At 44.7% G+C, this 144179-nt stretch overlaps 2 protein-coding genes, 1 long non-coding RNA gene and 1 pseudogene across 4 annotated transcripts; 2 read left to right on the top strand and 2 right to left on the bottom strand.

Moving 5' to 3' along the window:
* Positions 1–42042: 42042 nt before the first annotated feature.
* Positions 42043–70323, bottom strand: LOC115832878. 2 transcript variants are annotated; one of them, XR_004028255.1, is made up of 3 exons: positions 69162–69668; positions 45476–45581; positions 42043–42468 (listed from the first exon to the last, which is right to left on the bottom strand). It is a non-coding gene; the product is annotated as an uncharacterized LOC115832878 (long non-coding RNA). The 2 variants fall into 2 exon arrangements; XR_004028254.1 differs by lacking the exons at positions 45476–45581; positions 69162–69668 and adding an exon at positions 70198–70323.
* Positions 67882–95588, top strand: CCND2 (cyclin D2). Its single transcript, XM_030804440.1, has 5 exons — positions 67882–68376; positions 70144–70359; positions 72908–73067; positions 82919–83067; positions 93904–95588. Exons 1-5 carry the CDS (start codon positions 68182–68184, stop codon positions 94051–94053), a joined length of 870 nt encoding a protein of 289 aa, XP_030660300.1. The 5' UTR covers positions 67882–68181; the 3' UTR covers positions 94054–95588.
* A 14708-nt stretch (positions 95589–110296) lies between these two features.
* Positions 110297–143191, top strand: TIGAR (TP53 induced glycolysis regulatory phosphatase). The gene is made up of 6 exons (XM_003273699.2): positions 110297–110404; positions 120702–120739; positions 126894–127015; positions 139795–139872; positions 141253–141363; positions 142246–143191. The coding sequence occupies exons 1-6, from the start codon at positions 110373–110375 to the stop codon at positions 142675–142677; spliced, it is 813 nt and encodes a 270-aa protein (XP_003273747.1). The 5' UTR covers positions 110297–110372; the 3' UTR covers positions 142678–143191.
* On the bottom strand, positions 113462–113911 carry LOC115832877 (annotated as a pseudogene).
* Positions 143192–144179: the final 988 nt, after the last annotated feature.

Below are 144179 nucleotides of genomic sequence, written 5' to 3'. Positions count from 1 at the left end.
ATCACCATGCACTTGAAGTTCTAAAGAAAGTCAGTGACACAATACTGCCCCCCTCATCTTTGTCTTATCGCTCATCTTGGTCTTATCTTGGTCTAAGTCTCAAATAGTTGCTGTGATTACCATTTACTGACTTTAATTACATATAGATCTATAATTACATCTGTATAATATTGTTCTATGATGTAGATGATTACTTTTTAATTGCTTACTTTTAGTAAACACTGTGTTCTCCATGGCAGTTAATTTTGAGAACTCCCAATTGTATAGTGCTCTCCCCAGCTACTAACCCCAGCCCCCGAAGATTAGCTAAATGCGTCTGATTCCAGAACTATTCCTAATGGCATAATGGTTTGGAATGGTTAGAACTTTCTTCCGGGTATAGTCTGCCCCTATGATATCACATATTCTTGCACTTAAACAGTTTGCTTGAAAAAAATAAGCACATCGATTATATGAATAAAGGCAAAGAAACATAGTGTGAGTGGCTTCAATTCTGCCTATGTGAGAACTTAGAGTTTTTATCTGCATTTAAAATTGAAAACAGCGAAATAAAGTGTGAACTGCAAGGTATAATGTTTTGTCTGGTAATGGTTCATTTGGATTCAAGCATCAAACGTTCTACAAACTGTGGATAATATCTTTAATATTGCTGTTTATTTTTTAGTTGTTATTTTTAAAGTAAAGAACAAATCAAGAAAATAATTATTACTACGTGGCTATTATGGAAAATAGTTTGGAGGTTCAGAGGGAGGAGGTATCAAATATTAACAACTCCAGGTTGAGATGCACTAGGCACAGCAAAGACTGTGTGTACCACTCAACCAAACATACTGAATTCCAGTGATGGACATATTTGACTCTCAAGAGCCATGCCCTGTGATGTTGTTATTGCTACCCTCCTAGGATGGTTTCAGATACAGCCCCAACAAGAAGCAAGTGGGTGATGCAGATGGCCCAGGAGCTCTCGGCTGTTATCACTCATACATTCAAAAAGCACTTATTGGGCAGCCTTAGTGCACATTGGCCTGGCAGAGCTCTGCACTTGACCTGGAGGTTATAGGGTTAAGGAGGCTGAGGTCTCCCTACATATACCCAAACTGAGAAAACCAGCACCAGATGAAGGCTAAATACCTTGCTGTTTGGTTGGTCAGACACAGTGGCTCACACCTGTAATCCCAGCACTTTGGGAGGCCGAGGTGGGCAGATCACCCGAGGTCGGGAGTTTGACACCAGCCTGGCCAACATGGTGAAACCCCGTCTCTACTAAAAATACAAAAATTAGCTGTGCGTGGTGGTGTGTGCCTGTAATCCCAGCTATTTGGGAGGCTGAGGCAGGAGAATCGCTTGAACCCAGAAGATGGAGTTTGCAGTGAGCTGAGATCGCGCCATTGCACTCCAGGCTGGGCAACAGAGTGAGACTGCATCTCAGCAAAAAAAAAAAGAAAGAAAGAAAAAAAAATCTTGCTGTTTAAAAAGCTACAATTACAGTATCATTTCCAAAGCACACCTATTAAAAGAGGGCTTTATAGGGAGGAAACGCACACTTATAATGTAATAGTTGATAAACAGAAAACCCATTTATGTTATTATACAGTTAGAAGATGAGTCCTAACCTGCTGTGGAGAGACTAGTAATTGTGGAGAAACTCGTCCGTAACGGATGACAACACATGCTCCAACATCACCCGAGCATTTAGAGCCTCTTGAGGTGTCTCTGGAACTAGTTGTAAAGTGCATCTTCCTGATTTATTTAATAAAAGCAATTCCTGCTCATTATTCCTCTTATTATCATTGGTAATAATAGTGACAGGGTGTTTGAACATGTTGGTTTAGCTCTGGGATTGGCCAGGAGGAGAGGCTTATATTCTACTGTTTATTACTCATCTAATAGTGAAGACCTGTGAACCAGCTGGTATAAGCATGGGAGGCTGGGGGCAGTAAAGACACTGCCAGGAAGGCCAGGGAGAGGTGATCAGTGTGACATGTATTGGTGGCAAAAACCACTGGACACTGGCAACTGACTCTCTCTCCGTAAGAGCAGAGATGCAGACGTCCTCCCTGGTATGAAAACAATAACTAGCAATTTCACAACCTGCTGAGTTCTCCGAACTTTCTCACCCAGAAAAGTTCTTCTGGCTCATTTGTAAACACTGGTACAGTCCTTTTTGTTCTAGACTCAGAGGAGCTGGAAATCAACCAGGAATACCAGGAAAAGCAAGCTCTAGCATTGACTTGAGTTTGAAGCTCTTTTGCTGGCTGTAGGTGAGACTTTCAAGAAGTTTCTCAAGGGTCAGGAGCCCTGTTGTCCTCAGCTGTATAGGGTACACCATAATACCAAGCATTTGGCACGTTATGAGAATTGGATGCAAAGCTCTATGTTAAAACTGTGGATCCGCCCTGGTACATAAATACACGGTTGTACTACTGCGCCCAACTACAGCTTGTGTCATCCTCATTTCCATTACAGTCCCGTCCAAGTGGGGACTGTTGCTGTCGCTGCTCCTTCTTCTTACTCAAAGTCTTGAGAAATTCTTCTTTCCACATGCTAGTAATGGTCAGAATAAGAAGAATGAATTAGAAATGTCTGTTTCCTCCCACGGCACTGAAAGATCAGTCTGATTAAAAAATAACTTCACTGGGGTTTAATAGCAGCACTAAGGGCAAAGTGTAATTACTCTCATGCTTTAGATGGAGAAACTGAGGCTGGAGAAGTTAGGGAAGTTGCTCAAAATCATGTAATAAGCCTGAATTTTTATTCAGGGAGTTCTGGATGTTTCGTCCCCCTTAGGGATGCCTCCCACTATTATCAGGTTGGTGAATAAGAAAATCCTTTCTTGAGTATGAGTAAAATAAATTGGAACCAATATTAAACAGAGTTCTTTACAGTTTTACAAAGCACTTTTACAAAAAGTCTCTAACTTCATGCAAGATTACTTGTATTACTAAATGGTACTACTAGATATTGTCATTTTACAAAAGAGGAAACTGAAATTCTGAAACATTATTGACCTGTCCAAAGTCACGATATTCAAATACGTAGGGCCCAGACCACTGTGGTTCCAAACCCCCATCCTACCATTGTGTTTCCTAGACACGTAAGGTAAAAATGGTATCTCCCCATCCCTGTATTCCTCACCACCTGCCTCCTGCATCTTTTCTCTCAGTCCATTTAGCTTCCAGTCTTCAAATTGCTCGCTCCACTATTAAGGCTTCCTTGATTAATACCTTTCTTTCTGACCTCAAGGCATCTTTTAACCGTATCTGTGTGGTCCCGACACTCCAAGAACATTGGATGTGAGTCATGGATTTGCAGAATTCTATTTTATCATCTGATTTCAAAACCCAATCCCTCATGAAGGATAATCTAATGTTTCTGGGTCCCGAAGCTTATGCAATTTGGGGAGCCCTTGGTAGGAAAAAAGAAAGAAAAACAAAATTAGATACAGAGCTTTGAAAGACGCCCATCTGTGTGAGGCGTCGGTACAACGCTTAAGCTTCAGAGCTTCAAAGTAGAAGCCATGAATTCACCTCCATCCCCACGTAAGATTCAACTCCAGTCTGGTTCTCCTTCAGTGAACCTACTTTGGGCAAATACTGAGCTGTCCACCTTGCAGGTTTAGCTCACCTAACTCTCACAGCAACACAGACAAGAAGGTATGATTGTCTTTTATTTTTTTGAGGCAGAGTTTCGCTCTTATCGGCCATGCTGGAGTGCAATGGCACTATCTCAGCTCACTGCAATCTCTGCCTCCTGGGTTCAAGTGATTCTCCCGCCTCAGCCTCCCAAGTAGCTGGGATTATAGGCACCTACCACCACGCCCAGCTAATTTTTGTATTTTTAGTGTAGCATGTTGGTCAGGCTGGTCTCAAACTCCTGACCTCAGGTGATCCGCCCGCCTCAACCTCCCAAAGTATTAGGATGACAGGCGTGAGCCATCGGGCCCAGCTGATTGTCTTTATGTTATAATTTGGCTAGTCTCTAGTTCGTTGTTTTCTTTTTTTTTTTTTTTTTTTTTGAGATGGAGTCTTGCTCTGTAGCCCAGGCTGGAGTGCAGTGGCGCAATCGCGGCTCACTGCACGCTCCGCCTCCCGGGTTCAGGCCATTCTCCTGCCTCAGCCTCCTGAGTAGCTGGGACTACAGGCACCCACCACCATGCCCGGCTCATTTTTTGTGCTTTTAGTAGAAACGGGGTTTCACTGTGTTAGCCAGGATGGTCTCGATCTCCTGACCTCATGATCCGCCCGCCTCGGCCTCCCAAAGTGCTAGGATTACAGGCATGAGCCACCACGCCCGGCCTAGTTCATTGTTTTCAACTCAAGTTTCAGTTTGTTGAGCCAAGGAATCTTGCTTCTAATTTCTTGGTAGGACCTCCCTTGATCCCAGAACAATCTTGAGTTCATAAACGTTTTATGAATGAATGGATATTTGAACAAATGAATGAATAAAGGAACACGTTCAATGGCTACTTGTTGGATTTATAGCAGAAAATGTAATTGTTATAATAATTGCTACTTTTGGAGTGCCTATTACGATGCAGTCACTCCTCATATGTTATTTCTAATTCTCACAGCCTCCCTGCGGAGTGGGTATTATTATCTCTAATTTATAGCCAAGGAAACTGAGGCTCATTGCAGTTAAATTATTTGCCCAGGGTCAAACAGTTAGTAAGTGGCAGAGCCAGATCCGATTTTCCCCAAAGCGTAAGTTATTTCCATCTCAGAAGCGACACTCCGGATGCTGTGGTCAGGGGCTGTGTCCTCCCTCGTGCTGTACCTGCTCACAATTATGCCTCGCCTGTACCTGGAGGTGGGTGAGGCACCTTCCTGCTTCACCACGCTCTTTCTTCTCCTGCCCCATGTGCTCCCACAGTACCTTGCACATGCTCTGCACATGTAACATGCTTGTCACATGGAAATGAACAGTGGGCAAATTCCCTTAGTGGGTCTACAGGAGGAAGTAGAATGAAATAGGAGTCGCCTTGGCAAACAGACAATGCAGGCCAAGGAGACCAGGGTGTTGAGGGAAACAACTACCCCGGCCCAAGCAGAGGGGAGGAGGCAAACAAGATCCTCTGGGGCTTTTTACTTTCTGCCCCAGACGGACCAGACGAAAGATGCCCTTTGTGGTCTCTTTGGACCAAGAAGACTCTGTGATCATAGAGGAATGTGAGCATGAATGCCAGATTCCCACCAAGCGCTGGTAATGATGAAGTGTCTCTTGGGCAATTTTTATATGATGAAAATGTGGTGGTGCTTTTAAGAGGTTTCAAGAGCCTTAGGCAAAAAGATGCTCTGATAACAGTGGAATGGGATGCTCAAAGGCTCTCACCTCCATTATCTCATTGAAGTCTCTCCAGTCCTTTAGGGATAAGAGGGAAGCAGTCAAGATAATTCCCATCTTACAGAGGGGAAATTAAAAATCCAAGATCTTAGAGCCCAGAAGTTCACCATGTTTATTCTATATTTAGCTTAGTAAGTGATTACCCTTAATACAAGAAGTTTTGCCGGGCGCGGTGGCTCACGCTTGTAATCCCAGCACTTTGGGAGGCCGAGGCGGGCGGATCACGAGGTCAGGAGATGGACACCACAGTGAAACCCCGTCTCTACTAAAAATACAAAAAATTAGCCAAGCGTGGTGGCGGGCGCCTGTAGTCCCAGCTACTCGGAGAGGCTGAGGCAGGAGAATGGCGTGAACCCGGGAGGCGGAGCTTGCAGTGAGCCGAGACTGCGCCACTGCACTCCAGCCTGGGCGACAGAGCGAGACTCCATCTCAAAAAAAAAAAAGAAGTTTCTAGTAGACAGGACAACTGGAATATTTCCTTCCTTTACATTAAAATTCAATCTAGCATCACTGAGAATTTGATATTTAAAAAATGCTGTTTGCTGCTGGGAAAGAAGGTTATGGTGAAGATGGTGATGATGCTGACAATGATGACTCTGACCAGTACCAGAGACTTGAATTCATTCAGGAATAACAGTACAAAGAACACCTGTCCCCAGGTCCTTGAGCACTGAGGCCCAAACACCTTACAGAATCCCCCCAGTTTGGTGACAAACCACCCCTAACATGAGCTACCAAAAAAGGGGAGCACAGATTGGAATAACCAGCTCTTTGGTGGATAATCCAGGTCCGTAGTCTATGGTTTGGGATTCTCGATGATTCCCTGAGCCAGCCTGTCAATAACTGATTCCAGCAGGGATGTCTGGCTTGGGCTGACATGGGGCGCTGGCAGATAAGGACATGCACTGCTCAGACGCCGCTTCAGAAAAGGACTGCAGAGTGTGATTAGCTGATGGGCTCCAGCTTTTAGCTCCCTGGGGTCCGCCATGGCTTCCTAGCTGAGGTCACACATTCCTTGCAAGAGGGTGAATGGGAATCAGCCAATGATCGAGCAAGGTGCTAGCACAAATGCGTACCCATTTCCATGCTACGGGGGACTCCTTCATTGGGCAGTCTTTGCTCTGGAGCTGCCCATTGGGCTGGCATGGACTTTGTTGGATGTACATGGTAATCTTGTGGCTCCTTCTGCCTTGTTCTACTTTCTCCTCTTTTCTCTCACAAGTCTTCCTCCTGCAAACTTTCTGCACTCCTAACTCCACCGCAGCATCCGCCTCTTGGAGAACACAGCTGTCACACCTGTGTTAAGCTCCAAAGCGCTGGAGGTACCTAGTGCCTAGATGAAACTAGAGACATGGAGATATTGCACCCAATAGGAGGACAAGGATGAATCCAGCCCACAGGCCACCAGAGAGGAGGAATACAGCTAAGTGGCTGAGGGCATCGATGCTAGCAGCTGGAACCAGCGCTAACCAAGGGCTTATCAGGACAAGGGAGGCAGCTCCCCTCCATGCCAGCCAACTGCACTTAGTTGACGATGCTGAGGATTTCTGCAGTCTAAGTTACTCTGAAGCTTGGGTAAATTGTTTGACTGCCTTCAGCCTCAGTTACCCCAGATATATAATGGGATAAGTGACATGTGTTGTTAAAGTTCACCTTTTGTCGTACCCCAGAATGATTCCAGAGATAAAGAGCAGATTAGGGGTTGCTTAGGACTGAGGAGGATGGGGCTATAGGAGGATGATAGCTAAAGGGTACAGGGTTTCTTTTGGATGTGATAAAAAAAAAGCTCTAAAATTGATTGTGGTAATGATTGCACAACTCTCTGAATATACTAAAAAATCATTGAATTGTACACTTTGAATGAGTGAGTTGTATGACACGTGAATTGTATTTCAATAAAGCTGCTATTTTAGAACATTTAGCTCAATGAATCATTGCAAGATGAATAACCCATGTAACCATCACCCAAGTCAGGAAATGGAATATTCTAGAATCCCAAAGTCCACCGACTGCCTGCGAGGACATGTATTTTTTGTTTGTTTAGTCTCCTGTCCCCAGAAATCTTATGGCACATCTCTGAAATAGGTCATTTTGTGTGACTGGTATTAACTTCCACTGAATCTGCAAGGAAACATGGTGGCCTCTCTGGTGATCCTTCCCATGAAACACAGAGTTCATTCCTAGCCTCCTATTTTAGAAGGGATACTGGCAAATCTGAGCCCATCCCAAAGGTGTGTGAACGGATGAGGAGAGGACTAGATCACATGAACAAAAGCTGAGGATCCAGGTCCACATAGCCTGGAGAAAAGATTTCTGGGGGACTGAACTGTTGTCTTTCCATAGTAAAGGGTTACCACATGGAAATGAAGGTGCCTGTGCTTTGTCACCCACGGGGCAGATCTAGGAAACAGGAGATAGGGGTAGTGCCAACATGTGTAGTGTCCAGCATTACATATGGCACGTGACAAACAAACACCACCAGAGTCATTTATCAAGAGCCTCGTACATGTTGGGCTTTGCGTGTTCTCTCGAATCCTCACAAGGACCTTGTCAGATGGGTATAATAATCCATGTTTTGCAAAAGAGGAATGAACTGGGAGAAGAAGATTTGCCAGTGGGGACAGATGAGACAGTGTGGTCCTCTTGGGCGCCAACATCTTTATCCTGCATTAAATGAACATGCAAGCTTGTCCAACAAACAGCTATCAAAGGCTATTTAGAAGAGGAGGGAAAAGAAATGGAGAGGGAGCATGGGACCTCCCAAGCTCACTGCCGGTGTGGCCCTAAGAACTGCAGAGGCCGGCCAGGCGCAGTGGCTCACGCCTGTAATAGCAGCTCTTTGGGAGGTGGGCGGATCACGGGGTCAGGGGATCGAGACCGCCCTGACTAACACGGTGAAACCCCGTCTCTACTAAAAAAATACAAAAATATTAGCTGGGTGTGGTGGTGGGCGGCTGTAGTCCCAGCTCCTCGGGAGGCGAAGGCAGGAGAATGGCGTGAACCCAGGAGGCGGAGCTTGCAGTGAGCGGAGATCGCGCCACTGCACTCCAGCCTGGGTGACAGAGCAAGGCTCTGTCCAAAAAAAAAAAAAAAAAAAAAGAAGATGATGAAACTGAGGATCAGGAAGGTTAAGTGACTTCCCTGGACCAAGACCATCAGCTGCATGAACCTCTTAACAAAATATTGGTCTGAAAAGCTATGTCAGGCTTATTCTTGGTTCCTCATCAAAGCTGCTGTGACATTATTCACACACATCACCTCTTCCCTAGCCTTAGTTTCCCAATCTTTGAGCATGGGGCCTGAGCAGAGGGCTGTATAGTGGCTTGAGCAAGTGGTCTGGCAAGAAAAAAGAAAGTGCCTTTTGAAATTGAGTCTGTTCTGTGGTAGCGTTCAGGTGCAGCCCCCGATTTTGGCCCAAATTGCGCAAATAGTTGATCATAAAATTAAACAGACAAGTGAGATTTGCGCTGATGGTCTCAAGATGGGACGAGTTTGTTCTAGATTTGAAAGTCATGCTTCGATGCCCCAATGTAGCAAATTTTCTGCCCCTGGGGCTCTGGGGAAACCCTTGTGTAGTATATTTGCTTTCAGTTTCCCTTGACAGAGGTAGGGAGCTGGTGAGTGGGGGAAACATGCCCTTTTTCTAGGATCCCTCAACACTTAATAGACATGCAATCACCATCATCCAGCAAGGGCGTTGACAGCTTCTCAACTTCTGAACATTAACCCAGCAACCTGCACCATGCCCCTGTGGTCTGGCCCTTGTCCAGCCTGCTGAGCCTTCTCTGTCAGAACCTTCATAAAAACAGGAACAGGATCTCTGATGGCCCAGAGGCTGACTCTGTCTCCTTTCTTGCCCATTCTACTCTGGGCCCTCCCACGTGCCTTCCAAACTCTGAAGGGAAGATTTTCTCAACTCAGTGAATGGCCACACATGTGTCTCGCTTCTGCAGTTCTGGCTTGGAGAAGTTTAATGTCTCAGGGCTGGAATAGCCTTGGAAGTCCTCAGGTTCATCCCGCTGCCTCTGGGTTGGCCATGTCGAGAGCTCCCCAAGACTCTCTGCCTCCCCATGTTTCTTAAGCCCACATCTGTGCAGAGCTTGTGGATCCTTGGTCAGATCAACCAGTCAATCTCCAAAGCTGCTCACCATCTAGTGCCAATGAGAGCCTTAATGTACATAGAGATGATGACCTGGTAGCTCACATGTGCTACCCAGGGCTTCAGAGAATATTCAAAAAGTGCAAGTCCTTGTATGACTCAGGATGTGTCAGGTAGGTAGATCCCGGGAGGCAGAGAGAAGGTAGGTAGCCCCTCCACTGTGTGGTTAGCTCTTTCAACAATCCCTTGTAAGGTCTGTTAAATGATCTTGAGCACACAGCTCATTTGCTCAAATAAAATCACTTCACTTTAAGGAAGAGAGATGCTTTATCCTCGCTCCTATTATTCCTGGCATCAAACCTAGCAAATAGTAATAATAATAATAGCTATGAGTTATGACTGCCTACTCTGTTCCAGACACTGCAAAAGGAGCTGTAAATACATTCGCTTATCTTACCTTGATGAGAATGATATGAGTCAGATATTGTTACCATTTGAAAGATGAAGAATGAAGGAAGGATCAGATTCATTCAGTGACTTGTTCCATCCTGACCTTTCAGCCTGTAGCTGATGGAATCAGCATTCTAACCCAGGATAATCTGAGAAAAGGCTGGATTAGTCAGGATAAGCCAAGCTGTGCTGCAGGTACAAGTAAACTCTAAAGTTTCCGTGGCTTTGTATAATAAAAGTGTATTTTTCACCCATGCAAAAGCGGTTGCAGATCTGAGTGCACTCCAGGGTAGTTTTCCTCCTTGTGGCAGCTCAGCTACCCTTCCCTTTTCTCACCCCAACATGGGGCCTCTGTTGTCAATCTACCTGAAGACAAAGGGCTGGAGCTTCACACAGGGGCTTCCATGCTCAGGGCTGAAGATGACCTAACTGGATCACCACCAAACACATTCCATTAGCTAGCCATTCACAGGCCCCACCTAACTTCAAGGAGCCTGGGAAAGTAGACTTCTCTGTGTCCAGGAAAGAGGAAAACCAGGTAAGGAGAGGCCCTAGTAATCTCTGCTGCAAAAGCCAACATGCGTTCTACCATGCTAAACTGCCTCTAAAACTGAAAGTAAAAAATAAAGTATGTTCTAATGACATTGCCACTGAGGTTGTCATGTGCATACAAAAGACTGGAGTGGGTGACTGGGGGAAATAGAGGAGCCGTTCATGCTGTAGACAAAACACAAGACTTTTTGGTCCATCAAATCAGCCCCCAAATCCCCGACCTAACTAGCGCCCAGACAGAGGAGCTGGACTGCCCCCATCTTTCCCCTCAGATGGATTGCCAGTCTTCTGTGACTTCTTCTTATCAAGGTGCCCCTAATATTCACTGTAACGGAACCTCCCACATATACACCACTCGCTGCTGGGGTGCACAGCAGAGAGAGAGGAAGTTAGGAGGCAGGGCTGGCATATGTGACACTTCGCATACATTTCCTCATTTCATCCTCGCAGCAAACCCACTTGGTGTAGCTCTTGGTAGTTTCATCCATTGAATACTACAGGAAATTGAGACTCAGAATAATGAAATCACTTTTGAAAGGCCACTTACGGGGATCTTCTCACTCCAAATGGACTTTTCTCACTACGACCATGTCGAATTTGCCCCCAGTCTGTTTTATTTACTTAAGTGGATCTCAGTCGCGTGGAAATGGATTAATCATAATACTTATTTCATGATGCACTCCTATAGTTGCCCCATGCATAACCCTACTTGATTGTTTGGATATTGTTTTGAATAATGTAACACGCTCCTAGAAACGTACCACCCAACACATGGTTCTTCTTCATCCCACTCTCCCTGCCTCTTCCATGCAATGTAATTAATATACTACATTTTAGATGCATCATTATCTTGCTTTCCTTTTATATAATTTCATTTTGTTTTATTTATTTATTTATTTATTTATTTATTTATTTATTTATTTATTTATTTTAGAGACAGAGTCTTGCTCTGTCACCCAGGCTGGAGTGCAGTGGTGCAATCATAGCTAACTGCAGCCTCAAACTCCTGGGCTCAAGTGATCCTCCTGCCTCAGCCTCCCAAAATGCTGGGACCACCGGCAGGCACCATCATGCCCAGCTACTTCTTTCTAATTTTTTTGTAGAGATTAGGGTCTCACTATGTTGCCTAGGCTGGTCTTGAACTCCTGGCCTCAAGCAACCCTCCCATCTCAGCCTCCCAAAGAGCTGCAATTACAGGCATGAGCTACTTTGCCTGGCTGCTTTATTAATTTTGAACACTGTAATATTTCATTGTGTGAAATACTACAAATAATGTTTTCAGCTACTCTCTTATTTTTGCTATTGCGAGCAATTGCTATGAATGTCTTTTGCTGTGTGTGAAAAGGTTGTTTGTATAACCAAGAGTGAAATTGCTGGGCTACAGAGTATGTGAACATTTTTCAAAATGGTTGTAATCATTTATACCCCCTTAAGGAATGAGAGATTTGTGGATTTATTAATACATCTTCTGCAACATTTGGTTTGGTTAGACTTTGTAACTTGCCAGTAGAATTAACACATTTCCCTGATCACAATGAGGTTGAGTATCTCTTTGTTTATTAACTATGTGTGTTTCCTCTTCTTCAGAAGACCTGTCCAGGTCTCTTAATGATTTTTCTATCAGCTTGCTTATGTTTTTCTTACTGATTTCTAGGAGTTCTTTATAATATTCTTCAAACTAACCTGTTTACAACTTGTCTTTTCTGTTTATTCAAGGCATTACATGATGTTCTTTGCTTTAATATCTCTAAGGTTAGCACTTTCTGTGTTTTGAGAAACTCTTTTCTGCTTCAAGGTTTAAAAGATATTTGCCTATATTTTCAACTAAATTTAGAATTTACAACCTGAAGTTTAAAAATTTTAGGGTTTTTTTTTTGACAATTAAGTCAATCTGGAGTTGTTTGTTTTTGTATGGTGTGAGGTAGGGAATAATTTTCATATTTTCCTTATAGATAACCTTTTTTTTTCAGCTTTATTTATCAGATAGTACACAGGTCTGTTTCTGCATTCTCGATCCTATTCCATCAGTCAATGTGCCCATCCTGTGGCACTACCACAACATCTTCATTACTCAGGCAGTGTGTGATTAGCCTCTTGTGGCTCTGATTCCCCCAAAATTGGCAATGATGTTATCTCTTTCTTTAGAACTTTATGGTTCAGATGAATTTCCTTTTCTCTCTGACCTACTCAATTGTAATCTGATATTTGTCACACCCAAAAGGTCTTTACACACAGAGGGAGTGGGCAAAGTAAGCTCTTGCTCCCATCAGGCACCCTCCTCTAGGGACTCTCGCCTGTTCACCCTTCAGTGGCTGGGGCCCAGAATCTCAAACTTGCTTGCCTCTAGCACCAGGCACCTCTGTCCATCCCAAACAACTTCCATCACCTCTGGAAGGTCTCACAGTATCCCCGCCAGGCAGAGTCCCCATCTCCATTTTTTTGTTTCGTTTTTGTTGTTGTTATTGTTTTCTTTTTTTGAGACAGGATCTGGCTCTGTCGCCCAGGCTGGAATGCAATGGTGAGATATTTGCTCACTGCAACCTCTGCCTCCTGGGTTCAAGTGATCCTTCTGCCTCAGCCTCCCGAGTAACTGGGATTACAAGCATATGCCACCATGCCAGCCTAATTTTTGTATTTTCAGTAGAAATGGGGTTTCACCATATTGGCCAGGCTGGTCTGGAACTCCTGGCCTCAAGTGATCCACCCGCCTCAGCCTCCCAAAGTGCTGGGATTACAGGTGTGAGCCACCATGCCCAGCCCCTACCTCCAGTTTTACTAAATTCCAGGGAAGCATTTGTGATGGGAAAAGAAAAGCTTTACAACTTCTGCAGCTAGCTCTGTTTGGTGGATGAGTGAGTCCTGCTTGTCTAAGATTTGATCCAGTTCAAATTAAGAAAACTGTAATTTCAGAGTTTCTCTTGGTTCTTTGTGTACTTAATGACAAAACAGCTGGGGTTTAGGAAATCTCAAAGGGATGCAAAGGGAGATAGATCTCAGAGCTCAGTGTGATATTGAAGTTGAAAGCAAAATCGCTTAGTGATCTGGTAAAGAGCTATCTGGACATTACATAGGTGTTGGAACTCCGAAAGAGAGGAGATGGGTGCGAGGGTCTGGAAAGGAGGGTCTTCAGTAGGAGCATGCCCAGTAAAAGCATTCCAGATCAGAGAAGGGCCAGGGAGTTTCCAGAAACAGTAGTGTCTGACCTTCAGTGTGTAGTTTTTCCTGTTCTGTGCCACCCAGCCAGGGATTCTCAAACCTTGGAAAAGTCTCTTCAGCACAATAGCCTTGTGTTAGTGATGCTTTGCAGGGAAAAGAAGCGGCTCTGCCTTCTGGACAAGAGAGAAATGAGGAAGAACAGCTGCCCCACGGTGGGGGTGGGGAGTGGGGAGCGAAATGTAAGTGAGAATCAAAAACTTCATGAGGGAAAGAATTAAGAGGAAAATATGAACATAAGAATATAAACCCCCAGCAGAATTCTGGGAAATACTTGGGAGGGTTCTAGGGAAGGCTCTGGGCTTCCTATGGTACTGTGATGAATGTGCAAGTTGTATTACTTGGATATTAAAGCAAAGGTAACAACAGAAGGGCAGAGGATATGAATTCATTTAGTGATATAGGAACAGAGGGGCTGCCAGGGAAGTGATGGTCATGAAAACACATGGGGCCTCTTTAAGTCTGGTCTGAGCCCTTCATTTCACAGTTGCTTTGTGAAAGGAGCAGAGACAGCGAAGTGGGCAACTCCAGGAGCTGAAGGATCAACTTACCAGAACTGAAAGACAAAAATCCATCCCTTAGGAGCCCCTGCGTTCTAACAACAGGCCCTTCTCTGAGGCAGGAGGCTGGCCAGAGTCAAATGTTGGCGGAGATCTTTCTTCCTCCCTCCGGTCTCCTCTGTTGCGCATGGATATGATCACCCCAGAGAGCATTCGTCAGGCCTATCTGAGCTTAGGCTGCATGCACCAGGCAAGCTTGCATGAAGGAAAAGGAAGCAGCCCTTAATGTGGCACTGGGTCAGGGGCCCCCAGCCACTCACCACTGATGACTGAATCTTCTCTCTCTCTCATACATATTTTTATTCTGATAAAATATACATTTTAACCATTCACCATTTTAAACATTTTTAAGTATACAGTTTAGTGCCATTGATTATATTCACAATGTTGTGCAACCATCACCACTATCTATTTCCAACATTCCTCATCATCTCAAATGGAAACTCTGTACCCATTCCCCCATTCCCCACTTCTCCCAGCCCCTGGTAACCAACCTCTAATCTACTTTTTGTCCCTGTGAGCTTGATTACTCTAGATACCTCATGTAAGTGGAATCATGCAATATTTGTCCTTTTGTGTCTAGCTTACTTAGCATAATGCCTTCAAGTTTCATCCACGTTGTAGCATGTATCAGAACTTCATTCATTTTTAATGGCTAAATCATAGTCTATTGTATGTAAATACCACACGTTGTTTATACATTCTCTGTTGACAGAAATTTGGATTGTTTCCAACTTTTGGCTATCACGAGTAATGCTGCTATGAACACTGATGTACAAGCATCTGTTCAAGTCCCTGCTCTCAATTCTTATGGGTGTATACCTGGGATTGGAATTGCCAGATCATATGGTTTAGCTTTTTGAGAACTCATCAAACTATTTTTCCATAGCAGCTGTTCCATCTTACATTCCGCCAGCAATGCACAAGTGTCCCAATTTCTCCACAATCTTTGCCTCATTTGTTATGTTCTGTTTTGTTTTTTAATTTGTTTTTCATAGTAGCTATCCTGAGGGGTATGAGATGGTTTCTCATTGTGGTTTTGCTTTGCATTTCTCTAATGACTAGTGATGTTGAGCATGTTTTCTGTGCTTATTGGCCATTCACAGATCCTCTTTGGAGAAATGTCTATCCAAGTTCCTTGCCCATTTTTTAATTTGGTTGTTTAGTTTTTTGTTGTTGAGTTGTAGGCATTCTTTATATATTCTTGATATTAATCCCTTATCAGATACATAATTTGCAAATATTCTCTCCCATCCTGTGTGTTGTCTTTTCACTTTTTTTTTTTTCGAGATGGAGTCTCACTCTGTTGCCCAGGCTGGAGTGCAGTGGCATGATCTCAGTTCACTGAAATCTCTGCCTCCCAGGTTCAAGGGATTCTCCTGCCTCAGCCTCCAGAGCAGCTAGGATTACAGGCACATGCCACCACATCTGGCTAATTTTTGTATTTTTAGTACAGGGTTTCACCGTGTTGGCCAGGATGGTCTCAATCTCCTGACCTCGTGATCCACCCGCCTCGACCTCTCAAAGTGCTGGGATTACAGGTATGAGCCCCTGCGCCTGGCCCACATTTTCTTAATAGTGTTCTTTGAGGCACAATAGTTTGAAATTTTGATGTAGTCAAATTTATTTATTTATTTTTCATTGCCTGTGCTTTTGGTGTCATATCCAAGAATTGCCAAATCCAATGTTATGAGAATTTTTTCATTTTTCTCCTAAGAGCTTTATAGTTTTAGCTCTTACATTTAGGTCTTTGATCCATGTTGAGCTGATTTTCGCATATAGCATAAGGTAGGAGTCCAGCTTTATTCTTTTGCTTGTAAAATTCCATTTTCCTAGCACAATTTATTGTGGAAACTGTCCTTTACCTATCAAATAGTCTTGTCCCCCTTGTTGAAAGTCATTTGACCATGTATTTGAAGGTTTATTTCTGGACTCTCTATGCTATTCTGCTGGTCCACATGTCTGTCTTTATGTCAGTACCACACAGTTTTGATTACTATAGCTTTGTAGTAAGCTTTGAAATGAAGAAGTATGAGTCCTCCAACTTTGTTTTCCCTTTCCGAGATTGTTTTGGCTATCTGGGTTCCTTGAGATTCCATGTGAATGTTAGGATGGGTTTTTCTATTCCTATAAAATAATCAAATTTTAATAGGAAATGCAATCATTCTCTAGAAATAGAATCTCAAGAAATGAAATTATTTTACTCTGCTGTCAGAAATGAAGTTTAAAATGTATCTGGAAAAGCACTTTGGGTATAAATTTATGATAACAAATGAATGACTAGCATTAGATCCTCCCTTTGGAACAATTCTTAGACGATTAGAACTTGTAGGAACTTTAGAGATCACTGTAGCTGAAGGCCCAGAAAGGTTAAGTTTTTCTGACTCTTCTCAAGTGCTATTTATGTTATACTACACAGCAAAAACACAAAACAGGCCCCTGCAACTCTATAGATGAGAAAAGGATCTCGAAAAGCAGAAAAGGCACAGAACAGGGTGAAGCATTGGAGAGTTGGATTGGTTCTGAAGACAAATCCTCACTTCTTCACAATTTGGCTAGCAGTCGCCCAGAAACAAATTAAGTTGCACAGCCCTATTTCTGAAAAAGGCGTGGCATGGATCTGAATGCAAGAAAATCAGGTCCAGTTGTAGAGTTCAATTCTAGAAACTATGGGGAAAGCAACCATGGGAATCTTTGGCTGTCAGAAGTCCGGCCTGCATCATCGACATTCTTAGGGTTGTTCCTTTCTCACAGCTACGTCTCTCTACTCTGCCTGCCCCTGTCTTGCTATCCTACTCTCTACCCTAGCCTCAGCTCTAGTGGGCAAAATGGAAGAGCAGGGAGCAAGTAATGAGAAAGCCTTCAGAGAACATGGCTGAGTCTCCACCCTGAAGTTCAAGGGAAGGTCAGAAGCAGGAGTCAGAAGAATTGGATTTGAGCTTCATTTCTTTCTTTAGCTTGTTTGCGTCCCTGAAAAAAAAAAAATCACTTTACTGTTCTTGACCTCAGCTTCCTCATCTGAAAAATGGGGAACTGCATTAGTTAAGGTAATACTAGCTAATAATATAGCAGTGAAAGTCCCAAATCTCAGTGCCTTAAGAAGAAGGAAATTTCGCATTCACTTAAAGTCCACCTGGTACCAAAGACGGGGAGCCACTTCACAATATCATTCAGGAACCCAGGCTGGCACTGGCTCTGCCATCTTCAACCTGGCTTCCAGGGACACCTAGATGGTGACATCCAGCTGCCAGACAGGGTAGAGAAAGTGGAGTGAGGGTTCTGTGAGAGGCATCTATTCTAGGGACCAGGCCTGTAAATTGCATACATCATTTTTTGCACATTCAATGGCAGCATCGCACTGCAAGGAAGACTGGGAAACACAGATGAGCCACGTACCTGGGAGGGGCAAGGGGAGCAGGTTTCATGAGTAGCAAGTCAGCCTCTGTCATAGGAGCCCAACCTCTGCTTTGTAGGGGACATGGAATTGTTTTGACTTTTAATTAGATAGTAGGTATCAAAATGCTCTGAAATATCAACATTGCCACACAGTGTGTGGAAGTGATGATAATTATGATGACAATGATTCGTCATTGGTCCAATAAATAATTGTATAACACCTAATATATACTCTGAGCACTGGAAATTGAGCATTTGCAGACCTTGCACTTCTAAGCCTTGCTGCTCTCAGTGTGGTTCATGGACCAGCAGCATCATCATTTCCTGGGGAAGTATTAGAAAGGCAGAAGCTCAGACCCCACCCCAGATGCAGTCAGAATCTGCAATTTAACGACAGCCTCCAGCAGCCTGTATGCACATTGCAGGTGTGAGAGGCATGCTCTAGTAAGGGGAAATGAGGACGTGGGTCCAGCAGCCTAGGTTACCTGCTGACAATGCGGAAGGACTGTGGAGTCCAATGATCCAGACCGAATCCTCGCTCTCCCACTCGTTAGCTGCATCACCTTGGGCAAGATACTCACCAAAGTCTCAGTTACCCCAGCAGGAGTAATTAATCACAGTGTTTCCTTCTCAGGGTTGTCAAATGAGACAAATTACCAAATAAGGCCATCCACGAGAAGTCCTGTTCACAGTGCCTGGTGTGCAGTTTGTGTTCAATACCTGTTAACTAGCATTAATCATCTTATCGCTGTTAATGTTGCCACAGGTTGATCCCGTTACCTTCCATAAACCAACCCCAGCACAAGGACAGCAAACACATGGCAGGTGTCTCACTACTTTAGTCTCCCATATCCACAATAGATGTTGCTGATCCATCAAGACGTACTTTCTCCTGGAGCCCAGGCTTGCCTTAGAATCTGTCTCACACAAGTCTCCAGGTAGTTATTAGTAATGAGTGGAAGCAGGTATGCAAGATAAAAGCCGTTGGCCATCCCTGGTTGACTTGGGCATTCCCAAAGACCAGATTTTCCCATTACTCTCTGCAACTCTGATATTCTTGTTAGTGGCTGAAATGGAGACAAGGAAAGGCAGGAGGGCAAAGACCTGCAGGAAGTTTCCCATCTGGGAACCTATGAGAATGGTAGAGTCATCAACAACTCAGGGGACTCAAGAGAGAGAGAAAGCTGCCCTGAGGAATGTGCTCAGCCAGGAGTATGTTAAATGTGAGGCGTCTTTAAGACCTCCAAGCAGACATATCCAGAAGGTAGTTGAAAATACGGGTCTGGATTTAGGAGAAACAGCTGAGTTGGAGGCAAAGACCTGGCCACCATATGTGGCAGAAACAGTTGATTATCCAACAACTCTCTCCCTTTTCTCAGCTAACTGTGCCCCACATTTGTTCACGTCGAGTGGCCACATTTTCAGAGGAGGCTGGATCCTAGTCCAGCGTTAGACCCTAGTAAAATCTTGATTAGCCCAATACAATCACAGAGAATTCCATTCCCTTGGCCAGTGTTTAAGATTGGAAACATAATACAGGTCTGGACGATGAAATGGTAGAGGAAGTGTGCAAGGAGGATTTGAGAAAAGTCATCTTTATTTTTAAAGGGATAAAAAGAGACAAAAAGAGCATCTCCCCTGCAGTTATGGGTCTGTGAGGAGGCATTGCCAGAAGCTGCTGCAGCCATCCGGTGACCATGAGAGGACATGGCTGAGGCCAAAACCAACATGCTAAGGATGGCAGAGCAGAAAGATGCAAAGAAACTGGATCTCTGATGATATCATCAGCCCACCAAGTTATCCAACCCTAGAAACAACCTCAGGACTCCTGTCCTTCTTGTTTAAGCCAGTTGAGCCAAGGTCTCCATTACGTGCTGCTAAAAGTATTCCAAGCAATCCACCATCTCTGCAGATAAATATCCACCTAACAGAGGTGCCCGCTGAAGCCATGGGCGTGTTTGTAAAACTCAGTAGAGTGTGCACAAGGAGGAAAAAGGCAGTGGGAAGCGCCCATAGTACAGAGGGAGAGAAGAAAAGGAAAGAGCACAGGAGACAGAGAAAGAGCACCACCAGGGCGGGAAGAGAATCAGAACACACTCCACCATGCCAGCTCATGGAATGAAGATGTTCAAGAAAACATACATGATAAGCAGAATGAAATCGTGTATGGAACTAAAGCTGTACTAGTTTGGCAACAATAGAGTGGTGCAGACGCCAGTGGCAAAAGAGGGAGGGAAGAGTTATATGTTGGCTGACTGACACTACCTGTCTGATGAATTGCCTGTTTGACAGCTTTGGTCCCCCTCACTGGCCACTTCACAGTGGTCAGGATAACCCTGGTGTCTAGGACTTGGGAAACATTGACCTTTGGGGTGAGAAAGAAGCATCCCTCTGTGGATATGAAAATCATATGCCCAGGGTCTCCTGGCACCACGGAATTTACAGAATGCTGCCCATTGTCAGAGCAACAGTCCCGACACCTGGTCCTGACCATATCTTCTGCAGACAGAATATGAAACACAGAGCTGTGTTTATCAGCTGTGTGAGTTTTGTTTATCATTTGATGGAAGCCACTTTGTTGCATTCTTGTTACCAGTACAGGGAGCAGCCCCAGCTTCCTGGTCCTCTCCTCCCTCCCTCTTCCTTCCTCTTTGCTCCCTTGGTGTTGCTATACCCTGGGCTTCCTGGCCTTTGATCACAGGGTTCCCACTGTCATGAATGCCCTTCCTCCTCATCCCATCTCTGCTTGGCAAAATCCCTTTCTTGTCCTTCAAGACTGACACCTCCTCCATGAAGCCCTCCCTAGTCTCCACAGGTGAACATCACCCCTAGCGTTCGGCACTCCTATTCCACTTGATTGGAAACTCTGTTCCCCTAAGCACCAGGGAGGAAGTGTTTGGGGCATGTGTGGTCTCCTGGGAGACAAGAACATAGACCAAGAAATAAACCCACCCATACAAATAAACACAAAGCCTGCACAAAGTCTGCCCCATGTAAGTGCAGAGGGGGACACAGTGGGGAGAGAAAAGTGACCGGACCCTCTCCTCCCACCTACAAAACAGCCCTGCCTCTCTTCCCTTCTGAGATTATCTTTAGGGTAGAACCTTGGCAAAGTGGACTGCGTAGCCCCCCAGACATTGGCTACGAGCAGCCCTCCCAGGCCCCAGTATGCACTGTCTGCCTTCCCCACCTTCTGAGAGCAAGTGACCTGACAGGCCTCCGGACAAATGCCCACTGCCTTTGGGCCAGCCGCGCTCTGAGCCTTCCCTCCTCTTGGCCTCTCTCCACCTCAGCAGCCCCTCTCCTGGGCTCCAGTCCCAATGTCTGACCACTCTCTCCTTATCCCTTTCTCATTCTTCATCTGTTACTGTTTCTTTCTCTGACTGCCCATCTCTGTCAGACACTGTCCTTGTCCTTCCTCACCTCTCTTCCTCACTCCCCAGTCTCACTGACTGAAATGAAAATCTTCCAAAGAAAACAGATAGTTTTCCTTGCACACAAGAAGTGAGAAGTTGCTAACAGATCCTGGGAAACTAGGAAAGAGACCCGAAGGAGACAAGATTTTAGGATATACTGAGCCTCACAGAAACTTACACACGTTCTAACTGTTCTGGGTCTAACTGCAGACTCAGTTAGAACTTGGGGTGAAAGCACCTATCAGGATCCAAGAATCCTGAGCCAGAAATACAAACTGTCCCCTGGCTGGTATCTGAGACTGGTGGCGTATATTATTTTTACTGTGTACCTCTATCGGTTAAAAAATGCACAGTCCTTTCAATATATGCATACCCACTTATTTACAAATCATAAAATAAATAAATAAATAAATAAATACAAATATCATCAACTATGGCAAAGAATGCTCGTTGTCTCTCAACATCCTGTTTACCTTCTTCTACAGTATTAAGCCCCCGACATGTCGGGTGGGCCTGCAGCTACTCAAAATTCAGACTCTGTTTTCCATGCCCTAGCAGCTGGGCATAGCCATTTGGATTACGTTCTGGAGACTTTAGCGGAAGTGATATGTACATTTTTTAACCTGCCCTGCTATAGTTTGGATGTTTGTTCCCACAAACCTCGTGTCTAAATTGGATCCCTAATGTTACAGTGTTTGGGTCATAGGAGTGGATCCCTAATAAATCGCTTGGTTCTGTTCTCGCGATACTGAGTGAGTTCTCACGCTACTAGCTCCCGCTAGAGCGGCTTGTTTAAAACAGCCCGGCAATTCCCATCATCCCTCACTCATGGCTCCCTCTCTCACCACGTGATGTCCGCACACACCAACACCCCATCCCCTTCCGCCATGAGTGGAAGCAGCCTGAAGCTCTCACCAGAAGCAGATGTTGACGCCAAGCTTCTTACACAGCCTGCAGAACCGTGAGCCAAATAATCCCTTTTTCTTTATAAATTATCCAGCCTCAGGTATTCTTTTCTTGCAACACAAATGGACTAAGACGATCCCCTATACTTCACTTTCTTCATGCCGCCCCCTGGAGCATGGACTGGGGAGCAAGCTCTCTCGGTCTCTATGGATAAGGACAAATCTAAAACTGTTGAAGGAACGGGAAAGGGAAGACACAAGTCTTTGGATAGTCTGATGGAGCAGAGATGTTTTAGCGGCCTGGGTCATCTGCCTCTAGACACTTCTACCTAATTTGGGTGCTGCTATCATGAAGCAGAATCTATATTTTAACTATGTTGTGCTTTTAGAATAACATTGCGTACATCACAAAACACCTGTAAAATACAGACTATGAGAATATTAGTATTTTTAAATCAGCTTTTAATTTTAGAATAAGTGTAGATTTAGAAGTTGTGAAGATAGTACAGCAGGTTCTTATATGCCCACACCCGGTTTCTCCCATAATTACTGTAATATCTTATATTACTGTAGTACACTTGTCACAATTAATGAACCAATATTGATATTGTTAACATATTATTAATAATAATTATATTGATACGTTGTTAACATTTTGTTGTCATTAACATATTATTATTGGTACATTATTATTAAAGCCCCTGCTTTACAATGGTATTTTCTTTTTTTGAGACAGAGTCTCACTCTGTTGCCCAGGCCGGAGTGCAGTGGCACCATCAGGCTCACTGCAGCCTCAATCACCCAGGTGCAAGTAATCCTCCCGCCTCAGCCTCCCAAGTAGCTGAGGCCACAGGTGTATGCCATTTTGCCTAGTGAAATTAAAAAAACCTTTGTTTCAGAGAAGGGATCTCCCTATGTTCCCAGGCTGAATGATGGTGTTTCTGAAATCAATAGAAGTTTACCATGCTGTTTCTAACCCCATGCATCTCATGCAGTCTCCGTGGTGTATATACACCCCATGGGAGACTATCGTGGGAAATAGAGGACCAGAGAGACCGATATGGGGAACAGGAGGATTATTTATTTGAGTTACTCACTGGCTCAGCTTTTTGGATATGAATCCACCGAGCTGGTGTGTACCTTAAATAAACAATCCTCCTATTCCCCATATCAGTGTCTCTGGTCCTCTATTTCCTTCAACAAGACCATTGCCTTTAATGCTTAAGCCCCTATATCAAGGCCTGTCAGTCTTCTTCCTAGTCACACAGCATAGGAACGAGGCCCTGAAAAGGAGTATCAGGTGAAAAGAGGCCAAGCTTTCCATATTAGAGTCCAAAGAGTTTAAATACTGTGCAGGTACTAAGAATTAGAGTGGTTGGTGTCACTAGGGATGAGTTCGGAAAGCTTCTTGGAAGTGGTACCAGGGAAGCCAGGTATTGCTAGGAGACACAAGGACTGATGAAGAGAAGGGTGTAGCATTTCCAAGGTGGAGATTAGCCCATGTGCAGACCCCAGGAGTGGGAAGGAGCAAAGTCGAGGTGCGGGTGGCAATGAAGTGGAATCTGGGTTGCCTGAGGAATGTGGGCTGGGAAGCAGCACAAAGCAAGGCTAAAAGTCAGAGTGATGGGTGGGAGACTTCTGCCCCGAGTCTTGGGTACTTTCCTTGTTGCAGAGCCTGTCTGCATTGCTCGAAGCCCAAGGCACTGTCTGTTCTGCCAGGCTCTGTGTGTCCTGGCTCCTCATTAAAGCAGTGGGATTTTTCCTTGACCCTTGGGGGCCCATGTATCTGGAGGGCAGCCATAATTTTGGAGAAAATTTATAGCAAGACTCCTTTTTCCTGGACAGGCCATGAGATAAGATTTATCAGGAGAATTAAGGAGAATTAAGGCTTTTTTTCTGAAATATACACTGAATGTATCCAGAGCCTACATGACATGTCCCTTACTGACAGCTTCTGTTTAAGTTCTGATGCCCAGAAAAGAGGAGGAAGAACAAGGTTTTATGTGGCTGTGCAGGCAAGGTGCCTGTGGATCAGAGGAATTCAGGAAGCAGTGCCTCTGAGATCACCTGCATTTTTTTTCTCATTGGAGGACAAATTAACCCAGGGAGTTGTGCCTGATGGCCCAGCATCCTCACTATCACCTAGTTCTGGTCTGTAGAAACAGAGGCATAGAACAAAGAGGTCACAGATAGCCCTGAAGGAACATAAGGCCTCATAAATACCTGGGGTTTTGAAACCCCCTGCTTTTTTGTGTAGACTGTGAGCACCCCTGAGGATGGAGGCTGGGTCTTACTCATTTTGGATCTCCAGCCCAGTGCCTGGCATGTAATATGTGCTCAGTAAATGTGTTGAATGAACTGTCTTTCCAACCACCACTTATCTCACTCATGGCAGAATCAATGGGAGCCCGAGTATCCTGAGCCTTGGGTCTCAGCATCCTGTTCACTACACCGAATTGCTTCTGGACCTCAATCTCACTTAGCAGAAGTTCCAGCTACTGTCTGGTTCCGCCAGCCATCTTGCTCCTCCACCCCGAGAATATCCACGCTAACCTCCTCCTCTGGTGCTTCACCCGGGCTGATCAAAGCATGTGCTAACCAAGGCAGTTGTGTTCGCAGGGTTGTTGCTCATCTGGGCTGGTTGGCATCTATCAGGCTGGGCTCTGGCTCCAGGAAGTCTTCTTGTAAATGGGAAGGTACAAATGAGTACAGATGGCGTTGCTCAAATCCATAACTTTCCATGGATCCATAGAGGGCAATGGTCTCCCCATGGGTACACATACCACAGGGGTGCACAAGACACATGGGGTTAAGAAGAACAAGGTAAACTTCTACTGATTTTAAGAATACTACCATAAAGCAGGGGCTTAGTTAATAATAATGTATCAGTGTTCATTCATTAATTTTGACAAATGTATCGCAGTAGTATAAGATATTAATAGTAAGGAGGCTGGGCATGGTGGCTCACACCTGTAATCCCAGGACTTTGGGAGGCCGAGGCAGGTGGATCACGAGGTCGGGAGATCGAGACCATCCTGGCTAACACAGTGAAACTCCATCTCTGCCAAAAATACAAAAAAATTAGCCAGGCATGGTGGCACGCGCCTGTAGTCCCAGCTACTTGGGAGGCTGAGGCAGGAGAATCACTTGAACCCGGGAGGCAGAGGTTGCAGTGAGCTGAGGTCGTGTCATTGCACTTCAGCCTGGGCAACACAGCGAGACTCTGTCTCAAAAAAAAAAAAAGATATTAATAGTAAGGAGTATGGGTGTGGAGTACAAGGGAACCGTCCACCTGGAGGATGAACTACAAAATCTTTAGGGTAGAATTAAAGTCCTCCGTAATCCGGCTGGAGCCTCCTGTATCTCCAGCAACATCTTTTACGCTCTCACTTGAATCCTTACTCTGATCACCTACTTCCCCCTCAAACATCCATGGCTCAGTCAAATTTAATATTGACCATTTTTTAGACACGGCATTTCCCTTGCCTCTGCTCTAATCTCCCCATGCCTGGGAGTGCTGTCCATCTATCTCTCCCTATGAAAATCCTAAATTCAGAGTAAAATTCCATCTCCTTTAAGCTTTCCTGACTCCTACCTGCTGGGTGGTGATGAGAATCTCTCCATCCTCTGCATTTCCATAGCTGCATTTACTCCCCAGTAATACAGTTAGTTTTATATACACCTGTGTCCAGCAAGAGACTGTGAGCTTTGAGGGCCATGGACATGACCTCCTTGTTTTCTGCCTCCCTCACCCAGAATGGCCCTGGCACAGTCTACACTGAGGAAGGGTGAGGGCAAGGGCGAGTGGTCAGTAGCATTTTCTATGTGTTGAAAGAGCAGCACTTTCTTATTAGTTTACACTATGCATGAGAACATCCCAAATGGACCATCCTTCTCTTAAGCTTGGTGAGACCATTACTGTGCAAGGAGGTGAGGATCTTGCTTGGGAATCATGAGATTGAGCAGGGGTCATTTGAATTAGTCTGTCTGTCAGCAGAAGCATCTAGACATGGGAGGAGGAGGCTGTTTAGGGCCCAGGCTGGGAGAAACTGGCTGGCCCAGTCCCTGGGAAAGTCACCCAGATAGCCAAGTGGGCAGGAGAGCTGAGTTACGAATTCACAGGAAGTTCAATGGATCCTGAAGAGGAGAGGAAGCAAGTCCCTGTGAAGGGCCCCAGTCCCTCTTCTATCTCTCTCATCCTCCCCATATCCCATTGCTGGGTTTTCCCTGCTACGTGGAAGCTGTGCGTGCCCATGCTCCCTCCACTTGCTATCTCTTCCCTCCTGGAAAGATCTGCAGATATGCTCCCTAAGAAGATATATGAGTGGGTCATAGTAGAATCGAGGGTATGCTCTTTGAAATCATAAAGGGCCCTGAAGAAACCCAGTGGCCCCCAGAAAGTCACTGAGCCCAGAGCTTTAACAGAACTAGTTCCCATCAGTGGCCTTCTCCTAAAATCCTCCATGCCTCCCTCCCTGCATTCCCTCTGTGCCTTTTCCCTCCAAATGCTGCTGGGATCATTGGATGGAAGGCGCTTGGCAGCTCTATGGTTCTCCCAGGCCCTACTAGGGCCCTAGACTCTGGGTACTGGTAACCTCTGCTCTGACACAACCATGACCCTTGGGCTTAGAACCAGAATCATTAAATCCATCTTTCTCTTCCTCTCCAAAGCGGGTGGAATGGATTGGCTTCTAGGAAGCAGCCGGATTTCCCCGCAGTGTTTGACTTCAGACTGGGCAGGAAAAATAGAACAGCCTGGGAAGAGCTGTTCATTGCTTCTCTCAGAAAGGCTCATCTCAAAAACATGACTAGCTTTTTCTCCATTAGATGTCAGATCCCGCACAGTCTCAGAAGAAAGTACTGGATCACGCACACTATCGTAAGGAAGAATTGGCCAGGATATTACAAAATCCATGCATTCCCCGGTCGGGGATGGGGGAAGCTGATTCCTTATGAGAATTGGCTACTGACAAGTCTCAAAATAGACATTCTACGTGGCAATGTCCAGGAAGTCATTCTCTGGAAAGTTTTTAAAAAGTTGCAGGAATAGAGGAGAATCTAAGAGCTGTATGTGTTCAATATTTTCTCTGATTTGAAAACAAAACCAGTCATAAAGTATCAATGCTGGAAGACTATTGAATCTTAACCCTTCCTTAAGTAGATGAGGAAACTGGGACCCACATGGTGGGTAGACTAGGTAGGCTGCAGCTGAAATATGATGGCACATTTCCTCTCATCAAAACTTTGAGTCATATACTCTTATACCACCTGGAAACCCACCTACCCAGTGCCCCTCACCAATGGCTCTGCAACTCCCCATAGATTTCTGCCCAATTGCTATTCTTTGCACCTGCTGAGTTTGTCTTTTTTGTATGTGTCATAATGTACATTTTAACGACTTATTTCCCCTGTTAATCTAGAAGCTGGAAAAAAACTGGGACCTTTGGGCTTCTTCTTGTAAACTCCATGTTAATGACTTATTAGTGTCTTGGCAAAAATACCTAATGACTTCTAACTAACCTCCTACTGACAACTATCTCGGGATTTAAGTTCTGAGTCTGCTAGTTTCTAGGTGTGCAATCTTTGGCAATTGACTTAACTTCCCTGTAGAAGTGGTACCTTTGCTTGGCAAAGGAGGGTTTTAGTCCCCATGATTGCCATAGCCACCCCCAAACATGCAATGTGTAGGGTAAAAGCAACACAGAGCAAAAATCAGCTTCAGGACAAAACCTGGTACCCCTGCAACCAAATTATAATCCATAAATCCCTGCCATAGGTTAACATTCTAGAGCTGCCACTGTTCCCTTCCTCTAAATTTCCTCATCTGGAAAAGGGGGGAAATAATATATTGTAGGGTTTTAAAATTGATATGTAATATTTTACATATTTATAGGGTACATGTGATATTCTGTTGCATGCAGAGAATGTGTAATGATCAAGTTAGGATATTTGTGGTATACATCACTTTGAGTATTTTTCATTTCTATGTGTGTCAAACATTAGAACTTATTCCTTTTGTCTAACTGTTATGTTTGTACCTATTCACCAACCTCTCTTCTTTCCCCAACTCTTGCCACCCACACACCCTTCCCAGCCCCTGGTAAACATCATTCTACTTTCTGCTTCCATGAGATCAACTGTTTTAGCTCTCCCACATATGAGTGAGAACACACTAAATTTGTCTTTCTGTGTCTGGCTTACTTCACTAAACACAACAATCTCTAGTTGCATCCATGTTGCTGGAAATGACATGATTTCATTCTTTTTTTTTATGGCCAAATAGTATTCCGATGTGTATTTATACCACATTTCCTTTATCTATTCCAAGTGTCCGTCCCTTGGTGGACACTTAAATTGATTCCATGTAATTGCTATTGTGAATAGTGCTGCAAAAAACATGTGACTGCAGGTATCCCTTTAATATACTGATTTCCTTTCCTTTGGATAAATGTCTAGAAGTGGGATTGCTGGATTGTATGGTAGTTCTGTATTTAGTTTTGTGAATAATCTCCACACTGTTCTCCATAATGGCTGTACTAATTTACATTCCCACCAACAGTGTTTAAGAGTTCCCTTTTCTCCACATCCTCACCTGCATCTGTTATTTTTTGTCTTTTTAATCACAGCCATTCTAACTGGGTTAAGATGATACCTCACTGTGGTATTGATTTGCATTCTTCTGATGATTAGCGATGTTAATATTTTTTATATAACTATTTACCATTTGTCTTCTTTTGAGAAATGTCTTTGTATGTCCTTTGCCAAATCTTTAATGGGATTATATGTTTGTTTGTTTACTGTTGAATTGTTTGAGTTCCTTGTATATTCTGAACGCTAGTCCATTATTGGATAAATAGTTTTCTCCCATTTGGCAGGTTTTCTCTTTACTCTGCTGATTGTTTCCTTTGGTGTGAAGAAGTTTTCTGGTTTAATATAGTCCCATCTGTCTATTTTTGGTTTTGTTGCCTATGCTTTTGAGGTCTCAGCCATAAAATATTTGCCTAGACCAATATTCTAAAGTGTTTTCCCTATGTTTTCTTCTAGTATTTTTATAGTTTCAAGTCTTATGTGTAAGTCTTTAATTCATCTTGAATTGATTTTTGTATATGATGAGGTAAGGGTTGAATTTCACTTTTCTGCATATGGATGTCCAGTGTTCTCAATACCATTTATTGAAGAGAGTATCTTTCTCCAATGTATGTGCTTGGCACCTTTGTCAAAAATCAATTGGCTATAAATAAGTGGATTTACTTCTGGATTCTCAATTCTGTTCCATTGGTCTATGTATCTGTTTTTATACTAATACTACGCTGTTTTGATTAGTACAGCCTTGTGAATTATTTTGAAGTCAGATAGTGTGATGCCTCCAACTTTGTTCTTTTTGCTCAGGATTTCCTTGGCTATTCAGGCTCTTTTTGGTTCCATACAAATTTTAGGATTATTTTTATATTTCTGTGAAAAATGACATTGGAAATTTGATAGGGATTGCATTGAATCTGTAGATTGCATTGGGCAGTTGGTCATTTTAATGATATTAATTCTTCTAATCCATGATCATGGGATGTCTTTTCAATTTGTGTCCTCTTCAATTTCTTTCATCAGTGCTTTGTAGTTTTCCTTGTACAGATCTTTTATATCCTTCGTTAAATTTATTCCTAGATATTTTAATAACTGTTGTAAATGAAATTGCCTTCTTGATTTCTTTCTTAATTATTGGTTTATAGAAATGCTACTGATTTTTGTATGTTGATTTTGTTTCCTGAGACTTTACTGATTTTATCAGATCTAAGAGTTTTTTGGTAGAATCTTTAGTTTTTTTTATATATAAGATAGAACCATCAGCAAAGAGGGACCATTTGACTTCTTTTTCAATTTAGATGCCATTTATTTCTTTCTCTTGCCTAATTGCTCTGGCTAGGACTGCCAGTACTATGTTGTATAGGAGTGTTGAAACTGGGCATCTTTATCTTTTTTCAGTTCTTAGAGGAAAGGCTTTCAGCTTTTCCCCATTCAGTATGATGTCAGTTGTGGGTTTGTCACACATGGCCTTTATTATGTTGAGGTATGTCCCTTCTATACATAGTTTGTTGAAGAGTTTTTAATCATGAAGCACTGCTGAATTTTATCAAATGCCTTTTCTGCATCTATTGACGTAATCATATGGTTTTTTTTTCATTCTGTTTATGTGATGTATCACATTTATTTATTTGTGCATGTTGAGGATGCTTGCATCACTGGGATAAATACCACTTGATCATGGTGTATTTTTTTTTTTTTTTGGTGTGCTGTTGGATTTGGTTTACTATCATTTTGTTGAGAATTTTTGCATCTGTATTCATCAGGGATATTGGCCTGTAGTTTTCTTTTTTTGGTTGGGTCCTTGCCTAGTTTTGGGATCAGGGTAATGCTGTCCTTAGAGAATGATTTAGGAAGAATTTCCTTTGCTTCACTTTTTTCTTTTCTTCTTCTTTTTTTCTTTTTTTGAGATGGAGTCTCATTCTGTTGCCAAGGCAAGAGTGCAATGGCATAACGCCTGCCTCCCAGGTTCACGTGATTCTCCTGCGTCAGCCTCTGGAGTAGCTGGAATTACAGACACCTGCCACCATGCCTGGTTAATTTTTGTATTTTTAATAGAGACAGGTTTTCACCATGTTGGCCAGGCTGGTCTCAAACTCTTGACCTCAAGTGATCCACCCGCCTTGGCCCCTAAGTGCTGGGATTACAGGCGTAAGCCACTGCACCTGGCCTTGCTTCAATTTTTTTTAATAGTTTGAGGAGAGTTAGTGTTGGTTCTTCTTTGAATGTTTGGCTAAATTTGGCAGTGAAGTGATCCTGTTCTGGACTTTCCTTTTTTGGGGAGATTTTTTATTATTCATTAAAATCATGAGATTTTAATGTGGCAGGGTGTTGTCTGTTCAGGTTTTCTCCATCTTCCTGATTCAATCTCCATAGGTTGCATGTGTTCTGGAATGTATCCATTTCCTCTAGGTTTTCCAGTTTGTTAGCATATAGTTAGTAGTCCTGATGATCTTTTGTATTTCTGTGATATCAGTTCTAAATTATTTTTCATTTCTGATTTTGCTTATTTGGGCCTTCTTTCTTTATTCTGTTAGACTAGAAAGTGGTTTATCTATTTGGTTTATCATCTCCAAAAACTAACTTTTCATTTTGTTTATCCTTTGTATTTTTTTTTTTTTAGTTTCTATTTCATTTAGTTCTGCTCTGATCTTTAGTCTCTCTTTCCAACTACTAATTTGGGGTTTGGTTTATTCTTGCTTTTCTAATTCCTTGAGGTGATTGTTATATTGTTTACTTGAAATGTTTCTACTTTTTTGATGTAGGTATTTATTGCTATAAGATTCCCTCTTAGCACTGCTTTAGCTGTATCTCAAAGGTTTTGGTATATTGTATTTTGATTTTCATTTGTTTCAAGGTATAAAAGATAATTTTGCTGGGTATAGTATCTTTGACAGACAGGTTGTTTTTTCTTTCAGCACTGAATATATTATTCCATTCTCTCCTGGTCTGTAAGGTTTCTGCTGAGAAATCTGCTGTTTTTTATTTCCTACTTAATTTCTTCCTTGAGCCAATGGTCATTCTGAAGCTTGTTGTTTAATTTCCACATATTTGTACAATTTCCAAAGTTCCTCTTGATATTGATTTCTGGTTTTCTTCTGTTGTGATCTGAGAAAATACTTGATATGATTTTAATTTTTAAAAATTGTTTGAGAATTGTTTTGTGTCCTAACATATGATCTATACTGAAAACTGTTCTGTGTGCTGATGAGAAGAATGAGAACTCTGTAGCTGTTTGATGACATGTTCTGTAAATGTCTGTTATGCATATTTGGTGTAATATGAAGTTTGAATAAAATGTTTTTAAATTTTCTGTCTAGATGATCTGTCTAATGCTGAGTGGGGAGTTGAAATCTACAACTATTAATGTATTAAAGTCTATCTCTCCCTTTATATCTAATATTATTTGCTTTATATATCTGGGTGCTCCAGTGTTGGATGCGTGTATGTTTAGAATTGTTATATCCTCTTGCTGAATTGATCCTTTATCATTATATAATGACCTTCTTTGTCTGTTTTTACTATTTTTGATTTAAAGCCTGTTTTACTTAAGTTTACCTGATATAGTCCTACTTGCTTTTGGTTTCCATTTGCATGGAATATCTTTTCCACTTCTTTACTTGCAGTCTATATGTGTCTTTACAGATGAGATGTTTCTTGCAGGCAGCATATAGTTGGTCATGGTTTTTTTTTTTTAATCCATTCAGCTAGTCTATATCTTTTAAATGGAAAGTTTAATCTATTTACATTCAAGGTTATTATTGATATGTGAGGACCTATTTCTGTGATTTTAATTGATTTCTGATTATTTTGTATATCCTGTGCTCCTTTATTTCTCTCTTGTTTATCATTGTGATTTGGTGGTATTCTATAGTGGTAACATTTGAGTTTTTTCTCTTCCTTATTTGTATGTTTGCTCGACCAGTGGTTTTATATTTTCATGTGTTTTCATGATAGTAGCTATTGTTCTTTCACTTCCAGGTGTAGGACTCTCTCAAGCATTTCTTTTAGGGCCAGTCTAGTGGTGATGAATTACCTCAGCATTTGCTTGTCTGAGAAAGACTAATTATCCTTCAGGTATAAAAGACAATTTTGCTGGGTATAGTATCTTTGACAGACAGGTTTTTTTTTTTTTTTCTTTCAGCACTGAATATATTATTCCATTCTCTCCTGGCCTGTAAGATTTCTGCCGAGAAATCTGCTGTTAGTCTGATGAGGGTTCCTTTATAGGTGACTAGATGCTTTTTTTCTTGTTGTTTTCAGAATTTTCCCTTGTCTTGACTTTTGACAGTTTGATTATAATATACTATGGAAAAGACCTTTTTGAATTGTGCTTATTTGGGGATTTTTAGGCCTCCTGTATCTGGACGTCTAAATCTCTTGCTAGTCTTAGGAACTTTTTATTTATTGTTTTGTTAAATAGGTTTTCTAACTCTTCTGTTTTCTTTTCATCTTTTGGGACTTTGAAAATTTGAATATTTGGTCACTTCTAAAGTCTTATATGTCACAAAGCTTTTGCTCATTATTTTATTACTTTTTTCTTTATTTTTGTCTTAGTAGGTTATTTCAAAAGACCTGTCTTTAAGTTCTGAGATTCTTTCTTCTGTTTGATCTAGTCTATTGTTGAAGCTTTAGAAAGTATTTTGTATTTCATTCAATTAATTCTATCATTCCAGAATTTGTTTGGTTCTTTTTCATGACATCTATCCCTTTGGTAAATTTCTCATTCATGTACTGAATTATTTTTCTGATTTATTTGAATTGTTTTTCAGAATTCTCTTGTATCTCACTGTGATTCTTTAGTATTAATATTTCAAATTCTTTTTCCAGGATTTCATAAATTTCTTTTTGATTGATATCTGTTGTTGCACAATTATTGTGTTCCCTTGGAGGTGTCATATTTCCTTGCTTTTCATGTTTTCTGTGTCTTACGTCTGCTCATCTAATGTAATAGTAGCTTCTTCTAATTTTTTGAATTTGCTTTTGTGGGGAAGGACATTTTTCTGAAGAGGCATCTATGGTGGTGGTTGGGTAGAGCACTTTGGCTTTGATTCTGGGTACACGCAGCAGTGCAGTTTCTGTATAATTTTTTTTGGCTGTAAACAGCATCAATGGTGCGTGTCATTTTTTCAATGGCTTAGGGTGCAGTTGGTAGAGGAAGTTGTGGTGAAGTTTTGTTGGGGACTAGGATGCCAGGTGGGCCAATCTTTGGGCCCCAGTGGTGGCAGCAGTAGTGTGTGTGTCTGTCCTTGAGCGCCAGAGTGGCACTGATGTTAATGAGTCCAGGCAGGCCATTTCTTGGGCCTCTAAGTGGCTTGCGTGCATTCTAGCAATGGCAGCAATGGATCAGGCATATGGGCAGGTTCCCAAGTTCCTAGGTGGTGGGCATGGAATGGGTGATGGCAGTAGCAGTGGCAGGACAACCCTCTGGGACCTAAGTGGTTCACCCTGATGTGGGCAGTGGCTGCAATGAGTTGGGAGGACCAGTCCCCAGACTCACAGGTGGCATGTGCAGGTGGGTGCCAGCTGCAGTGGTAGTGGCAGGTTGGGTAAGCCTGACCTTAGGCCCCCAGGAGAAGTGCTCAGGTATCAATGGTGGTGGACTGGGCTGATTGCTCCCCAGGTCCCTAGACAGTGTGCATGGGTACTGGGGGTGGAAGGGGGGTGGTGCAGGGCTGTGTGGACCTGACCTTAGTCTCCCCGGTGGTGCAGGCAGGTGCTGACTGTGGTAGCAGAAGCGGGGTAATCTCCTGGCTGCCACAGAATGCTCAGGTGGGGACAGCTGATGAGAGCCATTCTTCAGGCCATTGCAACATTCTCCTAGCTGCGCTCCCTGCTACTGGGAAGGGTGGGGTTGCTTTCCTGGGGGACAGTAGTAGGCAGGCAGCTGGAGAATACAGGCTTTGCTCTCACCTCAGCCCTACAGCAGCCTACAGGGGCAGTGGTTGTGGGCAGTGAAATTTGTCCTCGGGGTGCAGCTGCCCATCTGCTGGTGGAGATAGTGAGATAGTTGCCCATGGCCCCAGAAGCAGAGCAGGATGCAGTCCATGAGGGCTGAACTCTCAAAATGGCACCATGCTGTGGCTGCTTAGGACTTGGGGGTTTATGGGACCCAGCATGAGCTCCCTCTCTGGAGCAATGCCTCCGTGTGGTCTCCAGAGAGCTCCTTATGTTAGACTTGGGGCCTATGATGGTCAAGATGCTCTCCCATGGCTAGGACTGTAGGAGTCCACAGCAGGAATGTGGACCACTAAGGGCCTCTCGCTTACCCTTTCCCCACAAGTAGGGAGCCTCTCCAGACTCACGACTGATCCCGGCCACGCAGGCTGCCTTGCTTCTCTCTCTCCTTCCTTGCTTTTGGTGCTTCCTGTCACTTCACTGTTGAAGTCCAGTGTTCTCTCTTACATGATCTATTTGAAGTTGTATTATCTACTCGCTATGTTGGTTTCTCTCCATGGAAAAGGTGAGTACCAGATGCATCTTGAAGCCCTCCATCTCTTACAGGGTTATTAAGGAACTTAAATAAGATAATCCTTGTAAAGCACATGGTACTTTGAAAAACTTTTCAGTACATATTAGTGTCAGGTACTCTAACTGGCTTTAGCGAATTGATGACAAATAAAACCTGGTCCCTACCTTCAAGCTGCTCACAGATCCACAGAACAGACAGAGATATGATTGATGGAGTAACAGAAGGATAGAGATGGCAGTGTACCTGAATAGGTGTTTCGTAAGCAGGCATATGAGTATCATACTAGCCAGAAGGACTGCTCCTTAAAAATAGCAAGAGGCTTTACACTCGTGGCCCCTTCAAGGTGTGTGAGTAATAAAGTAAGGGAAGTGAGAAGCAACACACAATGAGGCTGGGGAATGAGACATTGTGATGTGCAGTAAAGGGCATAAACTCTGGAGTCAACAAGTCTTTGGTTCCAATGATGGCTCCATCACAGACCAGATACATGAACACATCCCTTTACCTCTCCAAGAACCATTTGGATGGAGGTTGCATCCAAGGAGAGAGACATGCTTCAGGCCATTACAACATTCCAGGAAAATGCTGACAAGGGGCTCAGCCACTCATGGAAACGGTAGGGATGCCAGTGGAAGGTGGGGGTTAAGAGACTCAGTGGGCATGGAGGCAAAATCAACATCTTGGAGAAACTTCAGATGGGGTGAATAATGTTAAGAGGAATTGACAGTGAAGCCCTTTTATAAAAGCTTTTCGGGCACGAATTAAAAGAAAAAAAAAGGAGCGTACATAGACAGCACACAAAAGTTAGCATTACTATTGCGTTTTTATTGCTGAGTTTTCCTTTTGGAAAGAAATCTTGCCCCTCTCCCCTCCTTTCAGATTGAGAAAGCTGAGGCCCAGAGTTGCCAAATCACTCTTGCAAGGCCCCGTGGAGGTAGAGGGTGGGGGTGGGGATGCCCATCGATGGGGTTGAAACAAGGATCACGGTCTCCTTGAGCCAAAGTCATTGGTTCAATGGCCGTGTGTAGAAATAGCTATACACATTCATTTTTAAAACCATGTTGTGTGCTATTTAAGTTGGTCTTAAAATGCTGTGTACTGCAGAAAGGGATATGGGCCCTTTTACGAGAGGCCAGTCAATGTCAGCGGCCAGACTATAAAAATTGCTACCCAGTGCCTAGGAGGATAAAACCATGTCTGGAGGGCTGACCTTGAAACGCCAGAGTCCTGAGGTGGTGGCAGTCACACCTCGGGTAGACCTTTGTGTCAACTCCATTTCCCTGCCCCCTGCACTGCGAGGCTACCTTCTTGCCTAGGGGGCCGGGCAGAAGAGAGAACTGAGAGCGTGCCAGCACACACCTGTGCCTGCAGGAGCAAACTGGCAAGTCCTCTCCATTTGAGTGCCTTTCTGAGGGTGGAGCTAATGTGTATGAGTGAGGATGATTGGTGGGAAGGGCCACAGGGGGTCTCTGCACTCCAGGAGCAGCAAGGGAGGCCATGAACTTTGCGCGTGATTCTAGCCAAGCAAGGTGCTTTCTCCATTGGAAGAGCCAGCCAGAGCCTGCCAGGCTCAACCCTGTTTTCCTCTGGTTTCAATGGGCAGTGCGCACCTTATGCCCTGCATGCTGGCCCTGGACTTCTCCAGCATCCCACACATAGATTCTCTGAGCCTCGTCCTGCCCCCACCCAGAGTCCCTCATGCATTATCTAAGCTGAGAGCAGGCGGCAGCCCCCAGGCCCAGCACAGGCTGGCAGGAGAAGGCTCTGACCCTGCTACCGCTCCACCCCCCAGCTGTCGCTCCCCCTCCATTCCCACTGGCACCATTTGGCAGAGAGCGGCACCCCACCCCCAACCCAGCCTGGTCCAGCAGGCACAGCTTAAGTATCCACAGAAACTCTGCCTTTCCTGGGGTTTGGAGCAAGCCAGGCAGGGAGGGAAGGAGGTGGTTTCTGCTGACCACAGGCTCAGCAGCCACACTTCCCTCTGGGTTCCAACTGCCGCTGGTTGCTGGAGCCCCTCTCCTCCCATGGCTTCTGGTGGGGGATGGCCACCGCCACTGCAGAGGTTTGGCAAGTGCTGGCTGCCAGGGCTGGGGAAGCCTCGCGTAGGCTCCTATTCCTCCACTCCCTGAAATCCAGGATAACAACAACCTCACTTACGTGTCTCTTTTAACCTTTCTAAGAACCGTCCAAACTTTCTCTCCCTAGATCCTGTTTTCCCTACGAGGCAAGCAGGATGATTAAGATGAACCCTTTTTGACCAAAGGAGAAATGGAGACTAGAGAGGATGAGATGACTCACGACTATTTACTGGGTGTGGAACCCACGGGACCTTCCCTGTGCCACACCGTCACCAGCATCGCACATTCCATACCCCCCTGGAGGTGCCACAGCCTACTCCCAAAAGCCACTGCAGAAACATCTTTGCGCTTTTCACAGTCTCCCCTAACATTGAAGAACCTGGACATGCCCCACTTAAGGAGTGCACAGGGCAGCCGAGGGGATGCAGTTCCCTTCTGGGCAGCCTCTCCAGGTCTGGGCACAGAAGCTGCCCCTGCTTCTCTTCCAAAGAATGAAGCCCCTCCCAAGCCTGCTGGACCCATATGCTTTGTGATCAATTCTGTGTCCTGCAAGTGTTTTTCTTTATTGACATGAAAACCCCATGAAAAGATGCTTTGTCTGCATTTTCCCGTAGAGGTGATAGGAAGCTTCAAAGGTAAAGGAAGTTAGAAAAGACTGGGAAGGGTGAGGACACATGAGAAAAAGGTGTGCAGCCTGATGTGTGGGCAAGGACAGGTGTGTCTGGAGTTTGCTCCATATATGCCCACTTCTCGGTCCCTTGTGTGGACTTACTGCCTTGGCCCTACTCTGGCTTGAGATGAGAACGCCCCCAAGGCCAACACTACTCCTCTCTCCTGAATCCACAGGGCTGACATCATTGAGTCCATGCCTCTGCGTCCGTGCAGGCCCTTCCCTAAACTCCCCAAATGATGAGCCTGAACCCTGGCCTTCAAGATCTCCAGAGAAGGACATGTTTGGGTCTCTGTATTTGGATGCTTTCTATCATCTTCCTTGGATCTAGCCAAAATCTTTCTTCTGGATTTGTAAAAGATCTCTTCTTCAGAAGAGAAGAAGATCTCTGTGGAAGAGAGCAGGCATGGTGCCAACAGACAGGAAATGAAGTCACGATGCTGGTCATTTTCCTCTTCTCTTCCCTTTCTTCTCCCCCTCCTCCTTCCCCATCACCCTGCTGCACCACCCTTGCAACTGCCTGTCAGATGTTTTCACTGTGATGAGCAGTGCCTGCCTGTACAGTACCTTTATGTGTTGCTGATTTTTGCCATGAGCCTTCAGGCTTCTCCTTGTAGCCCTGACAAGCGAAATCCCATAATGAAGGATTTCACGGAGCTCCACGGGCTGGTGGAGGCTTTTCTTTCCATCTGTCATTTTACTTTAAGCCTTGACCTTTCTGTTCCCATGTGAGGCAGTACCAGGAAGGGGTTGGGCTGGAGAGCAAACGTCTGGGTTTGGACCCCAGATTGGGCTGCCAGTGAAGCAGAGAAAGTAGCCTAGGGTTTCGACAACATTAAAATAAGGCAAGGAAGACAGTGCACATCCCAGGGGGTGTGATGTGGGGGCAAAGATGGGGGTGAAGAGTTTAAATAAAGGAGAGCCCCTTGGTTTAGAAGGAGGTCCTACATGGAAGCAGGAAGGCAGAATAGTCTAGGCAACCCCCTCTCTGGCCACCCCTGGCCACTCAGGGATCCCACTTTTACTGAAGAAAGCAGAGGCTTCAGAGTCCAAAATATCTGGGTTTGCATACTGGCTCCACCACTTGCTGGAAAGTTGGAGCCACGTGGCAGACAACCTTGCTAAGCAACCTTGGGCAAGCTGCTTATTTTCTCTAACTCTCAGTTTCCTCATGTGAAAGTTAGAGGTCTCAATGCAGACATCACAGGCTGCTCTGCAGCTAGAACAGGATAATGGCAGGTGCTTGGCAGAGCACCTGCACACAGGTAGCGCTTAATCAAGAGTGGCCACAAGTTTGTTTCAGATGAGGATAGAACCTCAACATAAACTGGAAGATAACAGAAACCAAAATGCCCAGCCTTGGCCTCTCTTTGCTGAGAGAACCCCCCGAAACTCTCCAGAGGGGCCTCAAAGCAGGACAAACAGCCAATAGGAAAGCAAGCTCAGGGCTTTGATGGCAGTAAACGGCCATCTTCTGACCAACTTTCCCATGTCAGGTCGATAGGGAGACTGAAAAAAAAATTACAGTCTCCAAGGCTCCAAGACAAAATACCCACCCAGCACTGCTTTGAAAGTGCAAACCCTTCGAGATGCACAAGGATTTTGATTGTTTGAAATGTTGGTAACATTTCATCTTCCCAGAGACCTTGTTCATTTATCAGGGTTCTTAAAACCCTTTTGTTCATAAGCTTGTGGTGAGGACAGAAAACATTCTATCTAATATCAGAGCACAGCTGTTCAGCGACAGAAAGACTTAGGGGAAAAGCCCTTCAAAAAAAAAAAAAAAAAAAAAAAAGGAAGGGGGGAAACACCAGGGCTCTAAACATGGGAAAAGCGACCGTGGCTGAAAGAAGGCCTTGCAAGCAACAGCTGCCTAACAAGAATATGCTGTTTGGGGAAGTGTGAGAAAGAGAATCAGCACACTGACAGCAGGGCCTCTGCAAGGGCTCAGTAAACACTGGGACCAAGGCGAGGCCCCCAGAGCTGGGCTCCTCCTCTCTGTAGGGTTCCTGGCAGTTCTGCACAAGGCCCCAGCCAGGGCCCCTAAAAATGTTTGAAGTAGGTGTGGAGCCTTGAGTAACATCTTCTTAAGGGCCAGTGTGGCTGGAAAAAAAAAAGCCTAGTGGAAAACTCTGTCCATCCAATGCCACAGAAGACCAAGAAATATTTTCTAAAAAGGGCTTTGACTGCTCCTGAAAGCACAAGACAGAGCGAGCAGGGTCAGGCCAAGGCAGGGACCGTGTGGCACTAGCCACCGGCTGAGTGAGGCCAGGATAGACAGTTCCGGGGTCTTGGATTCATTTTCAGCTCTGCATTTTTCAGTCGAGGGTCATGTTGATTTTCACGAATTTGAACAAAGGAAAATCACATCCACATTTATGAAATGTCTGAATAGTAGCATTTTCAAAAATGTGGTTTCACATTTCAAGCCAAATTCTAAAAGGGAATAAGGATAAAGTTGATAGAAGAAAATTTTCACTACTGTGAATTACAGTCACCTTGTTACGTGATGTTAGCATGTGATAGCTATTGCAAGCAGGAGCTCTAGAATCAGAAAGACCTGGGCTTAAATGCTGGTGCTGGGTGACCTTGAAAAATGTTTCTACGTCTCTGTGCCTGAGATTCCCCGTCAGTGCAATGAGAATCCGAGCATCTCCTCTACAGGGTTGTCCTGACGGTTCCATGAGCTTCTACACAGGAAGTATCTAGAAGGGGGTTGATCCTTGCGAGCTGCACAAAATCGAAGCTATAATTGTAATGAGATGGGAGTTATAATGACATTCTGTTGCAGTGAAAAGAGCCAAGTCAGGAAGCATGGGAGATCTGAGCTCGACCACTAATTAGATTCCATGCCACCTCCAAGCCTCAGTTTCCTCTGTTGGAGGCAAATGATACCTGTCTCCTTATCTGACATGAAAGTTATGGTTGGCCGGGTGCATGGCTCACGCCTGTAATCCCAGCACTTTGGGAGGCCGAGGCAGGCGGATCACCTGAGGTCATGAGTTCGAGACCAGCCTAGCCAACATGGGGAAACCCTGTCTCTACTAAAAATACAAAAAAAAAAAAAAAAAAAATAGCATAGTGGCGGGCACCTATAATCCCAGTTACTGGGGAGGCCAAGTCAGGAAAATTGCTTGAACTCAGGAGACGGAGGTTGCAGTGAGCTGAGATTGTGCCACGGCACTCCAGCCTGGGTGACAGAGTGAGACTCCATCTCAAAAAAAAAAATAAAGTTATGGTTAAAGAGACTCAGGAAGTATAAAGGCATGTATGAATGTGATCTATGGTTATTATAAAATATCCTTATTATGCAATTTATTTTCCCTCATTCAGCAAAATTCTAATGCAAGGACTTTGAATGATCAGCTCATAATTCTACCCCATAATCTTGATTCCAATAAACCAATTGCAAAGAGAGAGAGAGAGACATAGTAAGAAGGACAATCAGGGAAATTTGATGATATTAAGGAATTATTGTTCACTCTTTTTAGTTGTGACAATTGTACTGTGGACATACATGTATGTAGGAGAGGGGTCACACACTGTTACACATAGAGCATTCACAGATGAAATGACATGATGTTTGGATTTGCCTTAAAGTCATCTGGGTGGGAGGGGTAACTGGGGTCAGGTATAGAGAAAAACAGATTGGCCACGTGCTAATAATTGTAGAAGCTGGGTGAGGGGGCGTGGTAGTTATTTATATTATCTACTTTTATGTTTGAAACGTTTCCATAATAAAAGGAAAAAACAATAACAATGAAATCCAAAAGAGGGATCAATGATTAAACATCTGTGATGGCAGCTGAGGACCAGGTAGAGAGGCCTGACTGGGAGGGTCAGCTTCCCTGTATACCTTGGATGCAAGGAAGATGCACAGTAATGGGAGAAAGCTGGAAACTGGGCAGCCTGCTACGCACAAGACTGTGTGATGAAAACAAGTCACTTAACCTCTCCAGGCCACAGTTTCTTCATCTTTAAAGTGAGAATGTGAGACTCAAATGCCCCTTTCAACGTTAATGTATTATGATTTTTAGGGATCTCAAGCAATCAGGTATATCTTGCCAGATTTTCTGAACATAATAGATAAATCTCACTTTCAAGGAAATGAAACAATTTAAAATACACCAGGAAGAGAGCCAGGCACTGTGGCTCACGCTTGTAATCCCAATGAATCATGAGGCTGAGGCAGGCAGATTATTTGAGCCCAGGAGTTCAAGGCTGTAATAAGCTCTGATCATATCACGGCATTCTTGCCTGAGCAACAGAGCAAGACCCCAACTCTAAAAAATAAAAATAAATAAATAAAATATACCAGAAATGTTCTTTATTTAAAGAAGCATGGCAACAGAGTATCTGGCTAAGTGACAAATCTTTTGTGAAGGGTATACCTTCCTCCCCAGTGTATTTGTGGCTTCAGATCTGCTTAGTACCGTAAAAGGTCAATTGACCAAAACACTCAGAGTTTGCAGAAGTTCTTCCAAACTTCATTTTTACGAGTGGAATGTTAAGGAAAAAAAAGTCCTTTATGTTTCTCTTGAAATCAGGTAATTTCTCTCAAAAACAGGAGTCTACTTTCCCTTAGGAAGGCTAGAGCGAGGCATGCAGTCTTCTTGGTGATCTTCAGGGTTCCAGCTTGCGGTGGCCACAGGGCACCAGCTCTCAGTGTCCAGAGCTAGAGAGGCAGACAGCACAGGTAGAGATCAGGAAGAGTCTGTCGGTTTTATGGTAGATTCTCCTGGAAGTGGGGGACAAAAGAAAGAGGGCCATTAATAAAAGCTTCTGATTGGCTGCCTCAGTTACAGGGCTTTCTTGCATCCTTCATTCCCAAATGGGCTTCTCACATTTCTCCTTGTTACCTTAAGGACTTGGAACATGGCTGGGCGTGGTGGATCACACCTGTAATCCCAGCACTTTGGGAGGCTGAGGCGGGCGGATCACTTGGGGTCAGGAGTTCCAGACCAGCCTGGCCAACATGGTGAAACCCCGTCTCTACAAAAATACAAAAATTAGGCAGGCGTCGTGGTGCATGCCTGTAATCCCAGCTACTCAGGAAGCTGAGGCAGGAGAATTGCTTGAACCCCGGAAGCAGAGGTTACTGTGAACCGAGATCATGTCACTGCACTCCAGCCTGGGCAACAGAGCGAGACTCTGTCTCAAAAAAAAAAAAAAAAAAAAAAAGACATAGAACAAAGTTTCCTAATACATGGCCTGCAAATCTCTCTCTCATTTCTTCCAAAAAGCACCTGATTTTGTCTACCAAGGATTCAACACTATTTTGCCCTGTTAAGGGCACCCTGTCTCGCTAATCATTAAAAAACCAACCTAGAAATGTCTTTGAACAGTCAGTAAAAGCCCACATTTTTTGAACCACTACTGTATACAGACACTCACCGGGAGCTACGGGAGATACAAAGGAGTAAGAAAGACTCTGACTTCTTTTTGTTGAGACACAAACCAGGGACAAATCACAGATTTTGATGGCCGCAGTTCCAGTATTGTGTTTGAGTCCCAGCTCATCCTGTAGCCACCGAGCACTTAGGCCCCCGTTTCCTTCTCTGTAATATGGTGATAAAAATAACATCAACTAGGCCGGGCGCGGTGGCTCACGCTTGTAATCCCAGCACTTTGGGAGGCCGAGGCGGGCGGATCACGAGGTCAGGAGATCGAGAACACGGTGAAACCCCGTCTCTACTAAAAATACAAAAAATTAGCCGGGCGTGGTGGCGGGCGCCTGTAGTCCCAGCTACTCGGAGAGGCTGAGGCAGGAGAATGGCGGGAACCCGGGAGGCGGAGCTTGCAGTGAGCCGAGATTGCACCACTGCACTCCAGCCTGGGCGACAGAGCAAGACTCCGTCTCAAAAAAAAAAAAAAAAAAAAAAAAAAAAAAAAATCAACTCATGGGGTTCTTGGGAGAATTAAATGGATAACCCCATAAAGCAGTTACAACGGGAGGCGGCACATGGTAAGTGTTCAATAAATGTTGTCTGATCATCTGAGCAATGTACTCATGCAAGAAGCCGCTAACACCAGGAGATGCCATACCAGTGAGGTCACATGATACCTAATACCCAAGGCCAAACGAATAGTAGAGAGGGTATATTTGCTGCAGGAGAATAGGGTGTGAGTGTTACTGGGGGCACCAGGACCAATTGGGCTAGCTTCCAGAGTGTCTGAGACTTCCATCAGCCAAATGACTGGTTTGAGCCACAGCCCACCCAGGGATGAATGTGCAGCAGCCCAGACCTCAGCACACTTGGGCTTTCTGTCCCCCAAAAAGAACTTGGAGTCTTATGGGTGTGGGGATGGCTGGTCAGGAAGGGATTCGCAGAGTGGAGTCACTGGCGCCAGGGGCTGAAAAATGGACAAAGGATTCCCAAAGGTTAGGGGCAGAGATAATAAAGAGGCCAGCGTAAGGGCAGCCTGTCTCCTCTTTCTAGAGGCCCCCTTGATGGTCACCTCTTCCACGGTTGAACATTATGCACTGTTGGGAACGGATTCCTCTCTCTCCCTGAAATTCCCCGGCTGCTGCTCAAGCAGAAACCAACTTTTGCTTGCCTGGCTCTTGGCAGAGCTGTTACCTTCATCCCCTCTCCTACAGAGCAGCCCTTCTCAGAGCTGAGGGCGAGGTCCCATCAGCCCTTCCCTCGGGCTTTCTCCTCTCCCGAGGACCATGTTCTGCTGGCCTCCTGGAAGCCACGACTCGCCTCTGTGCACGGCCCAGCACAGGGAAGCCAACCCTCGAGGGGACTTTGAGGTCTCTCCTGGCAGGGACCCAGGCTTGTGGCTGCTGTGTAGTTGCTGTCTCCACTGCCTCCACCTTCCAGAGCTGTAGGGGACACAGCCGCCACTGGCACCCCTTCCCAGTTCATCTCAGAGACTTTATTCTCAGGACCCTAGCATTCCACTCTGGGCCATCGCGGGGGATTTCAAGTGAAAAACACAACAGAACAAAAACAGGAATATCTTCCTCGGTGAAACAGAAGCCCAGCTCTGTCACTTACTAGCTGGGTGACCTGGGGAAAATTACATGACCTTTCTGTGCTTCAGTTTCCCAATGTATTAAACAAGGATAATAGTAATTTCTATTGTGCTTCTTTGGAGGAGTGAGTGAGTTGATAAAAAGGATGCGTTTAAAACAGTGCCTTTCATAGCATTAGGGAACTATTGGCATGTTGTTCTTTTATAGTGGTTAAGGGTGCAGGGTACTGAATTAGGCAGATGGTGGAGACATCAATTAACCTCTCTGAGCTTCAGTTTCTTCATTTTCTTAAAATGAGGATAATGACAGTACCTACCCATTAGACTGTGGGAGGACCAGATGAGGTGATACACACTAGTGGTTTTATGTGAATGATTTAGCACAGTCCTTGGCGTGTAGTAAACCAGAAAAAGGCTTACACCTTTAAAAAAGAAAGAAAAAAAGAAAGAAAGAAAAATCTTGAAAGAACAAAGGAAGGAAGGGAGAGAGAGAGAGAGACCAAGAGAGGGAGGAGAGGAGGGAGGGAGAAAGAAAGAAGGAGAGAAAGGGAGGGAGGGAGGAAGAGAGAAAGAAAAAGAGACAGAGAGAGAAAATAAAAGATAGAGAGGAAGAAGGAAGGAAGGGAGGGAGGGACGAAAGAAGGAAGAAAGGAAGGAAGGAGGGAAGGAAGGAAAAAAGGAAGGAAGAGAGGGAGGGAGGAAGAAAACCCTGGCTGAAAAAATAATGACCAAACTCATTAGAGATCTAAGACATGCAACCCAACCTCCAAAATGCAGCTGGCTACAACAGCGCCTCCAGTCTGCAGCCTCCTCCAGAGCGGTCTCCACGCTGGGTGATCCTCATGCCTCTTACTGTTCCTGGCCCAGCCACTGAAGTAAACAAGCGTCGGATGAACAGCATGTTTAAACATGTCTACTCGGCCCCCAGGAAAACAGGGGAGGAAGAAGAATCCTTTTAGAACGTTTCTCTACTTGTTCAACACACAGGGTTCTACCATCCAAGAGGTGGCTGTGTGGGGGTGGCACAGATGGCATGAACCAGCCCCGGGACTGCTGAGGGCAGTAGTGAGTGGCCAGGCTTTGGCTTTTGAGAGACTGTGGTTCACGTCTTGATTTTGCGCATTTCTGGCTGCAGGATTTGGGCAAGTTTCTTAATCTTTCTAAGCCTCAGTTTCCCTCATCATAAAATGGAAATTGTAAAACTTACCTCATTAAGGAATGTGAGAATTAAATGAATTACTTTTAAGATACAGACAGTGTCTGGTAGAGGTAAGTGCTTCATAAATTTCTGCTGTTGTCAACCCTGGATTTCCTAAAAACCTGAAGACAGCAGGGCATTCCGTACATTAAGTTTTAGGGAAAATCTTGTATCTTCTTAATTTTTCTGGTTGTGGGGCAGGAGAAAAGGGATGTGGTCATGACCTGAGCCCCTGGAGTGCTTCTGCCCAGCATCACTGACATGTGCCCACCCTGCTTTGGGGTCATTTTGCTCCTCTGGCTGCAACTGTCATTCCCCTCACCATCAACACCCCCTCCTTCTGCAGAGACGGTGAACACTCTGGCATTGTTCCTTCCAGCCAATGGCTTCTCTCTGGCCTGTGATTGGTACCCCCCAGATTCCAGCGCAATCCAGGCATCCCAGCTATGTCAGCGTGACTCAAATTGTGTGTGCCTGACATCCACATGGCCCCGTAGAAGGCTGGCTCCAGCAAGAGGGCATTTGGAACGCTGCTGAATGTTTGATGGCTGTCAAGTTATCTTTTTGGGGTTAGGCCATTAAAGTTGCATCTGATGTTTTATGGAACAAACCAAGATAAACTTCATTTTGAAATCCATGAGACATGAAGAAGATTTTTACAGATGAAGACACAACGGCAGCTAAAGTTAGGTGGGGTTTTTTCCCTTCAAAACTTTGTAGTTTTTCTTCCACATGGCTATTTCAAAGCAGAAGCAATCCCCAAAAGTGAAGCATAGAAGCTGCCAAAGTAACAGGTTCAGTGAGACCTGGAGCTGCTGGGGCACCTGGAAAGAACATGGATCTGTCTCTCCGCTTTCATCATCCCAACCAGAGTCGTCTGCTCCATTCCTAAATTCTCTACTCAACTTTCCTCACATACCCTGACGAAACATCCTTTTCTGTGCAAACCTAAATTCGTCTTTGGTGCTTTTTAGTGCATGCTCCCAGCTCTCTCTATTCTCATGCTACTTGCAAGCGACCAAGGAGCCAGTCACTCCACCCAACTCCTGGCCCTCTGGGCACACTGTGCACCTTCCGACTTTTGTTCCTGGGCTTTGTCACCTTTGTCCAGAGCACCCTTCCTTTCCACTTCTGCCCACTGTTCGTCCAAGCAAATGGTCCAAGAAGAGTCCACTCAAATAACAGGCATACTGCCAGGCAACGATACGATAAGAAAGATTAGCAGACCAAGCATCAGAACCTTTTGACCCTTGAACCCAGGACTCAAGCACACCTCCTCCAGGCAGCATTCTCAGTCATCCCCTCGACTGAACCCCTCAGTCTCCCTCTTCTTGCACTCGCTTAACCTTTAGTTGACCCCCATCTCCCTGAGTAAAAGCTATGTGTGTGTCTGCTCCCCTCCAGACTGTAAGACTGTTGAAGATGGAGACCTCAAGATGCTCATTCTCTTTCTTGGACCACTTAATTGATAGAATCAGGACTTCAAGATCTTTCTCCTTCCACTGGCACTTGAATGCATAAAGAAGCAAGTGCGACAATGCTAATGGCACATTATGTGTACAAGCAAACAACTGGTGAAGGAGGGCCCCCAAATGCCCATTAATTGTGGGAAGTCGTAAAATTCTGGCATATCCTTGCTATTGAAAAGCGTTCTGCACTTACAATGAATGAAGTAGATGTATATGTACTGGCATGGCAAGACTCCAAGAGATTATTATTCACTGAAAAAAATCAAGTCACAGAACAATATGTTTGGCATGATCCTATTTAGGTTTTTAAACTGTTATGTTCCAAAAAGAAAACCATCAAGATGTCTCTGATGTGACTGGGAAAATGATGAGTTATCTGAAAATGTTGGGAAAGTGAGAAATCATAAAAAATGAGTCATACACACCATACACATTTTATTTAAAGTTAATGTACATTTATTTACCAATCTCTTTTTTTTTTTTTTTGAGACGGAGTCCCTCTCTGTCGCCCAGGCTGGAGTGCAGTGGCGCGATCTCGGCTCACTGCAAGCTCCGCCTCCCGGGTTCACGCCATTCTCCTGCCTCAGCCTCCCGAGTAGCTGGGACTACAGGCGCCCGCCACCACGCCCGGCTAATTTTTTCATATTTTTAGTAGAGACAGGGTTTCACCGTGGTCTCGATCTCCTGACCTCGTGATCCGCCCGCCTCGGCCTCCCAAAGTGCTGGGATTACAAGTGTGAGCCACCGCGCCCGGCCTATTTACCAATCTCTTGATAGCAGTCCGAAGCTTTTTTAGTCTGGGTTTGTTGATTAGAGCTGTACACCATTTTACTGAGTATGTAAGCCATACTCAGAATGCATTGTCTAAGACTTCTAATTTCATTTTCTTTAAAGTGGGATGAGAAAAAGTTACAGATACAGTAATTTGAGCGCAGCATCCTAAATTGGGCTATTTAGAGGCTGTGTGATCTGCATAAGTTAAATATCATTGTTGAGCATAAATTTCCAATCTGCAACACAGGGCATTAATAATATACCCATAGGTAACTGATAGGAAAAATGATGATCCGGTATGTACAATCCCTGGTGCTCAATAAGGGTGAGCTAATCTATTAACTATTTTCCTTTCCTCTCATTATAGGACAGTAAAAAGACAAAGCAGCAGCAGGCCATCACCCTACCTGGGACTCTGGCCACCTCCTCTTTCTGCCCCAAAGATGCTCAAAGTCTGGGCCGGGCGTGGTGATTCACGGCTGTAATCCCAGCACTTTGGGAGGCTGAGGTGGGCGGATCACCTGAAGTGAGAACTTTGAGACCAGCCTGGCCAACATGGTGAAACCCCAGTCTCTACTAAAAATACAAAAATTAGCTGGCGTGGTGGTGCATGCCTGTAGTCTTAGGTACTTGGGAGGCTGAGGCAGGAGAACGCTTGAACCCGGGAGGTGGAGGTTGCAATGAGCCAAGATTGCACCATTGCAACCTAGCCTGGGCGACAGAGCGAGACTGCTTCGTCTCAAAAAAAAAAAAAAAAATGCTCAAAATCCATAGATACCAGGGGGAAATTAGTATCCAATATGAAGTGTGAATGGATGAGAACCTGCTATGTGCCAGATCTGTCCTAGGTGGAATGGCAGCATACTACTCAGTAAGTTCATTTTAGTTCATTTTTGTTCCAAAGGACATTATGATCTAATGACAAAGGTTTGATATACATGGGAAGATGATAGCAATAATAATATACAGTATCAATGAGGATATCGAGGATATTTCCAGTTACAGATGATTTAAAAAACTAACAAATTAGCTTAACTGCCAATTTATTTTTTGAAACAGGGTTTCGTATGTTGCCTAGGCTGGAGTGCAGTGGCTATTCATAGGTATGATCATAGCGCACTACACCTTCAAACTCCTGGCCTTAAGCAATCCTCCTGCCTCAGCCTCCTGAGTAGCTGGGACTACAGGTGCACGCCACCCCACCTGACTTAAAAGTATGCATTTTTTTTTTTTTTGGCTGGGCGCGGTGGCTCACACCTGTAATCCCAGCACTTTGGGAGGTGGAGGTGGGCAGATCACAAGGTCAAGAGATCGAGACCATCCTGGCTAACACGGTGAAACCCTGTCTCTACTAAAAAAATACAAAACATTAGCCGGGCGTCGTGGCGGGCGCCTGTAGTCCCAGCTACTCGGGAGGCTGGGGCAGGAGAATGGCATGAATCCAGGAGGCGGAGCTTGCAGTGAGCCGAGATCGCGCCACTGCACTCCAGCCTGGGTGACAGAGCGAGACTCCGTCTCAAAAAAAAAAAAAAAAAAGTATGCATTTTTATTAATTTTTTTAGAGACAAGGTCTCACTATGTTGCCCAGGCTGGACGCAAACTCCTGAGCTCAAGTGATCCTCCCACCTCAGCCTCTTCAGTAGCTGGGACTACAGGCAACTACAGGCATGCACCACCGTGCTTGGTTCCCCAAATTTTTAATTGGCTCAAGCAACAAAACTTACAAAGGTCAGTGGGACTTCAGGAGATATCTGATCAAGCCTCTGGTACTAGTTCCTTTGCTTTTCTCAGTTCTTTCTTACTACATGTGTCAGCTTTGTCCTCAAGCTGACTTTCCTCTAGTAAAAAAAAACACTCTGGCAATTCCAATTCCAAGCTTCATACCTGAGGCTACGTCATCTGCATCCTGCAAGTCACTCTAAACTAGTCAAGTGCATGTACCCAACTCTGACTCAATCATTCTGCAAGATGGATGGGATTATGTTGATCATCTTGGGCCAATCAGGGATTACCCCAAGATCTGGTGAAGGAGTCAATTTAATGTGTGCTTCTTTCATGTGTCAGGCACTGTGCTACTTGCCTTTACATGGATTATCACATTTATCCTCGTAACAACTCTATGAAGTAAGTGCTACTAGCAGTTCCAGATTATAGTTGAAGAAACTGAGGCCCAGAGAGGTTAAGTAACTTTTCTGTGGTCGCACAGCCAATAAGTGGTAGAGCCAGGATTCATACTTTGGCCCTCTGTCTCCAGACCCCACATTCATTACCACTAGACCACAAAGTCTGCCAAGGGGTAAGTTCCAAGGTGATGCCTGATGTGCAGTGCAAACATCACTCTCTGGGTAAATTGGGAGGGAGGAGCACTTGGCCTGGCGTGATGATGACAGGTTAGGGCTTGAGCTAGGTCTTAAGCAAGGGTGGGAAAGTAAGATCAAGTGAACTTTCAGAGATGGGAATCATGTAGCAGAAATAACAAACACAGTGGGATCAGACAGACTGTCAAGTTTGCTGCTAATAGCTGAGTGAACTTTGTCAAATTATTCACTTCTCTGAGCTCATAGGTGAAATTAAGAAGCCATGAGAGTGAATCAAAGGCCCATGGGAAAATCTAAAGTGAGAAGTAGGCTGAGAATATGATCCTGGAAGCCCTGAACAGGACCAGTAAAAGTCAAGCCAAGTCCTATGGGAAAACGGAAAGTCCCTTGGAAGGGTACACATACAAAGGATTCGCTACAGTGACAAGTCTAAAGAAAGTATTCTAATCTTCCTTACCATTTTCTGCCAGCCCAGGAAACAAGAAAGAGGAAGATAAAGATGAAGCCTCAGGCATTATAAGACTATACTAATAAAGATAGCTTTTTACAATCATCCAATTCCGGAGCTGGACAGGACAACAGACAACCTGCTTACTATATAGATAAGAAAGGAGACACATTTTGAACACTTACTTGAAGAGGCATACAGGTAAAGTGCCTGGTATAGTGCCTCATAAACAGCAGGTACTCAATAGACAGTGTAAAATATTATTGGTGAATAATAATAGTTATTATTTTCATAAGTGACTTATCCAAGGCCTCGGAAGTTGATTAGTGACCAAAAAAGATAAGAATCCATGTCTTTTAATGTCTAGTGCAGTTTCTTCACCACTCTGAGCTTTTTTCTCTGATGAAGAATGCCAGATACCACTGAAAGAAGGGAGAAGAAATAGCAACCTAAAGTACGAAAAACTATCAAAGAAGGAAAATGTTGGAATAAACACTGAACAAGTAGTTTGAAAACCAAGATTATGAATCTTGGTCTGCCATTGACTGGCTCAATGACTTAACCAGCTCAGGCCCCAGTTTACTCATCTAGAAAAGTAGAGATTTGAATAAGATCATCTTGGTTTCCTTCCAACTCTGAAATTCTATGAAAGCAGGTTCCTCTCTTAACATTGCAGTAGCCTTCTTTATAAAAGATATAAATACATTCTAGGAAAAAAAAATGTATAGGGACAAGGTCACATAAAAAATTGAAAGTAAGAATAGGCATGAGAGTTGGCTTCAAATATCTGAAAAACCTTCTAGTCATATATGTGTCAGATGTATGTTGTGTGAGGCTCCAGATAACAGAAATAAGATCCAGGAGTAAAAGCAACACAGAGGCAAGTTTCTGTCTAATACAAAACAGATTTTTTCCATGTATTTTGGAGCTCTGCTATTAGGTGCATATATGTTCATAATTGTTAGGTCTTCAGATGGACTGACCCTTTTATCATTATAAAACATTCTTTTTATCTCTAGTAACAATTTGTATCTTAAAGTCTATTTTGTCCGGTATTTGCATGGCAACTCCAGCTCTCTTTTGGTTATTATTTTCATAGTATGTATTTTTTCCATCTTTAAACTTATTTGCTTTTTAATTTAAAGTGTGTCTCTTACAGACAGCATATAGTTGGATCATATTTTCTTTATCTATTCTCTCCCTTTTGATTAGAGTGTTTAGTCCATTTACATTTAATGTAAGTATCTATCAGGTAGAATTTATGTTTGCCATTCTGCTATTTGTTTTCTATACGCATTATGTCTTTTTTGTTGTTCTGTTCCCCTGTTACTGTCTTCTTTTGTGTTAAATGTCTATTATCTAGCGTGACATGTAGCTTCTTTTTCATTTCATATATTTTCAAAATTATTTTCTTACTGGGTGCTCTGGGGATTACAATTAACACTTAAATTTTAAACCATCTAGTTTGGATTAACACCAACTTAATTTCAGCACTATATAAAAACTTGACTCCAAGACAGCTTAGCTCCCTCCCCTCTCCTGTGTTATTATTGTCATAAAATTACACCTTTATATAAGTCCATCAACACATTTAAAATTATTGCTTTATGTAGTTAGTTGTCTTTCAATCAGATAGAGAAAAACAATTACAAAAAAAGAAAACTTACATTCATATTGTCTTATATATTTACCTGTGTTGTTGCAGTTACCATTGCTTTTTATGTATTTATATGGATTTGAGTTACTGTCTAGCATCCTTTCATTTAAACCACAAGAACACCCTTTAGTATTTCTTGTAGGAAGGGTCTACTAGCAATGAAATCTCTGTTGTTTTAAAAAAAAATCTGGAAATGTCTTAATTGTGCCTTCATTTTTGAAGAATAATTTTGCCAGATATAGAATTATTGGTTGACTGTGTTTTTCTTTCAGTGCTTTGAACATGATAGCCCACTACCTTCTGGCTTCCATGGTTTCTGATGAGAAGTCAACTGTTTAACTTATTGAAGATTCCTTGTATTTGATGAGTTGCTTTTTGTCTTGATGTTTTCAAGTTTCCCTCTTTCTTTTGAAAGTTTGACTATGTTGTGTCTAGGTGTGACTCTCTTTGAGTTTAATCTACTTAGAGTTTGATGAGCTTCTTGTATGTGTAATGTTTTAAATAAATTTGGGATTTTTCAGCCATCATTTCTTTAAATATTCTTTCTGCACTTTTTTTCTCTCCTCCTTCTGACATTCCAATTATGTGTATGTTGGTAGGCTTGATGGTGCCCCACAGGTCTCTAAGACTCTGTTCATTTTTCTTCATTATTTTTTTTTTCTCTGTTTCTCAGACTGGATGATCTCAATTAACACAGCTTCAAGTTAGGTGATTCGTTCTTCTGCTGGTTCAAATCTGCTATTGAGCCCCTGCCTGGTGATTTTTCTTTTCTTTTCTTTTTTTTTTTTTTTTTTGAGACAGAGTCTCACTCTGTAGCCCAGGCTGGAGTGCAGTGGTGCAATCTCAGCTCACTGCAACCTCCACCTCCTGGGTTCATGCCATTCTCCTGCCTCAGCCTCCCAAGTAGCTGGGACTACAAGTGCATGCTGCCATGCCCGGCTAATTTTTTGTATTTTTAGTAAAGATGGGGTTTCACTGTGTTAGCCAGGATGGTCTCGATCTCCTGACCTCGTGATCTGCCCGCCTCTGCCTCCCAAAGTGCTGGGATTACAGGTGTGAGCCACTGCACCTGGCTGTGAATTTTTTATTTTAGTTATTTTACTCTTTGATTTCAGAATTTCTATTTGGTTCTTTTAAAGAATTTCTTCCTCTTTACTGACATTCTCTGTTCCTTATAATTTAATTCCTTAGAGATGGTTTCATTTAGTGCTTTGAACATATGTATATTTATAATAGCTAAAGTCTTTGTCTAGTGAGTGCAACATTTGGGCTGCCTTGGGTACAGTTTCAATTAATTGCTTTTTTCCCCTATGCATAGGCCATACTTTCCTGTTTCTTTGTGTGCCTCATAATTTTTTATTGAAAACCAAACATTTAAAATAATACAAGGTAGCAACTCTGGAAATCAGAATCCCCCAACATCCTGCTGAACTTATTGTTGTTGTTGTTTACTTAGCGATTTTCCTGGACTAATTCTATAAAGTCTGTATTTTTGGTCGTGTGCAACCACTAAATTCTCTGTTTGATTTGCTTCCTGGTCAGCTAATGATTAGACAGAGATTTCCTTGAATGCTTTAAACCAATACATTTCCTAGCCTTTGCTGGGGGACTCTGTATGTGTTGGAGCATGCCTTCAACGATCTGGTGGGAAGCTTAAAGTTCTGTCTTCACTGTCACTTTCTACCTGCGCAGAGCCTCCAGGTCGGCTGGTTTGGTGAAAGAGTGGCACCTTCTCAGGTCTTTCTTGGGCACGTACAGAGCCATAGATACACATGTGGTTTTCTAGATTCTCAAGAATATGTTAGAGCTTTTCAGAGTCCCTTATGGACAGCACATTCACCTGTTCTTCTTTTTCCTTTTTCTAGTCAGCCTCTTGGTAGCACCAACAGGTATCACCACCTCAGGTAGTTGAAAGATAAGTTCAAAAGTGACTTTGAAAAGGCAGAGAAATTTGAGAAGGTGAGAAAACAGATGCAAACCCACCTAGGGACGCAAAAGTCACAGGTCTGGTGAAAAGCAAGATACCCGATCCAAAAACCCAAAGTAGGGAGCATCATTAAAGCAAAAGTAAGCAATAAGAAGTATCTAATGTCATTCATAGGGCAGAATTCATTTGTGAAACAATAAGTGAAGGAAATATTGTCAGAAAAAAACAAAAAGAATGAAAAAATTGCAACAATACTGTTTAAATGAGAAGAATCCACGCAAAGTCTTAACTTCCGTAGTTTTAGTAGTGAGGCACACTAATTTAGTCCCAGCTCTGTCACTAACAGGCTATGTGATCCTGGGTGCATGTGAGCTGCTGTCCCTCTCTGATCTGGCGTTTTTTAAGGAAGCAATGTTTCCTAAATCTTAGTTATTTGCATACAACCTTCCTGATTTAAAAAACCTGTATCTAGGCCAGGCACGGTGGCTCACGCCTATAATCCCATCACTTTGGGAGGCCGAGGCGAGCGGATCACAAGGTCAGGAGATCAAGACCATCCTGGCTAACATAGTGAAACCCCGTCTCTACTAAAAATACAAAAAAAATTAGCCGGGCGTGGTGGCGGGCGCCTGTAGTCCCAGCTACTCTGGAGGCTGAGGCAGGAGAATGACGTGAACCCGGGAGATGGAGCTTGCAGTGAGCCGAGATCATGCCACTGCACTCCAGGCTGGGCAAGGGCAAGATTCTGTCTCAAAAAAAAAAAACAAAAAAACCCTGTATCTATGTATCACTTATTCAACTTAATTTTTTAAAAATCAGTTCCCTTTATAAACTTAAATACCATCGTAATATCTGTGAAATTATGAGTTTAAGTGTTACTTTTTTCCTAATACTCATTAGAATAAACCTCAAATTACTAAAATGCAAAATGCATGCTCCTCCATATACCTCCTCTGATATGATTTGGTGGTGTCTCCACTCAAATCTTATCTTGAATTCTAATACCCATAATCCCTACGTGTCAAGGGAGGGGCCCAGTGGGAGGTGATTGGATCATGGGGGCAGTTTCCTCAAGCTGTTTGCATGATAGTGAGTGAGTTCTCGTGAGACCTGATGGTTTTATAAGTGTCTGGCATTTCCCTTGCTTGCACTTCTCTCTCCTGCTGCCATGGGAAGAAGGTCCTTGATTCCCCTTTGCCTTCCACCATGATTGTAAGTTTCCTGAGGCCTCCTCAGCCATATGGAACTGTGAGTCAATTAAATCTCTTTTCTTTATAAATTACCTAGTCTCGGATATGTCTTTATAGCAGTGCAAAAATGAACTAATATATCCTTCCTCACTTTGGGAAACATTGGATTGGATGCCTAAGGTTCTTTGCACTTCTGGGATTCTGTGGATGAGTTTTCCCTGTGCCTTCTACTCAAGTTGGAAGGTTACCTCTTAGTACCTATCAGTGAGGATGTGGTAATCTGGAGTTCAGAATAGACTGGTTTGAGATTACAGCATGCTGGCCACAGTCATTGAGTGACTGATCCATGGTGAAATGAAAAAGTAAAAACCCCCCAGAGCTGAGATCTGGTACAGAAATTCCCATACCTTCACATAATATATGACATACATTAATCATTCCACAGACTCCTAGAGGTAAATTGGTTCTGAAAGAACACAATAGACTTTAATTACTGCTAAAGTTTAAAAAACCCACTTAGCTTTGTTTCAGTGCTTACTATGCCAGGGCACTGTATTAAACATACTATAAACATTTACTCATTACAATCACTCTGCTTGGTAGGTATTATTATTCCAGTTTTACAGATGAGGAAACCAAGGCTAAGAGCCAATAAATGACTATTCAGTCCCCTCATAACATCCTAATGAGTTGCCATAGGCACTTTACCTGATTCCTGAAGTCAACCCCACTGCGTAGGGATGGCTTGCAGAGGAAGCTCATTATATAAACAAATCTGTCTTCTCTTTTGAGACAGAGTCTCGCTCTGTTGCCCAGGCTGGAGTGCAGTGGCGTGTTCTCAGCTCACTGCAACCTTCGCCTCCCAGTTCAAGTGATTCTCCTGCCTCAGCCTCCCAAGCAGCTGGGACTACAGGCATGCGCCGCCACGCCCAACTAATTTTTGTTTTTTTTTAGTAGAGACGGGGTTTCACCATGTTGGCCAGGCTAGTCTCGAACTCCTGACCTCAAGTGATTTGTTCACCTCGGCCTCCCAAAGTGCTGGGATTGCAGGTGTGAGCCACCACGCTGTGCCCAAAAATCTGTCTTCTAATGTTTAATCAGTGACACTAGTTTTATTCGTTGGGGCCACAGAACACAGATGAGGTAAAATGATCCCTCATTTAGTTCACCTGATTTACAGATGAGAAAATGGAGTGCAACTTGGGGTTTCATTAATGAGATCAGCTTCCAGAGGAAGAGATAACTATTTTATCTTTCCTCTCTAGACCAGTATCCCCAGTGGTACTGGAAGAGGCTTGCTCCAGGAGCCTGGGGTGGAGAATGCAAAGATGGCAGGCACGCCCTATTGTATTCTTCTGTAACTGCCTTGATGGGCCGCAGGTTTCTGAAGTTGCTCCAAATTGCTCTCTCTCATTAGCCACACATTAAGAAGGACACAGCACTTTAAGATGGATTATCAGTGAACTAGTCAGGATCCACAGGAGGGCAGCCTGCTGGTGGTCTAATGTCCAGTTGAACAGCTAAAGAGAAAGGGTAATTCAGTCTAAGGGACAGAAGATGAAGAGATGGCGTTTTCAAATATCTGAGCAGCTGTCAGTATAAATGAGGGAGATGGCTTGTTCTGCCTCGTTTCAGTGGCTGGAGACGGCACTTAAGGGTAAAAATTGCCAGGAGGTAGGAAGTTTGGGCCCCTAACTAGCTGTGTGACCTTTAGTAAGTCATTTAACTGAATAGGTACTGCCATGATAGATGGGAGTACGACCTCGGAGACCCATGAAGTTTCCTTATAATCCTAAGTTGCTGTGATCTTGTTCAAGTCTTGCCCCAGGTTACACAGCTTGTGGCAGAATGGGGACTAGACCACACCTCTCCTAACCCCAAATCCAGCACTCTCTCCATGCCATATACCATACGTTTTAAACATTATGTAGAACATTATTTAAAAACTGTCTCAGATATAATTCTTTATTGATTACTATGAGTTTCTCTGTTGTAGTAGCCACACCTTAAAAAGGAAATGTGTCTACAAACATACCATTTTGTAAAGCAAATAATTTGCATCTAAGTGGACTTTACTGGAGTGCATGTAACCTCAATAAAGGATGTTTCTCCCATGTTCAAAGCAATGAAAAGTGAGGGAGAAAAGTGGGATACAGCAGAAATCTTTCCTTACTTGTTTCTGGTTATCAAGACTTGCCAGGAAACAAAAGGGGATGTCTTGTCCAAAGATTGCAACTCCGCAAAATTTGCTTAATTCCCTTTTCACTAAAGGAGCCACCTGATGCTCCATGAGTTCTGGGTAGCTCAGAACGAGCTTTGTTTAAAGAGGCTCACCAGGTCCATGGACTGTCACCTAAAGAAGGATCTGCAAGTCAGGGTCCATTCCAAACTGTGTCTATATGTGCTCTGATGGGGGCTCTGTTTGAGTTGTAGGAATAAGCTTTAGGTTAGTTTAAGCTTTAGGTTAAACTAACCTGCTAGGATTTCCTTAAGCACCCTGGAGCAGTGTTATATTCCATATATTCTTATGCTCTGTATATTTTTGAAGACTGCCATTCTATTAACTTAGAACAAGGAAAACAGCATCTTTCCTCAGCTGACAACATGTACCAAGTGCCCATCTATATGAGGAACTAAATGTTAAAAGTTCCAACTCTTGATAGATTAAGTCTCCCAGATACCTGGGGAGTGAGAACATACCTAAACCCACAATTTAAGAATCCTTGTTTAAAACATAAAATATATAATAAATTGATTCCGATTTTGAGTATGATAATAAAGTCACTGGAATTTTAGAGATTTTGAGCAGAAAGGGAACTTAATGATCATTTACTATAGCCAGTTAATTTTGTAGCTGAGAAAACTCAGTCTTGGAAACACATAATCTATCCCCAAGGTCACAGTGCTGGTTAGTGGCAGAGTAGGAGCAAGAAAGAGGGTAGAGTCGGCCCTCTCTATCCATGGGTTCCGTATCCATGGATACACCCAACCACGGATCAAAAATATTCAGAGAAAAAAACACGGTAAAAAAATAACAAATACAACAATCAGAAGTAATACAAATAAAAACACAGCATAACCGCTTCCAAAGCATTTACATTATATTAGGTACTGTAAGTAATCTAGTGATAATTTAAAGTGTATGGGAGGAGTGTGTAGGCTATATGCAAATATTACACCATTTTATATCAGGGATTTTTACATCCTGGATTTTGGTGGTGGGGTGGGAGTCTTTGAACCAATATCCCCACGGACACTGAGGGATGGCTGTATTCTGACTTCTAGGCTAGAGCTGTTTCACCAACATGATGCTAATAAAAAGGACAGTATTTTCTGCATGAATTCTAGGAGACAGTCAAGCTAATAATCAGAGGTCTATATTCTGCTCTTAATGTCTGGGTGTCCCAGGACAAGAAAATGAGCTATTGTGACCTTAAATTCCCTAGCCAAAGGAGTGAAACACTAATCAATGCCCTGTCAGATACAGGGAGGGCTCGTTCAGACGAGAAACAGATGCTGTGGGAAATATAGCTACTCAAAGAAAGGAATGCTCTCAGTATGATGGACCAAGGAAACGGCTCTATCTTTGGCTACTTTAAAGGGACTGAGTCCCAGATATGTGACATGTGAATCAGACATCCAACCAACTCGTTCCCATAGATTATAAACAAATTAAGAACATAATTTAGGAACATAATTCTTAAAATCACTATGCAATCCAAGTAATAGTTACTTGACTAGACTGAGTTTTAAAGAGAAGATAAATTTCCACCTCCCTGGTTTAAGGTGTGTTGTATAAGGTGGATAAAATAGCATATCATTCTATGCCTTTTGTTCTATGATTTTATTATTTTTTAAGAACATGTACTTATCCGGGATATTGTTTCCCATGCTTAATCACTAGACAACGTGCTTCCCAGGGACAGGGACTGTATGATTCAACTCTCCTTCCTGTCTACCTTCCAAAACATTGCCTATGTCCACGATATCCCCAGTGCCTAGCATGGTGTTTGGTACGTGGTAAGGACTCAATTTTAATCAAATAAATGGATGGATAAATTGCAAACCCCAAAGGCATTCTCCAAAGCACAAAAATCTCAGCATATTTAACTCTTCCATTAAAACCACTTAAATTCTACCTTACAGATTGGAATCATACCCCTGACATGTTCTGATGCATCTCTGCACAGACCTGTGATGTTATCAGTTTAACACATATGTGATCTCTCAGCATGAATAACCTTAATGAATACCATATAGAGTTTCAGTCGCAAACTTCCAGACACAGAAGGCGTATTCTATGACTGGCCAAAATGGCGTGAGGTCCTGCAGTCCATTCCCCTGGCTCCAAGCAAGACTGCATGTAATCTATGGTTGAGAACGATGCTTTCCTGAATGGGAAAGGTTTCCGCTAAATGAAACATACAGTCTGCCTAGGTAAAGTCTTATGTGTCTAAATGGAAGGTCAGACTTTGATTTCTTGAGGTAAGTATGGTTTTCATCCCAAGTGTAGCAAATTTCACTGGCGTTCCATTACCGACTTACTTAAATCATTTGCTAGATGACATAAAATTGCTGGTAATTACACTACAAAGAGTGATTATATGAACTTTTCTTGTACAAAAGCAAGTAAATTTGAGCCTTATTCAATATTTTGTTAGGGAAATTTTAAATTAAATATGCCATTTTATTTAAAAAGAGAAACATTAGAAGAATATATATTCAGAAGAAAATGGGGGTAGAAAAGGTTGCAAGTCACTAGTTTACTGGAACTACACAATGGGGATCATGTGCTGCTACTTGATACAACTAAATTTCCTGAGTTTAAATGATTTTAGTGAGACCCCCACACAAAATGGCCTGCACAGCCCTAATCCATAATCTAGGCTCGCCTCTCTCAAAATATTTTTTTAAAATAATGGTTCACGATCCTGAAATAATTGGTGGCCATGGGATGCCAGATGTGAGACATTTCATCTGAAACCTTATGTAAACTAACCCAAACCATTTGCTTCAGAATATCTTCCTTGACACCAGGAAAGAGTTTGGGTCCTGGGTTTGCATTTGCCTGATGGACTGACTGGCTGCTCTCAAAAACGGAAACATATGTGGGCACGATGAAGGAAAGGCTTTGGAAATTACACGAAGGAATTTTCTTTTCCTTTTTAATCCTGTCTTTTTTTTTTTTGCTTCCCCTAGGCAATAGGTATATTAAACGTTGGTGACTTTTTATTTTCGAAAGCACAAAATTAAATGTTTTTTGTGTTATTTCTCAGAACAATAACCTAACTTTGGCATCAATACTTTTTTTTTTACAATTCGATGACAATGTTTAAAGAAATAAAGTGAACATCCCCCCCAACACACTCATCGAAAGAATAAGGAAGATAATTTTTATTATTATCATCATCATAATTAACTATTATTACCAGTGAAGCTTGAAGGAACTCACCTCTATACATCACAAAGAAATAATTATTTGGTTTACAACTGATGAGACCACAATGAAAGTATGATTTGAGATAGCTAAGAGCAAAAATAAATTTGGATTTTTTTGCTCTAATTTCACCTTCCCCATAAACCCCCTTTGCTCTGGATTTGTGCTTTTTGAGTTGTTTCCATCATGCATAGGTGCAGACTTTGTTTGAAGTTCTTGTAAGAGCAGATGCCCTTATTTAAGGCTGAGCAAAGAGGAAATGCATTCCTTATAGGCATCTACATCTAACTGGCTTGGATTGTCTAGCACAGTTATACGAACTACCTATTTTCAGGTCAATTCTAAAATAGAGCATATCTCTCCAGAGGTATACATTTTGAAGATTATAAAACTTTAAAATCAACCTGTTTCACATTTCAAAACTCATTCCTTTTAATGCCAACAAAAGAACAACAAGAAAATGATTTTAGAAAAATTTTAAATCTGCCTCCTGAAATTTGCCACAAGGAAAACAAACCAAAAAAAGCCTCAAGAAGAGAACTATTTCTCTGTTTTTTTTATTAATTTGTTTTTTAAAGTTTGGTAAATATGAATTTAGCATGTTATGGAATTATGTTATAAACTGTACTAAGAGATGCTAGTAATTCTTAAGTTTAAAGATTGAAAATTAAAATATGAAATATTTATTAGAAATACTTTATATTGCTTCAATTGGCTGTAACTGATACACAGCTGAATAAAACCATGAAATCGAAAGAATATTTAATCACATTGGGAAAGTGGACATTTTTAAGGGGAATGAATGTTTGAATTTGGACAAAATTAAAGTGTTTAGAAAACAAATAAAAGTGACTATTGTTCAAAAAAAAATTCTGGTGAGGATAGTCTTGACATTTTACAAAGAATTTACATCTCTAAAGTGCTTAACTTAACCTCCACTACTTCACTGTCTGAAATGAAGCTGAAGCAAAATTTAAAGGACATTTTGCTTTTTTAGTTTTTAAACACTTCCTTTGGCTCCTTCCTTTTCTTTTAATAATTTATCCTATTTTTTCTACCTTTATGCAGACAAACCAAGTGTCCATCAAATCAGGCACCAAAAAGCAAGCACTCTTAAATACAGTTCACTCAGGCTAATCATGACAGTAATTACTGACATTTTTATTAATTATAGCTCATTTTTTCCCCCAGAAGAAACAAAACCAAGTCTCTTGGGTCAGACCAGCAATCATAAAACGAAAAAGAAATAAATAATAAGTTAAAAATAGAGGGAATCTGTTAAAAAGAAGGAAAAAGTACTGCTCATAACCAAACTGTGTCACCTTAAAAAAGAAACAGTTCCAAACTTAATATCTGATTCAGACAGAAAGCTTCTCTCCTACTTTTGAAACAAATAATTCCACTTCAAATCCACATTTTCAGAGAAGCTCCTAGCTTTCTGCATCTGATTCCTACAACAGCCCCTTTACCTCAAAGAGGTAAAAGTCAGTTCACAGTATTTCTCTCCCAAACATCCCCACTGAAGCTCCTTGTACATTTCAGCATAAACTCAGAACTGTCACCGTGGGTTTAGAAAATAATGACACATTTCAGCTATAACCCCCCAGATTGAAAGATTAAAAGGACTTTGCCCAAATTTAGGGGAAATGAAGGTGCGTGGGCTCACTCTGCAGATGCAGTTTTCAGCCCTTGCAGTTTAGAAGATTCTGCATGAACACGGATGCCACGAGGGTATCCAGCAAGTGGGAAGGGAGTCGCCCTACACATTTTCACATCGATTTGTAAAACTGTTTTGAAAAGGGTTTTTCTAGATCCATTTGTTGCAAGTGCAGCAAGATTCATCCGATACCGCTCACAATGCATGCACGGGATATCTTACATGTAATAGCCATCGTATTAACCAACCCAGCTGATACTGAGATGGTGAATGGGGCGGGGGAGCAGGGAGGAATATGTCGCGCATGAAAAACTCCGGGTGTAAAAGTCAATGCAGAACTCACTCCCCGAGGAATCGAAAAAGACATTCACGACTCTCTTAAGTGGAGAGAGGATAGAAAGTCAAGTGGCGGGGGTCGCGACCAGTGATCGCGATTTCAGTCTGATCTCAGTACCCAGCGGAACAGGACCACAACCTAAAGAAATGAGCTTTTTCCGGAGCAAAGAGCGGCCCCGATTTCAAAGTAGAAAAAATAAACTGCTTGGGGGTGGAAGATGGCGGGGGGCGGGGAGGGAGGCGGGTCGCGGCGCTGGCTCCCGGGTCCGCTGCACGGCCTCCTCTGCCGCGCTGCCCAGGGCCCGGACCCTGCCCGGCGCGGCGCCCACCGCGAGGGTGCCAGACCCGCCGCGCCGCCGCCGCGCTCTCCCAGCCGCGGCCCCCTCCCCCGCCGCTTCCTCTCGCTCTCCCAGCCCCTTCCCCCACGTGTGGATGACGTCAAAATTCCGCGAAAAAGCCGCGTGGTGGCTCCCCGAGCGGAGGCGCGATTCCGCCGCCCAGCGGCCCCCTCCCGGGGGCGCCTGGAGGGGGAGAAGGGCGGAGGCGGCCGGTTCCTTCTCCTCCCGGGAGGCAGGGCCCCCCGACGCCGACCGCCGGAAGCCCCCCGCCCCAAAGCTTATTGGAAAATTCACTTTTGTAAAGCAAATGTATTTCCAGAGCTATTTTCGGCCGCGTGAGGCGTGTCCTAAGCTGAATCAGACAGGAAGAGGGGGAAGCTCGGGTCTTTTAATTTTTTTTTTTCCTAAGGGAGGGGAGTGAGATGCTAGGTGGGTGACAGACGGCAGGCGCTCGCCTTCTTAACTCACGCCTGTCGCATCTGCCGCCTCAGTAATCCAGCCCCGTCCAAGCCGAAATTCGCCGAAGAGAGTGCGGATGCACAGGCCGGGCGGACTCTGCCCCCCTCCAGAACGCAGCGGCCCAGCGCCCCAGTGCCCCGACGGGCGCGGCTGCGACCAGAGGGTCCCGGAAGCGAGTTCACACCTGCAATCGCACTGCCCGTCCCCACCCACCCTCCTCCCCCGTGCTCTCCGCTTCCCGACGTTTCCCTCTTCTCCTTGTCCGCATTTTTCTACTTTGCCTGTACTCCCTCCTTCCTCTTGATGTGCCTCCTATGTGTCCCCTCGGATTTATGTGTCCCCTCGCATTTTGCCAGTCGGGTTTTCGGTTTTGATTGACCATCCATCCCTCCGCGGAGAAACACAAACACAGCTCCACTCTTTGGGATAGCCGAGGGGAAGGCAGTGGCTCCCATTTCTGAGCCTGAACTCAGTCACTCTCCGCTCCCCACCTGGCCTAGGCGCCCCTGCGCGAAGAAGGCGGGACTCGAACTCGCGCCGCTCCCGGGCCTGGAGCCGACCTCGGAATCACCTGGCTGGCAGGCATCCGCCAGGTGAGCTTGGGAGTATGTGTGCTTAGTGCTGCAGGCTCCTGCAGAAATGTGCCTATGAACACCCAACACCCTGCTGCACCCTCCACCTCCAGGCTTTGTACACTTTCCAACCGAAACTCCAAAACGCTAGCGTCGAGGGTGGGGAGCCGGCCGGAAAAGGAATAAAAGTCCCATAAAACTGGCATTCGCTAAAGTTCATCACCAGTCCTACACGGGATATATATATGTATTTTTTTTTTCCGTGAAGGGTGAAAAGGAGGTAAGGAAGAACCAACATTCTACCCCCCCTCGCCGCCCCCCACCCCCGCGCCACGGTGATCAATTTGGACTTCCAAGCCAGAGCACAGGCTCCTGCGCTTTTTCTTGAAACCTAAGTCTACACTGAAAGAAAATGTGCACTTTTGCCTAGAAGGCAACATGCCTTTTCCCGCGTGCTAGGTGGAGTGCATTTTAACAAGAAATTAGGGTTTTAACACATGGCTGGAGTGGCGACCAAAAGGGAGAACTCAGTTTCCAGTCCAAGCCTCCTAGAGACATTCCTGCCAACCTCCGCACCCTCTCACGCCCCACCCCACGTGTGAGAGTCTGCAAAATCACCGGGGATTGGATTCGATGGCGAGCTTCACGCTCGAGAACAGTCAGTAATCGGAAGGGGAAGTGGACAGGGGAACGTCAAGAGGCGAGCCTGCCACGCGGGAAGCGCCCGAACTTGCGGGTCTCCATGAATGCAGAGGGCGCCGGGAAGGGGGGGCATCCGGCCGCGACCCTCTCTGCCCCTCCCATTCGCTGCCCCCCTCCCCGCTGGAATTTCTCTGTAAAGCAAGACGGAGTAGGGGGAGGGGGAGAGGGAAGGGGCGAGAGGGCCCTCGGCTCCCTCCCGAGACGTGAGGACTCGCCACCCAGGCATTCTCCTCGGGGTGGGCTAGGCCCCGGGACGACCACCCGCTTCTTCCTCGCCCCCCCTGCCCCCACTTCGGGAGACCCAGAGCTCTGGATGCCTTTCCCCGGGGAAGGGAGGGTGTGCGGAGTGGGGGTGGAAGAGACCTTGCTCGCAGAGCTAACCAGTGATGTCCAGAGGCTGGGACCCCGGCGGCCTCTGTCCTTGCCTGTCGGGTTAGATTTATACTTTAAAAATACCTCCCGCGCTCCCTCCTTCTCTCCCCTCTCCCCACTGCAACTTTCTTTGATCCACTCAAAGGTGGCTTAGGTGAAATTGGAGTAATTCCCTTATGGGGGTCTTAAAATGTAAGTGAATGTAGTTATCCGGGGTGACTCAAAAGCTTAAGTCGGGAAGCCCAGCGTGACTAAAATCAATAGGCGATTGTTCGGGACCGACTGCGTGCGGGTGTACACGGTATTCGGCCCGGGTGTCATCCGCGGCGCTGGACTGTTTCATTTTGAGTTTGCAACTTGGGTTTTTCAGCGAGCTTTTTTTCTTCCTGAAAGCTAATGGCTTCCACAGCAATTAGACATTTTCCTCGCCCGCCCCTCCCCTCCCCTTTCTTTACATATAGGAGATGGGCTACTCATTCCCGCTGCTATTGATAAGGTCGGAAGCGGCCGGGCCTCTCCCCAGCTTTCGCCCGCCCCAGCGCCCGCTCTCCCTCCGCCCTCCCTTGGCTTCCTTTTGATGTAGTGGGGAACGCGTCCTACTAAAAAAAAAAAAAAAAAAAAAAAAAAAAAAAGTAATCTGCCCGGTAACAATCAGCGCGCAGTAGCAGGAGCCCCAGAGCTATTGGCTATGCAAATAGAGGGAGGGGAGACGGCGCCCCAAACTCTTACTCACTCTTTTAAAGCGATATCCCCTCCTTTCCCCCCTCCCCACCCCTTCCGCCCCACCCTCTTTTAAAGAGGCTGGCTCCGGGGCCTGAGTTAATCGCTTGCACCTCTAGTTTATTCGCTCCCCTCCTCCGCCTTGCAGGGAACCTAGTGTACGGCTCACCCAGCCCGCGCCCCACCCTGCCTTGCTGGCTCTCCGCGCCCCTGCCCGGGCCCCCTCTCTCGGTGAGGGAGGTACTCGGTCGGCCTCGGTGTGCCCAGAGAGCTCGAGCCACGCCATGCCCGCTGCACGTGCCAGCCTGGCCAGCACATCAGGGCGCTGGTCTCTCCCCTTCCTCCTGGAGTGAAATACACCAAAGGGCGGGGTGGGGGTGGGGGGTGACAGGAGGAAGGAGGTGAAGAAACGCCACCAGATCATATCTCCTGTAAAGACAGCCTTGACTCAAGGATGCGTTAGAGCACGTGTCAGGGCCGACCGTGCTGGCGGCGACTTCACCGCAGTCGGCTCCCAGGGAGAAAGCCTGGCGAGTGAGGCGCGAAACCGGAGGGGTCGGCGAGGATGCGGGCGAAGGACCGAGGGTGGAGGCCTCATGCCTCCGGGGAAAGGAAGGGGTGGTGGTGTTTGTGCAGGGGGAGCGATGGGGAGCCAGACCTAATCCCTCACTCGCCCCCTCCCCCTCCCGGGCCATTTCCTAGAAAGCTGTATCGGTGTGGCCACGCTCAGCGCAGACACCTCGGGCGGCTTGTCAACAGATGCAGGGGCGAGGAAGCGGGTTTTTCCTGCGTGGCCGCTGGCCGCGGAGGAACCGCTGGGAGCCCTGCCCCCGGCCTGCGGCGGCCCTAGACGCTGCACCGCGTCGCCCCACGGCGCCCGAAGAGCCCCCAGAAACACGATGGTTTCTGCTCGAGGATCACATTTTGTCCCTCCAGAGAAGCATCCCCCTTCCTTCCTAACACCCACCCCTCCCTCCCTCTTCTTCCTCTGCACACACTCTGCAGGGGGGCAGAAGGGACGTTGTTCTGGTCCCTTTAATCGGGGCTTTTGAAACAGCTTCGAAGTTATCAGGATCACAAACTTCAGGGACATGACCTTTATCTCCGGGTATGCGAGGTTGCTATTTTCTAAAATCACCCCCTCCCTTATTTTTCACTTAAGCGATCTATTTCTAAATTGTCTGAGGTCACCCCATCTTCAAATAATCTACCCTACATTCCTGGATCTTAAATACAAGGGCAGGAGAATTAGGATCCGTTTTGAAGAAGCCAAAGTTGAAGGGTCGTATTTTGGCTTGCTACACCTACAGAATGAGTGAAATTAGAGGGCAGAAATAGGAATCGGTAGTTTTTTGTGGGTTGCCCTGTCCGGGGCCCCTGGCATGCAGGGCTGGATGGAGGGAGAGGGGTGGGGGGTGGCGGGGGACCGCGTTTGAAGTTAGGTCGGGCCAGCTGCTGTTCTCCTTAATAACGAGAGGGGAAAAGGAGGGAGGGAGGGAGAGATTGAAAGGAGGAGGGGAGGACCGGGAGGGGAGGGAAGGGGAGGAGGAACCAGAGCGGGGAGCGCGGGGAGAGGGAGGAGAGCTAACTGCCCAGCCAGCTTGCGTCACCGCCTCAGAGCGGAGAAGAGCGAGCAGGGGAGAGCGAGACCAGTTTGAAGGGGAGGACCGGTGCGAGTGAGGCAGCCCCGAGGCTCTGCTCGCCCACCACCCAGTCCTCGCCTCTCTTCTGCTCCACCTTCTCTCTCTGCCCTCACCTCTCCCCCGAAAACCCCCTATTTAGCCAAAGGAAGGAGGTAAGGGGAACACTTTCCCCTCCCCTTCCAAAAAACAAAACCAGAAAAACACTTTTCCAGACCGGAGAGAGCAGGAGAGAAGAGGGGTCGCCGGGCTCGCCATGGAGCTGCTGTGCTGCGAGGTGGACCCGGTCCGCAGGGCCGTGCGGGACCGCAACCTGCTCCAAGACGACCGCGTCCTGCAGAACCTGCTCACCATCGAGGAGCGCTACCTTCCGCAGTGCTCTTACTTCAAGTGCGTGCAGAAAGACATCCAACCCTACATGCGCAGAATGGTGGCCACCTGGATGCTGGAGGTAGGTCGGGGGGCGGCGCTCGCTAGGAGCCAGGACCCCTCCGGATTCTCGGGTCCCCGGCTGGAGCCCTAAACCTGGGAGAGGGCAGTCCCCGCGCCGGCTCCCAGCTCCTGTGCGGGAGGTTACCGCGCGCCTTTGGGCGAGACGCGTGGCTTCATTTCTGTTCCTCTCCAGATAAACTGGGGGGGGAGAGGGGGGAGGAAAATCTGGGAGAAGCGAGGCTGTCCCGGGCGGGGGTGGGGGAGCATCCCGCGCGCGTGTGCCTGCATGTGGCTGCCTCTTCTTCCCACCCGCCTCGCGACCTGTCTTTTGCGAAGCCGCCGCGGCTGCTTGCGCTGCGGCCAGGAAGGGAGCCGGGGCCTGAAATAGGGACCCCGAGCAGAAAGGCAGCCCCCGCAAAAGGCCAGAGCAAATTCGTCTTGGCCTCAGGTCCCCGCATGTGGTCGCGACTCCGCGCTGGCACTTCAGGGGGGAGGTGGAGGGAGGAGGGAGAAGGAGAGAAACAGGGAATTCAGGAGCCCCGGAAGTCCCATTGAAGAAACGTGTGTTTCAGGGGAACCCAAAAGAACCACTTCTTGCCCCTCACTCCAAGTCTTTGCCCAGCGAGCCGTGTGCCCACGTATGCACAGCTCTGGACCTGCCGTGGTTTCGCCATGTTGCTTTGCAAACTCCCTTTGGAAAGGCTGGGAAACGTCGCCCGCTTTACCCTTGCACCCCATTAGCCCGGCCACCCCACTTTTAATCGTGCCCTCTCCCCCACCCCCCACCTCACGAAGATTACTTACAGTTTGGTTTTCCAGCTTCCTCGGTGCGGAGATTTGGGTGGGGTAAGAAGGGGGGGAGGGGGTGTGTGTAGGGGGGATAGCGGGTCACCCCTAAAGGAGAGGTTGGAGCCCCCCGTGCCTGTTTCCAGGGCTCCCTGCTCCCGTCTTTCCCCTAGCTCGTCACCACGTTCCCTAGTTTCTGTCCTTGTGGGCCGCAGCCGGACACTCCCGCCGCGGCGCTCACCCCTTCAAGTTTCCTCCCGGGATCCAGAGCCCCAGGGGTCGGAATCCAGACCTTTCTGGCACCCGAAACCTCTGTGTCGGGAAGCCTGGCTCCTCTTTGGGGTTTTCACGCCAAAAGGGCTTTTCTAGGATATTTCCTCGATTTTTAATTATTTTTTGAAACCATCCCCCCCCGCTCCGACTCCAGCTGCCGAGGCTGCGGCGCTCTTCCTCCTCTCCTCCCTCCCCCTCTCTTCCCCACCTCTCCCCACCCGCCCCCCCAATAGCGGCCCCTGGGCCGCAGGGACCCCCCCAGACATTTTTTCCAATTGTCGGGAATGATAGAGGAGGATCTGGGGATCCGGATGAGACCAAGAAGTGGACCCCCGGAGCCTCCAGAATATTTTTATTGATTTTTTGAAAAGATGACGAAATCCAAAAAAGAGTGAGTGAGTTAGAGTGCGCGAAGGAGTAGCCAAAGGGAGCGTCGCGGAGCTGCCGCGGCTGCTGCGCACTTCCCCGACTCCCCGTTTTGGAGCTGTAGTTCACCCCCTTTTATAGGCTCCCTGGGAATACCAAAGCACTGATGGGCTATTCTGATTCACCCCAGTTTCCTTATCTTTGTTCTTTATTCTTATCACGCATTCTACTCCCCTCCCCCTCCCCACAAAAAAATTAATTTTTTTTGTTTCCATAGATGATGCTTTTTTATTCTTTTTCTCTTTTGCTGATGCTATGCTCTCCACCCCCGCCCCCCAACCCTTTCCCACTCCCATTATAGGTCTGTGAGGAACAGAAGTGCGAAGAAGAGGTCTTTCCTCTGGCCATGAATTACCTGGACCGTTTCTTGGCTGGGGTCCCGACTCCGAAGTCACATCTGCAACTCCTGGGTGCTGTCTGCATGTTCCTGGCCTCCAAACTCAAAGAGACCAGCCCTCTGACTGCGGAGAAGCTGTGCATTTACACAGACAACTCCATCAAGCCTCAGGAGCTGCTGGTAATGACCGGCCCCTTCCTCCCTTCCTTTCTGCGATTCCCGCTTTGCCCTGGCCTACAGTATGCCTTCCACTCACCACTTCCAGAGCAAATTCTTGGGATCCAAAATGACCCCACCAATAGAATTTACCCACTTATGGGCGATAGCTCATTTAATAGGAAACCACTGTCTATTTTTTTTTTGTGTTCCTACTATGTGCCCAGGCTCCGTGCCCAGCACTGAGGCTACATCTGTGAATAAGATCGTCATGGAGATGTGGGTTGGTGAGACTCATTTGCAATTGTGTATGCATGTGTGTAGGGGACGCGTGGGATATTTTAATTAACAGTGATATTATTTTAATTAAATTCCAAATTTCCAAAAATAGTCTTGAGAATGTGTTCACACGATAGGTATGTGGCTGTGGTGTCTCCTAAAAACTTGGAGTTCAAAGGTAATGCCCTCTGTAGCTACAAAATCGCAGGATATCAACACATAATAGCTGTTCACTAAATATCAGTTTATTGACTTTTGAGCAAAGTCAAAATGTGGCCTTTCACTGAAGGAGTCCGAGGCCTGGGTTCCTACCTCCAGTGGGACTGTGACCTCTGTACAACCCCAGGGATCTTGTCTTATCTCTGGTTTTCTACCAGGGAACCTTTTTCCCACCTGATCTAACTCCTTTTCCCTGCAGCTTGACATATAAGACGACCGTATTGCAGCTGTACTGGATGGAAGAGCGGCTCCAAGGCCCACCTTCAGTGGTTTGCACACCCCTCTTTGCACTGTTGAGAAAAGCACCCCCCCTCCTTCCCGCCCCCTCCCCCTCCTTACTGGCAGGGCCTGCACAAAGTCCACAGGGCTGAGGCTGGCTTCTTGAACTGAGCTCTTTGTGAGGCGCCTTCCTTTCTGGGGCTCTGCTGCCATCTAGTGGAAGACATGCACAAGGTTGGGGGAGGAATTGCCGAGAATGTGGAGAGGGGCCTGAATGACTTCACCTTTGAACGGCTGCCAGGTTTTAGCTGCTTCTGGTTTGGTCCGAGAGGCCTAGAAAGGTGCTTTCTTCTGGGAGATCTGCTTCCTTTAATAATGGTGCAAGACCAGTGGTTCGTACTCGCATTACCCTGTGAAGAGGAAGGGCTGGCATTTCAAGCCATCTTTGAAGATGATGTTGGTTTAGTAGTTTATTGGGGCGCTTTACCCCAGCTGTCCACAGAAAGCCAAGGCAGATTTTAAAGCTTATGGAGAAAACATTGTTAGAATTGGGAACCAATTTGTTTTTCTCATGAGAGAGCAGGAAAAATCATCTTCATATGGTTCATTTGTTTCAAGAGGATGGTGAATTGAGATGCTGTTCAGGACACCCAAATCTTTCCAAGACTAGCCAAGCAATATATTGCTCCAAACAAACTTGGCTTTTTCCTATTCCCTTAACCCTAGAAGTTGGGATTTGGAAGAGTCCTATTTTACAAATGAGAAGGCTGAGGCCTGGGAGGGAAAGGGGATCATCCCCGGCCCCACAGCTGTGGGACTGGTGCTCTGGTTGCTGGTTTAGCAAATGAAAGAGATTCCAGGTCCTCCAGGTGAATGAGAGGCAGGGTGCATTGGCAAACAGGGCCTGCCTCTCATTCTTCTGATGACAGCTCAGTGGATAGGCGTATTTGCTGGTAGCACATATGATATTTTTAATGTTTGATTTTGGACTGTTTCCCTTTGAGCACAGTTTCCCTTAAGTATCTCAGTGAAAGAGAGAAACAAGGTTCTTTTTCAGGTGGGTTGCTGGTGAGAGACCCAAAAGAGACAGGGTTGTGTGGTCGCCACACTTGCACTGAGGGATGCTGTGACACTGAGCAGGCACCTTCACCTTGCCCCAAATCACCTCTATCTGCAAAATGGGGTTGCCGATGACCATGTGGTCCTTTAGTCATGATGACAACGGCCTGTGAAACAATTAGGTGAAAGGGCTGAGTGTCACATCCCCAGAATTTCTGCCTGATACGTAAAAGGGGAGTTTGAGCAGCAGAGAGATAAAGGCCCTTTTTGGCGCTAAGTAAAAGCCAGCTAATTGGTTGCCAAGGGGTTGGGCCAAGGAACCTTATTTTGAGCTTTATCTGTGTGCATCATTTTTCCATGAAGATTAAAAAGACTATTAATTCGGTGATAGAGACATATACAATAAATTACCATGAAAGGGCCACAATGACCTTGGCCGTATCTCATTGTAGCTTCAGCTTTCTGGGTGGGCGGGAAGCAGTATTGCCTGCAAGTCAGGGTTGGGAGGGGGTAAGGGGAGCTGGAGTGGAAACGAAGTAGAAGAAAATAGAATCTTGGCAACAGCTACCTGGGCTCTCATTATTTTCAGTGGAGCCTGACATTTGAAGGATAAGAAGAGCTGTCAACAACTTCAAAGCTTCAGGGGCACATTGACAAATGGGCCCGCCTTACAATCTAGCAGCCACGTCTTAATGAGCGGCCTTAAAACTGGTCTGGAGCCCAACCCCCAGCCCCCTACACCAGGTCAGCCTGTGGATTTTAGATTCTCCTCTTCTCTTCCTGCCTTCCCCTCCAGGAGTGGGAACTGGTGGTGCTGGGGAAGTTGAAGTGGAACCTGGCAGCTGTCACTCCTCATGACTTCATTGAGCACATCTTGCGCAAGCTGCCCCAGCAGCGGGAGAAGCTGTCTCTGATCCGCAAGCATGCCCAGACCTTCATTGCTCTGTGTGCCACCGGTAAGATGAGGCTTGAGCCAGGGAGGGAGATGGGAGAGCTGTTTTGGGAGATGTCCAGGGAGAGGCGAAAGGCCGTACGAACTTTCATTTCAGTTGAGGAGTTTGGAGGAGGGGTGGTCTTGAGTAGTCTAAAGTCTGAAGTTGCATTCCTAGGTTGCTTCTTCTTTAACTTTATCTGAGCTTTGTATATTCGCTTTCTCTGCTAAACTCATAAATGGTTTATGAGGACAGGTGTGGTTAAGGCGAAAAAATTAGTGCCTGTTAAAGTATTCTTTATGATGGCTAAAGTGCTCTTTGAAGATTACATATACTGCTCACTGGTTGTGTTTAAATCTTTAATCTTTTAAGGAAAAGGATGGCTTGGAGATAAGCCCAAGAGGAAATCTCGGGGGGGATGGGAGCAAATACAGGTTAAAGGAACAACGTCAAGATAAATATGCTGCCTGCCTTGATTAGTGGTAAGGGAGGCCAAAGAAATTCTTTTTTTTTTGCTGTAGGGCATTTATGGCCTTCTAGCTGTTCGCTTCTCTAGCTGTTTGCCCCCCTGGGCGTGGGAGTGAACCTGGTTGGCTTGACTTTCTGAGCGCGGGGTTCTGATGCCCTCAGTTCACGTGGAGGTGTTTTGATTTTGGCGGCAGCCTTTAACATTGCAATTCTGCCTACCACGTGGATCCCACAATTGATACATCGTTCCTACTGGCTTATTTGCTTTGTAGTTTTCTAATAAACTAAAGGCAGTGGTTTGCTGTTGTCTTTTATTAAACAGCCAGCCTTGGCCAGTGTCTACTGGTTTTTTGGGTTTTTTTCTTGGTAGTGGCCATGGCAGAGACCCTGGGACCTTACTCATCCAAGGAAGAGATGTCAGGAGTTCATGTTTTGACAATCAGAAACCTTAGGTGAAAAGCTGATCACTTGGGAAGACCTTTTGGTGTGGTTCCCCTCAAATTTGCCAGGAGTAGTTAAATTGCTAGATGGACTCGGGTGGTAACTTTTTTCAGTACGTTGTTACATGGTTACTCATGAGTTCTACAGATGATTATATAATGTACGATGTAGTGCATATGCCCTGTGCTCACAGTCAAAAAGTCAGGCTTTGCTACATATCAGTGGGTGACCTTTAATTGCATATGCTCTGTGCTCACAGTCAAAAAGTCAGGCTTTGCTACATATCAGTGGGTGACCTTTAATTGGCTGCTTAACCTCTCTGAACCCCAGCTTCTTCATCTCCAAAACAAGCCTATTGATACATCATCCTACAGCCTGTTCAGAGCAACTAGGAAAATTAAAACTCAGAAAGAGGTGATGCACGTGGAAGTGCTTTGTAAACCGGAAGTGTAGGTTGGACCTTCACTAATTGTGAAAATGCTACCATCTCCCATTTTAACCCTGATTTTAACTGTTCCGACTAAGGTGGATACAATGGCTTTCCTTTTCTGGTTGCCCTTATGTGTTTCTAGCAGAACCTGTGTGTTCTGCACTTGCAGGCTTGAGTGTGAAGTCCTCCCAGCCCCCTGCCTGTTCATCTAGGGCACAGGTTTCCCCTTGCTGGTTTTCTGTAGTCCTGTTCTTCTGGATGCAGGCCAGGCCTCATGGTGTGCACATGCGCCCTGTGTCCCTGGTGGGAGAGTCCGTTAGCCTTCCTGCAGCCCTGGGGGCGGTTCTTAGGACCCCCGTGGACCCCTGCTGCCTTTTGGATAGTGGTCACTCTGGCTTCCTTCCCTTGTGCTGTCTGGCCTGGGCCCGAGAGGTCAGTCCTCCAGTGACCTGTCATTTTGTCTCCCAGGCTCGGCTGTCTCCTTCCTCTCTCATCATGATTCACTGTGGGGGAGGGGTCAGCCAGTTCTTTCTCTCTGGCCCAAGGACAGCTGACCCCCGACCCTAAACTCCCCCATTGCCCAGCTGTTGATAGCCAGAGCTCTGCTTAACACTGTCTCTTGACTAACAGATCTTTTGGGGTCTATGTGCCCCTTCCCCCTCTCTGATCTCTGATTGGGGTAGGGGTGCTGGGTGGAGTTACCCGGGTGTGGGCAGATCCCCAGATTCCGTCTAGACCCATTCTCGAAAACTGGGGATCCCATCCCCCACCCGTGGCCTTCTTGCCCAGATCTTTGGGCTGGCTGCCAACTCCGGGGCCAGAGTAGGGAGCCTGGGACTCAGGGACTGAGGACAGAGGCCCAAAGGGAGACAGAGGCAGTTATAAAGACTGTGTTTTGGGGGCCTTGAACTAGCTTTGGTCAGGGACTGGGAAAGGACACCCCCAAACCAAATGCAAATCGTGTGCTAAGCACTAAGCCTCAGGTGTGGACTGGGTAGAGCACAGGGAGGTCCTCGGCAGTTTCCTGGGTCTGGAAAGGAGGGGCCTGTATTGCAAGACGTTGCTTTCCCTCATCTGCACTTGGGTTTTGTGCAACTGACTGAGTCACATAGAATCCTGGCTGCGTGGAGTTTTACAGCAGTTGGCCTCACGATACAAACACCAAAGGCCGCTTTTCTTGAAGGAAACCCCTTCCATGGAGAGGAGATTGTGCCTTGTGGGGCCAGGGTGTGAGGAATGGGCGAGGACCCGGGACTCTGGCCAGTAGCGGGCACAGAGTGGCTGAGGAACAGAGGTAGGAGATGCAGATTCCCCAGCCTGAGCTGCTGCCCTCACCTGCACCTCATATCGCACACTTCTCTCCTTTTCTCCCGGTCCTGGATGTTCTGTCCTGGAGCTGATGAAACACCTGCGGCCAGGGTCTTGCAGGTCCACAGTGGCTGGAGGGTGGGAGTCCCGAGAGATGGCAGCCAACCCTCAGGCTGTGCAGCTCTTTGATGGGAAAAGCTGGTTGTGAAAGAGCTGGCAGTGGTTCTGCAGTGTGTGGGGAGCGTATGTGTGTGTGAAAGGGGAAGGGAGAGCAGGAGAACACAGGGGCTGCGGAAGTGTGGCCAAGTGGCGGTCTTGCTTTATGGGGCTCTGGGTTAAGATGGTGGCAAGGCAGAGAGGAGCCCTCCTTCCTTCCCTGCTCGGCCTGAAATGGCTTCTGGAAGAGCAAGGGCCGCAAGCTGCTGGTATCCCTCTGCAGCAGGTCCTGGTCAGTGCAGGTGTGGGTGGGTTGGGTGGGGGATCTTCCTGACTGCAGCTCCTAGCATTCCTGTTCCTGGAGTTTCCAAAACTGAGGAAGCAGAACCGAGCCAATGCTTCCCTGGTTGCAGCTCTGCTGATAGAGCACCCAGGTCTGCAAGCGAGGAAAGAAGGCCACTGGAGATGACCTGGGTTCGCACTCTGGCATTGGGAGATTCTTGAGATGTGATATCATGCTCGGTGGATGATTCCAGTTAGTCTAGCAGAGCCAATGGCATTGAGTTTACACCTGGCACTGGGTAGGGGGAGGTGCTCACCCTCCCTCTCCAGGCACCCACATCCCCTCTTTCTTCACTAGAAGCCCACCCTAAGATGCTGCACCTTGGTATTTGTGCCACACACGATAGCCACCCCCAGGCCTCCCCACGCCAAGACCAGAGCCCCAGTGTTGACTAGAACCCATTGTGCTGTCCTAGCCCCTGCCCTGGCTTTACCCACAGGTGCTCCCTCAGATTCCATCCCCAAGTGAGAGGGAGACAGTGGTGGCCCAGAGAAGTTCGATGATTTGGCCCTTGATCTACAGTGGGAGATTCACCTTGATGGGTGCTGGGAAGGAAGAATGGAAACCATCTTTCCATCTGCAAGCCTCTGAGCTGCCCCTGAAGCTGTGAGAGATCATGGGACTGAGGGGAGGTCGTTAGCATGCCCTGTGGGGACAGGCAGCCAGGCATTGTGGTGCTTTCTATTGCTCTTCCCTCTGGCTGTGAGATGAGTGGGTAGCAGTCTGCTCATCGCCCTCCCACCAGCTCCTCCCAGCAGGCCTTGCAGTTGCATGGGCATTCCCTTGTCATGGCAGCCCTGCCCCACAAGGACAGGGTATGCTGGTCCTCTTCTGGGGGTGGCAGATGAGGTGCGTGCCCAGTGACATCCCTGGCCTGTGAACACTCTGGTTCTGGCCCTTTGAACTCCACCTGACTGCAGGTTGGAGAAGAGAGGTTGGGAAAGCCTGACCTGGCCTTCCCTTTCTTCTTCAGCCTCAGACTGCGTATCTCTCTCCCCCTGTTGGTGAACAGGAGCAAAGCCATCACCCCGGCACCCCAAGACCTCAGCCACCATAGCCAAAATGATGGGTGCTAAACGTACTGAGCAGGGCCTTGTATTCCATGGTTTTAAACTTACTTAGCTCTGAACTCTTTATTCAGTAAAATCCTACCAAGAAGTACAGATACCAAGTTGATGAAATGGAGCACTTATCAGGGCCTGTGCCCAGATGAGGGAGCCCAGTGGGACCCCCAGGGCATCCTTGGGAGGATAAGCCTTTTGTGCTTGCTGGTGCCGGGGCTGGGGCTGGGACCCAAGTCCTTTCAGTCCTGAGTCAGAGCGCCACCTTTGGGGCTCTTCCCCCACTTGTGACATGAAAGGCTGCCCTGTCCTCCTGAGTGGTATATGGGAGGTGACCTCGAGGAGCTGGTCAGCTTCCAGTAAGTTATGAAGAGCTCTGGATCCAGAGTCTCAAAGTCTCATCTGGACCCCAGGCCCAACACTCACAGTGAGCCAGATCACTTCATCTCCCAAGACTTCATTGATTCACCTACAAAAGGAGATGGTTTGAAACAGATGAATTTCCACCTCCTTTTTATTAATACCTCACCATCACCACCGCGGTCATGAACGAGCATGCAGCCCACACCAGAGCTGCCCCTGGCACCTGTGGGTCCAGCTGGCATTCCCCTAAGGTGCGTCCTTTGCCTCTACCATTTTGCCAGGAGGGAGGCGGGAATGTCGGGTGTTCCTGGTTATGTGGGCATCGTTCCTTGGCTCGGGTGAACTGCATCTCAATGAATTGTGGAATGTGCTGGGTTAGAGTTGCCAACTTCTCTCTTCCATTCGCTGAGTGTTCATGGGGTTCTTTTCATTCCCCTGTGGGGCTGCACTTTCTCCCAGTTCTGCAAAGCAGCAGGAGACTTGGGGACTCAATGATGTCATTTCTGGGACACATACACTACTGGATAGTGACAGATTCTCCAGGAAGCACAGAGCCCTCATTCTTCCTGGCCGGCTTGGCCTGCTCCCTGCATCTGCCTGCAATCCAGGGATGCTGGGCGCCTTTCTCCTCATCCGTCTAGACACGGGAGAGCATCTCCAGTCAGAACTCCCCGCCACGGTCCTGCAGGAAGTCCCAGGAGTGAGAGCAGAGGAGGGGCAGGTTGGGGAGGATGCTGGCTGACATTCATTGCTTACCTTGAACCAGGCACTGTGCTTTTACAAGGATTATTTTAAGTGAATCCTCAGAACAGCACTACGACGTGGGTATTGCTGTTCTCATTATTTGCAGATCAGAAAATGAAGACTCAGAGAGGTCAGGTAATTTGCTCATCTTCACACACTTGGTAGGTGGTGGGATGGAGATTCAACCTCAGTCTGATTCCAGAGCGAATACTCTGAACCAGTGAGCTGTGTTCTCCAGAGGTCTGCTTTGGTTGGAGGGGAGCTGGAGCCCCAGGCCCTGGGACAGCCTCTGTTCCCCATGGCAAGGCGTGTGGCTGCTCCTGCCCCTTCAGATCCCCAGATGCAGCAACCTGGAGAAAGGCCTTCCTGGGTCTGGTGGGGGCTGGGGCAGGAGTGGAGGCTGCTGCCCAAGCTCCATGCACTCCACCTTCCAGCTTGGAGCTTTTTGGGTCTACTCTCCAAATCTGGGAAGGGAGACTCCCCCCTCCCTTTTTTTTTTCTTTTCTTTTCTTTTTTTTGAGACAGAGTCTTACTCTGTCACCCAGGCTGGAGTGCGTGGCACAATCTCTGCTCACTGCAACCTCCAAGTGATTCTCCTGCCTCAGCCTCCAGAGTAGCTGGGATTACAGGCGCGTGCCACCATGCCTGGCTAATTTTTATATTTTTAGTAGAGGCAGGGTTTCACCATGTTGGCCAGACTGGTCTCGAACTTCCGACCTCAGGTCATCTGCCTGCCTCGGCCTCACAGAGTGCAGTGCTGGGATTACGGATGTGAGCCACTGCACACCCAGCCTTCAAGAGCCTGCTTTCTTTGAGAAGCTTCTTTAGAAGTTATCCATGTAGTAGTACAGACCTAGCGATTATAGCACAGCATCCTCTACTATCTGATGCACTGATGCCCAGCCTTAAGAAGTCTCTATGTTTTACGTTTTTGGGGGAGTCCTCCATGCTGCCTGGAACAGGGAGGAGCACATTGTAATGAGTCGATCAGAATGGATCGCTGATCAGTTCATTGCCTCTTTCTCTGCTGCAGGAGGAGGGATCTCAGGAAGTCACCAGCATCTCACCTCTCTAGGTGGACAATTAAGGATGGAGAGGGTACACCCTCACCCCTGAGCGTGCCTTCTGCACCAGCATATAGCTTGTTGGCATTTTTGATCAAGAGACTTTGCTGAGACGTTTGTACCTGGTTTTTATTTGTTAAAATAATATTACGTGCAAATTTTACAAACTCATCTGTGTTTCTCCCACCTAACAGAACAGCTTTTATTTTCCGTGCATCCTTCCAGTTCATCCGTAGGCATGTACGTATGTATTTGCCCGTGGTTGTAATCTTCATCATCGCATGCATGCATGCAATTTGGTTTTCTGCTTCCTTCTCCTGAGAGTGGATATTGTGACCATTTCTCCATCCTGTCATAGCGACAAAGCTGATGGTTTCCAGGAATGGCTGCATTGGGTAGGTGGAGCTTTCTGCAGCTGAGGGTGGGGGTTGGCTAATTACAGCTAGGAAGCTAGTGCACAGATGAAATGATGTTTCATTTTTCTGTTTTTCTCTCTGCTCAGTATCCCCTGCCAGTAGAGAGGGGGATGTCCTTGAGCGTGGCCCTGGGGCAGCCCTGGTGCCACGGGGAAGTAGCGCCGCTCTGTGGAGAGGGCTGCCTTGTGAACTTGCCGGCTGGTAGGCGCCGTGACCCGTTCTATTGTCTCCTCATTGTTCTCCTTGGGAGTCATTCCCATTCCAGATCCTCAAGTAAGAGCAAAGTAGAGCTGTAAGGCACCTGGGAGGTTATCCTGCCTACTATCTTTAAACTCTTGACCTAACCCATGAAGGAAGAAACACATTTTATAGCGCAACTCAGGATACGTGTACAAGTATATCAAACTGATACAAAATTTCTCCGAACAATATTTACTCTTAACTACATGCAGTGAGCCTGATACTTTCTATCCTACTCTGTTTGGTTAAAGGAGAACAACAACAAAAAAGGCTGGTCACGACCCACAAATGCATTTCATGACCCATTAATGAGTTGCAGCTAGACGTTAGAAAAACACTTATTTAGACAAATGGGAAAACAAGCCCTTGGAAAGAGGAAGTGACTTGCCTGCAGACCCACGTCTGGACCTAGCTGGAGGGCTGATGTTGCCTCAGTATTTGACTAACCTGGAGGAGAGGTGGGGCGTGCTCAGGGATCCAGAGGAAGATGCTCGTCTCCTGCGTAGCAGGCAACAGAGGGCAGTACGGCTGCTGTCCTGGTCTCCAGCGGCTCTTTCCTCTGGCTGTGGGAACACACTCCTCCTTTGGTGCCACTCCGAGCTGCTGAGAGGCAGCGAAGTTCATGCACATAGTGCTCCCCAATTCTGTGGGACGGGACACTGTCCCCAAGAGGACTCCCCTGAAAATCTTCTTAGTAAAGCAAAAGGGAGGTAGAGTCTCCCTGTGCAACTGGTGCACCTGTTCTCCCTATGCCTGCTGGCTTCCAGAAGTTCGTTCGTATGCCAATAATAAGAGTCGGTTTTGCTAGCAGTGGGACAGCAGAGACGGGCATGTGTGAGGTGTGCTTCCCGGTCTGAGGCCTATGGCAGAGGGAGGGGAGGGCCGGGGATACTTGCCTGCCCCTTCCCTGGCAGATGCTCCCGCCCGGGCCTTTGTGGGCCCAGGGCCATGGGCCGGCTGCCCCGCTTGTGTTATGAATGTCACAGGGGGGAGCTAACGAGGTTATTGGGCAGAGAAACACTCTCCTGTGACCCATGTGGAAGAGACCTACAGCAGAGCAAGAGGCAGGGAGGCTGGCTTTGTCACACTGTTCATGGCGACAGAGAAGGCATAGGAGGGGCGGGTGGACAGCAGGCGTGGGCGCAGCACCATTATATACGTCCCTCAAGAGGTGGAGATGGTGAGAGAGCAGTGGAAAGAAAGCCAAGGAGACAGGCAGATGGCCAGGTTTGCTCTGCGTTCGTGATGGGAGGGGAGGGCTGTGCTTGGCTTAAGGGATCCACGGTGTGTAACAATGCTGCTAACTTGATGCTGGGGCAATGGGCTCACCATTAGAAGAGCTGCTGTAGAAAATGTGTTTGTAATAGAGCGTGTACAGGAAGAAGGGGAAATCGGAGAGGGGCTGGTTTTTGTAGGTTTAACCTGATTGTTTTTGCTGTAAGTTGAAGGGTGACCCACGGTTCCCTGTACGCTGTGTCTCCTGCCCCCACGTGTCCCTTCCATGTCTACACGCAGTAAGCTCACTGGAGCAATGCTAAAACTAGAAACAGTACGCTTTGGAAGACTTGCTGCACTCCAGGACCGTCACTAGGGTGATGGCTGCAACTATTACCTACCCTAATGTCAACACGAGCAGGTGCAACTTAAACTCTGAAAAGTCTCAGGGTTCTCGCCCATACCATTAGGGTGACGCACGTGTGCACCTTCTGTGGCTGATGGGTAAATTAAACAGGACGTCACGTGTAGCCTACTGCATATGGTGGTCATTGGTAGCTGTCAGCAGCAGTAACAGGAGAAGTTGGCTGTCTTTATTTCCCCTCGATGGACCAAGCAGCTGCTGGATCACGGCCACCCAGCCCCTCTGAAGGAGTGCTCGGAGGAACACAAGGGGGCTGGTCTTTCAAGAGGAGCCGTCTAGCATGGCAGTGGACGGGGTTCAAGCCCCTCTGATTTATTATCCTCATTCTGCACTTCTCTGTAGCAAGTCACATTTTTTTCTCTTAGCAATAAAATGGGGCCTTCAGGCTCATGAGTCATAACGTCGAAACCAAGTCACCCATCTGATTCGGATGCAATGATTAATCTTTGGTGCTTAGTTAGAGCCCTATGTTAGGGTTAGAATCCTCCGCCCTAATGTTCTGAGGGTTCTTGCTGTTGGGCCAGAGGTTGGGAACTGGATGGAACTCAGCCCCCACTCGTGCACTCCCTGCATTGCTGCTTCTCTCATTTCCTTTTTTAAATCAAATCTTTTTTTTTTTGGGGGGGTGGGGGTCCTATTAATCCTTGATGCCTGTCAAAAACTATAACAAGATCCCATCTGAATTAGCATTCTGCAGAGATTTTGCCCGTTTCTCCCACCTCCTTGTACTTTCCCTCCTTCTCACATCTGGAGCGCCTGGTCTGTCCTGCTTGCATGGCCTGTGGGGTGCACTGGTCTCAGGCATTCTCTGCTCTGTTCCCACCATCACCTCTAGAGGAGACCATGACTCGCTCACCTTGCTCCCCCCACAAGGGTCAAGAATGTTACCTAGGACATGCTTAATATGACTGGGATTTGGGGATTGGGGACCTTGAATCCTCTGTGCATTCATTGTTTGCACTTAGATAAACTATCTTCCTTCCCTGCCTCAGTCTCCTTCGTTTAAATCTGGAACAGCCGTGGTGATGGCAAATCAACACAGGCTCCTTGTGAAAGAACTCGAGGGAGGACATGCGTGTAGGGCATGGGGTCACTCGTGCCGCTGACCTGCTGCCGTCCTGTTTCTGCGTCTCTGCAGCCTTGGGAGCTCTGGGATCCAAATTTGTTCTGTGCCCTGACCTTCTGCCTCTCATTCCTTGCAGACTTTAAGTTTGCCATGTACCCACCATCGATGATCGCAACTGGAAGTGTGGGAGCAGCCATCTGTGGGCTCCAGCAGGACGAGGAAGTGAGCTCGCTCACTTGTGATGCCCTGACTGAGCTGCTGGCTAAGATCACCAACACAGACGTGGTAGGTGGCCACCACCTTCTTGGCTAAGTCCAGATGTCTCTTCTCAGCTCAGGGAAGGAGACGACGGGTTTGATTATGTTGTGTCAGAGGTATTTTTCTGGTTTGTTTTCCAAGATCGACATCCAAGGGAGTGCAAAGTTCAGCAGGTGACACCCCCTCTTAAGGTTCTGAAAAGCTGTGCACGGTAAAATACAGGAGAAAACTCAGCAAGCAGATGAAGGGGGTGGGGGCGGGAGGGCTGTTTACCGATGTTCCTTTATGGCGTGGGCTCCTCAGTGGGTCTGAATTGTTGCTTCATTGCCATATTTGTACACGCTGCCGGGCTGCCTCTGCCCGGCAGTGAAGAGCTGCCGTGTCTGCTTTCACACGCTGAGGCTGTGAGGCGCACAGAGGAGAAAGGAGAGCCAGGACTCAGCTGCAGTGGACAGAGCAGACACACAAGAGGTGCCCCACTGTGAGAACGGTGTCCGTCCCTGGCAAACCTCTCGACCCCTCCCCGCTCTCTCTTCCCTTTTGTTCAATGCAGTCATGGATTACAAAGTGCTTTCAAAAGACAAAGTGCCATACAAACTCAAGAAACTATTATTAGCTACGGAGCTTCCCCATTCTGTGTGCCCTGTGGACGGCCCAGAGGCTGTTAACTTCCTGTTGCCAGAATTGGGAGCTCCTGAGAAGAAAGGTTTTGAGAGAGGCCAGGCTCAAGTGAGACTCTGAATTCAATCGGTAGGAAGCTGCAGTCCTAGCCCATCCGAGCCAGGATGGTGCTAAGAGGTCAGAGAGGCAGTTCCTTCATTTTCCACGGGCAGGACAGGGGCTGAAGTAATCAGCCAGGAGGGGGTGGGCAGTGGCTGAGCTGGGACTACAACCCTCAAGCTCCGACTGCCCCCTGGAAACTTTCCACTCCACCCTTGCTGCCGCTCCTGGGATCTTTTGGTTTGAAAAAAAAAACCCTTGGGTTTAAAGTCAACCCGAGAGAGGGGTGTTGGCCCTGAGCCCTCATGCATCACCATGGAGAGGCTGAAGAATGCTGGGCACTTCACGATGACACCCTCTGGATGGTCCAGGGGGATTCAGATGCCCTCTGTGGGCTTTTATTGAGTTAAGAGATCATGTGATTTACAGGCCTATGGCTGAGGCCTGCACAAGGGATACTGAACAGATTAAACTTCAGAGAGCCCTCGGCTGCAGCTGGCTGGCCTCCTCTCCTGCCCACCTGGATTTTTCCTGGCATTTGTTCCCCGCTCAGAGAAATGGCGCAGGGAGATGCTGACAGAGCGAATCCGGGGTCCTTCTCTGAGATAGTTCTTAGATACAGTTTTAAAATGCGGGCTCCAAACATACGCTTTTTAAATGAGGACTCCAGAACACAGACTGAAAAGCTCGCTCCAGTGCAGCATGAAGAATGCTTCTCTAATCCTCCAGAGAAAAATCATGGACAGGACTTAACATTTATAGAAATGGTACGCTTTCCTCCTTTTCTGAATGTCTCCAATTAAGGCTGCCTTACAAATAGGACTCTCCACCAGTTTAAGACAAGCCCTTCCTCAGTGCCTGGAGACAAAAATGTCAGTGACAGGAGTTCGAGCGGCCACCCCCCTCCTCCTGCCCCCAGGCATTGTAACGTTTTCCCCCGATGTAGATAGACCTGCTCTGATGGGCTGACCACCCTACCGACTCCAGCCTTTTCCCACTTCCCTTTGTCCCCTCTTACTGATCTCACATGGACAGTGGTGTCAATTTCACTCCTGGGAGTTGCTGCAAAGTCTCTTGGCTTTTCAAGACTGCAGGCAAGTCAGTCTGTTATCTCATCTGGAGAAACTGCCTTTTTCTGATACTAGGTAGCCAGTCCATTTAAGTCAGCTGGCCAACTCTGTTCAATGTACATGAAATGAATACGACGCTGGTTGAGGGGTGTCCTCCTATAAACCCTAACTGTTGGTCGAGTTGGTATCTCATTTCTATAATGGGCACACACCGTGTTTCTTAACTGGGGCTGCCTGTGTGTGCCTCATTCACACCAGTGGGCCTGGGTTGAACATTTTCACATTAAAAAACCAAGAGTGAACATAGTGAAATGTAAGATTCATAATACTTTTTCAAATAAAAATCTGAGACCTCAGGAAGTTCCAGGCTTACCTCTGGCACCCCAGAGGCTGGTTCACTCTCCCTGAAAATGTTTTTAGTGGAAAGGTTCAAGCAGCTCTGGGCTAGGCTGTGTGTGTGTGTGTGTGTGTGTGTGTATGCACCTTCCCAAGTGCTAAATCTCCTCCCATCCATCAGCCTGTGTTCTCTGAAAAGCTGACGCTCAGAGGGAAGAAAAATAAAAGGACTAGAATTTAGAACACATTAGCGTTTGGAGGGAGGTGAGTTGTCTGTCCTTCGTGACCTCTGTTTACCATTTCATGAGTCAAGAAGTGGTGGTGTATTTCCTTCATTCATTTCTGGAAGTGTTTACTGAGGGCCCAGTTGTTGCTAGAAGTTGGGGTGGATGGGTGGCATGTGGGAAATAGAGGATGAGATTCCTGCCTTGAAGGAACTTAGCAGTTGTATGATGAATCAAGAGTAAAGCATGCAAAACCCTAGCAAATTAAGAACATAAACGAAGGTGTGCTAAGTAATGTGTTATGAACGCTAAATGCAGTAGGAAATCAACCCAAAAGAAGGCGCTCATGAGGCCTAACATAGAGTGCCGGCCTCCCAGCAGAGAAAAGTTGGTGATGGAAACTGTTCTTAGAGTAGAGAAACAAAACGTGTGGGCACGCAATGGAATATCATTCAAACCTTAAGAAATGAAATTCCGATCCATGTTATAACATGGGCGAACCTTGAAAATACTATGTTAAGTGAAATGAATCAGACACAAAAAGACAAATACTGTATGACTCCACTTATACCAGATACCTGGAATAGTCAAATTCGTAGATTCAGAAAGTAGAATAGAGGTTCCCAGGAGTCTGGGGGAGGAGAGGATGGGGAGGTAGTGTTTAATGAGTATGGAGTTTCAGTTTGGGATGATGAAAACAATTCTGTAGATGGAGAGTTGTGATGGCCGCACAGCAGTATCAATGTACGTAATGCCACTGTACATTTAGAAGTGGCTGAAAAGGGAAATTTGACATTATGTGTATTTATGATAGTAAAATGTGTGTGTGTATATGTATATACACACACACATACATAAATGGATATATATATATATGTATGTACGTATGTCTGAAACATCCTTGGGCCACGCTATGAAATGCCCATAGGTTGATGCTGAACTCTTCCCTGGAAAAGTGAAATACACAGGACCACATTTTGCCCCCTGTCCCTAGTGCATTGACAAACAGAAATCAGGAAGAGCTGACAGTTTCCCAGAGCCCCTGAAGTTATACGTCAGCTCCTACACACCTTGCTGTTTCTGATTTCTTCAAGCTTGCAGTGCTCTCTGTCACTTCGGGGGTTAGGTGTTGGGTTGTCGGGGATCGAGCTGTTGAAAGAGGGTCCCCCTGATTCTTGTGAGATGGCCAGGCGAGTCTCTGTGGTTCATTGGCCAGGAGCAGATAGCTTTGATATGAGGGACGCATGCGGCTCTGAGAAAGTCGGCCTTTGTTGCTCCGTCTGGTTGCCAAAATAAACCAGAACGCTTCATTCCAAAGAGAAAGCTGAGTGAGGGGCCTGACAGTTTTATAGGGAATAAAAGTCTCAGAGAGTGGTATATTTTAAATGCTTTTTCCTTCCAATCGTAAGAGTTGCTAAAAACAGCCAGAGAGGCAGTTTGGCTGTAGCGGGGATGTCTGTTGCGGGTGTCCAGTGCCTGGGTTGGTTTGAGAGGGGAGGGCGCCACTGGCCTGGGTCCCTGGTGACCATGGCCTTGCTTCCTTGGGCTGAATCGGGGTCCTCTTCCATCCCCTCTGCACACTAGTCGGGCTGCGTGCCAGCATTGATCTCACTGCTTCCTTGTCTATAGAACCTCTTGAATAAGGCCCAGCTTTTCCTCAGCTCTTTATCCACAGCCCCTGGCAGAGTCACTGGGAGTGATGCTTAAGAGAGGAAGGAAAGAGGAAGGAAGGAGCAAAGGACAAAGGCAGGCAGACGGGTTTCCAGTACATTTCCAATTCACTGGTCTGTCCATGTCCTTTGAAAAGCTGTATCTTTTTTTAACTTCGATTCTGTGTCAGGGCCTTCCAAGCCTTCTGAGTTCTCCCTAACCTTATCTTAGAGTAGGTTAAATGAAGTGGCTTCATTTTCACATGACACAGTTGCACAAATTCCCTAACTAAAAAATGGAATTGAGGCTCACGGGTCATAAAGATGTTGTGAAGTTATTGCAAGATAGTTAACAGAAGAAAGACTCTAGTCATCTGTTCCTTATATTTATCCTTTTTTGTCTAAGTCACATCAAAACTCTTTGTCACATTCTTTAAAAAAAAAAAACAAAAAACAAAACTTTAGATTCAGGGGATCCATGTGTGGTTTGTTACGTGGATATATTGGGTGATGCTGAGGTTTGGGCTTCAGTTGAACCTGTCACCCAGATAGTGTACACAGTACCCAATAGGGAGTGTTTCAACTCTCGTCCCTGTCCCTAGACACCTTCTTAAATATTGCCCAGAGAAGATTCCAGGATATCCCTTCCTCAGGGTCATCCTGGCATTTTATGGTCCTGATTATCAGTTAGCTATTAAAAAGCAGGGAGGTGGAGGCGCTGTGGAAGAAGTCTCAGTTTCGACCACATGTGTGTGATTCCTGGGGTTCAGCATCGTGTCTTTCTGTTCCGTAGCTGGAAGTGCCGGTGCCCTCGCCGCACATGTCATTTTCAAGGCTCCACTGTTACAGATTCTGTCTTCCGTGGACTCTTCGGGGCCTGTGGTCAGGAACCTTGTGAAGTGTTCCTGGAAGCTGGGGGTGGGGAGGTGGAATAGAATCGGGGGCTGATGCCTCCCTCTCCTGCCTCATTTTTCTGTGGGCCTCATTTGGTATGCAAGGAAATAAGCCAAACAGCCTGTGAAGAAAGGAAGAATGAGATAGTTTCCTAAGTTGTCTCTGCCTGAGTTGGCCGCGGGTCTGGGGCTCATTCAGCCCTTTGTCACCCTGTTGAGTGCAGTGCGTGTGTGGTGACAATGGAGTGGTGCAGTTACACTGAGGGCTAATGGTAGGAGTTCCGTCAGCCCATTCATGGAGGCAGAGGAGGGTGCAGGGCGCGGAGCTGGAGCCAGCAAGCAGAGGAAGTCAGAGGCCCTTGTAACGAGCTGAAGATCACAAACGCTGCTGTCAGGGCTCCAGGCTTGGGGGCGGGGGCAGCCAGGAGGGAAGGGGGCAAGGGAGGGGGCCTATCATCATGGAAGTTGGAGGTCTGCCCGACCTCCAGCGCGGTAGGGTACCACCTGTCCAGGCTGACAGACGAGCATTATGGCTTCCCTTTTAATCAGCTTAATTTGGGGCATCTCAACACAATGGCTGGTGCTTTGGAGGCTGCAGGAAAGCCATGTCCTAGAGCCGCCGCACTTGACATGCGTGTAACATCTTTTGATTAGAGGCGCTTTCGTGTTTTTCCAGCCACTTGGGCTATGTCTGTCTTTCTTGGAGATTCTCTGGTCTGTATATTTTTACTTAGAGCTTAGAAGTCGAGGTATATAGGAAAAAGGAGTTCTGAAATTGGAGGTTTGCCCTTTCTAAAGCCAGTCTGAGCTTTCAGCCAGATGTCACTGCGGGGCAAGCCACATCAACTCTCCACGCTCCATTCCCTAGCTGAGAAACGAGGGCGTTTGGCTATTTGATTTCCAAAGGCCCGTTGGACCTCCAAATTCTCCAAGTCTGTGATCATTTATGTGTGTCTTCTTATAATCCAGTCCCTTTGGAAACACTAACTCCACTCTTCTCTCAGCTTGATCCTCTAACAGAAGCAACCTGGTTAGATTTAAGGTGGAGGTCTTTCTCTCTCCAGGTGGCTGCCCCCATCCCTACCCCCACCCCAATCCCATGCATTCTCCTGCCCTCCTGCTTGGGGCAAGACCCGGGTGATGTGGAGTTTGTTATGTCCAGTTGCAGGTATCAGCACCACTGCACAATCTCTTCTGCCTTCACTTCCCACCAGCACACAGAATTTATATGCCCTTCACAAGTCCAGAAAGGGTCCCTGCCATGCTAAACAAAGGTATTCATATGCAAGGCGTGAGCTCTGTCTCATGGAAGGGAGAGGCCAAGTTTCCACCATCAGAGAGTAGTGTTCAACATCATTTATACAAGACAGGCTTTTGCTCTTTTAGTCTTGCTGAGCTAGAATGAGGGGTTTGTGTAGTTGAAAGTCAAGCTGATCATTTTCAAGTTTCGTGGAAATGGAACCTGAAGGAAGGCTAGGTGGAGACTGCAGAGAGGGTTAGCGTCCTGCTTTGCCACAAGGGAAGTCTAGAAGAGGGTGGGGAAGGGAGTTAAGAATTCTTCATTCATGGAGTACCTGCTTTGGTCATCCTTTTATCTTCCCTTCAGAGGGGTCATCAATCAAGAGCTGGCCAGGCTGGGTGTGGTGGCTCATGTCTGTAATCCTAGCAGCTCGGGAGGCCAAGGCAGGTGGATCACCTGAGGTCAGGAGTTCGAGACCAGCCTGACCAATATGGTGAAACCCTGTTTCTATTAAAAATACAAAAATCAGCTGGGCGTGGTGGCGTGCGCCTGTAATCCCAACTACTCGGGATGCCGAGACAGGAGAATTGCTTGAACCCAGGAGGTGGAGGTTGCAGTGAGCCGAGATCGCACCACTGCACTCCAGCCTGAGTGACAGTGAGACTCCATCTCAAAAAACAAAACAAAACAAAGCTGGCCGTAGTCAAGTCAGTGATGATTTGGATTGAAATTAAAATGTGACTAAAGAAAAGACAGAGTATGCAGTTTTGTCTATCTATGAAACCTTCCTCTGTTTTATGTGGGACAGCCTGGGCACTCATTCTTTGGCTGGAACTTACATAAAACGCTACTGTGCACGCACATGTCACCTCAAGTCCCTTGGCTCTGAAAGTCCAGTAGAAGTGACAGCCAGACATCTCAGTCCTCCCTGTAGGGTTTTCTCAGAACTGTTCCTTTAAGGTCTCAGGCTGCTGGAAGGGAAGGCTGATAGCAGAAGAAGTGGGGACACTGGGAACCCCAAAGGGAAGACATGCATGGCCTGAAACCGAGTTCTTTAGCTTTCTGGAGCCTGGTCTCTCCAAGTGGAGGGTCATGCTGGCATGGTTAATTCACTGATGGCCATGGAGTCCCAAGTTGGCCATATTATCGCGGTAGAAGATACATTAACCCGGATGATCTTGCCAGGGGCCAGAATAGAACCTGTGAGGAAGGAGAGCAAGGCAGGATTGGCCGGGAGGCAAGAGGGATTTTGTTGAGGAGCAAAGTCTTCACAGGAACTGCAACTTGGAAAGTATTCACGGAGGGCTATGCCACGCGAAACCCTCTTTAAAGGTACCACATTGCTAGGCCTAACGGGCATTTCTTTTTTAATGTAATGGCTCAGAGCTATTGTCTACCACACCTCGCATGCACACGCACACACACGCAAGTTCCCTCAGTCAGCCAAGAATCCTGCCATCTCTTTTAGATAACAAAAGCTCTTAGGCCTTACGCTTTGGGTAGGATTTGTCTTCCATGGGCAAGTATTCAGTTGGAGACAAGTATATAGTCACTGCCTCTATGGGATGGAGATACTCTGATTTAGTCCCTCTGCCTCTTGGAAAAAAAAAATGGTAAACATCCCCTTCAACAGCTTCTCAAATCCCTGTACAGTAGAGGAACATTACACGTGAACTTCCTGGATTCAATGGATTCGTCTTTGCAAGAAAAAAAAAAAAAACAGAAGAAAATATCAATTTAGATTGTTAGGTCCAACGTTTCGCTCAGTGAGTGAGCACAGGGGATGAGGGAGGATGGACGGAGTGTGGGGTTGAAGCTGCTGTTCTGGGTCTCAGCTCCTGCCCATGTACCGTGGAGTGAGCATCTCACACCACGATGATTCTGGCATTTAAGTCAACTCCTTCACACGGTGCTCAGATGGAGAAAGGGCTGTCTATGTCTATCCCAGCTTTAGAAGAAAAACTGATGGTATGAGACTTGCCATTCCTCTCTGATGTAGAACCTTCCTAAGGGACATTCCACAGTAGTTTTGACCGTTGTCACTTTTTGCCTTTAACCCCCACATTCATTTTGAGTGTATATTTAGTATTCAATTTTTTAGATGATAAGGATTTAAGGTTTTCAGACATCTACTGAAATGCAAGTGGCCCTAGAAACATACTTTTAGGCTGGGCTCAGTGGCTTATGCCTGTAATCCCAGTACTTTGGGAGGCCAAGGCGGGCAGATACCTGAGGTCAGGAGTTCGAGACCAGCCGGGCCAATCTGGTAAAATCCCATCTCAACTAAAAATACAAAAATTAGCTGGGCATGGTGGCACGTGCCTATAATCCCAGCTACTCAGGAGGCTGAGGAAGGAGAATCGCTTGAACCCGAGAGGTGGAGGTTGCAGTGAGCCAAGATGGTGCCATTGCACTCCAGCCTGGGCGACAAAGCAACACTGTCTGTCTCAAAACAACAGCAACAACAACAACAACAAAACAGAAAAGAAAAGAAACATTATACCTTAACTTTTTCCACCTAGCGAGTGGTAACCTGTGAGGATAATGCTGCCACATGCTCCTTGAGGGAAGAACTTGGGGAAGAGCTGAACAGGGATGAGGCAGGTGAGCCCCATGCGATTTATCATCATTCATTCAGCTCAACAGGTCGGACAGGGTAAGGGATGTGACCAGGAGATGCCACAGGAAAGTCTGAGAGGTGTTAGCAAGTCCCAGAGGCCAGTGCCTGACTCCATTTCAGCCTTGTTCAGGGTGGCACGGAGACTCCTGCCGCTGGGTCACCTCTGTCATGTTCAGCACTCTCCCCAGCACCAGACACGCAATCTTGACTAAAGATTGTCAAAATCTTGACACACACTTCACTAGTCTTGACTAGACGTGAATCTATACCTCATTTCAAAGAAATCTGAATTCTTTCAGGTTCCAGGACCAGTTTATTAGAAATAATCACGATCATTTATTGAGCTCCACTTAGCACTGCACATATATCAGTATCATCTCAGTTGCCCTTTACTCTGGTTGTTTTGTGGGGAAACTGAGATCAGAAAAGTTAAATAACTCAGGTGCCACCTGCAAGTATGGTGGGTGGGCAGCAAATACCACCCTTCCTCATTTCATTGTTCCAGGTGATATTTCGTCTCTGCCTTCGGTCTTTAGTCTGTGATTGTTCCTAATCTTAATTTTCATTGAAAGCTGTAGTTTGAAATGTGGGATAGATGAGAGATAGGAAAGGAAAATTTAGGGGTATGGAAATTTTTTTCCTTAGTGGTTAGTTCCAGCTTTATTTTATTTATTTATATGTTTGTTTTTAAAGATGGGGAACTTGTTATGTTGTCCAGGCTGGAATCGAACTCCTGGTTTCAACTTCCCACCTCAGTCTCCTAGAGTGCTGGGATTGCAGGTGTGAGCCAATATGCCTGGCCAGCTGTTTTAGATCTTTGGGAAATAAAGAGAATGCTTTTGGGCTTGGCAAAATAGAAACCTCTGGGTGGGGAGAATTGCACAGTGAAAGAAATAAAAGGGAAGTTTATATTAAACTATGAAAAGACACACAGAGGTTCGATTTAACATATTTTCCTTATGTATGTGCTTAAGAGAGTGCACAAAGGCACCTTTGCAGAGGAGAGAGGCTAGAAAATGCCTGTTAGAAGCAAGTCTACTGTTTGCACCCTCTTACTAGCACCAGCAACGGTCCCTGTCTGTTGATACCTGTGACTTGTCATTGCATTGCATGTCACCTGCCTAAGAGAAGCTCCTGCCTGGGGCAGACACACTGTCAATTTACCCCTACAATATAGACTGATACTAAAGCAATGCTGCATATTCTTGCTTATTCCCAAATTGGATGGCTCAAGGGTCCAGAATGTTGTAGACATTCTGCATTATATCTTTATGAGAGTTAAGGAAATGGTAAAGCAGAAAGAATTGGGGATTTTTTTTAAGTATTTACAGTGAGGCGCGGTGGCTTACGCCTGTAATCCCAGCACTTTGGGAGGCTGAGGTGGGCGGATCACAAGGTCAGGAGTTCGAGGCCAACCTGGCCAATATGGTGAAACCCTGTCTGTATTAAAAATACAAAAATTAGCTGGGCATGGTAGCGGGCTCTTGTAGTCCCAGCTAATTGGGAGGCTGAGGCAGGAGAATCGCTTGAACCCGGGAGACGGAGGTTGCAGTGAGCCGAGATCGTGCCACTGCACTCCAGCCTGGGGGACAGAGTGAGAAAAAGTATTTACAGTTTATGTGAGGGTCAGTACGTTGGTTCATTGGCTTCCTTCTTATCTAGTTCTCAGGGGCTGAGTTTGCTAATGTCGCAGCACTTCTAGTAGCCTTCCCCTTTTCTCTGCCACTTCCCAGCTTCCCCAGGCAGAAAGCATCTGGTTGGCGCCTTGATTACCAGGCATCCATAAGTGACCATCATTTAGGCCAGTGCTTCTCAGAGTACCAATCACCTGGGCTCCACTAAAATGCAGGTTCTGAATAGCTCGGCCTGGGTTGACTGAGATTCTGCGGTTCCACCAAGCTCGCAGGTGATGCTGACGCCGCCAGCCCATGGACCCCACCTGGAGTAGTGAGGTTCCTTGGCACTTTAAGAACATCCCTCCTTTATTTCACATGTATTTCTACTGGAAACTAGCACAGACTCATGCAAGCTAAATTATGCATGTTTTCTCGGTAGGATACTCTGTGTCCTTTTCCTCTTACTAACAGCTCTGGTCTGGACCATTGTTCCAGGATTGTCTCAAAGCTTGCCAGGAGCAGATTGAGGCGGTGCTCCTCAATAGCCTGCAGCAGTACCGTCAGGACCAGCGTGACGGATCCAAGTCGGAGGATGAACTGGACCAAGCCAGCACCCCTACAGACGTGCGGGATATCGACCTGTGAGGATGCCAGTTGGGCCGAAAGAGAGAGATGCATCCATAATCTGCTCTCTCCTTCTTTCTGGTTATGTTTTTGTTCTTTGTGTTTTAGGGTGAAACTTAAAAAAAAAAATTCTGCCCCCACCTAGATCATATTTAAAGATCTTTTAGAAGTGAGAGAAAAGGTCCTACGAAAACGGAATAATAAAAAGCATTTGGTGCCTATTTGAAGTACAGCATAAGGGAATCCCTTGTATATGCGAACAGTTATTGTTTGATTATGTAAAAGTAATAGTAAAATGCTTACAGGAAAACCTGCAGAGTAGTTAGAGAATATGTATGCCTGCAATATGGGAACAAATTAGAGGAGACTTTTTTTTTCATGTTATGAGCTAGCACATACACCCCCTTGTAGTATAATTTCAAGGAACTGTGTACGCCATTTATGGCATGATTAGATTGCAAAGCAATGAACTCAAGAAGGAATTGAAATAAGGAGGGACGTGATGGGGAAGGAGTACAAAACAATCTCTCAACATGATTGAACCATTTGGGATGGAGAAGCACCTTTGCTCTCAGCCACCTGTTACTAAGTCAGGAGCGTGGTTGGGTCTCTACATTAACATCATTTTGCTGTCTACAGTAGCTGCTACCTAAAAAAAGATGTTTTATTTTGCCAGTTGGACACAGGTGATTGGCTCCTGGGTTTCATGTTCTGTGACATCCTGCTTCTTCTTCCAAATGCAGTTCATTGCAGACACCACCATATTGCTGTCTAATGGGGAAATGTAGCTATGGGCCATAACCAAAACTCACATGAAACGGAGGCAGATGGAGACCAAGGGTGGGATCCAGAATGGAATCTTTTCTGTTACTGTATTTAAAAGGGTAATGTGGCCTTGGCATTTCTTCTTAGAAAACAACTAATTTTTGGTGCTGATTGGCATGTCTGGTTCACAGTTTAGCATTGTTATAAACCATTCCATTCGAAAAGCACTTTGAAAAATTGTTCCCGAGCAATAGATGGGATGGTTTATGCAAGTCATGCTGAATACTCCTCCCCTCTTCTCTTTGGCCCCCTCCCTTCCTGCCCCCAGTCTGGGTTACTCTTCGCTTCTGGTATCTGACATTCTTTGGTACACAGTTCTGGTGTTCCTACCAGGACTCAAGTGACACCGCTTCCTGCTGACATTCCCATCACAACATTCCTCAGAAAAGCCTGTAAACTAAAATCTGTTACCGTTCTGATGGCACAGAAGGATCTTAATTCCCATCTCTATACTTCTCCTTTGGACATGGAAAGAAAAGTTATTGCTGGTGCAAAGATAGATGGCTGAATATCAGGGTGTGGCATTTTGTTCCCTTTTCCGTTTTTTTTTATTGTTGTTGTTAATTTTATTGCAAAGTTGTATTCAGCGTACTTGAATTTTTCTTCCTCTCCACTTCTTAGAGGCATTCAGTTAGCAAAGAGGTTGGAGCAACAACTATTTTTTTTTTTTTTTGCACAATTGTAATTGACAGGTAATGAAGCTATTTGTTAAAATATTTGCCTTTTTAAGTGAAAAAGAAAAATCAGAACAGGGCTATTTGAAGAATTATTTTATACACAGATTCTGCCTTGTTTCATAGTATGAGGGTTGAAGACGGAAAACAATCTAAGGGTCTCTCATTTTTTTCATTTTGTTTTGTTCAGTTTGGTTTTTTTTTTTTTTTTTTGCGCTGCTAAGAAGCTAAAATCATCCATCCTTATTCACATTGACAGTACCTAGCTGTAATGTTTCACAGAGTGTGCTGCTATTTTATAAACATTTTTATAATATATTATTTTACTGCTTAAATTCCAAGTCCTGAAGTAGATGGTTGAGATATGAGTTCTTCGTACTGGAAAAGCCCTTCTGTAGTTTGTTTTCTTCTGGTAGCATATTCATGGTTGTTTTTTTTTTTCTTCTTTGGTTTTTTGGTTTTTTTTTTTTTTTTTTTCCTCTGATGACATTCTTCAAAGACGGAGTATTCTTTACCTCAGGTTTACTGGACAAAATCAATAACTACAAAAGACAATGATTCACGCTTTTGTTTTCATAATACCTCACAACCGTACAGTTTCTGCTTGGGAGCCCATTCGCGTGAGGAACACAGAAGCAGTGTGAGCAGGGCTGACTCCCTCTCAGGTGGAAGGCAGGGCGGTCTCACTCCCAGGGACCTTTTTGGTCATGGAGGCCATCGGGCTCCCATTTAGACCCTGGTATCCTCATCGTGATGGAAAAAATACATTGAACCAAGGGATCCTCCCTCCCCTTCAAGGCAGACGTTCAGTACAAACATTTATGCAGTAGACTCAGACGTCGTAATTTGCACTTAGGTACCAGGTATCAGGAAAGAGACTAAAAAGAATTCCAGCAGGCTGTTTGGAGATCTTCATCTTGCAGCTTTTTCGAAAGCGGGGCTTCATCTGCAAAGGGCCCTTTCATCTTGAAGTTTTCCCCTCCGTCTTTCCCCTCCCCTGGCATGGACACCTTGAGTTTAGGATCATCTCTGCAGGTTTCCTAAGTCTGAGTCTGCGAGTAGATGAATCTGCAGCAAGCAGCGTTTATGGTGCTTCTTTCTCCCTCCTCTGTCTCAAAACTGCGCAGGCAAGCACTATGCCAGCCCAGGTCCTCTGCTAAGTGGTACTAAACGGTCAGGTTTTCAATCACACTGAATTGGCAGGATAAGAAAACTAGGTCAGATAAGTATGGGATGATAGTTGAAGGGAGGTGAAGAGGCTGCTTGTCTACAGAGGTGAAATTCCAGATGAGTCAGTCTCTTGGGAAGTGTGTTTAGAAGGGTTCAGGACTTTGTGAGTTAGCATGACCCTAAAATTCTAGGGGATTTCTGGTGGGACAATGGGTGGTGAATTCTGAAGTTTTGGAGAGGAAAGTGGAGCAGCCAGCAAGTTAGCTAGCCAGAGTTTTCTCAAGAGCCAGCTTTGCTCAGCACACTCTCCTGGGCTCCAAGGAGTCCCACAGAATGGGGAAAGCGGGAACCCTGGAGTTCTCGGGAATCTTGGAGCCTAAAGAGAAACCGAGGTGCAAATTCATTTCGCGGCGGCTGACCCTTGAGCTTAAACAGAAGCAGCAAATGAAAGAACCGGACAAATAAGGAAGGGCACAAGCCTCTCCGACTCTATTTACAGTCTGGAACTTTCCACTCTTCCTGTAGTCCTGAGGCCCCTGGGTCCTTCTAGCTTTTCTCTTTCCCATCCTTGGGGCCTTGTGTGATGATGGGTGTGGGGCTGCTGATGGGAAAGTCGGGGGTTTGTTAGGCTTTTCTGCCTGCTCCTGCTTAAACAAAAGAAGGAATCCTGGATTTTGCCCTCTCCTTAGATCTTAGTCTCTTTGGTAGCAGTTTTGTTCCAGAGGGGCTCCTCTCCCCCTTGGATTTGAACTTGCTCTTTTTTTTGTTGTGCTTTCTCTTCTTTTTCTTACCTCCCACTAAAGGGGTTCCAAATTATCCTGGTCTTTTTCTACCTTGTTGTGTTTCTATCTCGTCTTTACTTCCATCTGTTTGTTTTTTTCTCCATCAGTGGGGGCCGAGTTGTTCCCCCTGCCTGCCAAATTTTGATCCTTCCCCTCTTTTGGCCAAATCCTAGGGGGAAGAAATCCTAGTATGCCAAAAATATATGCTAAGCATAATGAAACTCCATGCGGGCCCATGACAGCCAAGAAGCCTGCAGGAGAAAGCCAAGGGCGGTTCCCTCCGCAGAATACCCCATGCGTCCTGAGAGGCGAGCTCCCTGGAGAGGGGGCTGTTCTTCCAGGAGGCCTTATTCTGAACTGCCTCAGGACCCCACTGGAGAGCACAGCATGCCTGACTACTGGGTCATCCTTGGTCTGTGTGCTCTGTACTGGAGGCTCTGTTCTGCCTCTTATCAGCCAGGTCAGGGGCACACATGGCTTAAGTGACAAAGCCAGAGGAGAAGACAACCCTGACAGCATCACATTGCATCCCTTTGCTAGCAGGATGGGTAACTCTTCAGACGGAGCTGCGCTTTCCTGCAGTCTAGCACCTCTAGGGCCTCTCCAGACTGTGCCCTGGGAGCTCTGGGACTGAAAGGTTAAGAAGATTAGGCAGGATCAGATGACTCTCTCAAAGAGGGCAGGGGAATTTTCTCTCCATGGGCCACAGGGGACAGGGCTGGGAGAAGAAATAGACTTGCACCTTATGTCATGTAAATAATTGATTTTCTAGTTCAAGAAGATAATATTGGTAGTGTGGGAATTGGAGGTAGGAAGGGGAGGAAGTCTGAGTAAGCCAGTTGGCTTCTAAGCCAAAAGGATTCCTCTTTGTTTATCTCTGAGACAGTCCAACGTTGAGAATAGCTTTAAAAGGGAAATTAATGCTGAGACGATAAAGTCCCCTTAAGCCAACAAACCCTCTGTAGCTATAGAATGAGTGCAGGTTTCTATTGGTGTGGACTCAGAGCAATTAACAAGAGCTGTTCATGCAGCCATCCATTTGTGCAAAATAGGGTAAGAAGATTCAAGAGGATATTTATTACTTCCTCATACCACATGGCTTTTGATGATTCTGGATTCTAAACAATCCAGAATGGTCATTTCAGGCACAACGATACTACATTCGTGTGTGTCTGCTTTTAAACTTGGCTGGGCTATCAGACCCTATTCTCGGCTCAGGTTTTAAGAAGCCATCAGCAAATGTGTACGTGCATGCCGTAGCTGCAGTCTGCATCCCTTCGCCTGCAGCCTACTTTGGGGAAATAAAGTGCCTTACTGACTGTAGCCATTACAGTATCCAATGTCTTTTGACAGGTGCCTGTCCTTGAAAAACAAAGTTTCTATTTTTATTTTTAATTGGTTTAGTTCTTACTGCTGGCCAACTCTTATATCCCCAGCAAATCATTGGGCCACTGGATTTTTTCCATTATGTTCATTACCCTTATATCATGTACCTCAGATCTATCTCTCTCTCCTCTCTCTCAGTTATATAGTTTCTTGTCTTGGGCTTTTTTTTTTCTTTTCTTTTTCTTTTTTTTTTTTTTTTTTTTTTGCTTTAAAACAAGTGTGATGCCATATCAAGTCCATGTTATTCTCTCACAGTGTACTCTATAAGAGGTGTGGGTGTCTGTTTGGTCAGGATGTTAGAAAGTGCTGAAGTAGCATGATCAGTGTACGCGAAAAGGTTTTTAGGAAGTATGGCAAAAATGTTGTATTGGCTATGATGGTGACATGATATAGTCAGCTGCCTTTTAAGAGGTCTTATCTGTTCAGTGTTAAGTGATTTAAAAAAATAATAACCTGTTTTCTGACTAGTTTAAAGATGGATTTGAAAATGGTTTTGAATGCAATTAGGTTATGCTATTTGGACAATAAACTCACCTTGACCTAAATTATCTGGCCGTTTTTGACTTATTTATAAACCAGCAGTCCTCAGAATGGAATACACTTGTCTCATGTCAGAACTCTGTTTCATGCCGCTGCAACAATTGGCAGTGGCATAAAAGACACATTCTAACCTGGAATAGAATCTCCATATGCCTCTGTGTTATGGCAGTACAAGTCATTGTTGACGTTGCTAGGGGATGAGGGGTGCCCATGCAGCCAGCTTATAAGCTAGAAGCCTCAGCCCACCTTCAGAAGGTGGGTACATCACAGACACTATGACTGGTCCTCAGAGGATCGCCCCTGATTATTGCCAGCTACTCATTCTGGGCTGTGAGGAAGCATCTCCTGGCATGAGAGGTACCAGAAGCCTGCGGTGCCATCTCCAGATTTTAGGGAGTCTCTGGGGAACCCCGCCCCTGCAGCTTTCCTGGCTCCTGCCTGCTGTTCTTTGTGGTTCCCACCTGATTTCTGATCCTTCCTGCACCCCTCCTCTGAGACACAGGCTGCGACTACCCTTGGTGGAGTCTAGAGGAGCAGAGCCTGGGAATGGGATGTGACAGTCTCCGTACTGCTGAAATGAGTTGCCAGGCCCTAGGCCCAGCTGCTGTTGGACCGTAGCTCAGACCAGCCTCTTTCCCAAGAGTGATGGGTGTGCAGAAGGCAAGGACCTAATGAACACTTTTTTTGTGTTTTGTTTTGAAACAGGGTCTTGCTGTGTCCCCCAGGCTGGAGTGCAGTGGCACAATCCCAGCTTGCCACAGCCTCAAACTCCTGGGCTCAAGCAATCCTCCTGCCTCAGCCTCCCAAGTAACTGGGATTACAGGCGCCCACCACCACGCCCAGTTAATTTTTTTTATTTTTTGTACAGATGGGGTTTCCCTTTGTTGCACAAGCTATAATGGACATTTTGATGTTACTATAAAATTCATTTTTTCCAAAGTTCCCTGTCTCTGAAAGTCATCGAAGGCTGTTTTCCATTTTAATTCTGACCTGAGTTGTAAACAAGATTAAAAACTGGCCATTGGGGAAGTCCAGATTAAGATATTCCCTGTTGATCTCAAGTAACCTCACTTAGTAGGACTTTTAAGCTTGCATGGACCCTAGAAATTCCCCTTTGTTCCCATTCCCCTTGACATCTGACATTCTTAGCGACAAATGGGGGTAACTTTTTTCTTGTGTGTCTGCCTAGTCTGCTGGCCTCTTGGGAGTTTCAAGGGCCTCTGGTTGCCATTCTTAACCGTCCTTGGAATTCTCTTCGGCATTACATAATGTCCACCTGGGTTCCTCTCCCTCCCCTTCCCCATCTTTTTGCTCTGTAGGATCAATGCTTGATCTGTTTATAGCATGACAACTCCACTCCCTCTCCCAAATGCCACCCAGCAACACTGCTGGGCTTCCCCGTTCTGAGCAATGGATGTTTTAAGGGCGGGAAGAGCAGATGAAGCACACAGCCGAGCAGTGAGAAATCTGACTGCCCCATCTACGCTCTTTCAGACCCAGATCATCTTACAACTGGAAAATCTCAAACTTGAAAGTGCCTTTCCTGCAAGTGGCCATTAAAAATGCAATGAAGACTGAAGACCTGGAAATCCCCGATCTTTTGTGCGTGTTCAAGGGAGTGCTTTTGTATCTCTAACGACTTTCTGAGATCTGGAGCTTTTATTCAATAAGCAGAGGTATCACCAAAATTCACCTTCCCAGTTGGCTTAGCAGTAATATTGTCAAAATACTGACACGAAGCAAGTACTCAAAAGCTGAATATTACACCAGATTACTTCCCTGCTGTGCTAGCAATTACAGCAACAGCAAAAATGCTGTGGACAGAGTAGGGAGATTCAGAGTATCAAGGTAAGCCCCGTACTCACAGCCGACGTGTATGCGGGGCCTGTACTGAGCCTTTAAGGAAAAGCACAGAAAAAAACAGGACACACAGGCCTACGAAACTGCAAAGACAAACAACAGCAAATGCAAATGAATCTGGGGGGAAATCGACGCTAAGGTGTGGGAGGGGCCCTTGCAGAGGAACAGTTTTCCTCAAGCGAGTGAGTTTTAGGAAAAACACTTCTGCTAGGAAGATCACGTGGGTCAGCATAGTTTGGAAACGGAAACAGAGTGTGACCTTTTCCAAAAATAAAAGGGATGGGAAGTAATTGTTTTTTTAAATGAAGGGAAAATATTCAAATAGGCGGCTTGAAGAGCACACACAATTTAATAGATTTTAAACACTATAAACACAGATGTTACGCTTGTGAAACAGGATGAGCACCGCCACAAACATTGATTTGGGATGCCCACCCACCTAATTTCTCGTGAGGCTTAAGGAAAGAAGGCTGGAAGTTTCAATATGACTGGTGGCTTTCCTTGTCTTGGGTTCTGGGGGCCTCCCCGTGCTGGAGGGGCTGATTCCATCCGCTGGGACCACAGGCTCAGTCAAACAGAACTGAGCGGCCTGAGAAAGCAAGACCAGCTCCCCTGCCTCTGTCTCGTTATCCCCCTGAAGCTTTGAGTTTATGCTTTAAGCTTGGAGTTTATTCATTATTATGGTTTCTTTCATGCTGATTTGCTTGGGCCCTGGCCGTTCTGCTGCTCTCACCGCCACCGCTCTGCTAAATGACTGTCCACGTGGTTTCAACGCACAGTTCTTCCTGCGAAGTCCACTAGGTGGTACTAATGCCACAGACAGGATCACTCACAAAGAAACCCAGAGCCAGCCAGGTGTAGGTTGTCTCTGCCCTGCGGGGAAGGGAACACCTCCCTCCAGCAGGCAGCAGGAGCAGCACCCCCGCCTCCGCCATCTCCCCAGGGCAGCCTGGGGAAGGAACGTCAGGCCTTTCCCGTCCGCACCTGACGCAGTTCCCTCACCTGGTTCTCTCACTACCGCCGCATCATGACTCCATCTGGGGTGGCTGGTGCTGGTTCATCACCTTTCCTGCCTCTTCAGTGACTAATCCAGAGATGGCACACTGGCAGCTTACAGACCAAATCCAGCCTGCAGACATAATTAGCTTGACTCCCACAGTGATTGAAATTGTCTTGGATTTACTTGCCAATACAAGATGAGAGCTTTCACATAAAAGTCAGGATTGTAACGACTCTTGGGAAATTTAAGTCCTGGCAACCACAGGCCTGCGAGGCGGCGAGGGCTGCAGCTGAGTGTGACTGGCCCCTTTCTCTACCCCCTGCCCACCCCACAACCCACTGAACCCGCTGCTCTCTTTTATGGCGCCTGCCAGTCCGCGTAGGGCTTACAGCTCTGCAGCCTAATCTGTGTCTGTTTTACCTCCCTGGCCAGGAAGGAGGACCCAGTAAGTCACAAGAGGGGGTCATCCTCCTCCAACCCTCTCCACCACAAACAGACCTGGAATACTCCCTTCAGTTTGTGGACCATAACCTCTCCTTCTCAGATAAAGAAAGACCTTATGCTCATTAAGCATTAAGATCTCTTTATGTCTTTATGAGTTTTTAGTTATCAGATTACCCCGGGGCTGGGCCAGATTTTTGAAATTCCTTTGAGATCCCAACATTCAGCCCCACGCCCAGGTCTGCAGGTAGGCCCAAATAAGGTGGGGTGGGTAAAGATCTGCTTTTTGCTTTTTGGTTTTCTTTGCTTTTGTTTCTTGAGACAGGGTCTTCCTTTGTCTCTGAAGCTAGAGGGCAGTGGCGTGATCACAACTCACTACAGCCTGAACTTCCCAGGCTCGAGTGATCCTCCCACCTCAGCCTCCCAAGTAGCTGGGACAACAGGCATGCACCACCACATCTAGATTGTTTAAAAAAATGTTTTATAGAAACAGGGTCTCACTATGTTGCCCTGGCTGCTCTCAAACTCTGGGCCTCAAAAGATCCTTCCCACCTCAGCCTCCCAAAGTGCTGGGTTACAGGTGTGAGCCACTACATCCAGACAGCTTTTCCTGCTTTTGTTTGTCTGGAGAGTCATTTTTAGTGCTCTTGGCACCATGGAGATTCCATGAGAAGACAAACCTGTGAGATTTCTACATTTGTTGAAAAAGTGCAAATCTCTGTGGCTATGTTTCGGTCAACCCCTTCACTGAGAATCGTTACTCTTCACCATCCCCTTCCCACACAGGGCTCCTGGGCACTGCTCATTTATTCAACAAATGAGGGCTGGGTACGTGCCTGGTGCTCCATATGGGACCCCCTCATTCAACAAATGTGTCTCAGTACTTGCTTTTCCAGGGATGAGATCTCTGCTGTCCTTGATCTCAAAGGCTAAAGACAGAGACAGATAAAAAGACAACTGCTACTTGGTGGCTGGCCCAGAATACAAGTGCTCTATGCTCTGCTCTGGAATGCCCACCCGGCCACCCACTCGCTTTGTAACCTTGGGCTCATCACTGAGCCACCCAGTAACTCATAGTAAACTCAGTGACTCAGTTTTTTCATCTGTGAAATGGGGTTTTGTAGTTTTGAAAGAGCTTTCCACAAGCCTCTCCTATAATCCTTTTATAACTCTGGTGAATTTGGTACCTTGTTTTGTAGCTAAGTGAATGGAGGGTCGCATGGCTCACTTGGCTTATCACAAAGAGTTAGGCTAGGACTGGATCCTCCCAGATGTGTCTAAATTCAAATATCATGCATCTTCTGCTACATTGGGCTACTTTATTGATCCATATTTTGCTTACTGAGCATTGAGCTGAAAGAGTGAGACTTTTAGCCTAGTGTGGGTTGGAAGATTGGAGGGGGGTGGGGTTGGATGATGACATCACTTAGTGAAATCATCAGGGGATCGTTTTTTAATGAAGACAAAGTCAATGAAGAAAGTAAAGGGCCTTGTAATCTAAGGAGGAGTTTGTCACTGAATGTACACCAAGGAAGTAGCCTTTTCTTTCCAGCATCTTTGCCTTGCCCCTTGGCTATTCTTCATGCTCATTCCATTCAGGTTATAAATGAGTTGCTCATAAACTCCTGGGAAGGAGCCATGGGTTCTGCTTTCCTCCCAAATCCCCAAACCTACGTCAATTAAAAAAAGAATCACGGCCAGGCATGGTGGCTCATGCCTGTAATCCCAGCATTCTGGGAGGCCGAGGTGGGCAGATCATGAGGTCAGGAGATCAAGACCCTCCTGGCTAACATGGTGAAACCCCATCTCTACTAAAAATACAAAAAATTAGCTGGGTGTGGTGGCAGGCGCCTGTGGTCCCAGCTACTCGGGAGGCTGAGGCAGGAGAATCACCTGAACCCAGGAGGCGGAGGTTGCACTGAGCCGAGATTGTGCCACTGCACTCCAGCCTGGGTGACACAGCGAGATTCCATCTAAAAAAAAAAAAAAAAAAAAAATCACATATCTAGTTTGTCCCTATTCTTCAGGGACCCACGAATATCTGTGTTATTATTATCTCTCCCCCAACGCTCCCTCCTTCCCCCACCTAGCCCAGAGAATCTCAGTCCAGAGGCAGGGAAGCCTTGTTTTTATCATCACAGTCTCCCAAGGCTTTACTATTTAAAGATTCCTTTTGTTATCCTATAGAAAGAGATATTCTTTTTCTTGGTTTTTCGTGGCCACCTTCCTTGCCCCAAAAAATGGGACACAGGAGGAAGGGCCCAAAAACGTAGAGGAAAAATACTGGAGGAAAAAATGCTGATTAATATTTCAAAAAATATTATTTTACCATGGATGCAATGACCTGAGGCCCTGCAAGGGTGAATGCCATACTGAGGGTCACCCAGCAATGTACGAATGAACATGAAAGAGAACTCCTGGCCTCTGCAGGCTTCCATTCATTGCTCAGCTCTGTGAGCCTCTGGACATCTTGGTGAATACTCTCTCAGAAAATCTTGAAGCATCACAGGTTTTAAAAGCAGTCACTCACTTATGTTTTTCCTATGTGACTGTAAACTCACAATGAGGGGACTGTGGAAGATTTGCTTCCATATGGCACTGCCTAGGTATTAGGGCCAAGACACCTAGGATTTTAGGGCCTAGCGGTCTTCTCTTTTCCTTAGCATTCCGTCAGGGCTCCGGCAAGAACAAGAAGGTTGGCCTTTCTAGCCGATGTCCCCCTAGTGCTTGCTACTTGCCTGGAATATTATGGACTGTATCATACATTTCTGTATTACATACAATCATTGTGACAGAGTCAGGATCCTGTAGTGGAAAAAGGCTTAGTTAAAAAGATGATCTGACTTTGAATCCCAGGGCTGCCACTTAGCCCGAGTGGCTCTGAGTCTCTGAGTCTCTGCTGTTCTTTTATAAAATCTCTCTGGATTATTAGAAGGATTGAATGAGGTAGTCTGTGTAAAGTGCCTAATACATAGAAAGCTTTAACAAGAAGCAGCTGGTCTGGACATATGCAAACACACCAAGGACTGTGTTAATTGCTTTTGAAGGCATTATAGATGCAACGTTATTTTCCCAAAAAGTCAGGGGTGGAGGTGGATATGGGTTTTCTGTGGATCCTGATGAGACTACTCTCAAGAGCACAGCAGTGAAACATAAGCATTTACAACTCGCATAATATCCCCTTGATGCTGCTGCCCTTCTTCCAAACAGCAATGAACTTGGGCTTGAGGAGCGTTCTCTTCCCCACTAAGCAACAGGCTAACAGGCAAGGCATGAAAAGGGATTAGAGGATGCATGTATTCAAATAAAGGGGAGTTCCCCAGAAGCATAGCAGGCTGAGAAGGCATCTTTCGACTGTCCATCAGTAGGAAAGCTGTTTGACTGGCAGATATAATTTTTTTGGAACCAGCAATAATGGGGAGCTATTGGTGACAGATGTCAGATGTTGGCAGAGCAGCTGCCAAAACAAGTCTCCCTGCACCTTCAGACATCAAGCTGATGGGGGACTGGGAGTCCCTTCTCACTTGGATCATTGGTCACATTATTATTTCTCAGTCGCTGGACAAAGCAGATGGTTTACCATGTATTTGTGATTTTCTGTTGGCCTAGAAATTCTGTTCTTCCATCAGGGTACAGCATGTAATCAATTATGACAGTGGGTGGTGCAAGAAAATCCCTGCCAGTAAAAGCCCAAGACTTTCTCTTTTATTAAGTCTGCATAAACCACTACAATTTCCAACTTCAAAGCAATAGAAGAAAAAAGCAAAGTAGTGGTGTTATAAATAACTTGGGTAATCGCAAAAACCACAGTTCTCAGTTGGTCCCAAACACTCTCAGTCTGTACTATCTGATGTCAGTTTTGTCTGTCCATTTTTATTCTGAAACTTAAAATCCTCTTGTCTCTATTCTAGTAAGTCTTTATATATATATATATAATGTTTAGACAGAGTCTTGCTCTGTCACCCAGTCTGGAGTGCAGTGGCACGATCTTGGCTCACTGTAACCTCCACCTTCCAGGTTCAAACAATTCTCCTGCCTCGGCCTCCGAAGTAGCTGGGACTATCATGCCCAGCTAATTTTGTATTTTTAGTAGAGACAGGGCTTCACCATGTTGGCCAGGCTGGTCTTGAACTCCTGACCTCAAGTGATCTGCCCACCTTGGCCTCCCAAAGTGTGCCGGGATTGCAGGTGTGAGCCACTGTGCCCTGCCTCTATTCTGGTAAGTCTTAAAGAGCTTTATCTTAGAGTCATAAAGTGACCTAATTAAAAATAAACAGAACAAATACCGGGAACATACTACCCCTCAACTAAGGTTTTTTTTTGTTTTGTTTTGTTTTTTAAATTCTCAGCTGTATTCTATTACATAGTAAAAATAGTAAGTTGCCTTGCTTTAGTATGTATGAGTAGCCACATAGAACAGTTTATATGTTCTCCGTCACCCACCCTCTGGATAATTTTCTTTGTGAAAGACACCTTGCTTATTTGTATGCATGTGTCTCAGAAAACAAATTCTTTAGTAATAGAGCAGAACAAGCATTTTTAACATTTTAACTACCAAGTAGAGAAACCGTTGACATAAATTACATGTTTCCTCTTGTCTTTTAAAAATATGTATGTATTTTTTCTTAAAAATCAGGCTCATAAATGAATGGCTTTCTGCTCTTTTTTCGTTTAATCTCCTATCGGGGAATGTTATCATACCATTAAATATTCTGTAAGAACATGATTTCTAGGGCTGGGAGCGGTGGCTCACACCTGTAATCCCAGCACTTTGGGAGGCCAAGGCAGGAGGATCACCTTAGGTCAGGAGTTTGAGACCAGCCTGGCCAACATGGTGAAACCTGATCTCTACTAAAAATACAAAAATCAGCTGGGCGTGGTGGCACGTGCCTGTAATCCCAGCTATGTGGGAGCTGAGGCAGGAGAATTGCTTGAACCCTGGAGGCGGAGGTTGCAGTGAGCTGAGATGGTGCCACTGCACCCCAGCCTGGGTGACAGAGCAAGACTCCGTCTCAAGAAGAAAAAAAAAAAAAAACCCAAAAAAACCCCCTAGATTCTAATGAATTGTTTGGGTTCCTACAATACATCTAGTACTACTCGAGGTGCTGAAGACACAGAAGGGAACAAGCCAGTCCCCATGGTCAAGGAATACATATCCTGCTGAAGAAAGACAAGCAATGAACCTACAAAAATGTTCATAAATGATATAATTTCAGAATAAAATCGGATGATGGATAGTGACTGGGCAGGCTACTTTGCTTGAGGGAAGACCTCTTGAGAGTGGGACTTCTGAGTTGATACCTGAAGGCTGAGAAGGAGGCAGCCATGCAAATATCTTGGGAAAGAGCTCTGTGAGCAGAAGGAACAGAGAATGCAAAGATCCGGAGGTAGGAATGAGCATGACATGGTCTACGAACAGAGAGAAGCCCTGATGGCTGGAGCTGGATGAGGAGGGGCAGTGAAGAGAGAATTGCAACTGGAGGGCCAAGACGGGTCATGCCACATAGGCCTTGCAGGAGTTGGGACTTGATTCTAACTGCAATGAGAATTCAATAGAGAATTTTCCAGCAAGGGAGTGACACAATAGGGACATCTCTTCAATGGCTGAGTACCACAGTAGAGGCAGCAGAGCTATGCCAACAGGCTGTCACAGTAATCCAGACGAGAGGAGATGGAGGCTCAGCCTGGGACACAGTGAGACTCCAGAAGTGGTGGATTCAGGACATAATTTGGTGATAGACCCCATAAACTTTTTTTAAAGGTTTTGGATAGATAGCTTTTATCACTTATTTATTATTGAAGATATGTACAACACAATAAATAAGCTTGCTTCAGACGTATATATAGAACTCTGTATCCAATAATGAGTGAATCCACATTCTTCACAAGGACACACGAAACATTTCTGTGAAACGCCTGTGGACTAGTCTACAAACCAAGTCTCCATAAATTTCAAAAATGTATACCCTTGAAAATCTTTGAAGTCCTGGAGATTTAAGTCTTCAACTATCTTAGTCTTACTACCAAAAATAGCCCCTAAGGAAAAAAAAAAAACCTTTCGATAAAAAAAAGATAAACAAGAATAATATAAATTTCACAGACTCCAGCTAACCAGCTTCTGGTGGTTAGTCAACAGGCCAGCTTTTGGTCACAATGTAATTAATTTCATTCTTAATGCATTGCTGAAATTATTTAAATGCCTGGGGAACTGGCTCCAACCCACAATCTCCTCCCCTACCCTACATTCCAAATAGATCAGGCATTTTACACTTGGCTCATCTTCAGTGAAGACAGTAATTAATCTTTATTTGAAAACAAGATTTGGGAGGCAGAGGCGGGCAGATCACCTGAGGTCAGGCTTTTGAGACCAGCCTGGCCAACATGGTGAAACCCCACTCTACTAAAAATATAGAAAAATTAGCTGGGCGTGGTGACATGCACCTGTAATCCCAGCTACTCAGGAGGCTGGGGCAGAAGAATTGCTTGAACCTGGGAGGTGGAGGTTGCAGTGAGCTGAGATCACGCCACTGCACTCCAGCCTGGGTGACAGAGCGAGACTCTGTCTTAAAAAAACAACAACCAAGAAAACGAGTAAAATCCAGCACTCACTGCATTATTGAGCCTACAGAAATCTATGAGGAATTTGACAGGGAATATTAGGGTAGGTAAAGAATCAAGGGTTTCAGGCCGGGCGCGGTGGCTCACGCTTGTAATCCCAGCACTTTGGGAGGCCGAGGCGGGCGGATCACGAGGTCAGGAGATCGAGACCACGGTGAAACCCCGTCTCTACTAAAAATACAAAAATATTAGCCGGGCGTGGTGGCGGGCGCCTGTAGTCCCAGCTACTCGGAGAGGCTGAGGCAGGAGAATGGCGTGAACCCGAGAGGCAGAGCTTGCAGTGAGCCGAGATCGCGCCACTGCACTCCAGCCTGGGCGACAGAGCGAGACTCCGTCTCTACCAAAAAAAAAAAAAAAAAAAAAAAAAAAGAGTGAGGTCTCTCTTGATAAACAGGCTTAGCAGGATTCTTTGGTAAAACCCGGCTCGGCAGGCCGAGGATGCCGTCTAGTATAGAAAAGGCCTCAAAGGAGCCCGACTCAAGTTTGGTCAAGGAGGGCGTCTGTCCCGGCGGAGTTGGGGTGGGTGGGTCTAAGTCTACAGACCTTGCCGAGCTACGTCCCCAAGGTTAGGGACTAACAGACCTCATAGAACACAGTGTGTTGGTCGCTGTACACCCGTGAGGGATTCATCACGGTGGCCAGCTGTAAGACGAACGGCTGCATTCCAGCCTCCATCGGATCAACCACAAATCAGTGCGCCGGCTTCCTTATCTGCCCCGAACGCAGGCTGCCGGCTATCGAGGGAGGGAATCCTACCGCGGACTCCGCGGGCGGGGCCTCCCGCACCTGCCGCGCGCCAATCACAGGCCGGCGCGCAGGGGCGCAAGCGCCGCAGCCCTGGGCGGGGCTTCCGTGGCTCCCGCATCTCCCCCGCCCCGTCGGCCTCGCCCGGCCCTGAGTGGCCTTCGGGGATGACGTGCGAGGCCGCCTCGGCCTATGGCGGCGGAGCCGGCCGGCTGCTTGGCGGAAGTGGTGTGGGGGAGGTGGCCCGCAGTGCAGGGGCAGCGCAGCGCGGGACCGCTGACGGGACGCGGCTCGGGGAACATGGCTCGCTTCGCTCTGACTGTTGTCCGGCAGTGAGTATGGCTGTGGCAGGATGCCTTTCTCTCTCTCTTCCTTGAGTGTGTTGGAGCGGGTGAAGGGAAAACGGGTCTACCACCCTCTCCCCTGCTCGCTCCAGCCCCGGGGGACTGGCTTGGAAGCGCTTTTTCCGGGGCGCTTGCCCTAGGGCCGTCTCGTGTCGCCCCTCCTCTCACCCCAGCAGCCCCGAGGGACGATGGCAGGTCTTAGATAGCTTCGTCCCGTGTTTCAGATAAAGCGAGGCCCGGAGGGGCAAGGGATCGGGGTTCGTAGGCACTTGGTGGCTGCACCAAAAACGGTGCCAGACATGTCCATAGACTTGTCTGGGTACCGCTTTTGCTCCCCAGCAGATTGCAAAGAGTTTGCAGAATTGCTTGTCCTTGGCTGATGTTTTTGATGCCGGCTGCCTTCCGCTATCCTCTCTGTTTCCGAGGTTCCCCCTCGTTTCCCCAGGCAGTCAGCCCCCCAGGCACATATATGAGACTTCTTTCTTTTCCCCAGAGGTTACAGTTCTGGGAGAGAAGAGGATCACAGCTCTGATCTCAGCAGACCGTATCATCCCAAATAAATGTTTTTATTATCATAACATTACACGAAGCTGAATGCTGATAGGTCTTTATGTCTCTTTTCTTATCAACATGTATTTGCCAAATGTTAACGGGAGGTGAAAATCAGGGTACAGATTTTTCTTTTTTCTTTTTTTGTGAGATGGAGCCTCGCTCTGTCACCCAGGCTGGAGTGCAGTGGCGCTATCTCTGCTCACTGCAACCTCCCGCCTCCGGGGTTCAAGCGATTCTCCTGCCTCAGCCTCCCGAGTAGCTGGGATTACAGGCATGCGCCACCACGCCCGGCTAATTTTTGTATTTTTAGTAGAGATGGGGTTTCGCCATTTTGGCCAGGCAGGTCTGGAACTCCTGACCTTAAGTGATCCGACCACCTCGGCCTCGCAAAGTGTTGGGATTACAGACATGAGCCACCGCGCCCTGCTAAGAGCACAGATTTTTCAGGCAAGGTAGACCTCGGTTGGAATCTGTTCTCCAGCTAAGAGCCAAGTAGCCTGGACTTAAATTTCCTGCTATGCAAATGATAGTGCTTATCTCACTATTTTAATGCGAGAATTAAATGGGGGACAGGTAAAGTGTATGATGCAACAGGGGAAGAAATATATCTGAGAAATAACTTCTATAAAGAAAGCTCCAATAAAAGTGCAGTTGATTCCCAAATACGAACGTACAGCTTAGCACACCAGCATTTTGAGTAGGTACTATATGCCAGTAGACTGGATCATACAGATAAATAACATACCATTTCTGCATTCATGGAGCTCACAAAGGACGTTAATATGATTTAACTTTGTCAATTGACTTTAACAGCTATCTTTTCTGGCCTGTGCTTCCTTTATAAGAAAGATAATCTTAAGAATCCTCTAAAATTGTCCGTTTAGGATTAGCAGGATTTTAATGGCTACCTTAGAAATCTAGTTCCTCACTGTCTCTTCTCCCACCCCTCTCGGTTGTATAGAATGCCTTGGGAGAATTCTTAACTTACTAAAGGTCACACAGCTAATTGGTAGCAGAACAGGAGCTAGAGGCCTGATCACCCTTTCTTCCAATGTTGGTGCACTTTCTAGATGCCTGACCCAGCCAGCCCAGTGTCATATTTATAATTGAAACTCAGACCATCAAGGTGATTCACCCCTGTAATCCTAGCACGTTGGGAGGCGGAAGTGGGTGAATCCCTTGAGCAAAGGAGTTAAAGACCAGCCTGGGCAACATGGTGAAACCTCCTCTACAAAAAAAAAAAAAAAGCTGGGTGTGGTGGTGCATGCCTGTGAACCTAGCTAATAGGGAGGCTGAGGCAGGAAGATCACTTGGATCACATGAGCCTGGGAAGTCAGGGCTGTAGTGACTGTGATTGGGCCACTGCACCCCAGCCTAGGCGACACAGTGAGACCCTGTCTCTAAAAGAAAAAAAAAAAAAAGAAAAAAAAAGAAAACTCAGAAGTTATAGAATATTTGGGGTAAGGCAACCCCTAAAAAGATGATTCCTATTTAGATTCTTAATAGACGATAGTCATATAAATATGGATTTTATTCCCTTTCTGCTGCTTACAAAGGGTTTGATTCCGGAGGCCCTCATAGGAATCATTTAAAAAATGTCTTAATAAATGATTATTTGCCAGGCACTGTTGTAATTAAAATCTGACAATTTAGTGAGTTAAGGACTGATATCCTCATTTTTCACGTGAGGCAGCTGAGACCGAGATGCCTTGTAACTTGCTTAAAGTCACATGGCAAGTTGAGGAAGTAGGAGTTTAACCAAAGCAACTTAACCACTCACCGTCTTTTGTTTCCTACTTAATGTGTTAAAACCTGGCATTTGTAGATTACTTGAACATCACCAGCCATTTTTGAGGCTACTTTTTAGTCTCTTAATATAATTGTGTGGAGTTATGACAATAGTTTATTTTGTTCTGTTTTATGTGTAGGAAGATGGAGTGAGAGGGCTGGTTCAATGCTTTCCGGTCTGGATAATCCCTCTTCTTGCCTTCAGAGTTCTCAAAACCAAAACCTGGTGATCCTTTCAGGAAAAGAAGTGATTTTTAAATTTGACTCATTATCACCATAGTTAAATGTAATGACTTTTTGAAGAGTTAGATAATTTTATTGGACTTACCTCTTCAGATAATGCAAAAAAATCTTTAAAGCAATTTAAGTTCAACAGAACCTGTTAGGAATCTTGTGCTGTTCCTGTATGTGGTTTATCTTTCTTCATACTTTGAAATGAAAGTACCAGTGTGTATCATTTCTGGAACAAAATGCCCAAGATTCCAGAATTCAGGTCTATCATCATTGTCAGACTATAACTTCTCATGAGCTTACGGCACAGCATTGTTGAAAACTCCAACACGTGTATGTTGGCATTACCATCACCTATCCAGCACTATTGAAGGGTCTGGTTCCTTGAAATGTTGTAGGTGTTTGCAGTGAGTCCCCGGCGAAACCATCCATTTAACTTCGTTTTTTTTTTTTTTTTTGGAGCTATGTGTGCCTTTATTAGCTGAGCCACTACTTGAGGGGGATGAAGCGGGAGGAGTGGGTGGCCCCGATGCCGGGCCGGCAGTGCTTCACCGGCTTGTAGGTGATGGAGAACTCGCCCAGGTAGTGGCCGATTATCTCCGGCTTGATCTCCACCTGGTTGAAGGTCTTGCCGTTGTAGACGCCCACCATGCTGCCCACCATCTTGGGCAGGATGATCGTGTCCCGCAGGTGCGTCTTCACCACTTCCGGCTTCTCCATGGGCGGTGCCTCCTTCTTGGCCTTGCGCAGGCGCTTCAGCGGCGAGTGCTGTTTCCGCCGCAGGCCCGGGTTTAGTTGCCGCCGCTGGCACGCACTGTACAGCTGCGTTAGCTGCTCGCAGGACATGTCCAGTAGCCGGTCCAAGTCTGTGTCGCAGTAGGTGAGTTTGCGGAAGGTCCGCTTCTTCTGCTCTACCTCGGCCATCTTGTCGGATCCTCAGAAAAGTTCACTTCCATTTTTAGGCAGCTCTTAAAGCTTTTAAGATTTTTTGGCAAACTAAATTTAATTTACTTTTAATGATTTAAAAATGAATTAGTAAAGGTTTTTTGTTTTTGCTTTTTTTTTTTTTTGAGACGGAGTTTCACTCTTGTTACCCAGGTTGGAGTGCAATGGCATGATCTCGGCTCGCCACAACCTCCGCCTCCCGGGTTCAAGCTATTCTCCTGCCTCAGCCTCCGGAGTAGCTGGGATTACAGGCATGTGCCACCACGCCTGGCTACTTTTGTACTTTTAGTAGAGATGGCGTTTCTCCATGTTGGTCAGACTGGTCTCGAACTCCCGACCTCAGGTGATCCGCCTGCCTCGGCCTTCCAAAGTGTTGGGATTACAGGCGTCAGCCACCCCACCTGGCCGAATTAGTAAAGTTACTGATAGCAAAACTGATTTGTTTTTGTTACTGTACTTCTATTGGCAGTTACTTTTTGTGTAATGCTAATAATTGTTCTGTATATTAATAAAGCAAGCAAAATACTATTAGGTCATCTGTAATTTAGTACTTTTATAAAGCTAATGCTTTTATAAAATTTTAATGCTTTATAAAAGTATAAAGGTACCTTGTACAGATACTTTATAAAGATCAAAGACAGCCAAAAGTCCTGTAATCCCAGCACTTTGGGAGGCCCAGGCGGGTGGATCACCTGAGGCCGGGAGTTCAAGACCAGCCTGGTCAGCATGGTGAAACCCCGTCTCTACTAAAAATACAAAAAATTAGCTGGGCGTAGTGGCACGCGCCTGTAATCCCAGCTACTCAGGAGGCTGAGGCAGGAGAATCTCTTGAACCCGGGAGGTAGAGGTTGCAGTGAGCCCAGATCACGCCTTTGCCCTCCAGCCTGGGCAACAAGAGTAAAACTCGTCTCAAAAAAAAAAAAAAAAAAAAAGGGACAGCCAAAAGTCTTGTGTTACTAGCTCTTGAAATCTTCTATATTTGCAAATGAATGTATTAGTGTAAAGGAATTAGGACTAAGCTGTATTCGTGATATCAGGTGAGGGTTTACATTTTCATTTACACTAAAGAACAACTTTCCCATGATTTATCCCTCCTTTGTAGCACGCTGAGTTTGTGTTGAATTTGAATTCCTTAAATGGAATTAAGGGAAATTGAGCTTTGTGTATGATTTTTGAAGAAATGCTGCAGAGTATAAATCCAGGGTAACAAGATACAATGTCTTTTAAGAACTGTGAGATAACCTGCAAAATGAATGATGTATATTTGTAGGTCCTATAAATGGCTGATCCTAAGACTTAACATCTTGGCAGAAGCACTTGGATTCCTGCAGAGTCAGGTTTCTGTTTTGGAAATGGACCACACTGCAGATTTTGAAAATGAGTGGTGTTATTCCTGACTCCTTCAAAATATATCCCTCTGACCTTTCAGCTCCCTTCACCTTCTCTGCTGCTATCACAAGTCAGACTTGGTTAAGGGAAATAGATCAATAGTAAAACTGTTTTAGCCATCAACTTTCCTTTCCCATTCCCCAAACGTACTAATTAAACAGTTACTTCAAAGATTTATATAAACCTCTCGATAAAGCTGATAAAAGCTGTACAACTAAATAGTTATGAAAGCTTTTGGAAAAAAATCTATTTTTGGATTCCTACTGTTTAATATTTATAAAGTGATTTGAACGCAAAAATGCCGAATAGAACTAAACCGAATGCTGTGATTGTTAATAATACTATTGAGTCTACAGCAGCCTCTGTTGATATACAGCTAAATGAATCCTTCATTATATCACAGTGGTTATGCTGCTTTCACTGAAAATCGTTAGATGGTGGGGCAGTGCTTTTATGAGACCATCAAATTTCTGGGATTCTATTTTTTATTTTTTATTTTTATTTTTTTTAATTTATTTATTTTTTTTGAGATGGAGTCTTTCTCTGTCCCCCAGGCTGGAGTGCACTGGCGCGATCTCGGCTCACTGCAAGCTCCGCCTCCCGGGTTCACACCATTCTCCTGCCTCAGCCTCCCGAGTAGCTGGGATTACAGGCGCCCGCCACCACGCCTGGCTAATTTTTTGTATTTTTAGTAGAGATGGGGTTTCACCGTGTTAGCCAGGATGGTCTCGATCTCCTGACCTCGTGATCCGCCCGCCTCGGCCTCCCAAAGTGCTGGGATTACAGGCTTGAGCCACCGCGCCCGGCCGGATTCTATTTTTTATAAAATGACATTTTGACAGTATAAACCTTTATTTTAATTTGAATCTTTCGTTATCTACTTTGATTAAATAAAAATGCTGAGTTAATCGTCAGCAAGTGTACAAAAAGTAATCATCTCTGCCAAATTTCTGTGATTTCTAAATACTGAGTTTTTTGGTGGCTCTTGCATGATTTCTTGGTTGGCAAATTCTTAAATTTTTTCTCACCCCTCATTTCAAAATGAGGGTGCTTCTTTGGCTTTGGCTGGAAATTGTATTAGCAACATATAAAAAGAAAAACTTTAGACAAATTAGACTTAGTTTATTTGAGCAAAGAAATGATTCATAAATCAGGCAGCACCTGAACCAGTAAAGCTTCAGAGTGCTCAACCCAGCGACATAGGCAGGCAGTATTTATAGACAGAGAAAGGAAGTGACATGGCCAGGCGCAGTGGCTCACACCTATAATCCCAGCACTTTGGGAGGCTGAGGCAGGAGGATCACCTTAGGTCAGGAGTTCAAGACCAGCCTGGCCAACGTGGTGAAACCGTGTCTCTACTAAACATACAAAAATTAGCTGGGCGTGGTGGCGCTTGCCTGTAATCCCAGCTATTTGGGAGGCTGAGGCAGGAGAATTGCTTGAATCCTGGAGTTGGAGATTGCAGTGAGCCGAGATCACACCGCTGCACTCCAGCGTGGGCTGCAGAGTGAGACCCCATCTCAGAAAAAAAAAAAAAAAAAAAAAGAAAGGATGTGACATATAGAAATAGCCTGATTGGTTACAGCTCCGCTTTGCCTTATTAGGACATGTCTGAGCAGTTTGCCGCCCATAATTGGCTGAAAGCTCAGCTGCCATGGTTGGCTGAGACTTGGTTTTTATTACAGGAATATACTCTCAAATTGTGTTGTGGTTTGTGTACATATTAAGTTAGGTGACAGCTCCCTAGGCATGGAGGCAGTTTAGGCCAGGTTTAATTTAAGGGCTACAAGCCACTGTCTAGCGAGGATGTTACTTGTTTTGTTTTGCTTTTGAGGGCGTGATCTCGGCTCACTGCAGCCTCCGCCTCCTGGGTTCGAGCAGTTCTTCTGCGTCAACCTCCCAAGTGGCTGGGACTACAGGCACGCGCCACCATGCCCAGCTAATTTTTGTATTTTTGGTAGAGACAGGGTTTCACCATATTGGCCAGGCTGGTCTCAAACTCCTGACCTCATGATCCGCCCGCCTCGGCCTCCCAAAGTGCTGGGATTACAGGCATGAGCCACCGCGCCCAGCCGAGGATGTTGCTTGTATTGAAATAACAGATATTTTATTCTTGGTCTCAGCAAGATTTTGAGGCTGAGACAGGAAGTGAATCCAATACATGGTAACTATTTTCTAGATTAAAAATGACGGGTTCCCCATGTTTGCCCTGAATGCTTCTGCTTTATCCATCTGAATGGTAGAGGTTAATATCCTCTTTCATGCCCATTTTATAAGATTCTGAATGAATTTTGGAGTGTAGGAAATCTTTTTTTTTTTGAGACAAGGTCTTGCTTTTGTTGCCCAGGCTGGAGTGCAATGGCATGATCTTGGCTCACTGCAACCTCCGCCTCCTGGGTTCAAGTGATTCTCCTGACTCACCTCCCGAGTAGCTGGGATTACAGGCGCCTGCCACCATGCCTGGCTGATTTTTGTATTTTTAGTAGACACAGGGTTCTACCATGTTGACCAGGATGGTCTCGAACTCCTGACCTCAGGTGATCTGCCCTCCTTGGCCTCCCAAAGTGCTGGGATTACAGGCGTGAGCCACTGCACGTGGCCTAGGAAATCTTTTGTTAATATTAACAACAATGATAATGGCAAATCAGTGCTGTTGGTTTTTTACCAAGGTATAAATAGTTCTGTGTATTTTTATTTTTTTATTTTTTTGGAGACAGAGTCTTGCTCTGTTGCCCAGGCTGAAGTGCAGTGGCATGATCTTGGCTCACTGCAACCTCCGCCTCCCGGGTTCAAGCGATTCTTCTGCCTCAGCCTCCCAAGTAGCTGGGACTACAGGCACTCAACACCATGCCTGGCTAATTTTTGTATTTTTAGCAGAGATGGAGTTTCACCTTATTGGCTAGGCTGGTCTCGAACTCCTGACCTCGGGATCTGCCCACCTCGGCCTCCCAAAGTGCTGGGAGTACAGGTGTGAGCCACCGTGCCTGGCCAGTTCTGCGTAATTTTCTTTATCTTGCATTTATTTTTTAAGCTAATACATCCACATATTTAGAAATCAAAACAATTCTCCCTAGTCTTCCTATTCTCCCCCCAACCAGTAGGTGACCATGTTTATTAGTTGCATGTTTATCCTTCCATTGTTTCTTTGTGCAGATCCAGATGTTTATTTCCCTCCTTTCTAAAAAGGTAGCTTTCTTTTCATATTATTCTATACCTTGTTTTTTCTACTTAATCATATATCTTGGTGAGCATTCCATATCTTTACATATAATGTCTCTCTTTAAAGGACACATTTACATAGGATTCCATTAGGTAGATATGTCACTGTTTATTTGTTAATATAAATAATGGTTATTCTGGCCATAGTTAAGGAATGAGTTTCCCTGTTATGGACATTTGGGTTGTTTATAATCTGTTGCTACTAGAAATAATACTGTAGCTAATGATCTTTTTTTTTTTTTGTGAGACAGGGTCTTGCTCTGTCACCCATACTGGAGTGCAGTGGTGTGATTGCAGCTCACTGCAACCTCTGCCTCCCAGGTTTAAACAATTCTCGTGCCTCAGTCTCCCGAGTAGCTGGGATTACAGGTGCCCGCCACCACGCCTGGCTAAATTTTGTATTTTTAGTAGAGATGGGGTTTCATCATCTTGGCCATGCTGGGCTTGAACTCCTGACATCGTGATCCACCCACCTCGGCCTCCCAATGTGCTGGGATTGCAAGCATGAGCCACCACGTCTGGCCGCAAATGATCTTTTAAATATGAGTGAATTCAGTTATTCCCAGTAATTGGGTTATTGGATAAAAGGGTAAACAGATTTGTCATTTTGATAGGTATTTCCAGATGACCCTCCCTAGGTAAAAGTACATTCACTGAAGTTCTGTCATTTCCCAGGATTTTCTCCAGGCCCTGGGCATGTTGAGGGTATGTAATCCCTGCTTGTGCCTTTAAGGAACTGGAGCCAGGATAGACACAGAGCTAAAAAGTCAATTAGCACACAGATGAAAACTTATGTTGGTAGCGCCAGGGGACCATGGGAGCATAGAGTGTGGGTATTAAATAGAGTAGGTAGATGGGGAATGGTTCTGGGGAGGGAGACTACCTAAAAGAACCGGTCTTGTGTTGGGTCTTAAAGAACATTCATATTGGCCAAATCCAGCAATCTGTGTCTTGGCAGAGGTTGGCATACAGCTGATTTTGTAAACAAGCGGCAATATTCCAGGCCGAGGCCTGAGTTTGTGATTCTGACTTCCAGGTCTGGTAGATTTTTTTTCTAGATCTGAGTAAATCAATCCTATGTGACATTTTAATTATTATAAACTAGTGCTTCACTTAAAAACAATGGATCGATCATTTTCCATGGAAATCAAGGAAATGCAAATTAAAATTAAAGTGAGATGAATTGTTCAGGTACCAGATTGGTACAAATTGAAGAAACCTTCCATCACTGAATCTTGTTGAGGGTGGTACACCACACTACAGGGTAGTGTAACTTGCTATGACACTGGCATTACCTAATAAAGCTGGGTATTTGCATACCTTATGGCCCAGCAATTCTAGTGGTAGGTTGGGTCAGCAAACATTTAATTAGCGCTCAAAGAAATTTCAACTGAATTCTCCTTGATTCTACTTTTCATGTATTTGACAGTTGCATTTATTGTTAACCTATCCTGCTGTCTGTCCGGTCTTGCCCATGCACTTCCGGCCCTTTTCCCCCTCCAGCCTCAGTAACCCCAGTTATTTTGTGACAAAGTTTCCGGTTCTTTTACCCTTCCGGTTGCTTCAGATTGCTTTGTTTTGGTATTTTAGTTTTTAAAAGTGTAGTACTCAAACCTCAGTTCAGTGTGCAGTTGGTCTGCGAGATAGCTGTCAGTACTACAAAAAATAACTGCTGAAGACCTAGGAACTAAGAGAAGGCAGGGGGTTCTGAAGGTTTGTGCACTTCTCTCCCATTCCATTCAGATTCTCTTTAACTTGCTCATTCAGTCCAGCAGTGAATAGACTGACTCTTAACGTTTTTGGTCCTGCTGCCAGTAAGAATAGTTTTGATCAATATATTTCTTTTAACAAAATTATTTGGCTAAAATGGTATTTGCATTATATTTTTTAGTAGGATTTTCCACCTGCAGTTCACTTAAGATTGATTCCTGATCTACACGTTTTAGTTTGGAGTAGTTTGAAATTCTTAGCTCTTCATTAAAGAAGACAATCGCAGATATTAGTTTAGAGTACATTGTTTTTACAGGTTGGATTATGAAGTGTGTTACAAGTTTCATATGATATTTTTATGAGTATCACCACACTTGATTGCTCATTTTTTTCCTCCTCTCAAAAATAATATGATTTGGCTAATAAGGTTCTCCTTCTCTTTCTATTTTAGTGGAGAAACAAGATTTAACAAGGAGAAAATAATCCAAGGTTGGTATAATCCGATTGTTATTTTAGCTCTCACCCTGGTGTTAATAAGATGTGTGAGTTAAGCAGATTTGGTGGGGTGGGGTAGACTGGGGGCAGCGCTCCATTGTGAATTGGGATTACAGAATCAAAGCATTATAACCACAGAAATATGATCAGGGCTGTTAGTAACCAGGAGGAATAAATCTCTCAAGTAAACTGGGTGTGAAGTACAGGTCTCCAAGTTATTCTTTATGTATGGCTTCAAAGTGGCTCTGTCAGCTGATTAATTATATTGGGTCTGGGTGTCTTAAAATATAAATGTCTGGATTTGAAATTATTTTATATTTGGAAACATGAAGTTTACTGACTGGTGTTAATGGTATTTTTTTCTGCTAGGATAGTTATTTTAATTTTAGTAGTAATAAAGGTTTAAAAAAAGAACTATTTTCACATGTGTCCGTTACTTTATTCTGAAGAGATTCTTTCTCCCTTTTTCTGTTAATTTGGACTCAGATCTTTTATTTGCCCTGTGATCCAGCTAGTCTGGCTTTTTAAGAATATCTTGGGTGAACTTTTGGCTAGACATGCTATTTCTGTGCTGTGATTATAAAAGCATTTAGTTTTATTTTTTCGGTTAGGGACTTCTGGGGTTTACAAAAACTGATTTTCATATTCCATGTGCCTGACTCCCTTTTATGGACACTAACTGGTCTGATTCTCAAAGGAACCTTTGTTTTCAGACGAAATGTGCCCCACGCAGGTTATCCTTTGGACGGAAGCCTCTTATCACCTGGCCTTTAGTATTGCTCATTGCTCTTACTTCCTAAGACATTGACAGTGGAATGTCAAGAAGGTTTTTATGTTCTTTTCCTGACCTTGTCAGTTGGATGCTTTAGTTCTTTAAGTTACAGCCTTTTGTGTATAAGCATTCAAGGCTCATATATTTCTTTCTTTCTTTTTTTTTTTTTTGAGTCAGGGTCTCACTGTGCTGCCCAACCTGGAGTGCAGTGGTGCAATCTCGGCTCACTGCAACCTCCGCCTCCCGGGTTCAAGCAATTTCTCGTGCCTCAGCCTCCTGAGTAGCTGGGATTACAGGCGCATGCCCCCATGCCCAGCTAATTTTTGTATTTTTGGTAGAGATGGGGTTTCACCATGTTGGCCAAGCTGGTCTTGAACTCCTGACCTCAGGTGATATGCCCACCTCAGCATCCCAAAGTGCTGGGATTACAGGCGTGAGCCACTGTGCCCGGCCTCAAGGCTTATATATTTCCAAGTACTGTTTTTGTTTGCATGCCCATAGATTTGACACGTGGTAATGTGGTAAGCATTCAGCACCAAGTATTTTAAATTCCCATTGAGTGACTTCCATTGTAAATGCTTTTGTGTTCTGTCAGTATGGTTTATTTGATGATACTTCTTTGAAATGTGTTAATTATGGTCAGTTTTTATAATTCTTCCATTGTATGCTTCAGAAAAATGTATAATCCGTCATTGTTGGGACTGGAGTTATATATAAAATAATCAGCCTTCTTGATTTTGTTTTTCAAATCTTACACACTTCATTAGCTTTATAAATGCACTAGTTTCCCTGCATGTCCTAAATACCAATTTATGAGTGCAGTATTTTTAATTTCCTGCTGTGGTGGCCAGTTTGCCCTTTAATACTTGGAATTCTATCCATGTTTGGTTTCTATGTTCTGCTTTTGTATCGATTGAGGTTATTTTATTAGGCTTATACAAGTTTAAATGATTACATCTTCTGAGTAAATTGGATCATTGATTTTCTTATAGTGGTCCGCAAATCCTTAGTGAGGCTTTTGTCATAAAGTCTTACTTTTCTGATAGTAATATAGCTACTTGAGCTGTTTGGGGGATGGAATTTCACTGGTACGTATTTTTGCATCTCATTCCTTTTACTCTTTGTGTGTACCTATGTTTAAGTGTTATCTCATAAATAGTATGTAGCTAAATTTTGGCTCTTTTGAAAATATATATAATTCTTCTTCTTTTTTTTTTTTTTTTTTTTGAGACAGAGTCTTGCTCTGTCACCCAGGGTGGAGTGCAATGGCGCGATCTCGGCTCACTGCAACCTCTGCCTCCCGGGTTCAAGCGATTCTCCTGCCCGAGACTCCTGAGTAACTGGGATTACAGGTTCCCGGCACCACACCTGGCTCATTTTTTAAATATTTATTTATTTGTTTATTTATTTATTTTGAGATGGAGTCTCACTCTGTTGCCCAGGCTCATTTTTTTTTTTAATTTTTATTTATTTATTTATTTATTTATTTATCTATTTATTTATTTATTTATTTATTTTGAGATGGAGTCTCACTCTGTTGCCCAGGCTGGAGTACAATGGCGTGATCTCAGCTCCTGCAACCTCCACCTCCCGGGTTGAAGCGATTCTCCTGTCTCAGCCTCCTGAGTAGCTGGGATTACAGGCGTGTACTACCAGGCTCGGCTAATTTTTGTATTTTTAGTAGAGACGGGGTTTTACCATGTTGGTCAGGCTGGTCTTGAACTCCTGACCTCGTGATCCACCCACCTCAGCCTCCCAAAGTGCTGAGATTGCAGGCGTGAGCCACCGCCCCTGGCCTAATTTTTGTATTTTTAGTAGAGATGGGGTTTCACCATGTTGGCCAGGCAGGTCTCGAACTCCTGACCTCAGGTGACTCACCTGCCTTGGCCTCCCGAAGCGTTGGGATTACAGGCGTGAGCCACCACACTTGGCCTAGAATCTGTCTTTTGACTGGCAGTAGTGACTGTTTGCTTTTATTCTGGTCACTGATATGTTTTGATTTTTTTTCTTTGTTTTTTTTCCCCTTCTTTTTCTAGTCTTTCTTTTTTTATCTTGCCTGCTTTTATTTCTTAAGTGCTTGGTTTTTTTCCTGTTCCACACTTTCTTACTTTCCCCACTACCTTTGAAATGATGTATCATTTCCATTCTTTACATGGTTATCTTAAAATTCTTACCCTCATACCTGTCTTAGCCAGGGCTGCTGTAACAGTGTATCATGGACCCAGTGGCTTGAACAATACACAGTTCTAGAGAATGAATTCCAAGATCAGGGTGCCAGCAGATCCAGTGTCTGTGGAGGACCTGATTCCTGGTTTGCAGACTGCTGTCCTCTGGTTAATATCCTCACGTGGCAGAGAGATAGATCAAGAGCACTTATAAGGACACTAATCCTGTTCATTCGGGCTCCACCCTAGGATCTAATCACCTCCCAAAGGCCTGCCTCCTAATACCATCACATTGAGGGTTACGATGTCAACATTTGAATTTTGGGGGGACACATTCACTCTGACAATACCTAATAAAGTAGAATATTAATATCCCCTCTTCCAAAAAATACAAAGAACTTGTCTAGTAGTTTAGTCCTGTCTTTTTTTAATTGCTTGAGGTAGACATTATTATCTTCATTTGTTTAGATGGCATTTAAATTTATGAATATATTTGCAAGTTTCTCTGCTCCTCATTTGTTTTCATCTCAGACCATTCCTGAAGTACATTCTTTGAAAAGTCCTCTAGTGTGTGTAGAGCAGCTGGTGGTAAACACAGTGGCCTCAGTCAGTACACACTTCTAACCGATGATTCTCTCAGCACTTGGAAGATAGCATTCTGCAGTTTTTGGTTCCGTTTTTCCTGGTAAGAGGTTTCTATCAGCTAAATGGTGTTCCATGGTAGGAAATATGTCTTTCTCTGTAACTTCCTTTAAACTCTTCAATTATTCTTTAGTTTCTCATAATATATTAGGAGGCAAAATTTAAAATTTATCCTGCTTGATGTACATGTGTTTTCTTATTCTGTGAAATTCTTAGCTATTTTCTTTTCATATTCCTCTCCCTCATTTTTTCTATTCTTTTATTTTTTTGAGGTGGAGTTTCACTCTTGTTGCCCAGGCTGGAGTGCAGTGGCGTGATCTTGGCTCACTGCAACCTCCGCCTCCTGGGCTCAAGCGATTCTCCTGCCTCAGCCTTCCAAGTAGCTGGGACTACAGGCATGTTCCACCATGCCCAGCTAATTTTGTATTTTTAGTAGAGACAGGATTTTGCCATGTTGGCCAGGCTGACTTTGAACTCCTGACCTCGAGTGATTCCCCCCCCCCCCCCCCCGGCCTCCCAAAGTGCTGGGATTGCAGGCGTGAGCCACCACGCCCGACCATTTTTTTTCTATTCTTTTAGAGTTCCAATTAGATGCTTGTTATAGACTGAATGTTTTTCTTCCCAAAAGTTACATGTTGAAATCATAACTCCCAATATGATGACATTAGGAGGTGGGGTGGGTGGTTATTAGGTTACGAGGGTGCAGCCCTCATGAATGGAATTTGTACAAGAGACACCAGAGAGCTCTTTCCTCTTTGTGCCATGGGAGCACTGAAGGAGAAGTCAGCAGCCTGTAATGTGGAGAGGCCCTCACCAGAACCCAACCATGATGGTACCCTCATCTCAAACTTCCAACCTCCAGAACTGTGAGAAATAAATATCTGTTGTTAATAAGCCACCTAGTCTCTAGTACTTTGTTACAGCAACTAAGACAATGCATCATTAGGAATTCTCATTCTTTCCTTTAGAACTCTAATATATCTGAGCTGTGTTCTATCTCCTTGTACCTGTGCTGTGTACTGGGTAATATCTTCTGCCCTGTCTTTGAGTTCATTAAACCTCCTTTCATCTGAATCTCTGTTTTCCATTGAGGGGCCCCCCAGCCCCTAGCAATCCTGATTTTTATTATTGAAAGATCTGTTTGGTTATTTTAGAAAACTACTTATTTTTGATGCTTACTGTTAATTGCTTATTTTTGTGATTCTGTCTTTATGTTTTATTCATAGTTATTGTAAAGTCCATATTTGCTGATTTCAGTGTCTGAAGTCTTGATGGGTGGCTTTGGTTTATGATAGATTATTTTCTTGTGTGTTGAATCTTTGGCTAAACAATTATTTGTTCTAAATTAGTGGAAAACCTGTTAGCCTCTTTTGAGAATGATTTGCTCTGAAGAGGGTTTGCGTTTTATTTTACCCTGGGCCTGAGGTTGCATTAAGTCTCCTTACAGGAGCCCTTGCTCCCAGGAATGTTGTGTGTAGTCCTCCCGCTTGCCGTCCCCTCCAGCAGACCTCCTCTCCCAGCCCCACCAGCGTGTCCTGATAGTCCACCGCCTTCATTTTTTTCATATCGGTATTCACAGTTCAGCTCAGGGCTTTGGGGTTGCTTTACTTTGTCCCTTGGAGATTTTTTATATGTTCTGTGGGCCAAGCAATGCAGCACACACACACACACAGACACACACACAAACACACACACACACACACACACACAGACACCATTTAGATCTTTAGTAGGAGGTCCCTTCAGAGTGTCCAGTCAACCGTTATCCTGGAAATAGAGGTTTCAAAGCATTTGTTTTTTTTTTTTTTTTTTTTGAGAAGGAGTCTCGCTCTTTCACCCAGGCTGGAGTGCAGTGGCGCGATCTCGGCTTACTGCGGGCTCCGCCCCCCGGGGTTCATGCCATTCTCCTGCCTCAGCCTCCCGAGTAGCTGGGACTACAGGCGCCCGCCACCTCGCCCAGCTAATTTTTTTTTTTTTTTTTGTATTTTTAATAGAGACGGGGTTTCACCGTGTTAGTTAGGGTGGTCTTGATCTCCTGACCTCGTGATCTGCCCGCCTCGGCCTCCCAAAGTGCTGGGGTTACAGGCGTGAGCCACCGCGCCTGGCCTCAAAGCATTTTTAAAATGAAAAAGAAAAAGAAACGGAGGGAGGAAGGAAAGAGGAAAAGTAATACCATTATAATACTGAGCATTTGGATGGTGGGAATGAAGAAGGAAAAAACTATTAGATGATGGTCCTACCGCCCCAACACAGTACCTGTAAGATCAGAGCCAATTAATGAAGAGATGGGCAAACGTAAAAGAGGGAAAAACTAAGACATTTCTATCTCATCATTACCTAATTCCCATTAGGCAAGCATTCTTTTGGAAAATAATTGAATACCTGAGCCTTTATAAACTTACAACTTATTTTTACTTGCTAATAACTCCCTGAAAAGTTACGTGGAAGAGTACTTAAAAAATCTTTCATTAAAATATAGATAAATGCAGCTTATATTTTCTACATGTGATTTATACATCTCTTATATGTAGTTTTGAATGTTACTGTTCCTCTTCTTAATATATCACAGGACAAGGAGTAGATGAACCTCTTTCAGAAACTGGATTTAAACAAGCAGCAGCTGCTGGTATATTTCTGAATAATGTGAAGTTTACTCATGCTTTCTCCAGTGATCTCACGAGGACAAAGCAGGTACATTTATTTATTTATTTATTTTGAGACAGAGCCTCACTCTATGCCCAGGCTGGAGTGCAGTGGTGCAGTCTCTGTTCACTGCAACCTCCATCTCGTGGGTTCAAGTGATTCTGATGCCTCAGCCTCCCAAATAGCTGGGATTACAGGTGTGTGCCACCACACCTAGCTAATTTTTGTATTTTTAGTAGAGATGGGGTTTTACCATGTTGCTGGTCTCAAACTCCTAACCTCAGGTGATCCACCTGCCTCAGCCTCCCAAAGTGCTGGGATTACAGGCATGAGCCACCACACCCAGCAACAGGTGAGTTTAGAGCCAGGGTCTAGGCTGATGTGCCAAAAGTCTCAACAATTGTATAATCTTGAAAAATCTGCTACCAGAGTCTGTAGGGAATTAAATCCCAAACAGACATGACCTTCCTCAACAGAACTTATTTATTTTAATTTTATTTTGTACTTTTTAAAAAAATTAATTTTTAAATTAGAGTAGCCTAGAAAAAAAAGTCCAGCAAGAATATAAATAAGCTATTATGAGAGAGAGCAGGGAGAAACGACAGGAGAAATTAACCCATCATGACATCAGGTATTAGGATTACCAGATAGAGTAAGAAACCACTATGTCACTGTAAAGAAATAAAAGACTTGTTAGAAATATCTTCAGGGAACAGATTACTATAAAAATGAAAAACCAGTTGGGCATGGTGGCTCATGCCTGTGATCCCTGCACTTTGGGAGGCCGAGGCAGGTGGATCACTTGAGGTCAGCAGTTCAAGACCAGCCTGGCCAACATGGTGAAACCCTATCTCTACTACAAATACAAAAATTAGCCAGGTGTGGTGGCATGCACCTTAATCCCAGCTACTCGGAAGGCTGAGGCAGGAGAATCGCTTGAACCCAGGAGGCAGAGGTTGCAGTGAGCCAAGATCGTGCCATTGCACTCCAGCTTGGGCTACAGAGCAAAACTGTCTCAAAAATAAAAAAAAAGTAAAATAAAAACAAACCCAGTCTACTTATAAAAACTCCATCGAAGGAGAGTTTTGTGACCAACTGTGAGTGAGCTATTGTTGGAATTTCATCTCCCCCAAAAACAATTAGAAAATGTGACAAAATATGTGAAACCACTGTTTTCAGACATTAGACTTTGGGCACTGTGGGCCTATGATGCCTGAATGAAGTGGAACAAAGAAGGTGAGCCCTAGGAATGTCCTGGTTTTCTGGCTGAAGCAATTTCCAGACTCTGGTAGGGGAAGCCAAGTAGTGCTTAGAGGTCTCTGTGAGTTAAGGAGACAAAACTTGGAATTTGGGGAGGTTAATTTTTACATAACTAAAATTTGTGGGGCAGAGTACTGGAAGAAAGAAGTGGATCGAGAAAGAACTCTAGAAATATGTACAAGAATCTCCTTAAATTGAAACATTTCTTGAAACAAATGATAATGGAAACACAACGTACCAAAACCTGTGGGATACTGCAAAAATATTAGGGAAATTTTAGCTGTAAGTACCTACATCAAAAAAGAAGAAAAACTCCAAATAAACATCTAACAATGCATCTTAAAGAACTAAAAAAGCCACTTTGGGAGGCCGAGATGGGAGGATTGCCTGAGCTCAGGAGTTCAAGACCAGCCTGGGCAATACGGTGAAGCACCGTCTCCACTGAAATAACAAATCAGCCTGGCGTGGTGGCGGGCACCTGTAATCCCAGCTACTCAGGAGGCTGAGGCATGAGAACTGCTTGAACCTGGGAGGGAGAGGTTGCAGTGAGCTGAGATTGTGCCACTGCAATCCAGCCTGGGCAACAAAGCAAAACTTTGTCTCAAAAAAAAAAAAAGAAAACTAGAAAAGCAAGAGTAAACCAAATCCAAAATTATTAGGAGAAAAATAATAATGATCAGTGCACAAATAATTGAAATTGAAATGAAGACTCCAAAAGATCAGTGAAATGATAAATTGGTATTTTGAAAAGATAAAATTGACAGACCTTTAGGTAGACTTAACTAAGAAGATAAAGATCTAAATAGGTAATATCAGATGAAAAAGGAAATATTACAACCAATATCTCAGAAATTCAAAGGAGCATTAAGGGCTACTATCAGCAACTATATGCCAAAAATTTGGAAAATCTAGAGGAAATGCACAAATTCCTAGACACATGCAGCCTACCAAGATTGAACCAGGAAGAAATCCAAAGCCTAAACAGAATAATAACAAGTGACAAGATTGAAGCCATTATAAGAGTCTCCCAGTAAAGAAGAGTCTGGGACCCGATGGCTTCACTGCTGAATTCTACCAAACATCTAAAGTACTAATACCAATCCTACTCAAACTATTCCATAAAATAGAGGAGGAGGGAATACTTCCAAAGTTATTCTATGAGGCCAGTAGTATCCTGACACCAAAACCAGACAAAGACATATTAAAAGAAGAAAACTATACGCCACTATTCCTGATGAAGATTGATGCAAAAATCCTTAACAAAATACTAGCAAACCAAATTCAACAATACCATTAGAAAGATCATTCTTCCTGACCAAGTGGGATTAATCCCAGGGATGCAAGGATGGTTCAACATAAACAAGTGAATCAATGTGATACATTATATCAACAGAATAAAGGACAGAAACCATATGATCATTTCAATTGAGGCTGAAAAAGTATTTGATAAAATTTAACATCCCTTCATGATGAAAACCCAAAAACAACATGCGTACGGAAGGAACAATATAAAACAATACAATAAAAGCCAGTACAATAAAAGCCTCAACACAATAAAAGCCATATGCAGTAGACCCACAGCTTGTATCATACTGAGTGAGGAGAAACTGAAAGCCTTTCCTCTAAGATCTAGAACAAGACAAGGATGCCCATTTTCACCACTGTTATTCAACGTAGTACTGGAAGTCTTAGCTGGAGCAATCAGACAAGAGAAAGAAATAAAGAACATTTAAATTGGAAAGGAAGAAATCAAATTATTCTTGTTTGCAGATGATATGATCTTATATTTGGAAAAACCTGAAAACTCCACCAAAAAACAATTAGAACAGATACATTTGGTAAAGTTGCAGGATACAAAGCAAGATACAAAAATCAGTAGCATTTGAATATGCCAACAATGAATAATCTGAAAAAGAAGAAGTAATCTCATTTACAGTAGCCCCAAATAAAATTAAATACTCAGGAATTAACCAAAGAAGTGAAAGAGCTCCACAAGGAAAACTATAAGACACTGATGAAAGAAGTTTAAGAGGACAACAAAAAAATGGAAAGATACTCTATATTCATGGATCAGAAGAGTCAATATTGTTAAAATGTTCATACCACCCAAAGCAATCTATAGATTCAATGCAATTTCTATCAAAATACCCATGACATTCTTCACAGAAGTAGAAAAAAGCATCCTAAAATTTATGTGGAACTACAAAAGATCCAGAATAGCCTAAGCCATCCTTAGCAAAAACAAAATTGGAAGAATCACAGTACCTGACTTCAAATTATACAAAGAGCTATAGAAACCAAAATAGCACAGTACTGACATACAAACAGACACATAGACCAATGGACCAGAATAGAGAACCCAGAAACAAATCCATACATCTGCAGCAAATTCATTTTTGACAAAGATGCCAAGAAGATACATTGGGAGAGTCTCTTCAATAAATAGTGCTTGGAAAGCTGGATATCCATATACAGAAGAATGAAACTAGACCCCTGTCTTTCTCCATATACAAGTATCAAATAAAATGGATTGAAGACTTAAATCTGAGACCTCAAACTATGAAACTACTACAAGAAAACATTGGGGAAACTCTCCAGAACATTGTTCTGGCCAGAGATTTCTTGAGCAATAACCTGCAAGCACAGGCAACCAAAGCAAAAATGGACAAATGGGATCACATCAAGTTTAAAAGCTTGGGTGCAGCAAAGGAAACAATCAACAAAGTGAAGAGACAACCCACAGGATGGGAGAAAATATTTGTAAACTACCCATCTGACACGGGATTAATAACCAGAGTATATAAGGAGCTCAAACAACTTTATAGGAAAAAATCTAATAATCCAACTAAAAATGGGCAAAATGTCTGAATAGATGTTTCTCAAAAGAAGATGTACAAATGACAAAGGGCGGGGGGGATTCCAAGATGGCCGAATAGGAACAGCTCCAGTCTACAGCTCCCAGCATGAGCGACGCAGAAGACGGGTGATTTCTGCATTTCCAACTGAGCTTTGAAGAGAGTAGTGGTTCTCCCAGCATGGAGTTTGAGATCTGAGAACGGACAGACTGCCTCCTCAAGTGGGTCCCTGACCCCTGAGTAGCTTAACTGGGAGGCACCCCTCAGTAGGGGCAGACTGACACCTCACACGGCCGGGTAGCCCTCTGAGACAAAACTTCCAGAGGAGCAATCAGGCAGCAACATTCGCTGTTCAGCAATATTTGCTGTTCTGCAGCCTCTGCTGCTGATACCCAGGGTCTGGAGTGGACCTCCAGCAAACTCCAACAGACCTGCAGCTGAGGATCCTTACTGTTAGAAGGAAAACTAACAAACAGAAAGGACATCCACACCAAAACCCCCCTCTGTACGTCACCATCATCAAAGACCAAAGGTAGATAAAACCACAAAGATGGGGAAAAAGTAGAGCAGAAAAACTGAAAATTCTAAAAATGAGAGTGCCTGTCCTCCTCCAAAGGAACGCAGTTCCTCACCAGCAACGGAACAAAGCTGGATGGAGAATGACTTTGGCGAGCTGAGAGAAGAAAGCTTCAAATGATCAAACTTCTCTGAGCTAAAGGAGGAAGTTCAAACCCATTGCAAAGAAGTTAAAAACCTTGAAAAAAGATTAAACAAATGGCTAACTAGAATAACCAATGCAGAGAAGTCCTTAAAGGACCTGATGGAGCTGAAAACCATGACATGAGAACTACGTGACAAATGCACAAGCTTCAATAGCCAATTCGATCAACTGGAAGAAAGGGTATCAGTGATTGAAGATCAAATGAATGAAATGAAGCGAGAAGAGAAGTTTAGAGAAAAGAATAAAAAGAAACGAACAAAGCCTCCAAGAAATGTGGGACTACGTGAAGAGACCAAATATACGTCTGATTGGTGTACCTGAAAGTGACAGGGAGAATGGAAACAAGTTGGAAAACACTCTGCAGGATATTATCCAGGAGAACTTCCCCAACCTAGCAAGGCAGGCCAACATTCAAATTCAGGAAATACAGAGAATGCCACAAAGATACTCCTCAAGAAGAGCAACTCCAAGACACATAATTGTCAGATTCACCAAAGTTGAAGTGAAGGAAAAAATGTTAAGGGCAGCCAGAGAGAAAGGTCGGGTTACCCACAAAGGGAAGCCCATCAGACTAACAGCTGATCTCTCAGTAGAAACTCTACAAGCCAAAAGAGAGTTGGGGCCAATATTCAACATTCTTAAAGAAAAGAATTTTCAACCCAGATTTTTATATCCAGCCAAACTAAGCTTCATAAGTGAAGGAGAAATAAAATCCTTTACAGACAAGCAAATGCTGAGAGATTTCATCACCACCAGGCCTGCCCTACAAGAGTTCCTGAAGGAAGCACTAAACATGGAAAGGAACAACCGGTACCAGCCACTGCAAAAACATGTCAAATTGTAAAGACCATCGAGGCTAGGAAGAAACTGCATCAACTGATGAGCAAAATAACCAGCTAACATCATAATGACAGGATCAAATTCACACATAACAATATTAACCTTAAATGTAAATGGGCTAAATGCTCCAATTAAAAGACACAGACTGGCAACTTGGATAAAGAGTCAAGACCCATCAGTGTGCTGTATTCAGGAAATCCATCTCACGTGCAGAGACACACATAGGCTCAAAATAAAGGGATGGAGGAAGATCTACCAAGCAAATGGAAAACAAAAAAAGGCAGGGGTTGCAGTCCTAGTCTCTGATATAACAAACTTTAAACCAACAAAGATCAAAAGAGACACAGAAGTCCATTATGGTAAAGGGATCAATTCAGCAAGAGCTAGCTATCCTAAATATATATGCACCCAATACAGGAGCACCCAGATTCATAAAGCAAGACCTTAGAGACCTACAAAGAGACTATGACTCCCACACAATAATAATGGGCGACTTTAACACCCCACTGTCAATATTAGATCAATGAGACAGAAGGTTAACAAGGATATCCAGGACTTAAACTCAGCTCTGCACCAAGTGGACCTAATAGACATCTACGGAACTCTCCATCCCAAAATCAACAAAATATACATTCTTCTCAACACCACACCACACTTATTCCAAAATTGACCACATAGTTGGAAGTAAAGCACTCCTCAGCAAATGCATAAGAACAGAAATTATAACAAACGGTCTCTCAGACCATAGTGCAATCAAACTGGAACTCAGAATTAAGAAACTCACTCAAAGCCGCTCAACCACATGGAAACTGAACAACCTGCTCCTGAATGACTACTGGGTGCATAATGAAATGAAGGCAGAAATAAAGGTGTTCTTTGAAACCAACGAGAACAAAGAGACAACATACCAGAATCTCTGGGACACATTTAAAGCAGTGCGTAGAGGGAAATTTATAGCAATAAATGCCCACAAGAGAAAGCAGGAAAGATCTAAAATTGACACCCTAACATCACAATTAAAAGAACTAGAGAAGCTAAAGCAAACATGTTCAGAAGCTAGCAGAAGGCAGGAAATCACTAAGATCAGAGCAGAACTGAAGGAGACGAAGTCACAAAAAACCCTTCAAAAAGTCAATGAATCCAGGAGCTGGTTTTTTGGAAAGATCAACAAGATAGACCGCTAGCAAGACCAATAAAGAAGAAAAGAGAGAAGAATCAAATAGACACAATAAAAAATGATAAAGGGGATATCACCACTGATCCCACAGAAATACAAACTACCATCAGAGAATAAACACCTCTATGCAAATAAACTAGAAAATCTAGAAGAAATGGATAAATTCCTCAACACCTACACCCTCCCAAGACTAAAGCAGGAACAAGTTGAATCTCTGAATAGACCAATAACAGGCTCTGAAATTGAGGCAATAATTAATAGCTTACGAACCAAAGAAAGTCCAGGACCATATGGATTCACAGCCGAATTCTACCAGAGGTGCAAGGAGGAGCTGGTACCATTCCTTCTGAAACTATCCCAATCAATAGAAAAAGAGGGAATCCTCCCTAACTCATTTTATGAGGCCAGCATCATCCTGATACCAAAGCCTGGCAGAGACACAACAAAAAAAGAGAATTTTAGACCAATACCCCTGACGAACATCGATGCAAAAATCCTCAATAAAATACTGGCAAAGCAAATCCAGCAGCACAACAAAAAGCTTATCCACCACGGTCAAGTGGGCTTCATCCCTGGGGTGCAAGGCTGGTTCAACATACACAAATCAATAAACGTAATCCAGCATATAAACAGAACCAAAGACAAAAACCACATGATTATCTCAATAGATGCAGAAAAGGCCTTTGACAAAATTCAACAGCCCTTCATGCTAAAAACTCTCAATAAATTAGATATTGATGGGACATATCTAAAAATAATAAGAGCTATTTATGACAAACCCACAGCCAATATCATACTGAATGGGCAAAAACTGGAAGCATTCCCTTTGAAAACCGGCACAAGACAGGGATGCCCTCTCTCACCACTCCTATTCAACATAGTGTTGGAAGTTCTGGCCAGGGCAATCAGGCAGGAGAAAGAAATAAAGGTATTCAATTAGGAAAAGAGGAAGCCAAATTGTCCCTGTTTGCAGATGACATGATTGTGTATCTGGAAAACCCCATTGTCGCAGCCCCAAATCTCCTTAAGCTGATAAGCAGCTTCAGCAAAGTCTCAGGATACAAAATCAATGTGCAAAAATCACAAGCCTTCTTATACACCAATAACAGACAAACAGCCAAATCATGAGTGAACTCTCATTCACAATTGCTTCAAAGAGATTAAAATACCTAGGAATCCAACTTACAAAGGATGTGAAGGACCTCTTCAAGGAGAACTACAAACCACTGCTCAACGAAATAAAAGAAGACACAAACAAATGGAAGAACATTCCATGCTCATGGATAGGAAGAATCAATATCGTGAAAATGGCCATACTGCCCAAGGTAATTTATAGATTCAATGCCACCCCCTTCAAGCTATCAATGACTTTCTTCACAGAATTGGAAAAAACTACTTTAAAGTTCATATGGAACCAAAAAAGAGCCCGCATTGCCAAGTCAATCCTAAGCCAAAAGAACAAAGCTGGAGGCATCACGCTACCTGACTTCAAACTGTGCTACAAGGCTACAGAAACCAAAACAGCATGGTACTGGTACCAAAACAGAGATACAGACCAATGGAACAGAACAGAGACCTCAGAAATAATACCACACATCTACAACCATCTGATCTTTGACAAACCTGACAAAAACAAGAAATGGGGAAAGGATTCCCTATTCAACAAATGGTGCTGGGAAAACTGGCTAGCCATATGTAGAAAGCTGAAACTGGATCCCTTCCTTACACCTTATACAAAAATTAATTCAAGATGGAGTAAAGACTTACATGTTAGACCTAAAACCATAAAAACCCTTGAAGAAAACCTAGGCAATACCATTCAGGACATAGGCATGGGCAAGGACTTCATGACTAAAACACCAAAAGCAATGGCAACAAAAGCCAAAATTGACAAATGGGATCTAATTAAACTAAAGAGCTTCTGCACAGCAAAAGAAACTACCATAAGAGTGAACAGGCAACCTACAGAATGGGAGAAAATTTTTGCAATCTACTCATCTGACAAAAGGCTAATATGGAGAATCTACAAAGAACTCAAACAGATTTGCAAGAAAAAAACAACCCCATCAACAAGTGGGCAAAGGACATGAACAGACACTTCTCAAAAGAAGATATTTATGTAGCTAACAGACACATGAAAAAATGCTCATCATCACTGGCCATCAGAGAAATGCAAATCAAAACCACAATGAGATACCATCTCACCCAGTTAGAATGGCGATCATTAAAAAGTCAGGAAACAACAGGTACTGGAGAGGATGTGGAGAAATAGGAACACTTTTACACTGTTGGTGGGACTGTAAACTAGTTCCACCATTGTGGAAGACAGTGTGGCGATTCCTCAAGGATCTAGAACTAGAAATACCATTTGACCCAGCCATCCCATTACTGGGTATATACCCAAAAGATTATAAATCATGTGCTGTAAAGACACATACACATGTATGTTTATTGCGGCACTATTCACAATAGCAAAGAGTTGGAACCAACCCAAATGTCCAACAACGATAGACTGGATTAAGAAAATGTGGCACATATACACTACGGAATACTATGCAGCCGTAAAAAATGAAGAGTTCATGTCCTTTGTAGGGACACGGATGAAGCTGGAAACCGTCATTCTCAGCAAACCATCTCAAGGACAAAAAACCAAACACCGCATTTTCTCACTCGTAGGTGGGAATTGAACAATGAGAACACATGGACACAGGAAGGGGAACATCACACACCGGGGCCTGTTGTGGGATGGGGGGAGGTGGAGGGATAGCATTAGTAGATACACCTAATGTAAATGACAAGTTAATGGACGCAGCACACCAACATGGCACATGTTTACATATGTAACAAACCTGCACGTTGTGCACATGTACTGTAGAACTTAAAGTATAATTAAATATATTAAAAAAAACACAAATGACAAAGAGACATATGAAAAAGGGCTCAACATCACTGGTAATCAGAGAAATGCATATCCAAACTACAATGAGATATTTTACCCCAGTTAAAATGGCTTTTATCCAAAAGACAGGCAATAACATATGCAGGCAAGGCCGTGGAGAAAATGGAACCCTTGTACACTGTTGGTGGGAATGTGAATTCATACAACCACTGTGAAGAATTGTTTGGAGGGAGGTTCCTCAGAAAACTAAAAATAGAGCTACCATATGATCCAGAAGTTCCACTGCTAGGTGTGTACCCAAAGAAAGGAAATCAGGATATTGAAGAGATATCTGCACTCCCATATTGCAGCCCTTTTTACAGTAGCCAAGATTTGGAAATAATCCAAATATCCATCAGCAGATGAATGGATAAAGGAAATGTATACACACAAACAATGAAGTACTGTTCAACCACAGAGAAGAATGAGATCCTGTCATTTGCAACAGCATAGATGGAATTTGGGTCATTATGTTAAGTGAACTAAGCCAGGCACAGAAAGACAAACTTGCCATGTTCTCACTTACTTGTTGGAGCAAAAAATTAAAACAATTGAACTCATGGAGATAGAGAGTGGAAGGATGGTTACCAGAGTCTGGGAAAGGTAGTTGGGGGAGGTGTTGGGGAAGTGGGGATGGTTAATGGGTACAAAAAGAAAGAATGAATAAGACCTAGTATTTGATAGCGCAGCAGGGCGGCTATAGTCAATAATAATTTAATTGTACATTTGAAAATAACTAAAAGGATATAATTGGATTGTTCGTAACAAAAAGGATAAATGCTTATGGGGATGGATACCCTGCTTACCAGGATGTGATTGTCATGCATTGCATGCCTGTATCAAAGTATCTCATGTTCCCCATAAATATATACATTTACTGTATACCCACAAAAATTAAAAATTAAAATACAAACAGAAAGAAGCCAAAAAATGAAAACCTCAGTGGAAGTACTAAAGTATAGATCACACACGGCTGAAGTGATCATTAACTTACAGATAAATATATGATAATAACCTAAATGTAGCATGGCATGATAGATTTAAAATAGGAGAGTTTAGCTGGGCACAGTGGCTGACACCTGAAATCGCAGCACTTTGGGAGGCCGAAGCGGGAAGATCACTTGAGCTTAGGAGTTTGAGACCGGCCTGGGCAACATAGGGACACCTTGTCTCTACAAAAAATAAAAAAGTTAGCTGAGTGTGGTGGTGCTTGCCTGTAGTCCCAGCTACTTGGGAGGCTGGGGTGGGAGGATCACTTGAGCTCAGGTAGTTGAGGCTGCAATGAATCATGATTGTGTCACTTCACTCCAGCCTGGGTGACAGAGCGAGACCCTGTCTCAAAAAAAAAAGTCCCTTTCAAAAATAAATAAAATAGGAGAGTTTAGAAGACATAAAGAGCATGATGAGAAGTTCTAATGTCTTTCAGAAAGAGATAGCAGAGAGAATGGGGAATGGGGAGGAAGAGGTGATACTCAGAGGTTACAGAATATTGACAACTTTACAGAATTGTTGAAAGACGGATCCAAGAAGTGTACCAAATCCCAACCAGGATAAATAAAGAAACCCATATCTACATTCATTATAGCAAAATTGCAAGACTCCAAAGAATAAGGAGGAAAAAAAAATCCTTTCTTAAAGACAATTAGTTAGGCTTTCAGCAAGTTTGTTCATATTGATGATTTCTTTATTGTGCTGAGAAATAATAAGGATTAACCTGGAGTTTTATACCCAGCAAGATTTTTTTCTGCTGTGTAGGTGAAATGACATTTCAGACAAAGAGATCCTGAAGTAACTTTGAAAGGAAAAATGAAAAAGAAGGGAAATAATTCCAGAAGGGAGATCTGAGTTTCGGAAAAGAATAGTGAACAAAGAAATTGGTAAAGGTATAGGAAAATACAAGGAAATATTGACAATACGTATAAAACAGTACGATGATGATGTCTAATTTGTCAGGAAATGTGTTTTTAAAAAAGGCAGATCATGGACCTAAATTATTTCTACAGTTTTGCAAATACAGGGTCGCTTGTCAATCAAAAATCGCTAGACATACAATGAGAGAAGGAAATGTGAATAAAAATGAGCTAAAGACAACAGAAACAGCCACATGACTTACCTGATGGAGTTACCAGGCATGAGCTTTAAAATAACTATATTTTTATATAGGTGAAAGATGTAGAATTTCAGCAGAGAACTGTAATAAACTGTAAAAAAGAGCCAAATGCAAATTCTAGAACTAAAAATGCAATTGGAATTAAGGCTTAATGGATGGGTTTAACAACAATTTAGACATATTTGAATGGTGAATTAAGGAACTAGAACAGGTATTAGTAAACATTTTCTGCAAAGAGCCAGATAGTAATTTTTTTAGGGTTTATAGTCTATACAGTCTCTGATACACCTGTTCAAGTCTGCGGTAATAGCAAGAAAGCAGCCATCGACCGTGCGTAAATGAATGCTGTGGCTGTGTCCCAATAAAATACTTTATTTGCAAAAGCAGATGATGGTCTGGATTGTGCTGACTTCTGAACTAGAAGATAGGTTAGAAGAGAATGTCAAAATCAGGAATGAAGAGACACAGATGCCCAGTACAGAGAGAGGCAACTCTCTCTGTACTGCAAAGGAAAATAATTTCTAGGTTTTTTTTGTTTTTTGAGATGGAGTCTCGTTCTGTTGCCCAGGCTGGAGTGCAGTGGCGTGATCTTGGCTCACTACAGCCTCCGCCTCCCGGGTTCAAGCGATTCTTCTGCCTCAGCCTCCCGAGTAGCTGGGAGGCTACAGGCGTGTGCCATCACATCCGGCTAATTTTTTGTATTTTTAGTAGAGATAGGGTTTTACCATGTTGGCCAGGATGGTCTCGATCTCCTGACCTCATGATCCACCCGCCTCAGCCTCCCAAAGTGCTGGGATTGCAGGCGTGAGCCATCGTGCCTGGTTCTAGTTCGTTTTTATTCACTAAGATGACATAGATTCTTTCAGTGCTTCCACCAGAATGGTGATTATTTTTATAAAAAAAGAAACAATTGTCTTGATTTTCAGACCATGCATGGAATTTTGGAGAGAAGCAAATTTTGCAAAGATATGACAGTAAAGTATGATTCACGACTTCGGGAAAGGGTAAGTAACTTATTTACATATTGTTCTTCCCCATAAATTATCAGTAAGCCACCTCAGTTTGTCATAGTTTGTCGCTTGGCTAAAAGTTAAATGCATTTCTGCTGGGGATTTTGAATCAGTGAAAATATTTAAGAATCTACCATGTGACAGTCACTGTTACATACCCTCATATATAGGATCTTATTATTAAAATCAAATGAGACAGGCATCTTAAGGTATAAAAGAAGGAACACTCATAAGAACTTAACACAGTATAGAAGAGTTTAAAGTAGAGGTAAAAAATATGGATATTACATAATTTATGCAACCTAGCTACGCTGATAGACAGCTAGGTTTTCACTAGACTCCCACTGATGTAAATAATGTTAAAATAAACATCTTTGTAGTTAATTCATTGTAGACCTATATATTTCTAGAAATGGACATCGGCGAGTGTGTACTTTTTTTAAGGCTTTTATATACATATTGCCAAGTTGCCTTCCAGAAAACCTGTGCCAATTTATAGTCCCATGAATGACCTAGGAGAAAGTTTTGTTTTTTTTTACACCAACAATTGGTATTATTAGACTCTGTGATTTTCCAATTTAATAGCTTAACAATGTTGCCATATGGCTGGCGTGGTGGCTTATGCCTGTAATCCCAGCACTTTGGGAGGCCAAGGTGGGCAGATCAGTTGAGTTCAGGAGATTGAGACCATCCTGGCTAACATGGTAAAACACCATCTCTACTAAAAATACAAAAAATTAGCCACGTGTGGTGGCACGCGCCTGTAGTCCCAGCTACTTGGGAGGCTGAGGCAAGAGAATCGTTTGAACCCAGGAGGCAGAGGTTGCAGTGAGCTGAGATCGCGCCACGGCACCCCAGCCTGGGTGACAGAGCGAGACTCCGTCTCAAAAAAAAAAAAAAGAAAAAAAAGAAATAGATCTCTCATGTTAGTGTCTCTGAAACTCAACTTCCTTATAACTATGGTGATATATTTATTTAGCTATTTCATGATGCTGTCATTGGGATCAAATGAGATAGTGTGTGTGGATGGGAGGTGGCTGAATTGGCACCTTGTGCATGTTAATCTCTAGTCCTACAGTCTGTGCAAATCTCTCTATTTGTTCAATAAATTCCCACCATCTACTTGCGATAGCAAGTTCTTCTAAAATAACCCATTTGGACATAGTGTACAACTTAAGATTTCAATTATGTTTTCTAAGGTTCATGGCCCTCTACTGAGTACATTCTCATTACCAGTTCAGAGGAGACAGAATAAATTAAGTGGAGGAGAGTTAGCTTATTCCTGGGATGAATGTTCTAAATTTGCCATAAACATAAAATTAATTGTTATATTGCAATTTCATTTGAGAAACTGTTACTATTGGACTGTTGCAGAAATACGGGGTTGTAGAAGGCAAAGCGCTAAATGAGCTGAGGGCCATGGCCAAAGCAGCCAGGGAAGAGTGCCCTGTGTTTACACCGCCCGGAGGAGAGACGCTGGACCAGGTACGGGGCACTGCCAGTGTCAGAATGGCTGAATTAAGACTCAAAATTAGATGTTTTGGAATTTTAGCTAAGCAGTTTGAAAGTTGCTTGGTTCATTCTCTTTTCCATTTTAAATTATGTATTTACTTAGCAAATTATTCTTTTCTATTTAAAATCTTATTTACTGTTCAGTTGCCTTTGTTATTATTGATAATGGACTTAAGGAAAGGTGTTGTTAGATGGTACTTCTAAAAAAGACCTTTGAATATGAAGCGGTGGCTTAGTGGTGGGAGTGGAGTTCAAAGAGGGTGATCGGCAAGTCACTCGAGGTGAAATAACCCAAAACAGGAAGTCTCCAAGCCTCTGTGGCCTCCTCAGCTCTGTTCATGGTGGCATCCCTGTGCTTGCATTTCTTCGGAGTGTTCTGCTTCGAATTGCATTATTGGTGATTCCCCCTAACCCACCACCACCTCCTTAATCTTTATCTTAATTTTCTTGAAAATACTTTACATTACTTTAGTAAGGGAAGGATTTGTTGCTGCTGTTGTTCCAGTGGCACTGAAGTGCCAGAGACAGCTTCCTGGTTAGCACTGTTTTACGAGTTTCTGTTGGCTTGTAGATTTCCCTAACTAGACCGTGAGTGCTTTGAAGTCAGGAATTGGGAATTGGATCTTCTTCATCTTGGTCTCCATGGTGCTTTCGTAATTCCAGAAATATGGTGGATACTTAAATATGTCCGTGAAACTACTGATTGAACGAATAGAAATGTAGATTGAGATTCTTCTGCTTGTGTAGTACTTGACATTCAATTTTAGAAAAAAATCCAGTCGGTTATGTTCTATGTTAACGTTTTAAGGAAGTCATTATGTCACTTTATTTTGACTTTTATTTCTTTTCTTGTAGGTGAAAATGCGTGGAATAGACTTTTTTGAATTTCTTTGTCAACTAATCCTGAAAGAAGCGGATCAAAAAGAACAGTTTTCCCAAGGATCTCCAAGCAACTGTCTGGAAACTTCTTTGGCAGAGATATTTCCTTTAGGAAAAAATCACAGCTCTAAAGTTAATTCAGACAGCGGTGTTCCAGGATTAGCAGCCAGTGTCTTAGTTGTGAGTCACGGTGCTTACATGAGAAGTCTGTTTGATTATTTTCTGACTGACCTTAAGTGTTCCTTACCAGCCACTCTGAGCAGATCTGAAGTTATGTCAGTCACTCCCAATACAGGGATGAGTCTCTTTATCATAAACTTTGAGGCAGGAAGAGAGGTTAAACCAACGGTTCAGTGTATTTGTATGAACCTACAGGATCATCTAAATGGACTGACTGAAACTCGCTAAGGTTAAATCTGCATCAAAATCTAACCATTTTGAGCCTCTGAAGGGAGTGCCATTGGCTTTATGTACTTCTCTCCTCTGCTAGTTCTGATTTGGAAACAGTTAAAAGCCAATTTTTAGCTCAAGTGGAATCATAGCCACATAAAACTTTAATGGACAACCATAGAGAATTAACTTATTTTGTCTAAGTACAGTTGGCATTTTCCAGAATGATTTTACCACCCTGCTACGTGTCATCTCTGGATTGCACGTGGATGATGAAGGAACTCAGCATTGAAAGTTGGGGGATTAGTAACCTTGTTACAACGGTTTCTTTTTCATTTTAGCCTATTTTAATGGCAGTTGGTAAGATACTGTATGTTTTTAGTATCTCATCCAGTGCTTAGAAGAAAGAATGGTTTATAATTCCCAATACATGTTTATATTGACTATGTGTTATATTTTTTAAATCCTTTAAATAAAAAATCCTTATAAGTTTATGTAAAGCAAAATAACACTAACATGTTTGACATATAAATCAACTATTGGAATTTTTTATTCTAGAGGGCTTGAAATGTGGATGAATACAGATATGATTGCAGAATGGTCTGGGGGAAGAAGTTAAAACATTTGATTTAAATACAGTAAAGAAAGAATCTTGGAACAGAAGATAAACAGCCTTTTCTAAACAATACCTTGCAAAAGTCAAGTCAATGGAAACCAGGAAAGCCAAAAAAATGAAGAATATCCACTTGCTTCTTACCTAACCTGTAGGCTGAAGAATTTCCAGTTTGAGGAAGGCTCTAAAGAAAGTAAACAGTTAACAGAACACCACACAGTAATCTCAGAATAAAAGAGGGACCTTCTTCGTAGAGAATGGTGCTCTGGGCCGGGCCCAGTGGCTCACACCTGTAATCCCAGCACTTTGGGAGGCTGAGGTGGGCGGATCACAAGATCAGGAGTTCAAGACCAGCCTGGCCAACATGGTGAAACTCTGTCTCTACTACAAATACAAAAAAGCTAGGCGTGGTGGCAGGTGCCTGTAATCCCAGCTACTTGGGAGGTTGGGGCAGGAGAATCGCTTGAACCCGGGAGTTGGAGGTTGCAGTGAGCCGAGATCGCACCATTTCACTCCAGCCTGGGCGACAGAGGGAATGACAGAGGGTGCTCCGGGGGCAGGGAGGGAGGGTGGGTGGGAGGGAGAATGTTGCTCTGATAACCACAGCTGTGGTTATTTTGTGGAAGATACAGGTGAGGTTGCCTCTTCTTTCCACCAGATGGCACTGGAGAAAAGGGATTTTGATTAACTTAATTTTATACACAAGATTGGTCTTTCAGAAATCTTTTATCTCAATGAAGAAACTGTTCTACAGGTAGTTCGCTTTTAAGTCACCATGTTGCTAAATGCTGTGAGTCTCAACTTTAAAGAGGATTAATACTAAAGTCAGTTAAGGCTATAGTCACATACAGTCAAAATTTACTTTGACATCATTTTAAATCATACGTAAAATTCAGTATTAGATTGT

This window comes from Nomascus leucogenys, chromosome 23, assembly GCF_006542625.1.
Source record: "Nomascus leucogenys isolate Asia chromosome 23, Asia_NLE_v1, whole genome shotgun sequence".
Lineage (NCBI taxonomy): Eukaryota > Metazoa > Chordata > Mammalia > Primates > Hylobatidae > Nomascus > Nomascus leucogenys.
Note: the sequence above shows the minus strand (reverse complement) of the source record. Positions and strands in the feature narration are given on the sequence as shown.

Bases quoted from the DNA above. Each gene is read 5' to 3' on its own strand.
- CCND2 (XM_030804440.1), top strand. From the start codon at position 68,182: ATGGAGCTGCTGTGCTGCGAGGTGGACCCGGTCCGCAGGGCCGTGCGG. The intron at 73,068-82,918 runs GTAAGATGAGGC...CATTCCTTGCAG, and splicing joins CATTGCTCTGTGTGCCACCG to ACTTTAAGTTTGCCATGTAC. The intron at 83,068-93,903 runs GTAGGTGGCCAC...CCATTGTTCCAG, and splicing joins AGATCACCAACACAGACGTG to GATTGTCTCAAAGCTTGCCA.
- TIGAR (XM_003273699.2), top strand. From the start codon at position 110,373: ATGGCTCGCTTCGCTCTGACTGTTGTCCGGCA. The intron at 110,405-120,701 runs GTGAGTATGGCT...TTTCTATTTTAG, and splicing joins GCTCTGACTGTTGTCCGGCA to TGGAGAAACAAGATTTAACA. The intron at 127,016-139,794 runs GTACATTTATTT...CTTGATTTTCAG, and splicing joins ATCTCACGAGGACAAAGCAG to ACCATGCATGGAATTTTGGA.